Source organism: Sorghum bicolor, chromosome 3, assembly GCF_000003195.3.
Source record: "Sorghum bicolor cultivar BTx623 chromosome 3, Sorghum_bicolor_NCBIv3, whole genome shotgun sequence".
Lineage (NCBI taxonomy): Eukaryota > Viridiplantae > Streptophyta > Magnoliopsida > Poales > Poaceae > Sorghum > Sorghum bicolor.
In genome coordinates, this window is record NC_012872.2 from 6,697,108 (window position 1) to 6,837,456 (window position 140,349).

At 44.9% G+C, this 140,349-nt stretch overlaps 13 protein-coding genes and 1 long non-coding RNA gene across 19 annotated transcripts in view; 3 read left to right on the forward strand and 11 right to left on the reverse strand.

The window, feature by feature from the left end:
- Positions 31,710-32,515, reverse strand: LOC8073332 (60S ribosomal protein L26-1). Its single transcript, XM_002457347.2, has one exon. The coding sequence runs from the start codon at positions 32,402-32,404 to the stop codon at positions 31,931-31,933; it is 474 nt and encodes a 157-aa protein (XP_002457392.1). The 5' UTR covers positions 32,405-32,515; the 3' UTR covers positions 31,710-31,930.
- On the reverse strand, positions 33,307-39,341 carry LOC8060827 (receptor-like protein kinase At3g21340). Its single transcript, XM_002457348.2, has 9 exons — positions 39,150-39,341; positions 37,964-39,031; positions 37,713-37,857; positions 37,165-37,236; positions 35,739-35,807; positions 35,290-35,358; positions 35,095-35,172; positions 34,340-34,548; positions 33,307-33,887 (listed from the first exon to the last, which is right to left on the reverse strand). Exons 1-9 carry the CDS (start codon positions 39,220-39,222, stop codon positions 33,772-33,774), a joined length of 1,899 nt encoding a protein of 632 aa, XP_002457393.1. The 5' UTR covers positions 39,223-39,341; the 3' UTR covers positions 33,307-33,771.
- On the reverse strand, positions 49,397-51,580 carry LOC8060828 (protein ASPARTIC PROTEASE IN GUARD CELL 1). Its single transcript, XM_002457349.2, has one exon. It carries the CDS (start codon positions 51,351-51,353, stop codon positions 49,824-49,826), a length of 1,530 nt encoding a protein of 509 aa, XP_002457394.1. The 5' UTR covers positions 51,354-51,580; the 3' UTR covers positions 49,397-49,823.
- On the forward strand, positions 57,293-61,891 carry LOC110433391. Of its 3 annotated transcripts, none has more exons than XM_021455389.1 (2): positions 57,293-58,113; positions 61,501-61,891. In XM_021455389.1, exons 1-2 carry the CDS (start codon positions 57,557-57,559, stop codon positions 61,526-61,528), a joined length of 585 nt encoding a protein of 194 aa, XP_021311064.1. In that variant the 5' UTR covers positions 57,293-57,556; the 3' UTR covers positions 61,529-61,891. The 3 variants fall into 3 exon arrangements, with proteins under 3 accessions (XP_021311064.1, XP_021311065.1, XP_021311066.1); XM_021455390.1 differs by lacking the exon at positions 61,501-61,891 and adding an exon at positions 58,245-58,720; XM_021455391.1 differs by lacking the exon at positions 57,293-58,113 and adding an exon at positions 60,678-61,381.
- LOC8060829 (putative lipid phosphate phosphatase 3, chloroplastic) lies at positions 62,969-66,097 on the reverse strand. 2 transcript variants are annotated; one of them, XM_021455756.1, is made up of 8 exons: positions 65,798-66,097; positions 65,049-65,265; positions 64,864-64,951; positions 64,647-64,756; positions 64,447-64,540; positions 63,886-64,074; positions 63,738-63,797; positions 62,969-63,572 (listed from the first exon to the last, which is right to left on the reverse strand). In XM_021455756.1, exons 2-8 carry the CDS (start codon positions 65,262-65,264, stop codon positions 63,406-63,408), a joined length of 924 nt encoding a protein of 307 aa, XP_021311431.1. In that variant the 5' UTR covers position 65,265; positions 65,798-66,097; the 3' UTR covers positions 62,969-63,405. The 2 variants fall into 2 exon arrangements, with proteins under 2 accessions (XP_021311431.1, XP_021311430.1); XM_021455755.1 differs by having other exon boundaries at positions 65,049-65,269.
- LOC8060830 (RNA polymerase II degradation factor 1) lies at positions 77,758-80,517 on the forward strand. Its single transcript, XM_002455183.2, has 2 exons — positions 77,758-79,045; positions 79,166-80,517. Exons 1-2 carry the CDS (start codon positions 77,868-77,870, stop codon positions 79,977-79,979), a joined length of 1,992 nt encoding a protein of 663 aa, XP_002455228.1. The 5' UTR covers positions 77,758-77,867; the 3' UTR covers positions 79,980-80,517.
- Positions 85,918-87,475, reverse strand: LOC8073333 (reticulon-like protein B9). The gene is made up of 5 exons (XM_002457351.2): positions 87,317-87,475; positions 87,019-87,199; positions 86,638-86,779; positions 86,441-86,510; positions 85,918-86,326 (listed from the first exon to the last, which is right to left on the reverse strand). Exons 1-5 carry the CDS (start codon positions 87,411-87,413, stop codon positions 86,160-86,162), a joined length of 657 nt encoding a protein of 218 aa, XP_002457396.1. The 5' UTR covers positions 87,414-87,475; the 3' UTR covers positions 85,918-86,159.
- LOC8060831 (L-Ala-D/L-amino acid epimerase) lies at positions 90,352-94,237 on the forward strand. The gene is made up of 7 exons (XM_002455184.2): positions 90,352-90,970; positions 91,783-91,893; positions 91,975-92,191; positions 92,345-92,678; positions 92,846-92,907; positions 93,504-93,577; positions 93,843-94,237. Exons 1-7 carry the CDS (start codon positions 90,455-90,457, stop codon positions 93,846-93,848), a joined length of 1,320 nt encoding a protein of 439 aa, XP_002455229.1. The 5' UTR covers positions 90,352-90,454; the 3' UTR covers positions 93,849-94,237.
- Positions 95,106-97,988, reverse strand: LOC110434009. The gene is made up of 3 exons (XM_021457458.1): positions 97,706-97,988; positions 96,619-97,592; positions 95,106-96,529 (listed from the first exon to the last, which is right to left on the reverse strand). Exons 1-3 carry the CDS (start codon positions 97,812-97,814, stop codon positions 96,269-96,271), a joined length of 1,344 nt encoding a protein of 447 aa, XP_021313133.1. The 5' UTR covers positions 97,815-97,988; the 3' UTR covers positions 95,106-96,268.
- On the reverse strand, positions 107,430-110,680 carry LOC8073334. Its single transcript, XM_002457352.2, has 5 exons — positions 110,413-110,680; positions 109,768-109,985; positions 108,449-108,659; positions 108,244-108,329; positions 107,430-108,074 (listed from the first exon to the last, which is right to left on the reverse strand). Exons 1-5 carry the CDS (start codon positions 110,530-110,532, stop codon positions 107,735-107,737), a joined length of 975 nt encoding a protein of 324 aa, XP_002457397.1. The 5' UTR covers positions 110,533-110,680; the 3' UTR covers positions 107,430-107,734.
- On the reverse strand, positions 112,375-116,278 carry LOC8060832 (LEAF RUST 10 DISEASE-RESISTANCE LOCUS RECEPTOR-LIKE PROTEIN KINASE-like 2.4). 2 transcript variants are annotated; one of them, XM_021457721.1, is made up of 4 exons: positions 115,254-116,278; positions 114,295-114,330; positions 112,848-114,054; positions 112,375-112,753 (listed from the first exon to the last, which is right to left on the reverse strand). In XM_021457721.1, the coding sequence occupies exons 1-4, from the start codon at positions 116,143-116,145 to the stop codon at positions 112,714-112,716; spliced, it is 2,175 nt and encodes a 724-aa protein (XP_021313396.1). In that variant the 5' UTR covers positions 116,146-116,278; the 3' UTR covers positions 112,375-112,713. The 2 variants fall into 2 exon arrangements, with proteins under 2 accessions (XP_021313396.1, XP_002457398.2); XM_002457353.2 differs by having other exon boundaries at positions 112,375-112,756.
- LOC110434061 lies at positions 116,879-120,273 on the reverse strand. Of its 2 annotated transcripts, none has more exons than XR_002451520.1 (4): positions 120,102-120,273; positions 117,940-118,088; positions 116,985-117,118; positions 116,879-116,897 (listed from the first exon to the last, which is right to left on the reverse strand). It is a non-coding gene; the product is annotated as an uncharacterized LOC110434061 (long non-coding RNA). The 2 variants fall into 2 exon arrangements; XR_002451519.1 differs by having other exon boundaries at positions 117,915-118,088.
- LOC8060833 (LEAF RUST 10 DISEASE-RESISTANCE LOCUS RECEPTOR-LIKE PROTEIN KINASE-like 2.4) lies at positions 132,355-136,379 on the reverse strand. Its single transcript, XM_021456082.1, has 2 exons — positions 134,813-136,379; positions 132,355-133,542 (listed from the first exon to the last, which is right to left on the reverse strand). The coding sequence occupies exons 1-2, from the start codon at positions 135,642-135,644 to the stop codon at positions 132,476-132,478; spliced, it is 1,899 nt and encodes a 632-aa protein (XP_021311757.1). The 5' UTR covers positions 135,645-136,379; the 3' UTR covers positions 132,355-132,475.
- The window catches only part of LOC8060834 (LEAF RUST 10 DISEASE-RESISTANCE LOCUS RECEPTOR-LIKE PROTEIN KINASE-like 2.1), a 3,926-nt gene continuing 249 nt past the window's right edge, over positions 136,673-140,349 (reverse strand). Inside the window, exons 1-4 of the mRNA XM_002457355.2 lie at positions 139,688-140,349; positions 138,975-139,007; positions 137,020-138,076; positions 136,673-136,941 (exon numbers count right to left, since the gene is read on the reverse strand). The exon at positions 139,688-140,349 is cut by the window's right edge and continues 249 nt beyond it. Coding sequence (XP_002457400.2) covers positions 136,800-136,941; positions 137,020-138,076; positions 138,975-139,007; positions 139,688-140,349 — 1,894 coding nt within the window. The 3' untranslated portion in view covers positions 136,673-136,799. The remainder of the gene's footprint in view (positions 136,942-137,019; positions 138,077-138,974; positions 139,008-139,687) is intronic.

Here is a 140,349-nt window from a genome sequence, read left to right on the forward strand (position 1 = left end):
AATCATTTAAAGGCCTCTTCTATAGTAGTGACGTGATGTGCGATAGTAGACTATAGATTAAAAAGAATTTGATTATTTTCACAAACCTCTACTTTAAAGTCGCTAGTTCAAAGAAATACTGTCTGTTACTACGAGTGAATCGCCCAGTGCCAGAATGCCCGGAATTGATGCCTTGAGGCTGGCATGAGCCGATAGGGCGATAGATCGATCATCCAAGGCCTTGTTTTGACAAATTTTTTGAATTTTGGGTACTGTAGCATTTTGTTTTTATTTGACAACTATTGTCCAATTATGGATTAACTAGGCTCAAAAGATTCATCTCGCAAATTAAAGATAAACTGTGTAATTAGTTTTTGTTTTCGTCTAAATTTAATATTCCATACATGTACCGTAAGATTCGATGTGGCGGAAAATCTTAAATTTTTTTAAACCAAACAAGGCCCAAGTTGAGATTGATGCTACTGAAGCAATGCATCATCCGGTAGTTAATTGCATGCATGTCCGGTTTTTATTTACCTGTGGCAGAGAAAGGTAATGTGCTAGATCCTAGAACAAGTAGCTGAGTTGTTTCCCAAAAGTTTTTGGATTTTGATACTATATCACTTTCGTTTGTATTTGACAAGACTATTAAGTAGGCTACAAATTTTGTGTCCTTTTTCAATTATTTTTAGTAATTTGGCCATCAAGAGAATCCTCTAGGTTTGCTATATATGAAAGGCAAAGCGAAAGCAAACGACCATATATCACTTACAAAAAATTAACCAAAGTACTGCTATACCTCAACATGAGTAGAATGAACTACGGCATAATTATTTTGATTCCTAAATTGAAAGAAGCAAACAATATTAAGCAAAATAGAATTATTTGTTTCTTGAATGTAGATTATAAGTGGTTTATAAAGGTTTTGACTATGAGATTAGCTAAGGTTGCAAATAAAATAATCAGTCCATCCCAAACAGCTTTTATTCCTAGTAGATTCATTCTAGAAGGGGATTGTGATGTTACATGAGGTGCTACACCATCTTAGGGTGCGTCATCAACAGGGGATCATTTTGAAACTAGATTTCGAGAAGGCTATGACAAAGTGCAATGGAGATTTATGATGAAGGTGCTCATAAAGAAAAACTTTCTAGCAAAATGGATACACTGGATGCAACAAGTAATAAAGGGGGGATGAGTGGGGATTATGATTAATGGTCAGCATGAGAATTATTTCAGAACATATAAAGGACTGTGACAGGGAGATCCTTTGTCACCACTGCTTTTCAATCTGGTGGGAGATACTTTGTCGATGATGTTAGAAAGAGCTAAGGCAAGTGGTTTCATCATAGGATTAGTTCTAGAGTTCATGGAAGGGGGGTTGATGCATTTACAATATGTTGATGATACAATTTTGTTTCTGAACCTTGATGAGGAGTCTATCTGCAATACAAAATTCCTGCTGTGTTGTTTTGAGGCAATGTCATGACTTAAAATAAATTATTAGAAAAGTTAAGCTTTTGTTCTCGAAGCAACAATTGAAAAACAAAAGGAAGTGGCAGATCTTTTCAATTGTAATGTAGAAAGTTTTCCTATGAAATATTTGGGGGTCATGCTGGACAGATATTACATGAGTTCAGTGGATTTTGTATATGTTTATCAGAAGGTACAAAAGAGAGTTCTCACTTGGCAAAGCTATCTTCTCTCATATGGAGGCAAAATGATACTCACTAAATCATGTTTGAGTTCTATACTTCTATACCTAATTATGTGATGGGGGCTTTTCATTTGAAAGGGGAGGCTCACCATAAAATGGAGACTGCTAGATCTAATTTCTTTTGGCATGGGCCAGGGCAGAAAAAGAAGTACCATATGATGAGATGGGAGGTTCTTGCTACCCCAAAGCCAGTAGGAGGTTTGGGTTTAACAGATACTAGAGTGATGAATCAATGTTTGTTAGCTATGTGGATATATAAGTAGGAGAGAGGAGACAATAACCCATGCTATAAAGTGTTGCGAGCCAAATACTTGGGTGAAGAAGGCTTATACAGTTCAAATAATAGAGGGGTTTCTCAGTTTTGGGCTGGTTTACATGAAGTAAAACAGAGTTGCTCTTGAGGTCTTATCTATTTGGTGAGGAATGACAAGAAAGTACATTTCTAGTTAGACATTTGGCTAGGTAAATGCCCGTTCAACATTGTGTATAGTAGAATTTTCAAAATTTGTAATGAACAGGATTGTATAGTATATGATGTCCTTAAAGATAACATGATTAATCTCACTTTTCGAAGATCTTTTGGTCCTCTAGAAATTTAAGAGTGACAGCAACTTATTGCAAGTATTGGATAGGTTCAGTTGCTAGATGAGCCAAACATAGTTATGTGGGCTTTGGATAAAAATGCGTAATTCACAAGAGCCTCATTGTATAAAGAGTTAACCTTCCCTGGAGTTAAAAATAGAGAGATTATGAGCATCTAGAGAGCCAGACTATCACTAAAATTTAGATTTTTTTTTCTGTGGTCCATCTATTTAGATTGCCTCCCTTTAGCAAAGAACCTGGTTAAACACAATTGGCCTGGAGATGAGCATTGTAAAATGTGTGGAAACTTAGAAACAACTCAACATATTGTCTTCGAATGTCACCTTGCGAACTATTGTTGGTGGATTTTCCATGATGCTTTCTTCTGGTCACAAACACCAACTAATCTCCAACATTTTTCTGAATTTTAGTTGTGGTAGAGGGGACACACCTAATTTGAAGATGATCTTTTTGCTTGCTTGTATGTGCTGGAGCTTATGGTTGATACACAATGATTTTGTTTTCAACAAGGTTATTTCGAATCCTAATGTGGTGGTGCATCAATAATTATCTTCATGTAGAAATGGAGCATCCTCCTGAAGAAGAAAAAAAGAGGCTAGATTTCGAAGACGGTAGAACGACTTTCAAGAATTTTGACACAAAGTGTCCAAGATTAGTGGTGTAGCAGGTGTTAACGTTCTTTACCGTGTGGTTGTGCTTTTGGATGCTATTCTTTGGGTTATAGCTTGTTGCTTTTCTTGTTTGTGGTGTGTGTGTTGGCACATGTCTAAAATTGTTACTGTAACACTGGTACCCCAACAAACCTTTTTGGCTTTCTATAAAAAGCAGGACCATAAGGTCTTTGGTCTAAAACCAATGTCATCAATGGAAAAAAATGCCCCCAAAAGACCATATACCTATTTAAAAATTCCACACTATTACCATTACGAATATTCAACAAAATATACCCCTTTGCTTGGTTCTCAATTCTCTACATTTATCCTTATTAAACAAAATTAGTCTAATGCACGCGAAAATAACACAACATAACTTAACTAATGCATAAGTTTGTTGCACGCACATGTATATAAGTGATTAGTGTTGTGATTCAAATAATATTTTCACATAAAACATGATAAAAGTGGTGAAAACAAACATCAACGTCAGGTATAAAATGGAACTAAAAGAGGTAAGACGATGTACAATAAGATGACGAGCAATTTAGAATATGGACAAAATACAAGTCCTAGTTGAAAGGGGAGAAACAAAGCATCACAATTGACTAAGGTTTGGCTGGTGTTACTGCTCATTATCAATATGGAAATTAATGGGAGAACCAGGCCCGATCATCTAAAAGTTAAATCGATATTCGGTGGAGAACTCAAAGTTAGCGATCCATAGGGCTCCGATCAGGAGGTCAAAATCCCTACAATTACTACACTACTACTCCACTGGTTATCAACTACTCTCCAAAAGTGAAGTTAAGAACACACATAAGAGCACCAAAAATAAAACGCAATACGGAATTACTCACAAGTTAGGGTTTTACAAATTAATAATGACAAAATTGTTCTATGATAGAATAATCTAAGAAAAATCCAAAGACTTCTCAACAAAGGATGATGTCCATAATATGGGGCAACCTAAGATTGTTGGCAACCTGTTAACAAGTTAGGTTTAAGGACCCACATGACCCAAGCTGTGACAGGACACATTATTTTTACTACATTGAGTTTTACAATGAAATGAAACTAGTGCCTTGTTTAGTTGCAAAATATTTTGCAAAATCTAAATAGTACCAATTTCGTTTGTATTTGACAAATATTGTCTAATCATGGACTAACTAGGCTCAAAAGATTTGTCTCGTCAATTCCGACCAAACTGTGTAATTAGTTTTTATTTTTGTCTATATTTAATACTTCATGCATACGTCTAAAGATTCGATGTGACGGGAAATCTAAAAAATTTTGTAAAATTTTTTGGAACTAAACAAGGCCAGGAACCAATATAAAGATATGGCAGAATAGTCATTTTGGTCCCTCAACTATTACTCCAGGCTCAATTTCGTCCCTAAACTTTCAAAACGACTGTTTTAGTCCTCAGAGTATACTTTTAGGTTCAGTTTCATCCTAGAACTATGAAGATGCTCGTTTTGGTCCTCAAACTTTATATTATGAGCTCAATTTCATTTTAAAACTATTAAAGTGTATTTTATCCTTTAACTTTTATTTTTTAATTCAACTTCGTCTATGTTGTACGCGGAATGCTGCACTATTGCACATCATTAGCTCCAACACCACCAACAATTGAAGATAGAAAAATAATATTTATCCAAAAACTCTTTCATGGCCATTGATAATTCCAAGCTGTTATTTTTAGTGTTACCTTATAATTGTACCATTTATATATGTCCAACTAAACTGATATTTGTGGGAGCAATTATAGTTACATCGAACACTATTTATTCTTCAAGAATACATGGATATATTGAATGGATGAAATTATGCTTAAAATATAATGTTTTATTTTTGAATAGACAAAGTTGAGTTGAAAATAAAAAGTTAAATGCACTTTGATAGTTTATGGATAAAATTGAGCCCAAAATACAAAATTTAGGGACTGAAACGATCATCTTCATAGTTGTAGGCTAAAACTGAGCCTAAAACTAAAGTTTGAGGACTAGAATGGCCGTTTTAAAAATTTAGGGACGAAATTGAGCCTCGAGTAATAGTTGATGGACCAAAATGGCTATTGTGCCTAAAGATATTGTCATTAGCTTTCTAACGCATAAAAAACACCTCAATAGGACTCCGTTCAAAGGTATAGGAGTATTTTAAAAAGTTTTGGACAATGCTATTGTACATTCCCTGTACTTACTATAAGAAGATAATTAATATCTCAAATAAAATTTATTTTTAGATTTTTTGAATTAGTCAATTAATTCATTAACCTAGGAAAAATATAAAAAGATCCAGCTCCCCCTCATCACGGGAGACACTTCCTTCTTCGTGCGCGTCACCCGTACGTAGTGCCGCGCCGCCATGGTTCCTTGGCGCCCATCGTCTTGTCCTTCCCGCGCCGCCACAGTCCCTCAGAGCCCTGTCTTATTTGTTGCCAGGCAATGGATCCGCGTCACCTGTAGTGCCTACCGTCTTTGTTAAATTTAACTCCAACAAAATTGACACCGGCAGAAGGCGGATCTTACCGTAATTAGCTACACCGGCCAAGCAAGGACATCGGATCCTTCGAGCGCTGCTGACATGCACCACACACATGGCCTTGTTTAGTTCGCAAAAATTTTCAAGATTCCCCGTCACATCGAATTTTTGGTCGCATGCATAAAGCATTAAATATAGACAAAAATAAAAACTAACTACACAGTTTACCTGTAATTTGTGAGATGAATCTTTTGAGTCTAGTTACTCTGTGATTGGACAATATTTGTCAAATAAAAACGATATGCTACAGTACCAAAAACAAAAAAATTTACCAACTAAACAAGGCCTATACTTGAAGTCTCTCGATCGACCATGCATCTCTGGCATGCACGTACGTATATATTCAGGTCCAGGGTGCACGACAATATTAAGCTGCACGTTCGTGGACTGGACCAGACGAATTCATTGGCCGATAGCTACCTCACAGCACATACGACTTGTAGCCCTGTACGTCCTCTTGGCTTCGTCATCTGTTGATATATTTTGACAGTAATTCAGGTTGGTACTGTAGCTGGAATATGATAGAGATGTGCACGGCCGATCGAATGGGTCGGTCCATCTATGGGACGGGCGGGCACGGTCCCGGCTGCCCGTTCTTAAAACACCCAGCATGCATGTGTATACGGCTTTACAGAAATGCATGCATGCATATGTGTACGTAGCACCAGCAGCTCGCGACATGGACGGAGAAATTAAGGTTGAGACGGCGAAACGTACAACAGATTGAATCGCCACAGTACTCCAGATCACCCAGTATGCACTACTGAAGTTAATTATCACTGCATGATCCATCTGTTGCTGCTCTCCAATAACAACGTCGCACCTAACTAGTTGCCGACGAATCGTCGACACGGTGTCCAACAAAAAGAGTTAACAGCAGATACAATAATAAGTTTATAGCCAAGCTAATGCTAATGTGAAGAAGAAAATACACGAAAAACATAATAACTTGGCTCTCATGCAAGCATTAAGCTGAGTACGGATACATAGGTACGTAGCAGTGGACTGAAATAGCAAGTGTTGTGAGGAAAAATAAGAAAGAGAAGATGTCTACTGTATAACTTAGTTCTAATCACTTGGTGTATAGTCAAACACTTAGCTCTATTATTGACGTTATTGCTCTTGGTTGGCGGAGGGGATAGATAGGAAAACAGTAGCTAGGACCAGGCCGGATAGGGATTCCTAAGTCGATCCAGGCCCAATTATTTTGCAGCTGCGTGCAGCTCATCCCGCAACACTGATAGACGACGACGATGGTCTGGTCTGGGTTTGTTAGGTTAGGCTGCTGCCCTGCCCTGCCCCGCGTATGTTATTGGTTAGTATGTGGCAACCAATCTGGAGACGCCGCCGGGTGTGAGCGTCCATGCATGGTGCGATAGATCGACCTCACAGCTACTGGTGCGCAACTAATGTATAGTACGGGCCTGCTACTGCTACTGCAGGCGAGATGAGCGGCCGGCAGAACGTACTGACAGCCATGAATGCCCTGACGTCGAGCGCGCAGCTACCTGCCGAGGTCCCGGTCCCTGCGCGCGTGGCGGCGGCTCTGATTGCACCGGCGCATTTTGCATTGCATCGCATCGCATGCGTGCGTGTCCACGCGCAAGTCGCCGATCGACTATCTCTTCGGACACCACGCACACCGCCGGCCGGGACCGGCCGGGGAGGTTGGGCTTTCATTGAGACATGCATTGGAGAGGGAGAGATCGATCCAGACGAGATGTGTTGCCGAGCGAGCATCCCGGCCAGACCTGTAACACCCAAAATTTGCTTTCCAATTAATAGGGTTTAATAATTTAGTAAATAGATAATTTTGTTGAAACTAAAATTTATCATAAGGATAGAAACTTGGTTATGCACTCATGCTGGGGCATATTTTGTTTTGTGTTGACTCCTTTTGGTTTGAATTTAGTTGTACTCGAATTTCTATTTGAAAATGACTTTGAAATAAAAAAAAAACAAAACAATGCCTCACCCTCTCTCGGTTTCGGCCTGGCGACCCACAGCCTGGCGCGGCCCATCTCCCACTCCCTCCCGCACTCGGCCCACTCTCTCTCCCGGCCCAACCGCGCGCGCCTCCCCTTCTCAGTCGCTGGCAGCTGGGCCCCGCCCGTCAGCGCTTCCCTTCCTTCTTCCTCAACGCGAGTCCGAGCGGGACTCTTCCCCCGGATCGAATCGATCCCGGGAACGCCGGAGTCCTTGCCTTTTTCCCCAACCAGCGCCCTATAAAGCTTACTCCCCGGTCCCGCAGCCTCCTTTTTTCATCTAAGCCGCCGAGTTGAGTCCCAGCAGCAGTTCCGTCGAGGTTGTGGATCCCGCCGGAGTTGTGTTCCGCCGTATCGAGCACTGCTCCGTCCCCGCGTCTTCCTCGTCCTTGTTTTCGGCGTAGGTGGGTTCGCCACCCTCCCCTCTTCTCTCCGGTGCACTTGGTTCGGTTTTTGGCGCAGGGAATCGAGAAGGCGCTGGACGCAGGCGAGCTCTAGGCGGCCGGGCCATGGCGCCGCCGCGTCGGGACGCAGGAGGGCGGCCAGCCCGCCGCCGGGGTCACCGGGAGCACCCTCGGCCGTCCGATCAGGATCCTGCGGCCGAGATAGAAAGATACCCCTTCGGGGGGTATTTTTGTTAAAGAAACCCTGAGAAATCCTATTTCTAACCCGCGGTCCTTGGCGCCCCGAGCGGGTTACGCTTTCCAAATTCAGAAAACGTATTCTCTGTTGGTTAAACGAAAATACGTTTTCAGCTAATTACAGAACTGCCACTGAACTTAGATTGCTCATAAAATATTCATTTTAACTCCGTTTTTGTCCATTCAAATTCCGTTGGATTCGTATTTACGATCTCTACATGTTAGAAGTATTAGTTTACTGTTTTGAAACTTTTTAATTCTGCAGTAGCATTTAATTAATTATTTCTTTATAGGAAATCTTAGAAAATTCATATCTTTCACGTTTTAATTCCGATTTTCGTGAACTTTACGTTTGTGTGATCGTAGCGCTGCGTAGAATATTTTGATAAACTTTTATATTTGTTTTACCACTGTTTGGTGTATTGTTCTAATTATAGTTTGTTTGCTTCGTGTATGATTGTCTACATTGGATTGCGTGTTGTTGATTGATGATTGGGATTAGACGGTGAGCCGTACGTTGGTGACCAAGACCAAGCTTTTGAGGACCAGCAGGCTCAGGAGAGCTTTGAGCAAGGCAAGTATAACTTGGGATCATCCTTGCTACCTATTCACTTATAAATATAGATATATCATATGCATGCTATCACCTTGTCGACCTTAGCAAAATCATAGATGATTGTTACCTGTATTCCTTGCTACCTACTTGATATGCATTTGGTGTAGATGTGCTAGTGCTTGATGTGATCCATGATCTTGTAAGATGATTAATAGCTATGCAATGAACATAAAAGAATGACAAATAACTATATGAGATCTTGTCTGTAAGTGATCACCGGGACAACAGTGCAACCATGAGGGCTATAATGGCTCTGGCTTTAGCTCAGTATGAAGCACTTTTCTAGCTGGTTAGAGGTTACCCGAAAGGGCGGAGGGGCTGAACCGTTTTGGGTATAGTGTGGCCTCTGTCTGTATGAGTATAGGCTGCGAGTCATTGTGCCATCGGAAGGGGGGCTCTATATCTGCGCGCAAAGGAAACCTTGCGGCCCTAACTTGTTAGACGAACTTTTGAAAGGCTTCATAGTGATCCCTGCCGACCTCCCTAGGAAGGGGGTTAAGAGATTAGCTACCTCGGGCGAAAGGGTAAATCATGACTCATGGGTAAAGATGTACAACCTCTGCAGAGTGTTAAAACTGGTATACTAGCCGTGCTCACGGTTATGAGCGGCCTTGGGGGTTCTTGCTGCGCCGACGATGAGCTTATTAAGTTGTTATGTTCATTTGATTATCGTTTATGCTATGAGTTAATTATGCTTACACTTGATCATGTGATTAATGGGTTATTTATGTTTCCTTGACAATTGCTCATTAATTATGAACATGCTATCCACTATTAAAAGCTAACTGCAGTCAAACCAGTGTCAGCTATTTGAGCCTCATGAACCCCTGGTTATACTTGTTGAGTACGATATGTGCTCACTCTTGCAATTTCCCAACACCTCAGGAAATGATAATGAAGAGGACTGGAATGAGGATTATCGTTATGAGTACTAGGTTTGGAGTCAACCAGTCAACAGTGTCCCTATGTGGAGCTTCCGTCGAGAGCGTTGTTTACTTTATGCTATCATTTATGTATAAGACTATGTGGTTTTATTATATTCCGCTATGTAATAAACACTGCAATGGTACATTTGAGATTTGTCTACTTATTTGTGCGACTATTCCTGGGGCACATATGAGTCTTTTATGCATCCTATTTTGTTCTTAAATATGGGTGTGACAAATTGGTATCAAAGCTTTGTTGACTGTAGGACGCAAACCTAGTTAGCAAATGGTCGAAAATTTAGGTCCTTATTTTACTTACTTCATGCTTCCCACTATGGTCTTGTTATTTGTTAAAAGTTTATGCTTCTCTATCTTGCTCTATTGTGAAATGATTGCATCCATCTGATCTATGTCTAAAAACTTTTTGTAGATGCCGCCCCGCACCCGTAGTGCTGCACGCATGGCTGCTGAGGAGTACCGTGCCATGTTCAACCTAGGAGGACAGCATGTGTATGGAGTTCCTGAGCTGGAAGATGAGGAATCAAGGGTGGAAACTCAGGAGGAAGGGCCTGAGGATGAGGAGATGCAAGATCTACCTCCACCACAGTCTGCTATTGCAAGGATGGGATGGACTACTGAGCTGTGGATTCCAGAAGCAGATCCCAAGGCCTTCTTCCATGAGAATTTGGTGTTAACATTGAAACACCATTACCCGGATTTGCAAGCCACACTGGAGTATAACTGCACTGAGCACAAACACCCGCTGAGGAGATCACTTTGGGTTGCAGAACTGATAGTCAAGACACTGGATGCCACCAAGGGGTTTCGAAAGGTGGAATCAAAACACATCGCTCGAATCAGCCGGGACACGATGAAAGAGAGCATGGCAGATGCAGCTTACCAGGCCTTGGTCTTTTACCGTGGTAGACGCTTTGAGGATGTTCAGTATAATGCAACATACCACTATCCTCGCTTTGTACCAGAGAAGAGGACTTGGGCCATAGAAGTTGCAGATGCTTCACAACCAAAGCTTCAAGCACAAGTGGAGTTGACTTATGAGCTGACCGTCAAGGTGATAGAGTTGGAGAATGAACTGCACCGTGAGAGGAAACTGATGGAGAAAGAGCGACGGGAAGCAGATGACCTTCGAGCGGAGTTAGGCCGTCCCAAACTTCATAAGAGGCTGCATGTTGAACCCATCTTGAAGGATGCTGCACCCGAAGAATAGAAAAGAACCCATATGTAATAGTAACGTTAGTAGTTGCGAGTTATTTCGAGTCTTTTGCTAGTGTGGTGTGAACTTGGTGTGCTTGCTGATTTGTTATTATGAATATGTGTGATTTGGATTTTTGTAATGAGTGCTGGGAATTTGTGGGCATGTCCACAAGTTCTCTAATTAAGAACCTTAAGTAAGAACATGAATAAATAGTAGTTTGGGGTCATATCCTGTTTCTGTCTTTTGCTGTTTTCTGGAGCAGTCTGCCATGATTCTGGAATAAATCAAATTCTGTTCGTGCAATGTTCATCAAATTTTTCTGGGAAAAAGTAGACTTTCATATATTTCCAATGCCGCAAGAATGACCATATTATCAATTATGAGCTGTGAGTTATGACTGTTTAAAGTTGAGGTTTCTGCGCAGTCTGGAATTCTGGAACAGTTTCGGTTGTACCCAGTTTTTGGTTAATCTCACGTTGGAATCTGGTAATATGATCTAAATGAAAGTTGTAGACAATTTCTTTATCTTTCCAACGGTGTACAGTATGTATCCTTTTGAATTCTGGAACTCGAGATATTACTGATTTTCTGACCTGCTGACGTTGGATGTTACCCAGAAAATTTCAGATTCGGTTAACTCTTGTAATTGTCATGTTGGGCATTACTAAGATGTGTTTATATACCTTGGAATGCAGATGGCAGCAAGAGGAAGAGGCAGAGGCAGAGGCCGTGGCAATGGCAATGACAATGGCAATGGTGGCAATGCCCCAATCACTGTGGAGGAACTCATGCAAACCCAAAATCAGATGATGCACGTTTTCATGCAGCACCTGCAGCAACAACCTCCACCCACACCACCACCTGTTCATGTGAGGGACAAGCGTGGAGAGTTTATGAAGGGAAGACCTCCGGTATTTACACACTCAGCTGATCCCATGGAGGCAGATGATTGGTTACGTGCTGTGGAGAGGCAGCTAAACATAGCACAGTGCAATGACTTGGAGAAGGTGTTGTATGCTTCTGGACAGCTTCAGGGGGCAGCTCAAACATGGTGGGAGTCATATCAAGCTGCTCGTCCCAACAATGCTCCTCCTGTCACATGGCTGGAATTCTGTAGGGACTTCAGAGCTCGACATATAAATGAAGGAGTGATGGAGCTCAAACAAGAAGAATTCAGATCACTCAGGATGGGCTCCATGACTGTGGCAGAATATCATGACACATTTGAACAGTTGGCTCGCTATGCCCCGAATGATGTCAGGGAAGATGCTGATAAGCAGCGTCTATTCATGAAGGGCTTGTACTATGAACTCAGGTTGCAGTTGGCAGGAAACACTTACCCTACCTTTCAAGCTCTTGTGAATCGTGCTATCGTGCTTGATAATATGCGGAAGGGTCAGGATAAGAAGAGAAGGATGCTAGCACAAGGATCTGGGAGCAACAACCGTCAGCGTTTCAGTTCTCACCAAGGCCATCCGCAGAGGTTCCAGGGACCAGTTAGTCAGTGGAACCGTAACCAGCAACCCCAGCGTTTCCAGAATCAGTCGCAGAGTGGGAACCAACGTCCTTCATTCCAACAACGTAACCCTCGACAGCAGCAGTTTAGTCAGCAAACACCTCGCACCGGGAATTCAGGTGCTACCCCCATGAAAAGAAGTGTTTCCAACACTCCTACGAGGTGTTTCCAGTGCGGAAAGGAAGGGCATATGTCATACGATTGTCCTGAGAAGTTTAACAAGCAGAACAACCAGAAGTCTACTGCTTACGCAGTAACAGTGAACAATGTGGCTACGGAGACAGTTCAGGAGGGACCAGAGATTATGATGGGTACGTTCAGCATCAACTCTATCCCTGCTACCGTTTTATTTGATTCTGGAGCTTCGCATACTTTTATATCACAAGCATTTGTTAGAGTTCATAGCCTTCCACTAGTTGCAATGAAAACACCTATGCTAGTTAATTCACCGGGTGGGACTATACCAGTTTCTTTACGTTGCCCCTCAGCAAGTCTTTCTTTAAGGGGGGTAGATTTTCCTATCAGTCCCATGGTTATGAGCACCTCAGGCATAGATGTGATCTTGGGTTTGGATTGGATGAAGCAACATGCGACAAATATTAATTGCAAAGAGAGAGTGGTGGCTCTGACAACACCAAAGGGAGAAAGAATCAGTGTTGATGTAACAATGCAAGCACCACTCACAGCTAAAGTGAACCAACTGACTGATGATGTTGATCCTCCGAATCTGGTAGTGGATGAGTTTCCGGATGTCTTTCCAGATGAATTGCCAGGTATGCCACCTGACCGAGACATTGAATTTATTATTGAATTACTACCTGGTACTGCACCCATAGCTAAAAGACCATATAGAATGGGGGTTAAAGAACTAGAAGAACTTAAGAAACAAATTAAGGAATTGCAAGATAAAGGGTTCATTCGTCCTAGTTCATCACCATGGGGTGCACCAGTTATCTTTGTTGATAAGAAGGATGGTAGTCAGAGGATGTGTGTTGATTATCGGTCACTTAATGAGGTCACTATCAAGAATAAATATCCATTGCCTAGGATTGATGACTTATTTGATCAGCTAAGAGGTGCTTGTGTGTTCTCTAAGATTGATTTGCGTTCTGGTTATCATCAATTGAAGATTCGGAATTCAGATATACCAAAGACAGCTTTCACAACAAGGTATGGGCTATATGAGTATACAGTTATGTCTTTTGGTTTGACCAATGCACCAGCTTACTTTATGTACATGATGAATAAAGTATTTATGGAGTATCTTGATAAGTTTGTGGTGGTCTTTATTGATGATATTCTGGTATTCTCTAAAACCAAGGAAGAACATGCTGAACATCTGAGATTGGTCTTACAGAAACTTAGAGAACATAAGTTGTATGCTAAGCGTAGTAAATGTGAGTTTTGGTTGGAGGAAGTTTCTTTTCTTGGTCATGTTGTCTCTAATGGTGGTATTGCAGTGGATCCTAGTAAGGTGAAAGATGTGTTGAATTGGAAACCACCTACAGATGTAAGTGAAATTCGCAGTTTTCTTGGTTTAGCTGGTTACTATCGTAGATTCATTGAAGGGTTCTCAAAACTTGCAAAGCCTATGACTGCTCTATTAGAGAAGAATGCTAAGTTTGTGTGGTCTGATAAGTGTCAAGCTAGTTTTGAGGAGTTCAAGAAGAGATTGACCACTGCACCTGTGTTGGTTTTGCCAGATCTGAGTAAGAGTTTCTCTATCTATTGTGATGCTTCTCGTCTGGGTTTGGGTTGTGTTCTTATGCAAGAAGGTAGGGTTGTTGCTTATGCATCTAGACAATTGAGGAAACATGAACTGAATTATCCTACTCATGATTTGGAGTTAGCAGCTGTGGTTCATGCATTGAAGATTTGGAGACACTATTTGATTGGGCATAAGAGTGACATATACACTGATCATAAGAGTCTGAAGTACATCTTCACCCAGACAGATCTGAATTTGAGGCAACGAAGATGGTTGGAACTGATAAAGGATTATGACTTGGAAGTGCATTACCATCCTGGAAAGGCGAACGTCGTAGCTGATGCACTTAGCAGAAAGAAATATGCTAATGAGCTTCAGGCGACACCTGAATCTGAGGAGTTGTGTGCTGAATTTGCATATTTGAACTTGGGAATTGTAGTAAATGCTATGGAAATTGAGATCACTCCTACCCTAGAGGAAGAGATATTGAAAGGACAGTTGGAAGATGAGAAACTAAAGGAGATAGCACAGAATGTGGTACTAGGCAAAGCACCAGGATTCAGAATAGATGACAATGGTGTATTGTGGTTTGGAAAAAGAATATGTGTTCCGGAAGTAAAGGCCATACGAGATATGATCCTGAGAGAGGCTCATGAGTCAGCATATTCCATTCACCCTGGGAGCACTAAGATGTATCTAGATCTGAGACAAAAGTACTGGTGGTATGGTTTAAAGAGAGATGTAGCGGAGTATGTTGCTTTGTGTGATACTTGTCAGCGAGTGAAAGCTGAACATCAGAGGCCAGCTGGACTGTTGCAACCAATGAAGATTCCGGAATGGAAGTGGGAAGAAGTGGGTATGGATTTCATAGTGGGATTACCACGTACACAAAGAGGGTATGACTCAATATGGGTGATAGTAGATCGTTTAACCAAGGTGGCTCATTTCATACCTGTCAAAACTTCATATAGTGGAGACCGACTGGCAGAGTTATACATGGAAAGAATTGTTTGTTTGCATGGAGTACCTAAGAAGATTGTGTCAGATAGGGGTACTCAATTCACGTCTCACTTTTGGAAAGCAGTGCATGATTCATTGGGAACAAAGTTGAATTTCAGTACAGCGTATCATCCACAGACAGATGGGCAGACCGAGAGGATAAATCAGATATTGGAGGATATGTTGAGAGCTTGCGCCTTGCAGTATGGGACTAGTTGGGACAAGAGTTTGCCATATGCAGAGTTCTCCTACAACAATAGCTATCAGCAAAGTCTTAAGATGGCACCGTTCGAGGCACTGTATGGTCGCAAGTGCAGGACACCTTTGTTTTGGAATCAGACAGGAGAAACTCAGGTATTTGGTACAGATGTGCTTAGACATGCAGAGCAACAGGTGCGGACTATTCGGGATAATTTGAGAGTTGCTCAGTCTCGTCAGAAAAGCTATGCAGATACGCGTAGGAGAGAGTTGGCTTTTGAAGTGGGTGATTATGTCTATCTGAAAGTGTCACCTATGCGGAGTGTGAAGAGGTTTAATACGAAGGGAAAGCTAGCTCCAAGGTATGTTGGTCCGTTTAAAGTATTAGAAAGGCGTGGAGAAGTAGCATATCGGTTGGAATTGCCTGAAAGTTTGTCTGGTGTGCACGATGTGTTTCATGTGTCACAACTTAAGAAGTGTTTGCGTGTACCTGAGGAGCAACTACCATTGGAAGAACTCTCTGTTAAAGGTGACCTCACTTATGAAGAGTATCCGATCAAAATATTGGAGACAGCGGAGAGAGTCACTAGAAGTCGGGTCATCAGAATGTGCAAAGTACTGTGGAATCGGCATTCGGAAGCAGAGGCAACTTGGGAAAGAGAGGATGATCTGAGGAAGTCATACTCATATCTGTTCGAGTAAGCACCGTTCAATCTCGAGGACGAGATTATTTTAAGGGGGGTAGAGTTTGTAACACCCAAAATTTGCTTTCCAATTAATAGGGTTTAATAATTTAGTAAATAGATAATTTTGTTGAAACTAAAATTTATCATAAGGATAGAAACTTGGTTATGCACTCATGCTGGGGCATATTTTGTTTTGTGTTGACTCCTTTTGGTTTGAATTTAGTTGTACTCGAATTTCTATTTGAAAATGACTTTGAAATAAAAAAAAACAAAACAATGCCTCACCCTCTCTCGGTTTCGGCCTGGCGACCCACAGCCTGGCGCGGCCCATCTCCCACTCCCTCCCGCACTCGGCCCACTCTCTCTCCCGGCCCAACCGCGCGCGCCTCCCCTTCTCAGTCGCTGGCAGCTGGGCCCCGCCCGTCAGCGCTTCCCTTCCTTCTTCCTCAACGCGAGTCCGAGCGGGACTCTTCCCCCGGATCGAATCGATCCCGGGAACGCCGGAGTCCTTGCCTTTTTCCCCAACCAGCGCCCTATAAAGCTTACTCCCCGGTCCCGCAGCCTCCTTTTTTCATCTAAGCCGCCGAGTTGAGTCCCAGCAGCAGTTCCGTCGAGGTTGTGGATCCCGCCGGAGTTGTGTTCCGCCGTATCGAGCACTGCTCCGTCCCCGCGTCTTCCTCGTCCTTGTTTTCGGCGTAGGTGGGTTCGCCACCCTCCCCTCTTCTCTCCGGTGCACTTGGTTCGGTTTTTGGCGCAGGGAATCGAGAAGGCGCTGGACGCAGGCGAGCTCTAGGCGGCCGGGCCATGGCGCCGCCGCGTCGGGACGCAGGAGGGCGGCCAGCCCGCCGCCGGGGTCACCGGGAGCACCCTCGGCCGTCCGATCAGGATCCTGCGGCCGAGATAGAAAGATACCCCTTCGGGGGGTATTTTTGTTAAAGAAACCCTGAGAAATCCTATTTCTAACCCGCGGTCCTTGGCGCCCCGAGCGGGTTACGCTTTCCAAATTCAGAAAACGTATTCTCTGTTGGTTAAACGAAAATACGTTTTCAGCTAATTACAGAACTGCCACTGAACTTAGATTGCTCATAAAATATTCATTTTAACTCCGTTTTTGTCCATTCAAATTCCGTTGGATTCGTATTTACGATCTCTACATGTTAGAAGTATTAGTTTACTGTTTTGAAACTTTTTAATTCTGCAGTAGCATTTAATTAATTATTTCTTTATAGGAAATCTTAGAAAATTCATATCTTTCACGTTTTAATTCCGATTTTCGTGAACTTTACGTTTGTGTGATCGTAGCGCTGCGTAGAATATTTTGATAAACTTTTATATTTGTTTTACCACTGTTTGGTGTATTGTTCTAATTATAGTTTGTTTGCTTCGTGTATGATTGTCTACATTGGATTGCGTGTTGTTGATTGATGATTGGGATTAGACGGTGAGCCGTACGTTGGTGACCAAGACCAAGCTTTTGAGGACCAGCAGGCTCAGGAGAGCTTTGAGCAAGGCAAGTATAACTTGGGATCATCCTTGCTACCTATTCACTTATAAATATAGATATATCATATGCATGCTATCACCTTGTCGACCTTAGCAAAATCATAGATGATTGTTACCTGTATTCCTTGCTACCTACTTGATATGCATTTGGTGTAGATGTGCTAGTGCTTGATGTGATCCATGATCTTGTAAGATGATTAATAGCTATGCAATGAACATAAAAGAATGACAAATAACTATATGAGATCTTGTCTGTAAGTGATCACCGGGACAACAGTGCAACCATGAGGGCTATAATGGCTCTGGCTTTAGCTCAGTATGAAGCACTTTTCTAGCTGGTTAGAGGTTACCCGAAAGGGCGGAGGGGCTGAACCGTTTTGGGTATAGTGTGGCCTCTGTCTGTATGAGTATAGGCTGCGAGTCATTGTGCCATCGGAAGGGGGGCTCTATATCTGCGCGCAAAGGAAACCTTGCGGCCCTAACTTGTTAGACGAACTTTTGAAAGGCTTCATAGTGATCCCTGCCGACCTCCCTAGGAAGGGGGTTAAGAGATTAGCTACCTCGGGCGAAAGGGTAAATCATGACTCATGGGTAAAGATGTACAACCTCTGCAGAGTGTTAAAACTGGTATACTAGCCGTGCTCACGGTTATGAGCGGCCTTGGGGGTTCTTGCTGCGCCGACGATGAGCTTATTAAGTTGTTATGTTCATTTGATTATCGTTTATGCTATGAGTTAATTATGCTTACACTTGATCATGTGATTAATGGGTTATTTATGTTTCCTTGACAATTGCTCATTAATTATGAACATGCTATCCACTATTAAAAGCTAACTGCAGTCAAACCAGTGTCAGCTATTTGAGCCTCATGAACCCCTGGTTATACTTGTTGAGTACGATATGTGCTCACTCTTGCAATTTCCCAACACCTCAGGAAATGATAATGAAGAGGACTGGAATGAGGATTATCGTTATGAGTACTAGGTTTGGAGTCAACCAGTCAACAGTGTCCCTATGTGGAGCTTCCGTCGAGAGCGTTGTTTACTTTATGCTATCATTTATGTATAAGACTATGTGGTTTTATTATATTCCGCTATGTAATAAACACTGCAATGGTACATTTGAGATTTGTCTACTTATTTGTGCGACTATTCCTGGAACACATATGAGTCTTTTATGCATCCTATTTTGTTCTTAAATATGGGTGTGCACTACAGGAATTCACGGGTTTGCCGACAGCTGAAAGCTGTCGGCGAAGCCCCTTTAACAGTCGGCGAAGAGTTTGCCGACAGGATTTCCCTATTCCTGTCGGCAAACCCCTGTCGGAAAAAATCCTGTCGGCAAACAGGACTTTGCCGACAGCAATTAGGGCGCTGTCGGCGTCCTTTCGCCGACAGCCACGTGGTCTGTCGGCGAAGTGAACGGCATCGCCGACAGCCAGGGCTGTTGGCAAAGCCAGGTTTGCCGACAGCCAGGGCTGTTGGCAAAGTGAGGGTTTGCCGACAGCCAGGCCAAGATAGCTGTCGGCAAAGTCCAATTTTGTGCCGACAGCCAGGTAAACAGGGCTGTCGGCAAAGTCCCTACCAAGGCTGTCGGCAAACATCTGCTGTCGGCAAAAAATACACAGCTTTGCCGACAGCTATGGTCAAAGCTGTCGGCAAAGCTGGGATTTTTTTTTGCTGTTTCATTGCATTCGAATCACATTTATAGCATATATATATACCACAGATCACGTTTATAATAACAATATAGCATATAAACCGCATTTCATCATCAGATTCGATCTCAACATGAATCCACACATGAACATCATCAAATCCATCGATACATGTCTGAAATACACATAACGTCGCGTAACAAGTGCATACATGTCCAACATACATGTCCAACATGAGGGCAAAAGGGTCTAACATGCGTCCTAGTCGAGAAGATGGAGGCAAAGGTACTTTGCTCGTCACCGAGTACCCCCCACAGGTCCTCCTCCTACAAAAGGAGAGAAAAAGATTAGTATCCACTCAAAAATTCGGCAGCACCTCCCCTGCACGGGGAGGTTCCAAGACCTGCAAAAAACATGGCACGAAGGCCAACAACGACCACGGCACGAAGGCCGATAACCACAGCGGCACGAAGGCCGACAACCATCGCGGCACGAAGGCCAACATCACAATGGCACGAAGGCCAACAATTAGAAGGATTAATTACCACACCTGCTCAAATGCAACATGGATAGATAAACTTTTTTCAGAGAGCTTGTCATACTTTATTATTATTATTACAGTATAAACAACTGCTAATTCAAACTTTACTGGTTTTGCTAGGATTCTTGCATTTTAATACGTACAAAACACAACATTTCAGGGTCCATCACTGGAGATTCTATGGACAGAACACATGTGAAAATGCAGTGTTGCTGTTAAAATTTAGCATATGCTCACATGTGAAACAAAGCAAAGCTATTTAGAACCACAAGTGTGAATACAATTATAAATAAAAGCAGAGAATAACCAGTAAGAGAAGGCCTAAAAATAATAAAAATGATGACAGAACTATCAAATACTGAAGATAGACATAGCAGTAAAATAATACAATAGAATGATAAGCAGTACTTATCCTCTTTTATTGTTGTGATGTTAACTACAGCAGGACTGGACATGTCACCCAAGAAGCATGTCAACATCAAAATAGACAGAACAGTACCTAAGTAAATAAATAAATAAATGATGGACTGTAATCCTCATCTTCTCATGGGAAAGGGAAGCAAAGCAGACAGTAGCAATACTAAAGTAACTAATAGGATCCGTATATCATGGGACAAGAGCCATACGTCTTCATACGTCTACTCTGCTGATTCTTGTAGAGCATAGTATGGCTCCAAAAGTGAAGCATAACCCAAGCATCATAATGCTAATCGTATTAGAAGAAACAAATCCTGAGCAAAGACATGGGCAGAATCCAACCAATGTCATTACCAACATGCGGCGGCCAATAATGCAAGCACTGCAGCAGGCACCTTCAGACAGGCACTGTGCACCAATAATTACCTTATATGAGACAGGCACCTTCTCTTTGCAGAATTTGAAGGAATTTTATTGGTTCCAAATGAATTTTTTTTTGTTTCTTTTCAAAATCTTCAGTTCTTTTTTTTAGTTTAGTTGAAAGTAAGGCAATGGCATCATAGGTTTGAAGTCTTTGGCAGAAACTCTTTCTTGGCAGAAACTCTGTCTGTTTCTTACCTGACCAGGGCACCAGGCCTTGCTGATTCTGCCATGCCATGCCTTGCACTGCTCGCTCAATATGACAGCCAGAGTTGCAGAGTTGTTCAGTCTTGTTGAAAGCAGAGATGTTCGAGCTCGATGGCTGAAACTGAAAGCACTGGATGATTCTTTTAGCTTACTAGGCGTCTAGGCTTTATCGATTTGATTTGATGCTTGATAGGTCATGTCTTTTGCTCAGTCAATTTCACAGTTAGAGATGCTGGGATATCTCCCAATGTCAAGCAGTGTGGTGTCAGTTTCTCGGTACTTTTGCACAGATAGGACAGTAATTTGTATGAGCTTCAAATTCCTTCCAAGTTCAGCGGATGCGGTTGAAAACAAAACAAAACAAATTCCTACCTGCTACAATAATGCAAATCCACGGAAAGTTCGTTATCGTGCTATCCTACATCGGGCAGCAAGGACCACAGCCCACAGCAGGGGTTTATACGGAGACCTCTTCAGAACAGAGCACTACCATTAGTTCTATATGAACACATCAGCCCAACTACAAATATCTCACAAAAAAAATATCTAATAGGGACAACCAAACGCAAAACGCAAAACGCAAAACGCACTGCAGGTGGATCTGGATCTGGGGTTCTGGATCCAGTAGGCAGCAGAACGCTACCAGCACCACCCTCCCGGCCAGCAGAGCGTGCGCATGGGCGTACCTTCGCGAGATGCGGATGGGGGAGACGCGGCCGGAGGCGTCGTGCGCCGCGAGCGCCAGCGCCGTTGTCCGCGGGTGCTGCTACGCCTCCACCGTCGTCCACGGGTGCGGGCGCAGCGTGCAGGGTGCAGGGGAGGCGGCGGCGCAGGGCGCAGGGTGTAGGGGAGGCGGGGGCGCAGGGCGCAGGGGGCAGGTCGGCGGCGGGAGTGTGGCGGCGGCGGCGCTCGCTGCAGGGGACGCGCGAGTGCGGACAGGGGACGAGGCGCGGGTGCTGGCGCTCGCTGCCTTGCTCGTTCGTTTTTTTTTACAAGTCACGGTCGATGGGGCTTTTAGGTTTAAGTTCTTTGCCGACTGCCACTGGGCAAGGCAGTCGGCAAAGGCTCGGAATATTTTAATAACAAATATCCTTTGCCGACTGCCTGAATCTAGGGCAGTCGGCAAAGAACTTTTTTCTCTAATTTATTTACATGCGATTATATTGTAAATGTCTGGTTTTTGTCCATCTGATACTGTAACTGCTCCAAACTTTCTCAAATTTTTTCTATAGGGTCCACATGTGATAACATGACACCTCAAAAGGTTTAGTGATTTTTTGACTTTTTTTGCTATATTTCATTAATTAATTTCTTTAAATTGATTTTTCCACTCAATAATCCTACTATAAACTATAGGTGCATGAAATAGTAAAACTTAGCCATTTGAAAAATGATATTCATGTTGAATAATGTATTTTTAGACCATATCCAAAAACTAACCCAAAATTTTGAAGTCATTGTCCACGAAACATGATCATCCAAGTGTGGTAGAAGTGACTTTTAATTATATAAAACTCAAACGAAATCAGAAAATTACAAAACTTGTTGAGGTGTCATGTTATCACATGAGGAGCCTATGATAAAAATTTGAAAAAAATTAGAGCAAGTTATGATGTCAGATGTACAAAATCCAAACACTTGCGCATGTGATCGCATGCGATCATATTGGAAATGTATGGTTTTTGTTCATCTGATACTGCAACTTGATCTAAACTTTCTCAAATTTTTTCTATAGGGTCCACATGTGACAACATGACACCTCAAAAAGTTTAGTGATTTTTTGACTTTTTTTGCTATATTTCATTAATTAATTTCTTTAAATTGATTTTTCCACTCAATAATCTATTTTTTTCTGGGCCCTAGGTAACACAATTAAATCTCAAATTCAAAATTTGGGGCTGTTTTAAGTTATTTAGCTATATTTTCTTAATTCTTTTCGCTCACTACAATTTTCCCGTATTTTTTAAGTTTGAACTGCAGGTGCATGAAATAGTGAAACTTTGGCCTTGAAAAAATAATATTCATGATGGGGAGTGTGTTTTAAGGTCGTGTCCCAGAGCTCACCCAAAAGTTTCAAGTCCGTGTCCACGTAACACGACCATCTAGGATTGGTAAAAGTGTTTTTTAATTATATAAAATCCAATCGAAGTTGAAAAATCACGAAAATTGACGGGGTGTCGTGTTATAGCATGTGGAGGCTATGGAAAAAATTTAAAAAAATTTGGAGCAAGTTGCGACGTCAAATGCTCAAAAGACACACAACTCCACATGTGATCACAAGTGAGATGTGTGGAGATGTCTGGGTTTTGAGCATGTTACGCCGCAACTTGCTCCAAACTTTTTCAATTTTTTTTCATAGCCTTCACATGCGATAACACGACACCCCGTCAAGTTTCGTGATTTTTCAACTTCGTTTGGATTTTATATAATTAAAAAACATATTTGCCACTCTTGGATGGTCGTGTTACGTGTACAAGTACTTGAAACTTTTGGTGAGCTTTGGTACACGGCCTTAAAACACATTCCCCACCATGAATATCATATTTCGAAGGCCAAAGTTTCATTATTTCATGTACCTGCAATTCAAATTTGAAAAATGCGGGAAAATTCAAGTGAAGGAAAAAAATTAACGAAATATAGGTAAATATTTCCAAAAAGGCCCAAATTCAAACATGTGATTGTAAACAATGTATCTAGGCAACAAAAAAATTTTGAAGTCACAATTCAAAAAAAAAAAGTTTGCCGACAGCATCGAGTGGCTGTCGGCAAAGAGCGTAGTTTGCCGACAGCCAACAGTGGCTGTCGGCAAACCGTGGACTTTGCCGACAGCGGTCTTCGGCTGTCGGCAAACAGATGGTTCGCCGACAGCCCAGATCCTGGCTGTCGGCAAACGTCTGGGCTGTCGGCGAACATCCAGATTCCTGTAGTGGTGACAAGACCCCTGGTCGATCGATCGATCCACCGATCGAGCGGGGTCGATCACGCGCCCGTTCAGGCTCATCAGCTGCACGCGCGGCGTTTCGCCGCCTTCAATTCGTTACGTTCCCCGGTGCGGAAGTGGCATGGTGCGCGTGGACGTGTGCGTGCAGTCGGTGTTTCCGCCAGCCCCAACCGCGTCCACGACCAGGGGTCAGTTCAACGGCCACGCGCAGGCCTGCGCTCCATCTGCAATTCTGCATGCCTCCGCGCTTGCTTGATTATTTACTCAGAAATGCAGGTGGGAGACTGGATCGTCGTCTCCTTGGCGTGCGCGCACGCGGTTGTGAAGACGCGACCGCCGATGAGGCCGCGCGCGCACGCACGCACGCACTGCGTACAAGTAGAACCCTGACCGGCAGTGGTACGTGGTCGTTGTTCCACGCTACCACCACGGCCCGGCCAGTCAGTTATTTGGAACAGCTACCACTGTTGGATCTCCGATCCTTTCAGAACTGCATGCAGGCTTTCACTACTGGATTCGTCTGTTTGCCAAGTGTCAAGGACACTCGACAAAGACAACTTTATCAAGTGCCATGGTTGGCTTTTGGCAAAAAAAAAAAAAGACGTGTCACGGCACTAGCCTTATTGACGGTTGATTTGCCGAGTGTCGTCAACCGTACTTGGCAAAGGTTTTTAAAAAAATTAGAAAAATATCTTTGCCGAGTGCCTCCAAACACTATACAATTTTCCTATATGATAAATTTGTAGGTTGATTTAACCAAGTTACTATAGGGCATTCGTTTACAGAGAATTAAAAATACACCAAAGGACCAGCGGTGTTGTTGTTCAACCTTAGCTATCATATTAAAGGTGGGGTCTTAAGATTTCTTCATGCTATCACCCATAAAATTATAAGCCATGCGCCTAGTGTTTCAGTTACTACATAGTCCAAGCATATGCATTAATACATCCGTAAGGGCAGCCCCAATACTAAAAATTACATGTAATTTCTATGTTTATTAATTTATGTAGACATTACATGTAGAAACTAGGTTTCCAATGAATCACAGTATTTTTTTGTCCAATCGCATATTTTCTCTCTTCATTATCTACCAATCACATCTCTTCATGTCTTAGTTCTTGTGTAGATATAGTTTCTTCTCTAAGGCCAGTCTCAGTGGAGGTTTCATCAGGATGTCATGCACATTTATTAGAGCGCCATGTCAGCAAAACTGCACTTTTTGCATGAAACGAAGAAGAGAGAGAAGGATTTGGTGATGTACGCTATATATGATGTTTTTTTCAAAATTTTTAGTGTCCTACGAATACGTGAATAAATTAACTATGGTGAAATTTGTTTATTTATGAAGAGAAGCAAAATGGTCATTTTAGTGCAAAATAATATTTTACCCTGTGGTTCTCATCCTGTCGAGTCTAGAAAATTTTATGGTATAATTTTCAAGAACTTATATTATTTTATATCTATTTTATAAAAGTATTTTGTTAGGTATGGTGTCCACCAACCAATTTGTCAAGAATTAGAGTATAGTAAATCGATCGAAAATAGATGTCTACCAACAAAGAGCCATCACTTGGTATGTCCAATAGCAGATTTTGCCTATAACTAAGTATATGAAGTTGAGGTTTCATAAACCGTTAAATGGCTACTAACAGATTGATCTAAAATAAAATTCAAACCCTAACTTGAGCGACAGCTACCGAATAACGAAATGGCAGTGACTATTGCATTGCATATAAGAGCTACCTGTTGTCTCATGTTGAGAAGGATGCTCTTATCTATGGTGAGCGGCGGGCAGGCTCTTGTGATCTATGGCACGAATGGAGCCATGGAGGCACGGCCGAGGTCAGAAAGCGTCGCTGCCGACCAGTCGAATGGGGATGGCAGCCTCGCGCTGGCCCCCTCTCCTTTATATTATTTTCTATGTTTAGTTTGGCCCAACAGCAGTTTCGGCCCAGAACACCACCCCGCAGCTATGACTGGTGTGCGGCCTGGATATCGGAGCACTCAGAAGTCAGAACGCGTGGCCGGTTCCGTCCGTAGGTGAGTTTTTAATTATTTTTTCTATTTCCGTTCTACTATTTCTTTTTCTATTTTCTTCTCTCTTTTATTTTTCATTGTATTCTATTATTCTTGTAATATTTTATACTTTTATATTTTTCTTTACTATCATGTTTTATTTTTTATTTTTCTTTCTTTTCATCTTTTATTCTTTTCAAATTTTCTTCTCATTTATTCTATTTCTTTTTATCCTTTCCTTTCTCATTTTTGTTCACTTTTTGTGGTTTCTTATTATTATTTTTGTTTCATTTTTATTTTTCTCTATGTTTTGCTTTTTTTTCTTTTATTTCCTTTCATTCTTTTATTTTTATTCTTGGACTTTTATCATTTCTTCATTTACTTTATTCTTTTACTATTTTTATTTTATTCTATTTATTTTATTTTATTTTATTTTTACTTTTCTTTTACTTTTTGTTTTATTTCCTTGCGTCTATTTCAGTTTTCTATTTTTCTTTCTTTCTTGTTTTTTCTTTTATTTTTTAACATTTATATATTTTTAATTTCTTTTTTATAGGACTAGTACTTTTATTTATTTCACTTTCCAATTTTATATTTTTTTATTTGTAAATTTCATTTTTCTTTTATTCTATTTATAATTTTACGTTTAACTTTTTTGTTTATAGATACATGATATTTATGTAGTATACATGTAACTTTCTATGATGTGTTCTTTGACGTCTCCTAGTAGAAACTTGATGTTCATGTAGTATATATGTAATTTTTTTCTTTGTATTTTTATGATGTTCTATGTTATTTAACGATGTTTATGTAGTCTTGATGTGATGTTATACGATGTATTTTTTATTTTCGGTAGTATTTTTTATTTGACTATAATTAATTTTATCACTAATTTTATTTTTAATTTATATATTTTTTTTACATTTCATGGTATATATGATATTCACGTAGTATACATATGATGTTCTATTCTATTTGCTGTGATGTTCATGTAGTATTAATGTGATGTTCGATGATTACATTTAAATATATTCATGTGAGATCTTGTTTTGAGGATTTTATTACACGGAATATGATGGTGCAATCAGATTTTAATTAGAATACTTAGTTTAGGAGCTATGACTTTTTTTACTTGAAAAACTATGGGATATATGCTGATGTAAACTATTTTGACTGCTTCTGTTGTGTGGAGCGTGTGCTAGATCTATAACGCGGGCCCATATATAGAATTTATAGAGAAACGACCCAATTTGTGATTGAGTGAAAAATAATTATTAAAGGGGGTCGGCGAGTGGCCGGTTCAACTGCTAGTCGGCGCATAGAGGCTCCCGGGCAAGGTGGTTTAGGCCTAGAGGAGCTCACCTAGAGGCGGCCGATGTGGCTAGGTTCACAAGTCAACATGGCAACAGGGCCATCTCCGCCGTGGATATGCAAAACATTTTTGCTCTCTGCTTCTCTTAAAATACCCTGCTCCCCGCCCCCATCTCTGTTAGTAGGTACAGATTTATCCCCATCCCCATCCCCGCACGGGGAATCTAGCCCTAACGGTGTCCCCATACCAGAAACACATAACATCAAACAACATGAGGGAAAAAATCATACAACATAAGGAAAAAAAGAATAGAGTATGAATTTCACATTTGAGATACACAAATTGACAGAAATCAATGGCAACAATATCACTTGTCAAAAAAAATGGCAACAATATCAACTATACAAAGATTTCTCATTTCTCAGATCGAGATAGAGCAACCTGTTCTCCTCACGTCAAGGCCTCATGACCTCAAGGTGCAGCATCTGCCTCTATGGATCTGCAACAACTTTGTTGGGCTCGATTGGAGTTTGCACTAGCAGTTGTCCGGGATGACAGGATTGGGAGAAGGAACGCGCTACAGCTTGGACAGGGAGGGACCAATGTCATACGAATACAAGCAGCAACGGCCCTTGAGGGCCACGGATGGGACAATGAGATTGGGAGGCGCTGCACCTTGGTCTACTTGCGAGCGTGCAGCAGAGAGTGAGGAGTGTTGCCGATTGCAATGAATCGATGAGATTGGGAGGCGTTGGGAGGGTTGCCGGGACGACGAGATTGGGACGCATTGCGGTTCCTTCTGGATGGAGAGCCAGAGAGGGAGAAGGGTCACGAATCGAATGGTGGGAAGCACCGGCGGCGGCTGAGGATGGACCGAATGGAGGAGTACAGTGTGTGCTAGGGTTAGAGATCCTTTTTATATGGTTACTTTGACTTGGGCCAGTTCATTTTTATGGGCTTCTTCAGGCCTAGTTTGAGCATGTACCGATGACGGGGCCTTGACCAGTGACAGGGGCGGGGACCTACGGAATGCTCCCTTCCTCGGTTCACGGATGGATTTCGCCCATCAAGCTCCCCGCGGGGAAGTAAAACAACCTATTTTCATCCCCTAATAGATGAAATCCCTATTAGGTATCGGGTATTGGGCCCCGTTGCCATCTTGTTTTACAAGCAAGCACTAGTGCGTGGGCCGTGTGGGCCAGTGTGTGCACGCGCATGGCGTGGCATCACGATATGCGATCTTTGCTAAAAAAACAAAAACACGATAGGCAAAGCCTCGTTTATATCCAAAAAGTTTTTGAATTTTGACATTGTAGTATTTTCGTTTTTATTTAACAAATATTGTTCAATCATGGAGTAACTAGGCTTAAAAGATTCGTCTCGCGATTTACAGACAAACTATGTACTTAGTTTTTGTTTTCATTTATATTTAATGCTCCATACATGTACCGTAAAATTCGATGTGACAGAAAATCTTGAAAATTTTTTAGTTTTTGAGGGAGCTAAACAAGGCCTCAGCCCAGTGGTGGCAAAAGGTCCGAGGGCATACAGAGGAACGACTTCGATTCCAGAGCTCGCCCACTCAGGTGAACTCTCAAGTCAACAATTTCAATGTCAAAGTCACTCGATTTCAATTTTCACATGTGAAGTTAAGAATTTTTTTTTGAGGAACTTTAGATTTAAAAGTCTCGTTTAAAAAATAAAGTCGTTTGAGAATTTTTTTTGTAAAATATTTATCTCTGAAGCATGGTCGAATTCATTGTTTTCACGACTGAACTGCAGAGCTTTGAGTTTGTTTGATTTGACATACTTTGACTCGAATTTTCGAATTCGCCAACAAGTTTAGATATCATCAAGATAACCTTGCATGTAACCTCCATACTAAACTCTACCACTTTGAGTTCGGAACTTGGGTAAGTTTTTTTATCTGAAGAAAATCGAGAAAAACTAATATCAACTGGTGCACTTGAACTGTTTTTCGAAGACTTCCTCTAAGGGTGAGAATAAATGTTTATACTAAGACCTCCATACTAAACAAAGATAAAAGTATATTTATACTGAGCCCTAAACATTTATAGTCAATACTAATATCCAAACTTACAATAATTCTAAGACCTCCTTTCGAATGTAGGAATTCCACATGAATCATATAAAAATTTCAGAAAAAAATAAAAGAAATATCAAAATTTCCAATGGTCCAAAGGAGGCCCAAGTGTTGTGGCTTTTCAACAATTTATTTAAACTTAGGCTGTGTTTAATGTGCACTAATATTTAAGATACAATTTTGACTTGGCCCTATGCTAGCTTGAAGTGATGACCTATATATACTACACCACATTCTCAAACGTTTAAGAAAAATAATATTTATGTAGCCTTATTAAACATAGACATTTTAATCATTTCATAAAAATAAGATTTTCCTCCCTTTTCTTAGTTTTGATTTCAATTAGGCCATGAATTGCTCTTATAATTCCTCAATCTCCCAAACTTCTAAGGTGAATGGAAAGCAAAGACTCAAGTGCCTCATCCAAGATTTTCTTCTTGGGTTCAGTTTGGGAATAACTAACCTCTTCTTGAAGCATAGCACCTTTGCTTCTCACCATCCTACTTTTCCTCAGCAACGTGCTGTAGAAGTTGCCGTATTTTTTTTTTGTATAAACCTAGTCATAGTTAGAGAAGAAGTTTGACTTAAGAAAAAAACTAAAATAGGCTATGGTTTGGAACCGAGAGAGTACATCTACTTCATCTGTTGTTGCTTTCCTGAGTGTCAGATCAAGCTCATAACAATTATTAAGGGACGTTTGGTTGGCGGTACTAAAATTTAATGGATACTATGACACATTTATAACTATAGCAATTAGTGTCTAATCATAGACTAATTAGACTTAAGAATCGTCTCGTAAATTATTCTCTATCTATGTTTAGGGTTTTGTAAATAGTCTATATTTAATACTTCATGCATGACTCTAAACATTTGATGTGGTAGAGATTAAAGTTTAGCATTGGGAGCCAAACAGGGCCCAAGAGGTAGAGGAACTATACAACAGCGAACAGTCCTTTGCGACGGAACCAACCTTGACAATCTAGTTTTGATGATAAGGCAGAAAGATGGTATTGATGTTAACAGGATAGCAGCAACATACCAAAATATTAATTGCACACAACGAAAAGTTTTTGAGGGTGACATCAAATATGTCGGCATATATTTATAGTAAACATAGACTAGTAAAAAAAAATGTCGACAGAAATGATCTATAGCACACAACAAATCTTATGCTTGTATGCCTCTGCCTTGGCATCCAAGCATCCGGCTACAGGAAAACAGGGGCACGAATAGATTTGCATTCCAAACGGTAAGGCAATTCCTACCACTTTCCAAGGATCTGCATTCCAAAGGTCGGACGGTTCCAACGATTTTCCACTGAAATTCATTGATCTAAACGACAAAAGGTGGATCCTTTGTTCCAAACGGAGCGGCCATTCAACTTAGAGGTAAAGAGATGGATCGGCAACGGCAACGTGGTGGGGCGGCGTGGCAGCTGGAGGGACTGGGCGTCTACGCACGAAAGAGGTTTGAAGACGAGCATCCAATTATCAATGCCACTCTCAGTGTGATTATACTGAAATGTATACACAGACAAATGAACGAAACGATATGAACAGTCGAACACAAACGGCTGTGTATCGGATGACATGTTGCTGCTTCTTTATGTCCTTGGAGCAGATAAAAACTTATAGAAAGCAGCTCTTACACAAATGTATAAGCGTAGAGAATCATTGCAACGTCTAATTCAACGTGTTCCACACTAACAAAAACATCAAATATTTTGCTCAAGAATCAACACTTAATAACGATCTTATAGGCTTTGTCTAAGGCAGATCTGGAGCGACTGGGAGCATTCAGCCAAGGCCCAGTTCAAACAAGTAGCATTCATTAAAAACGAACAATTTGGTTCAAAACAAAAACATGCTATATTTCGATACTCTGGAACCACGTCCACTTTGAACGCACATTCATTCAGAAGAAATGCAAGCATAAGATTGCTCGTGCTCAATTGGCAGGAACACCAGGAGGCTAACAAGGTTTTGGGCTAACATTAGCTATTGGAAACATAACTAAACAGGCAAGGATACCGGAGCTAACAAGGTTTAGGCTCAAATTAGCTATTACAAACATAAATATACAGGCAAGCAACAAAGAACCTAGCAAGAATTCTAGGAGCTTTTGCAAACATATCAGACACCAACAAATTACCAGCACAAGCATGCTAGATGTAAAATGTAAACTTGATCAAGCAAAACAACAGAGGCATGTGAATTTGTAACATGTACAACCTCCAGAGATAACATGCCTAAGGCCTTGTTCGTAGGGATTGGAGAAAGAAAGGTTGAGGGGGATCCCGCCTCCAATTCCCTGGGTTTTGGGATCAAAATAGCAGGCCCTAAGGCATGTAGTATAAACATATGGCTGAAAATGACTGAAATGGACACATTGATAGTATATAGATTATGTCAAATTAAAAACCTTCAAAATAACTAGATTGACAATTAATATAAACTGCTTCCTCAAAAGTAGATATAATTCGAAATATAACCTACAAACGATAATTCAAGCTAATTTAACAGAATACAATACAAAATTAGAAAATTTCAACAGACAAGAATGACCACTAGATGCATTAGATAAGCAATAGAGTGAAGCCAACCATTTAGGAGATACCACAACGAAGAGATATTAACCATATAGTGAGTTCTTCATATCTCAGATCACAGAAACACATAGATCCACATTAAGTTCCAAAACTCTCATCGAGGCATAAAGCAGTTTTCAAGTAATTTAAAACTCCTAGCACATAATCATTGATAGCAAAAACTAGAGCGATAAGGAGGAAAAGGCGGTACAACCACCATCAGATCCCCGCGAAGCGCCTAGTCGATCTCCTGGAGAGAGGCACCGGTGGCGGCGGCACCACCAGCAGCGGCGGCGACGTCGTCGGCGGTGAACTTGCCCTTAGCCTTGTCGGCGTTGCGGCCCCGGGCCTTGCGGTCGAGGAGCGCCTTGCGGTCCTTGTCGAGCTTCAGCTTGGTGACGATCACCTTCGAGGGGTGGATGCCCACGTTGACGGTGGAGCCGTTCACCTTCTCGCGGGTGATCCTCTCGACGTGGATGACCCAGCGGCGGCGGTACACCTGCACAACCTTGCCCTCACGGCCCTTGTAGGTGCCGCGCACGACCTGCACCTCGTCGTCCTTGCGGATCGGGATGGAGCGCACGTTGTACTTGTGGCGGAGCTCCGTCGACAGCGCCGCGGACATGAGCACGCGGCGGACGGAGGACGGGGCCGTGAAGTGCGCCTTGCGGCACTTCCGGCGGGAGCTCGTGACGCGGGGGTTGCGCTTCATGGCGGCGGTGGCGGGGTTGGACGCTCCTGCTTACCTGGGAGGCCGCAGCGGCGGCGGCTAGGGTTCTCTGGGTGGGGGAGCTGGTGGAGGCGGCGGATTGGAGTGGAGAGAAGGATTATATAGCGGTTGTGCTGCTAGGGTTTTGTCGACGCGCTGGTGCTCGCGGCGTGGGGACGCTCGATTCGCATCGGACGGCGTCGATCTGTTGGATGGAATGGGTAGTTGGGTTGGGCTACTGGGCCTAGGCTTCTCTTTGTGTCGTCGGCCTTTTCTGTGCGCTATGGGCTATCGGCATAGCGACAATTGAACGTTGCGAAAAGGTCCATTTTTTTTTTACCTATGAGCTATGAATTATTACCTTGTCTCAAAAAAAACCTCTGAATTGCTACCTTGGTATGATTTTCTTTCTTCAAGCATTGGAGCTGAAAGTCCTGCTCCTACACTCTCAACTAACAAACCATTTAAATTATATCCTGCCTTCGTTTGAAGTGGTTCTAAAAGTGGTGTGAAACTCTTTTTTAGTTAAAAAGGGTAAATATTTGATAAGCTTTAAACAACAAAAAATGAATATAAGCTTCTATACAATCCTAGAAAATTATAGAGATAGATTGAGACATGACTAACCCAAATCAAATATTTGGAGCTCGTGGGAATTTCTTTAGAAACTCCCAAAAATAGATTTGGCTCTAGAAAAAACAGAAAAAATATCCAAAAAAAAAGGAAACCTTACAGGACATTATATATAGATGTATAACCATGATTTGAAAATTTTCCACAAGAAAAACAGAAGATGCAACCAATTATTGACAAACCACATCTGCACTGAAGAAGAAACAAATCCTCTGCAGTGCAGCAGAGAAGACTCATCCACACAAGAGCCATTGACAGGTAAACGGGCCAAGTAAGATATGAAAGCTAATGATCCTCTCACTGCCCAAAGTCGGTTAGTAACACCATGTCAGGTTCTATACAAAAAAATTAATACAAAGCATTGACCGCCAGCTTACAAGTTACAAGTAACAACGCTCGAATCTGCCACAAACTCCCAGTCCTGGTAGCTTCAAGCGGAAGCTAAACTATTTGGAGACTCCAGCAAGTAAAAAAGAATCGGTGCACTATAGGAACTACAACGACTGCCTCATATGCCCCATATTACAGGATACAAGCACATATGCTACATTTTGAATATCTCAAACTGTGAGTATAACTGCCATGGTATGGAACCTGAGTGAAAATGCAAGGCCGCCATGCTGGTGATGTGGGCAAAATTGATTCAAAACCTATATACCTCCTTCATGCCACCAACCACCATGAGTGTTCCCTCAACAAATATAGCTATCAGTGAGACCAATTTCTGAGCACGTCATTCAGTGAGGGCTCCCGTTTGTGTAGAAACCATCTGGGTTATGTGCCTCCATCTCAGCAAGCATCACAGACTTTGCCCTCTGGTACCTGTTCCTTTTTGCTGATATTGCCGATATGGCTGTAGTCAGAATTTAGTTAGTTTCAGACAGTGCCATCAAGTTATGGTTTAGCTAAGATACATAAAAATCATATGAACCAAGTTAGAACTGAATGGACATCTTTCTTACAGCAAGAAATTCCTAGAAAGTAAATAGGAACCAAGGTAATGGTTAACAAGAGAGCTGGATATGAACCACTTATTAGTCAATGACTAGAAGCTTATGTGTAATCTTGCTTATTTTCATTTCTTTCTTTGTTTCGTGATTTCTTTCGTTTCTTGCGTTGTTTCGTGACACTACTTTGCAAAGACTTGCTTTTTGTTTATTAATAAAAGCTAGTAGGGGGAAACCCCTCCTGTCTTCATAAAAAAAAAAGAGAACTAAACTGCCTTGCTGCGATGTAAATTAAATAATATTTACAGATCATTAAGCAAGTTCAGTCACATAAGGAAGTTAATTAAGTAATACTTACATGTCAAATCTTGAGGGAAGTCAAAATCATAGTCATATGGCCCCCTTCTTATGCACAGTATGTAGACCACTATAAGTATGACGAGAAGAAGAAACCCAAACGATGCTCCAAGTGCAATCTTGCCAGTTTTGTTCAACCCTCCTTTCTCCCAGAATAATGCACAAGCAGGTAAGGTAGGCACACCACACAGACCTTTATTACCTGAGAGGCTGCCAGAAGAATACATGTTGGTAGAAGACCAAAAATTAATACCACAAGTATATGTCAATCCTGTATTAACTAGCACAGTACATTATCTATCGTGTCACTCTCTACACTCCTAAACTCCCTAATTTGGAGGAAAGCGCTAAGAATAATAAATATATTCGAAATAAAGCTGCACAGTGCAGTTAATCATTCATCCCCAGATAAGTAAACAAAGCCTTGTCCATCTGTTCCTAAGAAATAGATTGTTTTATCACCCAATCAGTTCCTTTTTCAGGATTGGATAGATCAGTCAGGATCTATATTGGTAAGCACATAATTTTGAAATTTTGGTCTACTCCACTCTGATAATATATGATAATAATGATGATATTACTCAACATGATAGAACCTAAACCCTTCATTCTTGGATCTGTTAAGGAGCCTGCCATAAATAGACTAATGAATAATGATGATGCTTGTCCTGAGCATAGTAACTCTTTTTAACCATATCTGACATCACAGGTAAGAAGTGGAAGTTTTGTTTACAAGATTTAGTAAGGATATATTACTCTATCACGCCACCGTGCACGCCAATTGAGTAAAGTCTTTCTGGAACTTGCCCATCGAGTTGATTGTTGTTTAGTAATCTGCACGAGAAGTCCTAGCTAGTAAGTTTATACTGGTACATGCATACTCATATATTATTAAAGAACTGCTGAAACTGGTCATAAACAAATTCAATAGTAGCTTCAAAATATACTTACGCAGTCTGTAACTTGGACGAACCTATGGTGCCAGGAATGCTTCCAGTAAACTCATTTGATGAAATATCCCTAAAAACACAATGAAACACTCATATCAAACAAGCTTATGATGTATAAGAGCACCAGGTTTTGTATAAGCACAAGAGTCACAAGATCATAGATAAATATTATTTAGGGAATTTAAAGACTTAAACATGATCTGAATAGTAAATACAAGAGAATAATCACACAAAAACATGCACAACTCTTAAGCACATTTACTAATTCAATATTCTATTTACTTGTATAAAGTTGGTTAAGAGTAACAAATCATGATCTTGTATTCTTATGTTGAGCAGCCATTGTCCAGTTGTTTCAGCAACATGTATCTTGTATTCTTATATTGTCAATGTTAACTGCAACGAAAGCACACCCATCATCTTATAAAATGGAATAATTTGTGTACTTACAGTGACACAAGTGACGGTTGACCTAAACCAGGTGGTAAGCTTCCTGTCAGTGAATTATAGCTCAAATTCCTGACCAAACAGAGGATACCACATTAACAACCATGGCTGGATGCCTGGATTGCAAACTGGTAAGTAAAGAAATAAGCCAAAAGGGCATTTCCATAGACAAGAAAGAATTCATGGAAAATGTATGAGCATGTATGAAAAGTTGAAAGCTTGGGAATGTTAAAAAAATAATAGTTTATTGTTTAGATAATAAGAAATATTGAACATAACTTACTGTGAAGCAGGTCCATCAAAACAAGAAGGCAGTATGACAAATTCACAAAACAACTTACATTTTCAACATATCCTTTAGCATTTGTACTCACCGTTTCTAGAAATGAATATATACCATTCAGAGCAAATAGTAGAAAAGAATAGTAGAATGTAGTACATATGAACTAGAAACTGTTTTTTGACCATAAATACAGCAGGGGAGGCCCCCACAGTAAGAATTTTATTAATAAGAGAAAAAAGGAACAACAAAACAATTGAACAAACGACTGTACAAAAAGGACAATAGAAGAACTGCACAGATAAAAACTGTTGCCAGGACTACTGGGTACTAATGTTTTTTTTGGCTGTTCATAGAGCAAGACTTTATAAATATGGTTTAACAAAACATAGAAAAATAATAAGCCAGTCCAGTCAGCGAGCTTAATCAGTTGAGATGTGATTAATCAATTGTGAGGGCCAGAGATCTGAAAACTTTAAGAGATGGAGAGACTATGAACCTATTCCCATAGGTCCAGACCCCATAATGGAAGCTTCAGAGAATAGGTTAGACCCCATAATGGAAGCTTTAGAGCCATTCAATTCTATGCCCAAGCCCTACCGCCTAACATTCCTGATCCACATGAAATGGTACATTATTTTTGTTGAGAAATATATTTCCATTTTAAGCGTGCTAGCAGCCTAGCACACATGAACGTCAACATAGCCATTCAGCTCATTCCAGTTATGTATACCATGCATGCCCATGTCAAGGATTGTTATTCATGGTGTGGTCTACAGACTAAAACTTCTTGATACACATTCCTGTTGTAACCACATGCACTTGATTTTATCTAACTTAAATTTTCAAATTTTGTTCACTTCCACAGGTGATGTTCTGCACTGCTATTCTCTGTCAGAATTTTCATAACAAAGCCAAACTAAAATGACACAAACTGCTATACAAAGATGATACTTTATTTATTTGGCATTCTTTATATTAAAAAAAAATACTCCTATAACAGAGATAAATAAGATGCACATAATTGAAATCCGCCTGTAAGCTACGCTATCAACACAAAGTCAAGATTATATATATGCAAAATAATCTAAATATCAAGGATGACCTGGGTCAAATTTGATTTCAACTGGTGTGTGAAATGATACTTACAAGCTTACCAAGTCTTTAAGATGACTTATTTCATCAGTGATGTAACCTTTTAGTCCTTGACTTGCCAGATCCCTGTAGAGGGCAACAGCAACATCATACAAGTTGTAACCACAGGCATTTGAACCTTTCAACCCAGAATAGTATTTTAAGGAAAATAATCCACAGGCCCTTCCATTCAACCACACATACTGATACCGATGTGCATAATTTATTATTTATTATATTATAGACAAGACACGGGCAGCTACAAGAACTCAAATTAAATAATGGAAAGGCCTGTAACTCAAGCAACCAAATTACAACTTCAATTATGCAGTTAGAAATTTCAGTGCAACGTGCAACTAACGAAAGCTAAGTGTTCAAGTAGATAGGAATATCTGCATGTCTGTTAAACATTTCCTTTCCAGTCAATCCAATATATTCTATGAAAAATGCTCACTGTCACGATAGTGCACTTTTGTGACAAAAACTGAAGGCCAATAACCCCTAGATGACAACCAGAAATGCTCACAATAAAACACATTGCAATGGAGAAGAACGGTACTTACAGTTGTGTTATCACAAGCCCTTTGTCACCGCGGTGGCAAGTAACTCCCTCCCATGCATCCCACTCCCTCGGTGCACAAGGGTCACCATTCCAACCCATCCTCGCAGGAATTTTCAGTGACTCCTTCAACGCCTTCATTGCAGCCACTGCCAAAAACCAACGCAAAGAAGCTGAGAGGGCAGAGGTAGGGGGCAATTTTGCGGGTATCCTAATATTTCAACAGTCCAGCCAAAAATCTTCAGAATTGATCACCTTGGCTCGGCAACGTCCTAGTCTCAAGTGGCACCATTGCATAATTCTCAAGCCCGCACAGAATCGGCCGTCCCACCACTGGCACAAGCTTGACGCTGAGCGTGGAGCTTGTCAGATTCTTCACAATGTAGGTCCACTTGAACGCCGTGAAGCCTCCGACCTGCTTGAAGATGTCGATCCTCGTGACGTTCTCCCCAGCCAGCACAACGTCGAACACCCTCTGGCCAGCAGACCCGATCCCAGCATCGATCTCGGCGAAATGCAGCCAGACCATGTATGACAGCCTGGTGTCCACGGGCATGAGGTACTCGATCTCATTGGTGGCGTCCCCGCCCGTGGTGACCGCCGACTCGTACAGCTTGGTGGGGAAGTAGTTGGGCGGCTGGTTGCTGCCGAAAATCTTCTTCCCGCCCGCAGTAATGGCGTCGTAGCTGAGGTCGTTGTTCCGGAAATCGACATCCGCCTGCCACACCCTGGAGAAGGCGTCGGCGTCCCGGGTGAACCCCGGTCCAAACAGGCTGTTCCCGCAGGTGACGCGGCCGTAGTTGACGAGGATGAGGTCGGCGCCCGTGGTGGCGCCGTCGTAGGCGAGCGGGTGGACGGGCGCGACCTCGATGGAGGCGACGACGGGCGCGTCGGTGGAGAGCGAGTAGAAGCAGACGTCGGAGGCCGGCGAGGTCGCGGACGGGAAGATGAGGTCGGAGTAGGCCCCGTACCGCGCGGCCGGTTCCGGCCAGGGCGAGCGGAACGAGAGCACGAGCGTGGCGGCGGCCGAGACGTCGAAGGAGGGCGTCCGGAGCTTGGAGTCGTAGTTGTCGTAGACGGAGAAGAGGCGGAGGTAGTATCGCCCCGGGGGGAGGGGCAGCGAGTAGCAGGAGGACTTGCCGGCTGACGAAGGCGGGAAGAAGCGGAGCGTCCGTTCCTGTGGCTGCGGGAACCGGTGCGGCTCCGCGACCATCCCGGCCGCCCCGCCCGCGGAGAAGAACTGGTCGGCCAGCCACCGGCGGCCGAAGACGGAGGTGAAGTCCGCGGTGCCGCCGCAGTCGATGTTGTAGCTGTGGTTCGCCGCTGTGCGTGGGGGCGACAGAGACGCCGCAGAGTTAGCATTTGCGCCGGTTGCATTGCAGCGGGATTTGAATGAAACTGTGTTAAGGGGGGGGGACGGAGCTAGAGCTAGGGAGCGTACCGCCGGAGAGGAAGGGGTCGTCGGAGGCGCGGGCGCCGGCGAGGAGGAGCAGGAGCAGCGGGAGCAGCCGCATTGGGGGATCCCCTGACCGTAACGACGAGGATTTTTAGGGGGGTTTGGAAGAGAATTTCTTCGCTGCCACCACCGTTGGAGTGGAGCTTGGAAACAGCTGGATGGAGGTGGTGGTGGAGGAATAGTGGTGGGGAAGGAAGGGAACAGGGTGAAGCGGGGGGGACGCTGGATCTGGTGGCGTACGCTGTACGTTGATCCGTGATCGGACGGTCGTGAGTGAGCGGAGACTGCACGCGTGGGGAGGGAATCCGGAGCGGTGAGAAGCGGACAGGGAAACTAGGCGGTGACATTAGGGGTCGCGAATCCGAGCCAGCTTTTTTTGGACGCGCTAATCAGCCGCTTTCTCTTTCGATCCTCTCTCCTCCCGTCCCGGTCTGAGCCCTGTGGATCAAGTTGCATGGATGGAGGAGAGCTCACGTGAGCTAGCGCTGTAAAAAATGGCAAGCGGACGTGGTGAACAGCGTGCCATCAGCATCTTTCACGGTAACAACTGGCCTTGTTTTGATACTATTGCATATTTGCATGGATGAGCAGAGTACATGCGGCGACGGGTCATATATGGACCTGGTTAGCAGTGAGTGAATTAGTGAACAGAGGCCACAGACGTGAGGCCTGGTTCAGTTGACAAGGTGAAAAGTTTTTTAATTACTGTAGCACTTTTGTTTTTTATTTAATAGTTATTGTCTAATCATAGAGTAAATAGACTCAGAAGATCCGTCTCACAAATTATAATTAAATTATGTAATTAGTTATTTTTTATTTATATTTAATGTTTCATGTATATGCCATAAAATTTGATGTTACGGGAATTTTTGAAAAGTTTTTAGATTTTCATAATACTAAACAAGGACTGAGACGTTGAAGGCTTGGAGCTTGTGGTTGAGGTGGGTGGGGGGACAGAGCGATTAAGCTGAGAGCCGATCAGCCGGAATAATTGGAGCGGGGGCGATGGACCCTCCTTCCTCCTTGAAAACGTAACGAAATGGCCCACGCGATGGATCTCGACATTGGCAGTGTCACGGGAACCGCCACCGCTACCGCTACCCAGCACCAGCAGGCAAAGCACTGCTGCGTCATTCTCCGTGGTTGCCAGAGCAGAGAGCAGGGAAGCGGCTGCGTTCGGCGTTCCTCTGCATATTGTACCCTCGGATCGTGCGCCTTGGCCGCGTGCAAGAATTGGCCCGGGCAGGCAGCCGCGACGTGCGCAGTGGATGCGGGGGCATGTCCGTGCCGGTGCCGGTGCCGCGCGTCAAGTGTCAACCAACCCAACCACTACCAGCGGGCCGTCCAGCCCCACTTCTTTCTCCCAAGTTTGACTTCATGGCGTACTACACGGTACACCGAGCATTTTATCCTGGAACTTCTGAGACTTGTCCAACCCCGTGCATTCAGGGTTTCTGCGCGCCTGCACGACCGCAAGGCTACTGTACTTTTGTGCAGGTTGATCGGCAGCCATGCCAGCCGAGAACACCTAGCTCAGAGTATAAGATTCTTCAGCTATTCAAGCGCTACACCCGAATTTGTATTTGTCTGGTGCTGGTGCGTGCCAAATTAGCATGTCTTGCTAATGTTGCAAGCCTTACGCATAGGAAGAAAGCAATAGCCTCAAATTTCACGTCACGTGTGTATCGATATAGAATCTATCTATCTATCTATCTATCCAAAGCAACTTTTTTTATCGTTCTTCTTCCTCCTTGTTTTTGTCATAGCCCAACGCTGTGTTACGGCATCCTCTTACCCGTCCTTCCTCCGCACGAGCTCCAACCATGGACGGCCTCACCCTAACATGGTCAGGTCACCTACGTCGCAATCAAATCCCCAGTCGTCATCCCCTTCGCCTGGTGGGTCTCCCTTCCCGATCTCTCCTTCTAAGGCTACCGAATTTGGAGACAAAGAGAGGGAGAGTCACCAAATTTGAAGAAGAATCAGAGAGAGGGCGAATCGAGTGTTGACAAGGAGAGAAACAAGAGACTGTTGTTTAGCCTTTCTCTCAATATATGGATGTTTCTTCTCATATTATGTATCAAATCTTCTTTGCATTGACAGGCACTGGGCCTATGGCGCTTGTTTGGGCTCCACTCTTAGATTCTCTGACTTTTTTATAGGACTTTATTTTTTGATTATTTAGAGTGATTCTACTTGATTCTAGTGAAGGAGCATATGAGAATTGTTTCTAAAGTGGTTTTGATAGTGTTTTTAGCTCTGTTCACTATAAATAGAGAAGTGAATCTTACTTGCTACTTGCTAGACAAGATTTTAGCTGTTTGTCTAGAAAGGAGTGATTCTTGTGGAGAATCTGCTCCAAAAAGCCATGCCAAAACATTATAAGAATACGATTTGTTAGTCTCTCTCTTATAAATGTAAATTGTTAGAGACGTGTGTGTGCTTGTGAGAAGAAAAGATAAGCACTTACGGGAGCAACGCTACTACGCTAGTACTTTCGAGTAGTCCACGTTTCATGAATAGGGATGGAAGGAAGAATGTAAAGATGACAGTATAGCGATGCAGACATTGACAGAGATTTTGCAACCACACAGCATACCATTATTAAGGTGATGGACCTTGTTCGATTGAAAGAAAGAAAACGAGAAAGAAAAAACTTGTGTTGGACCTTGTCCTACGTGCCATCGTGTCAGGACCAAAATATATAGTAATAAATAAACTCAGATTAGTAGCAGACAACGAGACGGGTTTATATAAAGAACGAGTAAGCCTTGGGCGCGCCGTACACTCACGGGCGTCGCGGCGGTGGCGAAGACACCAAAAGTGGTTGCCATTACCTGCAGGGTATGCAGCACTGGTGTACAGTACTAGTAGTAATTTCTCCATTTTTTGCAAGGACGGCATAGGCAATCAGTCTGTTCTGTACATGTTGCTGCATGGATGGGAAGAAGGCAGCATTGCATTTGCATTGCACGCCGTCCTTGAATCTTGTTCTACTGTTCCAGGATGTCTTCCAGAACAGAGTGATTGCCTATGCCGTCCTTGAACACGGCTGACGGCTCTTATGTCGATCAGATCAGAGTAGAGGATCGCACTCGTATTAATTTTTATAGACATTATATATAGAAACTATAGTGCCAATAGATAGTTTTTATAGAATATTTATTTATCCAATCACATTCATTTTCTCTCCATTCTTAGGTCTTGTTTACTTCCACCCAAAATCCAAAAAAAATTTAAGATTCTCCGTCACATCGAATCTTTAGACGCATGCATGGAGTATTAAATATAAACGAAAAAAACTAATTGTACAGTTTGGTCAAAATTTACGAGACGAATCTTTTGAGTCTAGTTAGTCCATAATTGGACAATAATTACCACAAACAAACGAAAGTGCTAAGGTGTCGGAAAAAATTTCGGGAAGGAACTAAACAAGGCCTTAGCCAATAATATCACTTTATGTCTTGTATTTCGTGTAGACATGGTTTCTAACTTAGGCCCAGTTTCTATGATTTTTGTTCTCTCTTCAATAGTAACTCTCTTGCCACATCAGCAATACTTAGATGACATTATAATTAATATATATATAAACCATGATTTTTGTTCTCTCTTCAATAGTGATTTTATGAGTACCATTACCAACAACTTTCCCATACTAGCCGGGATCCCGTGCAGTTGCATGGGTTAGGATCCATTAGAAAATACTAACGGGTGTGTACTGTTTATTGGATCCATTACCGTTAAACATAACGGGTACGCACTATTAATTGGATCTGTTACTGTTTAGCATAACGGGTGTATTGTTCACTGGAGGATAACGGTTACACTGTTCACTGGATCCAATCCGTTAGTGTTATACTTAACGGGTGTACTGTTCATGGGATCCATTACTGTTAATGTACAGTAAATTATGAGAGAGACAGGGGTATACAATTATAAGGGTAAGGGGTAGATGCGATGAAGCATGTCCCACGGTGCGAGGCCCAGAACTCGAAAGGGGAGAAACAAAGCCAGGCAAGGCCCCCCCAGTGGTGATGGAGATTGGAGAACTAGAGCACGTACGGTGATGATGGACCGAGGCACGTCGACGCTGGCTGGCGGGAGTGCTCTTTTATGACACTTCTAATATAGAAATTATTATTGTTTTTATATACATTAATTATATTATCATCTAAGTATTTTGCTAACATGGCAAGATAATTATTGAACAGAGAGCAAAAATCATTAAAATTAGGTCTAAGTTAGAAACAATGTCTATACGAGAATCAAGACATGAAGCTGTGTGATTGGTTGAGAATAGAGAGAGAATGAATGTGATTAAATAAAAAAAATATTTTTATACAAATTATTCATTGAGACTATGATTTTTATATATAGTGTATATGAAAATTAATAGGTATAAAATGCTATATATATAGTTTTTAGCATTGGAATTGGCCAGAATAGGCTCAAGAGCGTGAGAGTCGTGAGAAGGATGCCGGCGACAGAAGCAGCGGTAGAAAGTGGTTTTTAAGACTGTGGTTTTTAAGACTCTAGAAGCCGCAAGAGCTCATGAGAATATACCTAGAAGCTTCCTGAAATTAGATTTAGCTCCATGAAAATAAAAATGTAAAAAAACATGGGACATCATCAACACAACATAATAAACACATAAATGTGTTGACAAAGTTTCCACATAAAAAATATGAGCTATAACTAGCATGATATATTCATGTTGAAGGCATTCCTAGTGATTGTATCTCATGTCGTTCTTGTCACCAAAAGTTTTTAAAACGTGCACAATGATTAATATGTTTTTAAAAACATTCCTTATTTTTTATATGTATCTATTTTTAGAGAGCTAAATTTGATTTATATAAGCTTCTAGATATTTATCACGAGCACTAAATATTGTATTTGAGTTTCTCATATCTCAATCTATCTCTAAGATTTTTTTTCACAAATATTTAGAAGTTTAGAAATATTTTTCATGGTTTAAAACCCTTATCAGGTGTTAGACCAAAATATTTCTAATTGGAGCATAGAGGCAATTTCAACATTTTGAGAGTTGACAAAGACGGGTTTTAAAGTTCAAGCAAAAAAATCTAGGCTCCAACGATAATTTAGGCCTTGTTTAGTTCCAAAATTTTTAGGAAATCGATACTGTAGCATTTTCGTTTGTATTTAACAAATATTGTCCAATCATGAACTAACTAGGCTTAAAAGATTCGTCTCATCAATTTCGACCAACCTGTGCAATTAGTTTTTTTTGTCTATATTTAATACTCCATGCATGTGTCTAAAGATTCAATGTGACAGAGAATCTGAAAAATTTTACAAAATTTTTTAGGAACTAAACAAGGCCTATAGGGAAATAAAAACGACTGTTTGCCTATCTTATTGCCAGCACAGTTTGTCAAAGTGGTCCATGGCCCATCCCAATTACAATTAGCTTCGAGTTGTTAAAGAAAAAAACTATTAGCTTCGAGTTGCTAAAAAAAGCTATTAGCTACGTTTTCTACTTTTTCTGTGCTCTTTCTTCATTCTATATTCAGCAACATTGAACCAAACACTTTTCCACAATTCTATGACAATATTTTAGTCTTTGATATACGACTTTGAACGTAAGCTTTCTTTTTAAATTATACTTACATATTGTCAAACAAGTGATTGTATCGGGCTGCTCCCTGGCCCATCTTCCCACCGCTGGCGAGGACGAAAGATCCAAAGGCTGGGAAGCGCTGTGTGAAGATGGTCCAGCAGGCCCGTAAAGAAACATCCGCTTGGACCTGTTCCCTGCTGGACTAGACGGATGTCCAGCCCCGGCCCTCCATGCTGCAGTGGCGCCTCCCTGCCCAAGTGCCCAAGCAAGCAGATGTAGCTGGGCTGTTTAGTTTCCTGGGTGGTACCGAAAGCGAAAAGCACAAGATCTCAGGCCTTGTTCAGTTCAAAAAAAAATTGTAAAATTTTTCAGATTCTCCGTCACATCAAATCTTTAGACGCATGCATAAAATATTAAATATAGACGAAAGTAAAAACTAATTGCACAGTTTGATCGGAATTGACGAGACAAATCTTTTGAGTCTAGTTAGTACATAATTGGATAATATTTGTCAAATACAAACAAAAGTGGTACTATTCCTATTTTACAAAAATTTTTAGAACTAAACAAGGCCTCATCATTCTCCCTTTTTAAAACAAAATAACAATAAGATTAGAAAGGCCAAAGTAATCATCTGACGCCTCACTCGAGGCCCAATCATCGAGCCTCGACAAGAAAGATATCTATGCACACTAAAACCGTCTCGTCTAAGACGAGACCCAACCAAATCTCGAACGAGACCAGAACAGTTCCATCTCATCTAGGACCTAGCCAGACCTCGGATGGAACCAGGCAAGTTCCGTCTCGCCTGAGACCCAACCAGACCCTGGATGAGACCAAATAACATCTGTCTCGCCCGAGCCCCTGGCTCGAGCGCCTTGTTCCTGATGGAGCACTTGAGGCTTTCCTGCGATGGCAAAGCCATTTTACCACAGATGGAATGCAGGGCACATCCGCACGCCCATACCATGTAGAACAAGGCATGACGAATATTATGCTACCTGCTACTGTCATTGTGGTGCCTGCTACCGTCACTGTGTGTATGGCCAAACCCAGAGATGGTGGGCAACGTCAACTCCGACCACTATAGCCACGCATCCGTCAGAGCACCAGAGTACCGGATCACGGAGACAAGGCCTCAAGTGTCAACACAAGACGGTGCAGAGGGGTCGGCATGGTTGCTACACGTAACGACATCCCCTCTACAGTATCGGTATGGCTCGGCACGAAAGCCGCGAGAGTAAGCACTCCCATACGACGGTCACGACCGGCTATAATGCAAGGGATGGAGAGCCTCACCGTCATTGTACGACGCCATGCTTCGTCTCACGTCTTGTACCAAGACCGTAATACTATGACATGTGCACATGTATTGCCTGCCTCCCCTTGAGATTATAAAAGGGGAAGCAGGGTCTCATTTGAGCGACAGAAAAACACGAGCTAAGTCATGTACACCAAGACGCTACGACTCAGTCCACTGCGCACACAACTCACTTAGAGTTGAGACCTAGGACACATTTCCTCTCTCGTAACTAGCTTGTAATCCCCTATTACGAGCACTCCGGGTACAAGATAATACAAAATCTCCTCCTCACACTGGACGTAGGGTATTCTCGACTTGAACCAGTATAAACTCCTTGTGTTCTTTCTGCATCACCATTTGGGTTAAGGGCACGCAGGCATAAATTCACTAGTTAGTGTTTGGACTGTGAGTCGAGACACCGACACTGCGTGAAAAAGTTTTTGGGTAATGTAATGTTTTATTTGTATTTGGTAATTATTGTTTAATCATAGGCTAATTAGGCTCAAAAGATTCATCTCGCAAATTACAGATAAACTGTGCAATTAGTTATTTTTTAATATCTATATTTAATGCTCTATACATATGCTGCAAGATTCGATGTGATGGGGAATCTTAAAAAAAAATTTAGATTTTGGTTGTGGATCTGTTTAGTTCTAAAAAAATTTCAAAATTTCCCGTCACATCGAATCTCTGAAGACATGAATGAAACATTAAATATAAATTAAAAATTACTAATTGCATAATTTATCTATAATTTGCGAGGCAAATATTTTGAACCTAGTTAGTATGTGATTGGACAATAATTGTAAAAAAATTTTTTTGTCAAACAAGGCCCGTGTGTTCGTCTGAGAGAGACCATGGAGCGACCCTTTTTCCCCCGCCACGCCAGCGCCCGCGTCTTCGGCCGGACTTTGCGCCTCGGAGATCGTGTTCAGCCCCGGACACACCCGCGACGGCGATGCCGATGCGAGAGTCCAAAGGCTTTTCCACTGGGAAGCAACGGGAGGAAAAGGCAGGAGCGACCAAAGCTGGTGGCCTGGTGGGGTCGTGGGGATGCTGCATGCATCATGGTGGTGTCGACGGACCTTCGATTCGTTCCGACTTGCAACCGTGGAGAACTGGAGGACAAGAACGTCGAGCATGGTGGGAGCTGCCCAGTTGTGGCCTGTGCAACTGGAGATGTGCTGCTCCGGACCGGAACGATGCCGCTGCCCGCGCGCACGTCGCCCGGGCTGCTCCAGTACTCCATCGTCCCTCGGCCCGTAGCAATACACACATATCAATCGGCATGGCCTGCACGGCCGCGTGATGCACCCTTGCTTGCTTCTGCTGTCCCGCAGGTACTCACGTAACTGCATCGTCCCTCTACGGTGCGTCGCTGGATATATTTCAGCCTTTTCGCTTTATATTTGAAAATACTATTTAATGATTTGTTATGATAAAAAAATACTATTCGATATTAAGATAACAAGCTGTTTAACAATTTTCTAATTGTGAGGGTTATATTCAATTTTTCTAACTTATACCAAGAGTAACTGCACGCGTGTTCCACCTAGGCCTTGTTTAGTTCACTACGAAATTCAAAAATTTTTCAAGATTTCCTGTCACATTAAATCTTGCGGCATATGCATGAAGCATTAAATATAGACGAAAACAAAAACTAATTACACAGTTTGTCTGTAAATCATGAGATGAATCTTTTAAGCCTAGTTACTCTATGGTTGAACAATGTTTATCAAATAAAAACGAAAGTGCTACAGCGTCGAAATCCGAAATTTTTTCGGATCTAAACAAGGCATCACTACCGACCTCAAATTCTCTCACTTCTTGGAACGAAAATTAAGGGTTTGTTTAGATCCAAAAGTTTTTTAGATTTCGATACTGTAGCAATTTTGTTTTTATTTGACAAACATTGTCTAATCATGGAGTAACTAGACTTAAAAAATTCGTCTCGTGATTTACAGATAAACTGTAAAATTAGTTATCTTTTTTATCTATATTTAATGTTCTATGCATATGACGTAAGATTTAATATGATTAAAAATCTTGTAAAATTTTGGATTTTTTGGTGCATCTAAACAAGCCTAAAAAGTGCTGATCCGGGAGCCACCAGAACTGCAGGAGCGTCACAACAAGAGCACGAGGGCCAGGGAGGGATATATAAAAGAAAAAAAAAACTAACGGAATCTGGTACTGCCAACCAGCAGAAATTGTGCCCCTCTCCACTCAGGGGCACTGTTTCTTGATAACGCGGCACGTCCAGCCCTGATGCATGCATGGTCCGTTTTCAGAATTTGTTTGTTTATTAAATTAAATTCTCGTGCGCTGTCATTTTCTTTGCGTAGGAGGCGGTTGGGGATGCGACATCGATCGCAAGCGTGAGTGCGTGACCACTAATTATTGTGCTCAACAAGATTGTTAGCGACGTAGCACCTACTCTCTCCAGAGTATCGGCGCTGCGGTTTTCTTCTCATCAGGACTGCTCGACAGTAATTCGAAGCAAGAACATTATTTGAGTACGATTGTAGTCCAAAAACTAGTGCATCTGCACCTTGTTTATTTGAGTATGAATTGCATAGCGCACAATTAGCCTATTCGTAAAGTAGTAGCAGTTAACAAACATTTTAGCCTATGCACAGGACAAAATGCTCACACATACATCATGCACTGCAATGCCATAGAGAAGTACCGAGAAGAGGTAACAGTGTAACACCGTAATAGCTCTGTAGGTCGTACGTTTATACTCTTCCGTTACGGTATAGTATCTTCTGTATAGAAATGTTAATGTTGTTCGTGTGTGGACGAATGGCGATTTGCTCGCATCAACGATCTGATATCCAACGTTAAGAAGAGATCGTTAGAATGACATGTGGCGGCTAGACACGCCACCCTTTGAGTCGTAGTGGAAGGCAGGCATGCATGGCCAGGGCCCATGCCCAGATGCCCCATGGGATTGGGATCGATGGAACGGTGGGGACAATCTCTTTCGGAGGCATCTGGGGACGTTGAAGACTCCACATGCAGCAGGTGCATTCAAGATTGCTGCTCTGCTGCCCAACAGTAACGGCTACCAACCACCATTAATGAAACGAAAGAGGACCAGATGCCGGCGGTCGCAGCAGCGGCTGCGCTACAGCGAGCAGCCGGTGACGCATGTGACCCGTCCCAAGGGCCAAAAAGGCCGGTGGCTACCAAAGCTTATCAGGGCCCCATCAGAAGAGACGCGCCGAAACAATGCCACGGTACCTAAGCATGCACGCTTTGCTCTACAAATTGAGGTCCTCCGTGTGCTCACTAAAACTAAACCAGCGGTGGGTGTATACACTTGCACGACACAGATTACTGCTGTACCATCAAATTCAAATTAGTACTAACATTCAAGCATATCTGATCGTTTCCGCGGGATGGAAACTTCCATTTTTTCTTGACATAATTATAAAGTTAAAATAAATACTCTAAACTTGGAGCCCCATGACATAATTTCGTCATGACACGGCTCCACCCACGCACACCCATCCATACTCAAAGACCGAGACCGCGAGGGAAAGAGAGACACAACTGGACCCACCCGCGCCGCGCCAAACAGGCTGGCAGCCGCCTTTGCCTTTCGCTCCTCCCCAGACCAGACACGGCAGGGCCCACCGCTTAATTACTTACCCCCACTCTAATCACTCTCCCGCTAATTAAACACCCGCTAGTCATTACAGTACTACCACCGTGGCTAACAAGGCGGTTAGCCAGCCAGAAGCACACACAACGCAGAACGCAGGCAAGGCTAGCACTTGTTCGGGGTGAAGCCGACGACGCCCTTGGCGGTGTCGAAGCTGACGCGGGTGCCCTGCTGCTGCACGTTCCCGATGATGGACACGGCGGCGTTCGTCGGCGCGAACGCCAGGCAGTAGGTCCCGGCACCGTCCACGGGGATGAGGTAGTTCTTCGCGGGAAGCCGCAGCGCGCCGCCGCCCTCGAACCGGAGCGACACCGCGGGCACCTCCACGCTGGTCCGGTCCGACAGGTCGTAGCACGTGTCGAACAGCGACACCCCGGAGGTCCGCGGCAGCGACGGCGTGCCGCGGACGAAGGCGTCGCGGAGCGCCGCGTAGGCCGAGGACTGGAGACGCGTGACCGCGGTGCCGGAGTCCACGATGACGCCTCCCGATCCCGACGTGGCGTCCATGGCGAAGGCCGACGACGGGATGGACAGCGCCTGCCCGCCGACCGAGATCCCCGACAGCGCCACGTAGTAGAAGGTGCCCGTCCGCGGGCTGCGCACGAGTGGCGCCGTCACGGTGTCCGCCTCGGCGCCGTCGGCGCCGAACTGGAGCGTGGACGCGGCGGGGGAGTCGCGGTCGACGAGGCAGTAGGAGAAGGTGGACGCGGAGATCTGGGACGGGAACGAGAGCGGGCCGCCTCCCAGCGCTAGCAGCCCCGCGGCGCCGACGAAGAGACCTTCGTTGTCGTGGCCGCACCCGATGGCGACGTTGGTGACGGGGGTGGAGTCCCCGAGCGTCAGCGTCTCGGTGGCGAAGTCGCCCACGGTGTAGGATCCGTCGCCGTAGGCCACCTCGTAGAGGCACGCGCCCGTGGCGTTGCGGCACGCCGCGGTGTCGAGGTCACGGCACCGCGGGGAGTCGCAGGAGACGGCGGCGTAGGAGGCGGAGAGCGACGGGTCGAACACCGGGTCCGACTGCTGGTAGCAGTCGGCGCAGGGCTGGCACTGCACCCAGGTGACGTCGCTGCCGGTGTCCAGCACCATGTACAGCTCCCGCGCGGGGCTGCCGATGCCCACGCGGGAGAAGTACTCCCCGCTGCCCTGCCCGACGCCCGACACCACGGGGCCCTGGATCGCCGCCGCCAAGGACGCCCCGAAGACCGCCGACTCGTTCGCGGGGCGAAGGTCCTGACGGGTCACCCCGTCCGCCGCCAGCGTCGCGCGGGCCGACAGCGCCGCGGCGCGCGCCGAGTCGCGGCGGAGGCGGGATTGCACCAGGGACCGGTACGTCGCGTGCCGCTGCTGCGCCTCCGGCAGGAAGTCCCGGGAGTGGAGCCGCAGCGTGAGACTACCTCCTCCGCCGCTCTCCCGTGAAGAGCGCTTCGCCTCGGCGGCGGCGGCGGACTGGTGCAGCGAGACGGCGGCGTCGGTGGAGAGCGCGGCGCGGGCGAGGGAGAGTGAGGCGGCTACATCGAGCGTCTCCGTGTCGGCGGACGAGCGGTGGTGGCGGGAGACGGCGGGTGTCGGGGCGACGGCGAGTAGGAGGACGGCGACGACGGCGGCGGCGAGCGGGAGAAAGGTAGGCGGCTGCATTGTGCTGGCGGTGAGAGGGCTGGGGGGGAGTGGAGTGGGGGAGTAGAGCAGAGTGTCGGGGGGCAGGGCAGGAATGAGAATGATGAGTGGAGGAGGGCGAGGAAGGTGGTGGGATTTTTCAAGGGCGGCACGCGGCCGCGGCGGCAGGTGCCGTGACGAGGGTGAATGGAATGGGGATCACGTCATTTCGGTGCCCGGATGGATTAATCCGCTTCGCTTCGAGCTTTTATGGCTGTATAACCGCAAGACGGGGAGGTTTGGTGACGGTGGTGGTGGGGGAGTACAGATGGAGTAGCAGCCAGCAGGGGCGCACCGGCAGAGGCCGGGGTGGGGGTGGGGGGGGGGGGGGGGGGGGCCCCCCCGGGGGGGGGGGGCGCCGCGGGGTGAGTAATCATTTCGGTCGTAGGGTTCGGAGGACGCTACAGAATCATTTATCGAGAAATCTTCGTACAGGATTACTGTCGTGTGTTTACGGCCTTTGGTCGTAAATTACCTCACACCGTGCTCTGTTGTGCACCGCAGCGCACGTACTAGGAGTGACTGTGAACATGTGATGTGTCCTGCGATCCGGTGATGCTGACACAGTAAAACGAGGTTTGTTTCTGGCACGGGCAGATCACACTGTTACCGTTTAATGTTCACGTGGAATCCTATGAAAGTTTCGTAATGGGGAAAAAATGCGGGAAGTATTGAAAATGAGTTGGCGCCATGTGTGCTTCCAAGCTAACGAAAACGATCGAGCGCATTGTTACGAGAAAACAAACGCCACGGCGCCACCTACATTTTGTAGCAGTATTGATTACAGCATTGCCTAGTACAAAATTCAAGGATCGCGGTGTCCTCTTGCAGCCCTACGCACGCACGCCGTTTACCTACCTGTCTTGCATTCCATCCCGCAGAAAATTGCACATCCGGCCAACACCAACAACCACGTCATACTCCAGCAAAATGCATGCATATTCAATTAAAAAAAATGCATGCATATTGCGTAGAGTAGTCGGTGCAGTCAAGTTCTTCGACTTGGGCCTTGTTTAGTTCCATTTAAAAAAAATTGACACCGTCGTATTTTCATTTTTATTTGACAAATATTGTCTAATAATGGACTAACTAGACTTCAAAGATTCGTCTCGTCAATTCCGACCAAACTGTGCAATTAGTTTTTATTTTCATCTATATTTAATACTCCATACATATCTGTAAAGATTCGATGTGACGGGAAATCTGAAAAATTTTGTAAATTTTTTTTGAAAACTAAACAAGGCCTTGTTTTTTTTGCGTGCCAACGAGAATAGGAGGGTCGCTGGATCCCAATCCACACTTCGACAGAGCGTCCTACTAGTAATATCATGGGTCTCACGAGATAAAGCCGAACAACAAAAGAAGCTAAAGGAGGATATTAAGGCCCCGTTTAATTTTTCCTTACTAAATTTTAGCTATCTAAAATAATTTTAGTTATTTTTAGATGACTAATGAGACTATACTATTTTATCTTTATTTTAGTCAGTGTGTTTGGAACTTTAGAGTGACTAAAATTTAGTAAGAAGAAACAAACAGACTTAAAAAAAAGAAGATGCCAATGGAAAAGAATATAACGAGTCTTTGGTCAAAAGACTAGATTTAGATTTATAGTTATATAAGTAATCAAGGGAGACAACAGACAGACAGGTAGTGTTATAGATGACTTATCAGTCAAACGAATAATTTGCAACGTTAGTGCCGCCGCTAGCTCTTTCTGCTGATAATTAGAATTGAAATGTGTGTTATAGATGTTGTAAACATTTTATTTTGGTGACATGTATAAGAACAAGTGCTATATGTTTTAAATATGTCTAATTCCAAAGTAGAATACATGTTAATGCTACGATGAGAGAACTCGGAGTTCCGATGTTTTAGAAAGACACTATTCGATATGTTTTCCTTCTTCACTCAAATTTAATTAGATAATGAGCACCAGGCGTGGTGGTTAAAATTTGCTAACTTGCTTAGTGTCTTGTTGTATCTTTGAAAATTGTTTAATTCCCAAGATGTTAAGACGTGAATTAAGTTAATATATATTAGATAAATATATGAAAATAGCCTGTGGTATTAGCAGATTAGTGCTGCCAGACTGTTTAATCTGACAATACCTTTTAGAGGTGATAGTTTTATAAATATAGATATTGTTTATAAAAAAGACACTGTAATAAAAATCAAGATGGGACAGCCACCCAGCCACGTACGTGCTACCGTCGGGCCTCGGCACGCTCTAGCAGCAGCAGATCCTCACTGCGTCGTTGTGGGCTTGGGCTACTGGGCTCACGCTGATACAGGAGGCACCAGGCTGTTTGGAAGACAGCCCATGCAACAGGGAACGCCTCCAGGATACAAAGATAACCATTCCAGCACTTCTACCTGGACCAAGATGCTTCAGAGATGCAAACATCTTTGCATTCAGATCAAACTACGCAAGCAAGCATAGCAGCAAGGACTTGGTGTGCTCATCATCAATAACCAGCCTAATCAAGCACAATCAATCTACATCAAGGCCAGCGTCTCAAACATTTCAGTACTTCACCACTCATCATGGCAGAGGCTGCCTGCAGCTGTAGCCTTTGCAGCGAGAACTGCTTCTCTCCTCAACTTACAGAACCCAAATTACCTTAGGAACTGTTTGGATCCTATTGATTCAAGCCGATATCTAAAAAGTGTTTTCCATTTCGTTATTAGATTACTCTCCAATTTCTCTCAATTCCTAGGAACCAAACATGGTCTTACTGATAATCAATCTCTATCTGGTGACGTTCTTCAGTTGTGGTGGGCTATAACTCTGCTCATTGCCCTACAACAAAGAACCGTTGATCTTCGTATCCCCAACAGATCTTTATAGCAGTATTGGAATAAATTATGTTTGCGAGTACCTGCTTGGGTATAATTGCTTTTTCTAATAAAAGAAATCAGTACTTCTTCCCTTCAGAATATGTACAAATCTGGCGCCGTCAGTTTTGTTCATTTCTATATGCCATGCCAAGTTCTGTTTAATCCAACCCGCACTGAATATGCAGAAAAGAATTTTCAATCAAAACGATCCTTCCACGATTATCTTCTTAAACCAAGATGCTATGTAGCACTAACTTCATGTCCTAGTTAACTACAAAACAGATCTTAATGAACTGTTTAATTTAGAAGGAGCTTTCCTCTTATAACCACTTTCCAGGAATATTAGCCTTTTTTCACATTTTACTAGTACACCAGATTTGTTCTCAAACCAAGCTGTGGCTGGGCTGCATAAAGGACAAAATGCAACCTAAGTCTAATGCAAACAATCAATCATACCTGATATACTTTGAGGGCCTCTTTGTTTTGTAGGAAGCTTTCCCGCTCCATGTATTTTTCTTATAAAAACGAACCAATCCTATAAAAATCGCTACATAATTTTATATGACATTCCCACAACAAAGAGTCACTAGCTATGCTTTTGTTGATTTTCATACCCTCAATAGACCTTTTGCTGCAGTACTGAAATAATTTATTTTTGCGAGTACCTGCCTGGGTATAATTACCTTTTGGAATAAAATGACTTAAGGAATAAGTATATTTACACATGTGAATAACTAATCCAAGAAATCAGTACTTTTCTTCAGAATATATGAACATGGCAGCCTTTCCTATTCTGGATCATCTCTACATATGCCAAGTTCCGTCCAATCCTACTCCCACTGAATATGCAGACAGGAATTTTCTATCCAAACAATCCTTCCACGCGATCATCCCTCTTGTTAAACCAAGACGCAATTGCAGCACTAACTTCCTGTCCTGTACTACTACTAGTTAACTCGAAAAACAGTTTAGTTTACAAACCGCTTTTTTCCTTGTAACCACTCTGCAGGAATATTACACTCTTTTTCCACATATTAATCCCGTGCAATCTCCACGCGGTGAAAATAATCATTAACCCCACCAACGCGGCTCGCACTATACCAAGTCCATCCTAATAACCAAAAAAAAAATCCAACGGTTGAACGTTCTCGCGAGATCTTCTTGCTGGTAATGACTGCTATAAGGAAGAGCATCTACAATAATGAAGAACTTTCGGTGGACGGTAATCACCACCGGGGATCCCATTCCTCGGGTGCGTATCCATGGCCATCGCCTTGTTGGCAAGCCAGGGTTGGCGCCACGGATCTACTCAGGGATCGTCCTTTTTGCATAGGGTCTCTTCAGGCTGAAGCGGCCCGGGGGATGTTTGTGCGCCCGCCACGGACCAATCATTCCGCCCAACCCAAGCGGCCGCAGCACATTCCGGCTGCCTGCCTGCCTGGCTTGTGCGGCATTGGGAATAAAAGGCGCCAGGCGGCAACACATCCCATGCTAGGGTCCTGGTGATTATCCATTTGTTTTGTGCGCGGATGGATATTTATATTAGTATATGCAATGCATCGCCCTCGTGCGCCCGTGCCTGCCACAGTGTCTCTCGGACAAATTTCGGCGTCATTTGTGTGATTGTTTTTGGAGGCTGATGACGTCATTTTTCACTGTCTTTGCAAACCACATAAGATGAAGTTGATCCATACTTTCTCCATCCCAAAAAAAAGAGTGACGTATTGTGTTTGACCATTCGTCTTTATTTCAAAAATTTTATGCAAATTATAAAATAAATAAATCATTAGTAAAATATATCTAATGATAAAGTAAGTCTTAATAAAATATATAATATTTATGTAAACTTTTTGAATAATACGGATGGTCAAACAAGTTGTCTGAAATTCTAAAACGACATTCTTCTTTTTAAATAGAGGGAGTATGAATGAATAAATAAATTAATTAATTAATTAAAAGAGGAACCGCTTTGCAGGAATTAAAGTCTTGTTTAGTTCACCCCAAAAACCAAAAACTTTTCAAGATTTCTTGTCATATTAAAGCTTGCGGCACATGCATGGAATATTAAATATATATGAAAACAAAAACCAATTGCACATGTAAATCGCGAGATGAATCTTTTAAATCTAGTTACTCGACAATGTTTATCAAATAAAAATAAAAGTGTTACATTGTCCAAATCCAAAACCTTTTTTACTTCAGTCTACAGTATCATTACTACTACTAGTACTATGAATTGTGCAAAAAAAAAAAGGGGGTCAAACGGTCAAAGTCTAGGCCATTTGACAATTCCGGTCTTATGGGTGGGTTGACCCCTGTGGAATAATAAGGTCAGGGGAGAACATATTCTCCGTGGAACACGAGGGACGCGGATCGACGATGCAGGGGCAGGCACACTCACTGTGGCAGGCAGGGACGGCACGGCAGGAGCCCGCCCGTTGTCGCATGTTCGCGCTGCGTTCTAGCAGATAGCCTGATTGAGAGCTAACCTAACCACCAGTTGATTTACGCTCGAGATTGAAGTCATGGAATGGAAGGCAGCGGAACGGGGCCGGGGAATACGAGCCGCGGAGACGCGGACGTGACAGCGGGCCGCACCACCGGCCGGGCCTCCCTCCCACCTGCTGGAGAAGAAGCTGACCCCCCCTCCTCCGCGCGGCATCACGCCACCGCTGCTGGGGGCGGCTGCCGCGAACAGCCCACCCACCGGCCACCACGGCCAGGAACCCGCGACGACGGAGACGCGCACCCACGCCACGCATCACGGTCACAGCCCGGCCGAGATCGATGGACCTTGTCGACTGTCGATGACGCACGGGGCCCGACGTCAGGTCACCTCACCACGACCACGATCGATGGAGCTGTACGCGTGTGAACCGAATTAACCGAGGCTGGACACGGTGACCGTGCTAGCTTGACGACCTGGACGGGACTGGACTGGACTGAGCCCCGACCGGTGGTGAGTCACCGGGCCATGCCTGCCCACACGCCTGTTGCTCGCTCGCCCTGGCGCCTCACGACACGGCTTCACGTTCAAGTTGTTGAGCTCGATCGGCTCTCCCGTCCCCGTATATATCACCACCCCCACCGCGCCACACCAGCAGTGTCGTACCAAGGCCACCAACAACAAACACACCACCTAGTGCGCTGCACTAGTCGCTTGCAAGCAAGCAATCAAGCAACTCCGATCAAAGAAACACCGGCCATCGCCCTCTCCGCTACTATACCAGTGATCCATATAATCCACTACAAGCAAGCAACGAGCCAAGGAGCAAGGCAGCCGGGTAGATCGAGGTCGAGCGAGGACCGACCAGCACCACCACCCGCCGCCGCCGCCGCATCCAAGAATGTGCCTGCCGATCGACTCGTGGTTCTGCTGCATGTCCAGCACCGTCAACGACGACTACCACCATCCCGCTCCGGCCCCGGCGAACAAGCAGCAGCAGCATGGCCCCGCGCCACCGCCGCCGACGGCCCCGGCGGGGGGCAGGACGACGGCGCAGCAGCTGCCCGCGCAGCGCAACGGCGGCGGCGGCGGCTACTACAACGTCAACGGCTACCCCGCTCACCACCAGGCGCCTACCGCCACCGCCGCCGCCGAGGCGGACCGCAAGACGTCCAACGACGTCAGGAGAGGCTCCGCCCACGGGCATGCCGTTGTTCCCGCCGGCGCGCAGGGGAAGGCCACCGACGGGACGTTGAAGCAGCAGCCCGCCACCGCTAGGAACGGCATGGTTGCTGCTGCTGGTGCCGTCGATGGAGCACGCGGCGTCGCGGCGCACAACTACTACTACTACGAGCGTGAACAGCCTGCCTACAGAGAGGACGCCGCCGCCGCCGCCGCGGATTTCTACCACCACCACCACCACCCGGCGGCCACAGCAGCTACTGCCGATCACGAAAGGTATTAGCTAGTGCCATCCATGGCTGCTACACCGCGCGCACACGCAGGAGGACAAGACAACAATTAGCTATTATAACAAGCAGAGAAGTGAGTGTTTTTAGCTTTGCTACTCTTTTTTTTTTTTTTGTCAGTCCTTCCATGTCCTGAGACTCAGTAGAGCTGTAGAGGCAGCTGGAGGAGAGAGTAGAAGCGAAGGACGCAGCAGAGTGGATCAGGGCCTCCATGTCGCTCTGCCCTGTCCATTGAAGGGGGTGAGCAGAGTCGAGGAGACTTTTAGTAAGCAGAGGCTGTAATCTTCGTAACCAGTAGTGGCCTTGCTCTCACTTTCTTCGTGTACTGTCAATCTGTCACATAAATAAGTATAAATGGGTCTTGTTTTTGTTACGAGTTCTCAAAGCTAGTTCTTGAAAGCACCGTGAATTCCAGTCTCAAAGTAGGGGGCATTCCAAAGCTCTCGAGCCTGCCTGTGAAAGTGAAGCTAAGCTAGAGGACTCTGCATTTTGGCATCTCGTTTCACTGTGCTTACTGGGATGAAGCTATCAAATTTCGGCCTAAATCAGCATATTCACAATACAAGTGATGATACCTGTTACCTGTATATGGTACACCTTCTGAACAGCTTGTAACCAAGACAGTTCATTCAGTATTGCATATACACCAAACAGCTGTTCACACAGAATTCATAGCATAGTAAGGTCGCTTGAGCAGCCAAGTATGAATGCAATTCCATCTGAACTCTGAAGTTGTATAATAATGAGGTGAATGCAATTTCATCTCAACTCTGAAGTTGTATAATGAGGTGAGGGTTGAGGGCTTCAGACAGATGCAGCAGATTCAAGTACAGCTTAGAGCTGCAGAAAACCGCTCGATCGCTGGGTAACCCAAAACTTGGCCTTGTTTAGTTCCCAAAATATTTTGCAAAATTTTTCACATTCTTTATCATATCGAATTTTATGGTATATACATGAAAAACTAAATATAGATAAAAAATAATAAGTAATTTTCAGTCTACGCGCTCCCTTTCCTTGCTATTTTCAGTCTCTTTACATTGCCGTCGACAACCACAAATGTATATTGCCCGATGCATGTACTCATGTTGGCCACTCATAAATCTGAAAGCTTGCAGTCTTTTCACGTTTTTTTTTGACAACAGTCATTTCACGTCATTTGTCAGTTAACTTCTTAAAGATGGCTATCCCTTTAAAGGCTCTGTTTGGCTGACAGATTCGATAACGATGAGGACCAAAATATATGGATATTAGTACATATGCATCGCCGCTAAAGGCCCTCCTCGTGCGGTCGTGCCTAATGCTAGTGCAATTTGTGTCTGTTTGCTGCCCAGTGCCCCGGACAATTTCGGCGTCATTTGTGTGATTGTTTGGAGGCCGATGACGTCATTTTCCCTGAGCGAGCCAGCGCTTGGCTCCACAAGAGGATATTCATCAATATGAATTTAATTAAAGGGGAAACGCGTTGCTAGGAACTGAACTGATGGCATCTTTGCTACACGTTACAGTATCATTACTGCTACTATGAATTATACTAAGCAAAAATGGTCAAACGGTCAAAGTCTAGGCATTTGACAATTCCAGTCTTTATGGGTTAAAATGGTGAGAATGGTGGCTGGACGGTTAGGGCCCTGGTAACGGTGGAGGCGGCTAGGCTAGGCCGGGGCAAAGGCATCGCGGTGGCTCGTCGACGAGCATGGCCATGGTGGCAGCGACCAGAGTGAGGGTGGGGAGAGGGAGAAAGAAGTCAGCAGTGGGGGCCGGGCAGGGCAGGGGCAGCATACGTGTTGGAGATGGGAGAGGAAGGGCGTGTGGAGGCAGGGGAGAAGAAGAGCACTAGTGCCGTCGCGTGGCTTCCGTACGAACGGGTAGACGACCCTAGCAGTCCCCGGCAGGCAGGGACGTCGATCGGGAGCCTGTTGTCGCATGGAACCATGTTCCGGCCTGATGGCCGGCCGATGCGTGCTACTGTGCTAGCGCTATCCTGGTATACGGCGGAGCTACGCAGTAGACGCTTGAGATCGGCAGGTCCGTCATGGGTTCATGACAGTGGCAGGCAGCGGTAGATTGGGGAATACGAGCCGAGAAGACGCGGACGTGACAGCGCTGCATCGCGCGCGCCACCGCTGCTGGCCGGCTGCCGCGAACCCGCCGGCCAGGCACCCGCGACGGGGACGCGCACCACCCATCCGGGGCCGTCACACACACCCCGGCCGGCCTTGTCGTCGAATGTCCGTGACGACGCATCGGATCGGACCGACGACAGGTCACGTCGCCACGATCGCTAGGGGCGATGTGGTGGGACGACGTGGACGTGTGAACCGAACCGAGGCTCGATCGAATCGACACGGTGGTGATCTGAACTGAACTGGTCTACTGTAGATAGGGGACGTGCTTAGACGACCTGGGGCAGACCAGGACTACTGAGCCCCCGACGATGGAGTCACCGGACCGCGCCTAACTGCATTTCGCCTCCGTATCCACACTCACACACACGGCTGTTGCTCGCTCGCTCGCCCTCGGTCACGGCTGCTTCACGTACAAGTTGGGCTCGGCTTCCCGGCCGTATATATTCTGCCCCCACTGCGCCACACCAGTGTCGTACCAGGCCACCGAGAACCAACAAACTAAGACTAGTGCTAGTGGCCTGCAAGCAACTCTGATCCCAACACCCGTCCGGCCGTCTCCCTCTCTGCTACTATAGCAGACCAGTAAGCAAGCAAGACACAGCACTACAAGCAAGCAAGCAGCAAGGAGCAAGACACCCAGAGGTAGAGAGAGGTCGAGGTCCAACCGCCGCCGCCGCCAAGAATGTGCCTCCCGATCGACTGCTGGATCTGCATGCCCCGCGCCGTCGACGACGACCCCGCCCCGGCGAGGAGGACGACACAGCACGCGCAGCGCAACCACTACAACGGCAACGGCAACGGCTACACCGCGCACAGCAGCATGGCGGCTGCCGAGGCGGACCGCAAAACGTCCAACGACGTCAGGAGAGGCCCCGCTCATGCCACCGGCGCGCAGGAGAAGGCGGCGGCGTACCCGTACGCCGGAGCCGACGAGACGACGTTGAAGCACCTGCCCGCCGCTGCATGGAACGGCAGGGTTGCTGCTGCCGATGGCCATGGAGCGGCACGCGGTGGCGGCGCGCCGCGCAACTACTACTCCTACGAACGTGCACAGCCGCCTGCCCATGGAGAGGACGCCGCGGCGGATTACCACTACATGGCCGCCGCCGCCGCTACTGCCGATCACGAAAGGTATTAGTGTCATCATCCATCAATCCATGGATGACATGCAGGAGTTGGGCAACAATTAGCTAGCTATCATAACAAGCAGAGGAGTGTTTTTAGCTTTGTTACTCTTCTTTTTTTGTCAGTCGTTCAGAGGCACTTGGAGGGGAGTAGAGAGTGGATGATGCAGAGTTGATCACGGCCTCCATGTTGCTGCCTTTCCGTTGAAGTGATGAACAAGGTCGAGGCAGGGGACTTTAGTTAGCAGCAGAGGTTGTCTCTCCAGTTTGCTTGTGTAGTTGTCTGGCCTGGTGGCCTTGGTCTCCCTTTCTTCCTGTACTGTCAGTCTGTCGCATATAATTATATAAGTGGGTCTTGTTTCTGTTACTTCTCAAAGTTTACTTGAAAGATCTTTCAAAAAAATAACTTAGAAAGCACCGTGAATTCTAGGCTCAAAGTAGGTGCATCCCAAAGCTCTTGAGCCTGCCTGTAAAATCTTTCACAAGTTAAGCTAAGAGGACTGTGCATTTTGGCATATCGATCGACTGTGCTCATTGTGATGCAGTGAACGAAGTATCTGCCTGAACTGAAACAGCATATTCACAAGACATACGTGATGGGTGGCTGTTGGCTGCCTTTTAGACAGCTTGTAAACAAGACGCCCATTCATTATTTCATATGGCAAATGTCTCTCAACTCAAGTAGTGATTAGTGAAGCACAAACACTACGCTAGGTTGTTCACAGAGAATGCATAGCAAGGCTGCTTGAGCAGCCAAAGGTATGAATGCAAATTCCATGGGCTCCAGGAGGATGCAGCAGAGCCAAGTACAGCTGAGCTCCAGAAACCCACTCGCTGTGTAACACAAAACTTGGTGATTTCAAAAAAAAAAAATGGATGCGCTCTCTTTTCCCTTTGCTATTTTCAGTCTCTTTTTTGCCTTGTGGACAACCACAAATATATCCAAGGTGCATAAACGATTTTCGCCGCATATTTGCCCGATGCATATACTCATGATGGCCCACTCATAAATTCTGAAAGCTGGCCGTCTTTTCAAGTTATTCGTCAGTTAACTTCTTAGACATGGTCATCTTTTTTTTTTTTTAAAGTCATGCGGCAGTTATGCTTATGCTCCATGTTTAGCCACTATGGTAGATTAATCTCACCTTGCACATACTCATGAGCTTGGACAAAAACAGTGAATATAAAAGCCTCGCTTTGCAGCACGCTTTTGTTTTTGCGGCAACGTGAATTGAGGAAGGCTTGTATATATAGGAATCCTTTAACTGCTGTAAATATCAAGCATGGTTAATGAATAACAATAATGCATTGTGGCTAAACACATCGAACGGAAAGTCCATGTGATTCCGCCGGAAAGGCAAAGACTTCATAGACTAACACGATATGCCAAAATGCAAAGCAATTTTTATGCGTGGGGAAACTGTATTAAAAATCCGTAGAATCCTTTTCGACAAGTAACATACTAAGATATTGCAGACCGCAGCTGCTGCTATCACCGTTGTAAAGTACAGGATTCAGTGGTGGTGCTTTTGCCTCTACCTTAACAACTAAAAGATCTCGATCCGTGTTGATCTGTTCAACCCAACTCTGAATAAGACCAGGAATCCATTTGGTCATCCAAATAGGGAGACAAAACAAATGTATCTGCCCTTATAATCTACGAACAGAATAGGTAGGCCTTAGAACCCATTCGACGGTGCAAGCTGGACCAGAATGTTTAGGAGATGTGCTTGTCATTTTCAATTCTACTTTCTGCTGCTCTTTCATAATAACAGGAATAAGTTCCTAATCAGTACCTCCACTAGCAACTCTTACAACTAATTTGGCCACAGGTAGGCCTGGAACATCTAGGTTAGGCCTTACTAGCTTCTGATTTCACACAAGATGAAGCGGGGGTAACACTGGGTAAGAAGAAACTATATATCTCTAATTCTATCTTGTAACACATGTCGAGTACATGCATAGAAGGTTAGGTTGCACTTACTGTACAATGTACATTGCTGCTACTTCAGTAAAAGTGCAGGAGGCATGTTACACGCTTCCAGATTCCAAATCGTTTCTTGATGTCCTGTTATGCTGCTGCTCAGACATGGCAATGTGATGACCACCAGTGGACTGTTGGTTTTGTGCGTTGTTTGAATTTGCCGCTTCAACTTCAAGTTCTTCCAGCATGTGGAAGTATGCATACGGTCTCCAGCCTGAAGACGAAAAAGAAAAGACTGTCATATCCAAAAAGGAAAGTTAAATTATATAAACAAAATTAACAATGTAAAATGCTCAAGACTGGGGATCACTGATAGCAGGGCAAACCCTTAAAGCAGTACTATTGAAAGGAATTTTCTTAGTGAGAAAGACCGGACAACCTTGATCATGGTATGGAGGAGGAAAGAAATGCAAGTAACACAGCACTGCCATGATAAATCCTGTACAACATCAATTCAGATTGGTTACTGCTTACTAATGGCATCGAAGCTTTTAATCCAGAAGAAAAAGAAGAGTTTAGGCACACACCAATAAGGCCGCCAACAAACACATCCTCCCAGTGGTGTCGATAATCATCTACTCTTGAAACCCCGACAAGTGATGCAAGAAGAAGCGGAAGGATCACTATGCAAAGTTTGGCCACATGACCTTGGCGATCAAAGGCCTTAATTTTGCCTGACAAGTACAGTGACAAAAATCCAAGACCAGCAAAAGACCCTGGGAATGTAGATACTGTCAGACACTGACCGGTCAGGGGTAAAAAAAACATAGCTGTATTAGTTGTTACAACGTTCTGAGTTTTCTATCCTTGTGATAATCACTTGGTATCAACTTGAGATAAGAAGAAATTATACGAATAATAACAAAGACAAAGTATAAGGATACAAACTTTCTGGGTCAAGGTCCAGGAATACATCGCTACAAATGCAATAAAATATTTAGATCCATGCCACGACTGCTAATGAACGCAGCATTTGTTGACAATATAGTACCGGTATTTTATACCACAATTATTAGCTCTACACTTGGACGAACAAGCTTATCCATCTCAATGCTAGAGTCTATGAGCACTTATTAGTGCAAACTTACACGAAGTGTGGCCACTAGGAAAGCTCTTGCGCCCATCCTTCAAGAAGCTTTTCTCACCATGGCAAATCACATCACCAGTCACCTGATCGTATAACTGCACCAAATATACCATAGAAGCACTCTCCTGTGTTAATCTTAAACTATGAAAAGCATCTCTAGGGAAGAACTATCTACACACAAATGTACACATGGAAGTATACCTGATTTCCATCAGGAAAGCATCGCCAAAAGAAGTCCGGCCTCGGTCTCCCTACTGCAGTCTTTATCACGTCAGTAAAAACTGCAGTTATCAGCACAGCGAAAAGGACACCTGGAGAGGATTTATGTGCGAACGAATCACTCAGCAACGTGTCAATCAGCAACTCGGCGCACTGAATAATTAAAGGAACAGAAGATAACTGGGGCATTTCAAATAACCTAGTGCCGCGTTATGCAGATCATAAACGTCTCTCCTGGCAACATATATTGATATGAAGACGATCCAGGGACAGAGTATAGAGATCATCTAGCAAAAAGGTTGAATGCACCACATCAGTGCTGAACGAAGGAAGTTGGAGAATGCATCAGACAACAGAATTGGAAGCAAATGTTCAGAAACATACAGGGACAGCCCACGCTGGTACCGTGCTTGGTTTCACCGGGTACCTAATATCAGTCATCATATCCTTTCCGACGAATCGACTGAAGGGGGGAGCGAAATGCAGGGCAACCACTAGCGCAGCCAGAAGAATCAGAACAACCCAGTCGTGCGTGTGCTTTCTGGCCAGTCTCACTCCGTGGGTCTGAATCGTGTGGGAGCCCAACTGTGCCTCCCGCATCCTGTCTTTTTTGCAATAATTGAACAGAACCAGTATGAAGATTCTCAATATACTGAAGACAGTATTGAGGACATATAAATGAGTTTCATCAGATTAATAATTTCGAATTTGAAATAAACTGGCATAATGCAGCACAAAGTAGATTCATCTGAATGGGTTGCTAAGAGTAGTCTGCTTCGATCGTGCCTCCAAAACTGAGTGGCTAGGTTTGTTTCAGTTGTGTTCTTCGAGAGAAGTTGTATGTAGAGGACGCGGGACAAAATGCAAAGAGAAAACCGCTAGTCCGCAACTACCCCCACCGCCGTATGACGAAAATCCACACCCAATTCCCACCGCCGCAAGCACCAAACCATCACAAGAAGCGAAATCGCAGCGCGACCATTATCAGATACAGAAGAACTACACTTCAACCGGCACTTTCCTAAGTAAAGCCGCAAACCAACAAAACCTTGTGGAAGAAAAACAAAATGAGAGAGAGAGAGAGAGAGAGAGAGAGAGAGAGAGAGAGAGAGAGAGAGGATAAACAGATTCACCTGATGATGGAGGTGACCACCCTGCTTTGGATGCCCTGGGAGAGGAGAAGAGACGAGACGAGAGCAGAGGATGAGGGCGGTAAAGATCGCGGCCACTTTACCCGCTTTCGCGGCGAACGGGGAACACCAGACGGGGGCGGGGAACGCGAGAAAGAGAAACCTCGGAACCCTAAAAAAAATTCGAGAATTTTCAGTTGAGTTCAAAAATCTAGCCTCGCTGTTGCGGCGGGGGGGCTGTGTGGAGACTGGAGCTCCGTGCCGGCGTCGGAGATGGACGCGTTGCGCAACGGGTGTCTTCGCTGCTCGACGCCTGGGGCTTGGCAGTGGCAGCCACGTAGAATAGAAAGGATGAACCGAAGCCCATGCTGCACGTTTGGAACAAAGCCCAAATTAAAGAACCGGATTCTCGCTGGGCCCAAAGTGCTAGGGCACTCCGCGGGCCGAAAGTGCTAGAGGACCCCACGGCCCGATTGTGGGTACTAGTCCATAACAATGTAGCCCACTTGGCCTACCAACGGCCTCCCTGTGCATCACTCGGGTTTTTTTTTTCTGATGCAGAGAGAGAGAGGAGGGGGGGACGTTTGGCTCTCTGACGAAAAACGAAAACGTGCTTGACTTGGGGAAGAAAAGATTTAAAAACATAAAGAACTGCAATAGTGTAAATCAAACACTTCTATTTTTCTTGCTGCACAGGCACGACCAACGAGTGGAAAGAGACAAAGAGTGCACAGGCACGGCAGAGCTCGCTGGTCCACATTGCCACGTACGCTCTGACGTGCTCGCTGGCCCCAACGCACGTGGGAAACAGTACGACACGTCCTGGCCGTCCCCGAACAGTGCTGCGCGTACGTGCTGACGTGGCTCGGAATCCGCGACACCCACGAACAGGAGCACGGCACTACTGCAATAGTAGTAGTAGCTTGCTCTCACAACACATTGCATTGATACGGGGGATTACAAACGACATGCTCGGCGCCAGCACGGCTAATTGCGCATTTGCATGATAGAGGGGGAGAGAGAGAGAAGGGAGATTCGAGTTGCCTGGTGACAGGTGGGGCCGCGGGGGATATGCCGCCTGGTAGGATCCACCTCAGCGTTGTCGCGCCGTTGCATCTTTTGCTTGCGCAAGAGTGAGCGAGCCACACGTCAAATCCGGATTTGCTTTACCCACCTCATCATTTTTACCACCGGCGAATCCGGATTATCTCTGTCCTTAACAAGCTCGCCTGCCGGTTACTTTGATTGATAATTTGATTTGACCCCTAGCAGACACCGTGATAATAACTTTACATGTAGCTACTAGGAGAAGCAAACTGACAGCACGAGAATTTGTTTTCAAAGATGACTAGTGCTTTCTTGTCCCTCCAGCAAATCCAAAGCTACAAACTGTAGCATGTCACTTTCAGCGCCATATATAGTAGATTACTATTAGAACCCATGCTATATAACTATTTGTGCTTCTCTAAATTAAGTGATCTACAGCCAAATTAAAATTCAGAGGTTTGTGCTGCAATGATGGGAGGAAACAGGAGTTGCTGCGTGCACACTTACCTCCACTAGTGCTCCATCTCCATCCTGTGCAACCACAGTGGGGAGCCGTTGGTGGGGAAGAACATATATACGTGCCCTATACATCTGGCTTTCGTCGCATCTGGACAATTAAGAAACTAATCCGGTCAATTTTAATGCCAATGACATGTAGCACTATGTGAATGAAGAATAAACAAGAGCGAGAGAAAAGTCAACGGCTATAACATGCGTGCGTCCTGGCCTAATGCCTCTACGCACGAGTCTTATCGTCTCGCCTCGAAAGAATCTCGGTGCAACGACAGCTCTTGTGGCAGTTTCAGATGACAGGTTAACAGCTCTGCTCGTCCGGTATTATGTATTTTCCCCCGTCACGGCGTCACATATTGCTCAGGAACGTTCACGAAAAATATGCTATATATATGTACTGTTTGTTGGCTATTATTATGAATAAACAAAGTCTCGACCAGGGACCACCTTCCCTCGCCGACGACGCGGAAAGCATAGAACATGATGATAACGGACGCTTGGCTGAAAAATCATGATAAAAAATATTATTTGTTGATTTGTTATAAGAGAAAAATATTATTGAATGACTGATAAATAAGTAATCAGACTTTTATACTCGCCAAATAATTCACATCCCACTTGCCAATTATGGTTTTTTAGAACGCCAAATAAGGTTTTGATACACCAAACTGTGAGGTGAAACGGTTATTGGTCTACGCTCTATCTATTTTTGTAAAAATTAGGTAATCTTTACCTTAAGACAAAAGAAATAGAGAAAAATGTTGCATTTTAAGAAGGCCATCAACCCATCATATTCACACAATATTGCAGATTTAGCACTCTCCACCCTTATGGATGTTGAACTTTTGAACCCAAAATAGAGAAAAATCTTGCATTTTTAAAAGACCATCATGTTCATGCAATGTTGCAGACTTACCACCAGGCCTGCCCTGAGGAGGGGTGAGAGGGGCGAGCATGCCAGGTATCCAAAGGGCCCCTCCCTAGGGAATTATAATGTAGTATTAGACGATCTAATAGGAAAGTAGCATGCTAGGCATAAAAAGGACCCCTCCCTAGGGAATTATAATGTAGTATTAGGCAATCTAATAGGAAAGTAGTAGCGCGGTAAGCATGTAAACCATGCAAAAGCCAGTGATTGGTTGGTCTCCTCTGATCATGCTTCCTCATGCAAATGCATATTGGCACATGCATGATCTCTCCAATTCTCCCTTATCCCACCAAGGACGCCTAGAGGCATCTTGAAACTAATCATGCTGGTGTACCAATTTGATCACACCCTTGTATACTTTCCAATAATCCGATCATATCCTTGTATTTTCCTATTTCAATTAAATTTATGTGTTTATCTACTTTATATATTATCACTATATTAAGGGGCCTCTGATTTCAATTTTGTTCCAAGTCTTTCAAATCTTAGGGCTTGCTCTCCTTACCACTCTCCACCCTTATCGATGTTGAACTTTTGCTATTTACACTAACCGAGCTGCTCTGTAAATACTCTGGAGCTGAACTTCCCACAAATAAACCAAAAGCTACTATTTTGTTTTATCACCTTCTCAATTGCTTTTAAACATATGGGTTTATTTTTTTAGTCGAAAATATAGGTTGTCTTTTTTTTTGTTTCTCTCTCTTTTCTTGCTCTCAAACCATCAAACAAAGGCTCAGTAAACTAACGTGTACTTTTTTTTGTTCGGGTATGGTGTGTGGGGTGGGGGGAGGGCGTCAAGTTTTCTCACCTCTCTTTACTTTCATACCTTTTTTTGTTTTTAAGTATTGCCAGAAAGAGTAGGGTTAAAAACAAGAGTGAAAAATTAAAGGCGATTAGATAGAAAATTCTTAGATATAGTTAACCGGTCTAAGAGATGAGATTAATTTTGGTGAAAAAATTTTAGGGTCCATTTGGAGAGTTTTGCCCATGAGTCTCCTCCATTGGAGTCAGAGCATCCGTTGCGAAGGCACAAATATTCTCCTTACATTTGGCGGCAAAAGCACTTCTCGTGGGTGCTACATTTAGTGCGTCTTTACTGCCTTTGGTGCCAAAACCCATGAAGAAGTTTGTGCGAGAGCCAGCGGCAAAGTGGGGGGAGGAGGGCATGCCTCCCTCCTAACATATGACAATATATTTTTATTAGTATAATAATCTTTTAGTTTTTTATATTTAGTGGAAGAATATAACAATTTATTGTGATGTATATTTGCTAATATCTTCTACTCCCTTCGTCCAATAAAAAATGTCATTCTCACTTTGTGAGAAAAGTCATACATAAATAGTATTATTAAATAGATCATTGAATATATTCTCCTCATAAACTTATTTAAGAAAATATAAATATTTATAATACATCAGTATCATTAGATAGGTCATTAGATATATTCTTATAATAAACTTATCTAAAGATATAAATATTAGTAATATTTTTTATAAACATAGTCAAAACCAACACGAATTCTATTGCGACACTTTTTACGGAAAATCACATAAAACACAACTAGATAAAAATCATCCCTACAAATACCTCTGAAAACTATGCTTGCAGATCTCGAGGAGATTTATGAAGTCACCATAGCGCCTTGCTTCAATGGGCATATCATCTACCAATAAAAGAACAGAGCCTTAAATTCTAGAATACATATAAGAAAATACGAGTAACTATGTCAAGTCGAAGAATTAATCGAGAAGATTACCATGAAGAACCTAATGAGTTGAGCCGCGTTTAGTTTCTATAAGTTAGTTTTTTTCTGGTTAATCCCTCCAATGTATAATTCCTGGCTAGCTAGTAGGCCCGGCTCTTGGATGCCCCAGAAAGGTTTACATTACAAATGGGGCCCTCTGTTCGGATACGTACACTGGCTCGGCCGTGGCGTGCCATAGTACTGCCTGGAATGGAAGATAATCTTTCTAGATACGGGGGACACGCATGCTTCCTCAGCGTCTCGTCTCGCTGTCGCTTTGCTCCAAAGGATTCGCCGCCGCCGCCGGAGGCGCACGGAGATGGAACGACGGCGGCACCCATAATCTGCTTGCACTGCTCCCACAGCGACTGATCCAATTGGTCCATCTCCCGATTGATACAGTAGGCCGCTAGCAGCACGATGGTCGATGGATCATGGATGGGTCGCCCCCATCAACCCGATTGGGCCACGGCCACGCATATATACAGTACCGGATAAAGGGCCGGGCCCCACGCTGTTGTTGTGTTGGCAACAATGGCAGACTAATGAAACCGTGAAAACTGACGAAGACTGTGTTCAGGCAAAACCTGAATGAAAAGGGTGGTTTTCAGCCGAGAAAAAGAGAGGCGGGGGGCATGGGAGAGAACCGGAGGAGAAGCAGGTGGGAGGTCGTCGTCCAGGTCCAGGTACGCCTCGCCTCCCTATCATGATGCTCTAGGATGAAGACCAACCACCGCCGCTATCTCCCAAATCCCCCAATTATCGGTCGATGCTCCTCCATCCAGCAGCGACTTTTGACCGCGCCACTCGCGACGGTCGTGGCCTCGTGGCCGGCCCTTCCGTTTGGTTTGGTAGCGAGCGCTCGACCGGGCTGCATTTAGGCCTTGTTTTAGCTCGCAAAAGTTTTGGTTTTTTTTACTGTAGTAATTTTGTTTTTATTTGATAAACATTGTTTAATTACGGAGTAACTAGGTTCAAAAGATTCATCTCACAAATTATAGGTAAACTGTGCAATTAGTTTTTATTTGCGTTTATATTTAATGCTCCATGTATGCGACCAAAAATTTGATGTGACGTAGAATCTTGAAAATTTTTCGCGAACTAAACAAGACCTTAGATTCTGCAACGAAGTACTAGTAGTGAGTGCTACGTACAGAAACCTCTGACTAATTGCCCTCTCGATTTTGCACAGCTTTTTTCTTTTTGTTTGCAGTCAGTCGCTGAGAACGATCTCCATCTCCGTCGACAAATAAAAAAGGTCGTCCAACAATTCCATCGAACGTGTTGTAATAATAAAGTCGCCTATTGACAAGTACTACTACTTCTCAAAAAAAAAAAAAGAGTCGTCGCCTATTGCCGCGGCCTTTCTTTCGTAATAAATCAAATAATAGTGCGGTATTAGCCAGAAATTTTGTCCCAGACACGGAGTGTTCCACCCACCACGCGTGTGGCATGCAAGTCCCCGGTTTCCCACTGTCCAGTTGCCTAAGTGGAATACTCGGCCATACTTACGCTGATAGCCAAGTTATGGATATGGATAGCTACTGACGCTGCTATCGCGTCTGGTGGTAAATGCATTCCGCTGTGGAGATATTTCTTGGGGTTGTCTAGGATATTACGGGCATTTGTATTCGTTCGACAGTTTCCATTTGCAGACCGAGATGAGATGTGGAACTATGCAGCACGTCATGTATTTGAACTGCTCGGACATTTGCGAATGGCCTTCATAGTTCATATACATTTGCTTGCGGATATACATATACCAAATGTTTTCGTTTTCGATCTAGTAATTTAATAATCTGCAGACGGATATATTTTCTCTCCATGCTCACGCTCACATAAGTACGTATCCAAGACATCACCCTTGTTCTGTTGCGAGGTTGTCTTCCGTGTAGTATGCCTTTCCGCTTTTACCCGTAAATCATGTACGAGTGAGGCCTTGTTTAGTTTACAAAAATTTTCAAGATTCTCTGTCACATCGAATCTTTGGTCGCATGCATGGTGCATTAAATATAGACGAAAATAAAAACTAACTACACAGTTTAGCTATAATTAGTGAGATGAATCTTTTGAGCCTAGTTACTCCATGATTGGACAATGTTTGTCAAATAAAAACGAAATACTACAGTACCCAAAAACAAAAAAATTTGTGAACTAAACAAGAACTGAGTTGCCTGGGCATTCTTGCACGCGGCCGGGGACATTCAACCGAGCTGTTGCATCAGCAATGCCCATTTGCCCTGCTGGTACGGATGTTCTTGCATGCTCCAAAGGTCACGGCCAAATTAAGCATGAACAGGTAGCCATCGTCATCAGATTCTTAATTAACTCCCATACTCTCCTTTTGCCTCTATCTATATAAGTAGATTGCTCTTGGGGCGGCACAACAGTATTAGGTCACGCAAACATCGGACTGTCCTTATTCGTTAACCACGTAACAAAGTCACAGACGCAGTGCTTTCCTAAGAGCAACATCTGGAATTCTGCTTCCAAACGCAAAATGTGCGACATGATCCTTCGTCTTAGATCATGAACGTCGTCGTCTCAGCCTGCACAACTGCGATGTAGCGAGAAGTAGCCGCACCTGCAAGACTGAAACAAAAAAGGTGCAGACAACAGACAGCCAAAGATTTCCGACGGGTATATAGATCTCAACCTTATACTGTTTAGTTTCGTCCCGTTCCGGTTCCGTTCAACCACCGGTATCAACCACTCTTGTGATTTCTCTTTCTACAAGTCTGTATCGACATTGAAACGAGCCGGCATGGGACGAACTGGACATGATTATAGATCGGACGTGCGTGGCAATACAATTACCCCGTGACGCTGTCACCTCGATAGCACTGTACTAGCTGATTAGATGGCTGATCTCTATGGACGAACAGGGGAAAAACAGTAGTGTGTGCGTGTGGTTCTGGAATACTCCACACACACTAATAGATGGCTAGTAGGAGGAGATCTAACTCGTCGTCCTAAATAAATAAAAAAAATACTTATATAAACTTGAGAGTGTTGATGTGCAAGGGCCCGGATGGATCCCTCCCCTGCAACTGCATGCAAGGGATCTGTGTCAAGTTGAGCTGGAACCACGCCCGCGCGCGTCACGTGCCTGCCCCGGCCGTTCCGACGAAGCGATCTGGACGGCACGCCCAACGGCCAGCCGCGCAGTCCGGGTCCGGGTCCAGGACGCCACCCAACAGCCGTGGCGCCCTCCCCGCGACCGCGAGCGCACGCACACGCGGACACCCGCAACGCACGGGATCTCAGCCCCCCACAATTCGTAATCATCGCCGCGGATGAGGAGCGGGCGTCGCCGTCACGGCGGGGGGACGCGCGGCCGGCGTCGGGCGCGCTCGTCGGTTCGCCAGCGCGCGGCCTGGGTTCGGTTCGGTTCGGTTCGGGCGCCCGAACGCGACGTTTTTTCCTGGACGCGGACGCGACGTCCAGTTGGCTGCCTGCTGGCGTTTCCGGCCGCGCGGCCCCCGCCCGCCCGGGCGGTCGGTCGGTCACCGTGCGCGGGCTGAGCCGGCGACGGCGATCGCCGATGGTCAGCAGCAAGTATCCTCCATATATATCCGTCCCGCTGCTACGTACGGATCGGATTGCATGCGAACGATGCTGATGGCCGGTCGACGATCGATTGATCAATCAGTCGGTCGATCCATCTAGGCGTTTGCTTCAAAGCAATTGGCCGGCCGGCGACGTACGATCGGTGGATGTGGATCGTACGTCCTCGTCGTCCGTCATGTGCAAGCGCCTGTCACCGAAACGGGGGACGATACGTACCTACAGTACGTGCGAGGGAGTGGACTGTGACGATGGGCCTATGCAGTGACTTGCCCTGGAGAGTGAGTGGACGTGGCTGGACCTGGACGCCACCACGCCGCAGCACCCGCACCTCCCCGCGCTGCCCCGGCGGCCGTTCGTGCTCGTGCTCGTGCACCGCTGATGCTTCTTCGCCCCGGCATGCAGTTGCGTTGCTTTTTTTTTTTTTTCGTAGTGCTTGGCTTTGACCCCTAGCAGGCGATGATTCTGATTCGTTTTATTTGTTGCGCTGATGAGACGTATATAGAGCTTGATTAATGGGAAAAAGTGCCGTGTCCTCCGTTAGTGCATGCGTGCAAGCATTCGTTGACAGACGAGAAGGCGACATAAGATGTGAGACCAGGGACAAATTGACAACCAAAAAAGAAAATTGTATTCCAAAAACAAAACAACAAAAAATTCAGAGACAAAAAAAAAAGAACTTGTCTGCTCAATCCGCTGCATCCTTTGGTGTCTACTGTTTCGGCGCTAGCCTGATTTTTTTCCCTTGATGAATTCAGCTCTGTCATGGTTCTGTATCATCTAGTGACACATCAGCAAGAGATATTGTTGTTTTTTTTTGGGGGCTTCTCCTGCATCCCCCAAGTTCGTTGACCAATCAATTAGCACCAGCAGTTAGCAGCGTTTAGGTTTACCAAATGGATATCATATCATATAGGAGTATATATACTCACCCATCATGATGATTAATGAGTTCATAACAAGGTACTATTCTGGTCTCTAGCTACATCCTCCTCTTCCAATCCATGACCTAAACTTTAACAATAACAAAACACGCCCGCCTGAAGGCCGAGGACTAGTTCAGCTCTTACGCTTTTGCCACGCAAACATGACTCGCTTTTTGCATTGGTTGCCTTCCCCAGCTGGTCGCTAGCATGGCGTAGCCGCAGTACATTATTCTGTACGCGATACCTAACTTATGCCGCGTCATATCACTGTTATCATCGAACTATAATACTACTACTGTTGCATGAACAACTAGCCCAATTAAGCTGGCCTGCACTACACGGCGCCTTCTGCAATCAGCTGGACACAACTCCGTTCCCTTCGCTTCAAGCCTTCTCTAATCACTCTACTAGTACAAGACTGTACAATACGCTACGCTACAGTTCGTCGTCACCGATCGATCGATCGATCTGGTTTCAAATTCCCGAGGAGGTGAAACATAGGTGTCCAATCGCGGCGGATCTTGCATCTTTATTTTCCGGCATTCTGTGGGCGGGTTTCCATTGGCCCGCTGCGTCGATGGGAAGAAACGAGAGCAGAGCCGCAGAGGAGAAAGCCTGGCTGTACGATTCTGGACTTGTGGTCGTTCTCGACGCCTTGTCCATAAAAAAAAAAAAATAGTCATCATATCGAATATTTAGACATATGTATTAATTATTAAATATAGATAAAAAATAAACTAACTATATAGTTTGGTTGGAAATTATAAGACAAATCTTTTAAATCTAGTTGGTACATGATTAGCCGTAAATACTACAGTAATTTACATGTGTTAATAATAAATTAATTAGCCTTAATAAGGCATTGTTCAGTTTCAATAAGTACCTAAAAATTTTTAAGTTTCTCTGTCACATCGAATCTTACAACGGAGCACTAGATATAGAAAAAACAAAAACTAATTAGATAGTTTGCTTGTAATTACGAGACAAATCTTTTAAGCCTAGTTAGTTTATAATTAGACATTGTTTATCAAATACAAATGAAAGTGCTACGGAATCTGAAACCAAAAATTTTTGCCAACTAAACAAGGCCTAAATTCATCTCATAGTTTCTAGACGAGTTATGTAATTATTTTTTATTAGTATCCAAATATCTTCTCCAACATCGTACCAAATGCAGCGAACCCTATTGCAATTTTGATGTGTCGAGCTGGCGCTGACGGACCAAGCGCAAAGCGACACCGACCCGGTGTGCTTGAAAGCAAAGGAATGGCATCGAGCCATCGAGGCCTTGCTTCTTGTCTGCGTCGTGTCTCTCTATTCCTGTTTCTGGGTTTTTGTTCTCGTAGAATACTCTAATGATGTTTTACAGTTGATGATCCAAGCCTGGCTTCATCTGAATCTAAATCTACTTTAAAACTCATAGGTAGGTTAATTGAAAATCAACAATACCTCAAGCAACCATGTGTCCATGTGTTTTTGTAATGTTTGCAAACCTACATTAGGAAGGTTATGTGACAGTTGACATGCATAAATCTCTCTTGCAAAAGACCCACATGCAAAATGACAATAAGTATTGAGCTGCCTATAGAACGAGCATGTAGCTAGTGCGTTTGGTGGCTACCCATCAATTAGTAATCGATCCATGGACCGATTCTCAGAGTTTCACTCGTGTTTGCTCTAATTATGAATTTTGTTGGCTCCCATGCAAGATGACACGATAATTAGTTCATACATATTTATCGTCAACGAAATCTTCATTCGTTTCGTTCTACTAATCTCTACAAACATATGGTTTTTTCTAGCTGTGTATAGTTGTAGGCTTGGACGTATAGGTAGAGGTGCGTGCGGGGTGTGTCTATGTATGAGGTGTGAATGTGTATGGACAAATATTATAGCTGTAGCTAGTAAGGGCACTCACAATGCAGACTCTATCATAGAGTCTAGAGTTATTTATTACCTCGAACAATGTGGACTTGGAGTCTTATTTTTTACATCTTTCTTCAATAAATATGCTGCCACATCAGCAAAATACCATAAATAATATGTAATTAAGTGTCTTGGACTCTGTGATAGAGTCTTGCATTGTGAGTGCCCTAAGAAGGTAGTAAAAGAGGTTAGAGATGCCACATTGGCCAAAGTTAGGTTAGGGTGAATGGGTATTGAAGATTTTGATGGCTATGTTTGTATTTATGAGACGTTATGAGTCCCATTCTTGTGTACCGTGTCACTTGTTTCATTAACCAATTTAGGATATTTTTGAAATTTAATCAATTAGTCTTTACCTGATAAAACTAATGTATCACTTAAATTTAAAAAAGTTTTTGAACAATTGCTTTGAGGCCTAATAATCACTGAAGGCCTAAATTCCCACCATTGTGTTATACAATTTCAATGTGATCTTACTATTGCAATGTTGGCTCGAGACACACTACCTCTATATGCAAAAAAAAGAGCAAATTTCACTTTTGAAGGAGTCAAATGATTTAAATTTTAACCAAAACTATATAAAAATACTAATATTTATGATACAACATAAGTACCATTAAATTAACTATAAAATATATCTTTATAGTAAACCTATCAGCTGTACACATAAATGTTGTAACATTGTAGCATTTGGCATAACTTGACTACTTGGGAGCTTTACATAAAAGCTTCACTAATTGAGGGTCATTTTCTGGTGGCTCAGTCCAAAGCTAGCAAGCAGTTCTTCGTTAGAGCAATAATAAAATAATAATAATAATATCAATAATAGACGCCGCATGACGAGGAAAGGAAAAACAACTCGGCAGGTTAGCTGGCACTCGCCATGGCGTCGACAGAAAAAGCGAGGAGAGGAGATTAACTCATTGTTTAGTTCACCTCAAAAACCAAAATCTTTTTAAGATTTCACGTCACATCAATTTTTACGCCACATGCATGAAGAATTAAATATATACGAAAATAAAAACTAATTGCACAGTTTACATGTAAATTACGAAATAAATCTTTTAAGCCTAGTTACTCCATGATTAAATAATGTTTGTAAAAAAAACGAAATTGCTAAACAAGGCCACGGAGCTAGATGCAAGGAGCAGCCGCCGCCGCGAGAGCCGAGAGGGGGCAGGGGCACCTAGATCACAGGCCGCAAAACCGCCTCCCGTAACCAGCGATATTTCCTGGCGCGGGCCCCACTCCTCCCCCTCGTCCTTCCCCTTCCTCGCTTCCTCTTTGCTTCCCCCCTCATATATTCCCCTTTCCCCAAAATCTAAAATAAAATCCCCCACCCAAAAACCCACGAAGGAGACAACAAGCGCAGCCAGAGCAGCAAGCCACCCTCCCCCTCCTCCGCCCGCTCGCTTCCCCTCATGGAGCCGCTGCCGTCGGCGACGGCCGCCGGCGTGGGGGGCCCCGGCCCTGGGCCCGGGTACCCGGAGTCCACGGAGTCTTCTCCGCGCAGCCGGGGTGGGGATTCGTGGGACGAGCCGTTCCCGTCCTCCGCGGCGGCGGCGGCCGCGGCTGCCGGCGGCGGTGGGGGCCGGCTCCGCCTGATGTGCAGCTTCGGGGGCCGGATCGTCCCGCGCCCCACCGACAAGTCGCTCTGCTACCTCGGCGGGGAGACCCGGATCGTGGCCGTCGACCGGCACGCGTCGCTCGCCGACGTCCACGCGCGCCTCTCGCGGTCGCTGCTTGGCGGCCGCCCCTTCACGCTCAAGTATCAGCTGCCCAACGAGGACCTCGACTCCCTCATCTCCGTCTCTACGGACGAGGACCTCGACAACCTCGTCGACGAGTACGACCGCATCGCCGCGACCTCCTCCGGTGGGGGATCCTCGCGCACCTCCCGGATCCGCCTCTTCCTCTTCCCCGCCAAGCCCGAGTCCTCGTCCTCGCTCGGCTCCCTCCTCGACGACTCTTCCAAGTCGGAGAACTGGTTCGTCGACGCCCTCAACAGCGCCATCTCCGGCTCCCTCGACGGCATCCCGAGGGGGATCTCCACCGATTCAGCTTCCGTCAACTGTCTTCTCGGCCTCGAGGACGACTCCTCCGTGCACTCCCGCAGCGGCGTGACCAACTCGGCTCCCACGGAGGACCAGCGCGCCAGCCAGCCCAAGCTGCCGGTGGGCGCCACCGCCGCCGTCGCTGCCGCCGCCGGTGCCGGGAGGCACCTGCACGACGTCCAGTCTGTGCCAGACTCGCCGATGCTGGATAAGAACTCCTCGTTCGGGTCAACCTCCTCGGCACCATCGCTATCGAATCTTCCGCCTATACGCGTGCGGCCGGAGGACCGCCCGTCGGACGCCCGCATCATGCAACCTGCCGCCGTGGAGGATCACTTCGCGCAGATGGGGATCTCCGAGCAGCAGCTGCCGCCATACATACAACCTCAACAGCAGGTGCCGATCCCTGCCATGGCCGGCATGTCGCCCTCTGAGGCGTCCAGCAGAGTGTTCTCTGACGATGATAAGTCCGATCACGGTGGCGGAGGTCGGAAACCACAACCTATGAAGCAGGAGGTCCCGCCGGCTGTTGATCCCAGCAATAGGTAAGTTGACATGATCAATTTTATATAACGTGCATACATATTGTTAGACCTTGATTATCCACAACCTTATGAGTTAGCATGAAACCTTATGCGGACCATATGTTTGATCGATTGTTTCAGAGCCGTCTACTATAACGATAGATCTCCTCCCGCCGACTTGAAACGAGACATGCCTGTGGGAACGGAAGCTGCCAGCTACCGCCTCCCTGGATCAGCTCCGGACGCTGCTGCAGCTGCCGCGGCAACACAGGTCCCACCTGGATATGTCCTTACCCAGATGCATGTGCCTCAGCCACCGCAGCAACATCCACCACCACAGCAGCAACAGCAACCACAACAACCAGCTCCTCAGCAGATTGTTTCTGCTGGAAATCAGCATTTCATCCACAACCCTGCCACTGGCACCTTCATTCCAATCCAGTCCTATTACCACCATCCTGTTCCTCAGCAGGCACCCCAGACTGTGCCGAGGCCGCAACAGGCACCTACATTCGACCCAAATACGGGGATGTATTACCTTCCTATGCAGCAGAATGCACATCAGCCATATAGCATGCCTCCTGGTGCACAAGTCACTTTGCCACCTCCCACACTTGTTGACACAACGCCAAAGCCGACCGTGCCAATTCCTCAGATGGCTGTAAGGCCTGAATTACAACAACCTGGTGTTTATCGAACAACAGCTGCCGCTACGCCTGCTCCAGCGCCTAATGCAGCACCTGGATATGCTGGGATGGCATACCACCATGTCATTCAATCGCACCACCACCCCTCACCACAGCCTGTTGCAAACATGGGTGGCAACTTTGGATATGAGTATGCTGATCCTACGCGCCCACAAGTCTACTACTCACAAGCAGCTGCACCTCCAACATTGCCACCTCAGTATCAGCCCATGGTCTCTCCTGATGCCGGACAGGCAGAAAAACATTAAGCAGAACTGTGCCTCAGATCGAGGATTGGTGAATTCGGGTATGTTGCAAATTCTACAGGCGTAGTTATCCATCTATTATCATTATTGTTGCTACTGCATGTTTACATGAGAGTCTGTGGCAAAGAGTGGAAGGTGTTGCAACTGTGCATTCGGGATCAAAACAAGTAAAACAAGTATGCATCCAAGGATGGGTTCAAAATAGGATTTTAATTGGATGGTTCTTGTGTTGGTGAGACAGAAGGGTGACCATGTTGGGTTAGATTGGGGGGAGTGAAGTGTTGGAACCCTGTTCCAATTGGTCTTTTTTTCTTCTTCTTATTTTGAATAAAATATATAGTGTCCAAAAGAACCTGGCGAAAACGAAGAACTCATCATTTGTGTAGCCCTCTGTATATTTGATCTCATGGTTGTCATTCAGGTTGAGGTGCAGATAAGTGTGTTATTAGCTTGCTTGTAGAAACCTTATTCGAGTTAAATATATACATCGGTCCGGTTTTTGTACTTTGATATTGATGTTGATATGTTTGTTTTGGTTTAATACATTGACTTGATTTTTGTTGCTACTTGGTCGCTCTGGTTCCGTGTGCCTCATTTTTCCTCTAATCACACAAATAATCTCGCTTTCAACTTTAGCAGAGCCCTTCTCTGAATCTGATGCTATATGTCGTTTTCACACGGGGTGTTTAGTTGCAGATCAAACCAGGAAGAACGTTTATGTTTGAACCATCCTGTTGTATCTTTATTTACTTGATAGAGCCCGCGGCAAGTATAGATTCAAACCCACAAATTTGGGTTTTCTTTTTCTGGATATCTTGGATTATCGTTTGTACATTCTGCTTTATCTTTCTTTACTTGATAGTACCCGTGCCAAGTATAGATTCAAACCCACAAATTTGGGTTTTCTTTCTATGGATACCTAGGATTATGGTTTCACAAACTACTATCTGAAGTGAAGTGGAGATCTTGTAGCACAAATTTGGGTTTTCTTTTTCTGGATATCTAGGATTATCGTTTCAGAAATTATAGTATCTGAAATGAAGTGGAGATCTTGTAGCATCATTGAAGATAGATGTAGATTGACAAACTCAAACAAATGGGCCCTATATCTGAATCTCATTTGGAGGAGAGTGCTCCCAAAGGATCTCTCATCAGCACTCCGAATTCAATCAGGGTCTGCATGTTTTTCTGATCAGATCTTAGTGAAATCACTTGTTGATTACTTTATTTTGGCCTTGTCTAGTTGGTGAAAAAATTTGAGTTTGACTACTGTAGCACTTTCGTTTGTATTTAACAATTATTGTACAATCATAGACTAATTAGACTTAAAAGATTCGTCTCGTAAATTATAGCTAAATTGTGTAATTAAATATTTTTTATCTATATTTAATATTTTATACATGCGTTCAAAGACTTGACGTGATGAGAAATCTTAAAAAAATTAGAATTTTAGGGTGAACTAAACGCTTTAATCCATGGCAAAGAGCCCTGATTGCGGATAATTTTATAATGAGAAGGGACGCCACACCACTGGGTTGTTATGCGGTGCTAATGATGTGATCTGCCACTGGCTGGCTGGGATCTTATTCCTCTCGCCGAGCGACATCCAGCGCCGCTTTACCATCCCCGAGAGAGATAGCCCCCAAGGGCCAAGCCGGTGGCACTTTCTTTTGGCATGGCGCCAACGCCAAGCTAATCGATCCATCTCGTGATGGCTCTCCCTCCTCGGCCCTCGCTTTACGGCTGTGCACCCCATTCCCACCCACGTAGGGCGAGCGAGCGAGCTTCCATTGCCGCGTACAGAAGCATATATATAATAAATAAACAAATAAACAAAGAGATTGCAAGAAGGACGTTATAAAAGCAAGTATTAGCCAACTGCTGGCTGTAAGACTTCTTTACAGTCTTCTTGCAGCCCACTCATATAATGCTGGTTAGCTCATTACTATTAATACATGGCTCACTTGTCTGTCTCACAGACTTTCTTGGTTTTTGTATCTGAGCCGGCTGTAAGCTTACAGCCCGCTTTTACTCTCTCTCCTCCACCTCAGCATTTAGCTGTCTTACAGCCTACTATAATACTTGCTCTAATGGCCTTTATGCGTTGCGGTAGCACTGCTTTACGCCTGTCCCTGTACTGCTAGGTCTATTTTGAAGGGTCTTGAGAGCCTGGCTATCACGTTGATGAGCACTAATCGGCCAACCCAACTTTCCTTTCTTGTTCCATCTTTTGTAACCCCATTATTTGGGCGCATGGCCAACGCTCTACGTGACCTTAGTTATCATCCTATAGGGCAGGACTCAAGGTCTTGTTGGGTTGTTGAAAGTTGGAGCTGTGCTATGATCGCGTGGCGTGCCGTTATTTATGCAACTATGGTTGTGTTTGAATTCATTTGACATGGACTGAAACTTGTCCCTAAACTTTAGTCCAGTTAGGATGTTTTTAGATCCATAGCAAAAGTTTAATCCTACATCCTACACTGACTGATTTGCTCTCATTTAATTAAGGCCTTGTTTAGTTCGCAAAAATTTTCAAGATTCTCCGTTACATCGAATCTTTGGTCGCATGTATGAAGTATGATTTGCTCTTATTTATCTGTAATTTGTGAGATGAATCTTTTGAGCCTAGTTACTCCATGATTGGATAATGTTTGTCAAATAAAAACGAAAGTACTACAGAGCCAAAACCAAAAACAAGACGTAAGTCATGGGAGAGGGAGAGAGGTCGCGGGTTGGTGGGTGAGGGGTATTTGGCGTCCAGTGTGCTCTCAAGACGTTTTAGCCCAGTTTTATACCTCTTGAGGAGCAAATGGGCAAAACTTTAGTCCACCTTATTTGCTCATATTTAGCTCATATGTTTGGATATTCATAGAAAAAAAAGGCTAGCCACGGAATCTAAACAAGACCTATATATATAGTGATGAGTAGAACTAGTGAATTAATACTGAGGCCTTGTTTAGTTGGCAAAAACAAATGTTTGTTTTGGTATTGTAGCGCATTTGTAACTATAGTAATTAGTATCTAATTATAAACTAATTAAGTTTAAAAGATTTGTCTCGAAAAATGCATATGAACTGTGTACTTAATTATTTTTAACCTATATTTAATGCTCTATAAATGTTTCCAAATATTTGATGTGATGGAGCGAAAAAGAGGCCTGAATTAGTGATACGGATACGGGTGCTGATACGGATACAATGTGAGGGTTATAAAAGAGATCAGTGAGGTCTTATTTAGTTTCCAAAAAGTTAGTGCAAAATTTTTCGGATTTCTCATCACATTGAATCTTTAGATATATGCATATTAAATATAGATAAAAATAAAAATTAATTGCACAGTTCACCTGTAGTTTATGAAACGAATCTTTTGAGTCTAGTTAGTCTATAATTGAATAATATTTGTCAGCAAACGAAAGTACTATATAATCCATTTTTTTTTAAAAAAAAAATTGAAACTAAACAACTCCCGAATATGGTGCTAGATCTGATACTGGATCCGGTGTCGAAAGAGGCAGGTGTCGGTAGCCGGTGACCCGAGAAGCCTAATTTCGTCTTGGGATACGGCAGTCTGTACGCGCACACGGCGGATCGGCGCCGCTGGCACGAGGGCCGGCCGGGGCAGGGCAGCAGCAGCGGCAGCGGCAGCGGGGGCGGTCCGCTGTCGCACCACACGTGGGGCCGGCGGGTCCCTAGTCCTGATCGATCAGGTGTGTGTTGGGGGGATTCGCTGCCGCGTCGCGTCCACCCGCGTGGGCGTGGCTGGCACTGGCACATGCCCGCTCCTGGGCACCATGTCGCCGACGCCGACCCACGCGCCGTCCCTCCCTCCCTCCCGGCTGCTGCAAGACGACCCTGGGGCCGCGTGACGCGTGACTCGCCGCCTGCGCCTCCGCTCCGTCCACCCCTGCATCTGCCTCGGGAATTGTGAGACGGGGAAACAGGGACCATGGCTGGCCGAGTCGCGGTCGCAGAGATCGCCAGAGCCGGAGGCGACGATGAAACACCAACACCGCTGGCTGCAGAAAAGCCGAGAGCAGCAGCAGCAGCGCCAGCGGGGGCCGGGAGCGTGCCTTCTCCCCCGTTGGTGTCGTGCTCCGAGGCCGGGATTCCTTCGTACTCGACCTCACAAAGCGAGCGTGCGTGGTGACTAGCTGCTAGGTTCGTTTGCCCCGTCCGTCGGGCCTCGCAGTCGCAGGCCTTTGGCCTACTCACTCCTGATCTCCCCCTCCTCCTCGGATCCCTCCACCTCCCATCCTCATCTTTACCAGAGGGCAGAGGACGCACGGCAAACAACGAGCCAAGCGTGCCTCCAAAAAGGGCTCGTCGCGTCCGTGGTCTTCCCGTCCAATCCACGCACCCCCCACCCTCCCTCTCCCTTTGCGCGCGCGCGCGCGAGAGCGAGCGAGCATCATGGCATCGTGCTGCGGCGGACGGACCACTCCACTCCACCACGCCGCACGCAGCCGCCGTGCCGTGCTGCCGCTTCCATCGTTTCTTTTCTTTTGACCGCTCTCGGGTTGCCTGCATGCCCGCGCGGCCGCCGCACGCCAAGGCAGGCAGGCCGAACAAAAGGCTGGGGGTCCCTGGGCAGGCACGACACGACACGACGCGCCGTGATGGCGCAGAGCGGGGCCGCCGTACGTGCGTGCTCAGTCACCTTGCCGCAGGGCGCAATACTGTGTGCTCCTCCTTTACCACGGATGGATAGATGCATGGATCGTTGATGATGGTGGTGTATCTTTGGTCAATCATTAGTGGCGGTCTGCAGGTTTAGTGCCAAGATAGACCAGCGGAGATGATGATTGATATACTTAAGCTTGCAATTTGTGTTCATAGGTTGCTGTCCTTCAGGCTTAAGCTTGCAATTTGTGTTCATAGGTTGCTGTCCTTCAGGCCCACCCAACCCACAACGTGTTGCGGGTCCTTCAGTTCCGTTTCAGCGCGCGTCGACGGTTTCGGCGACCAACCCCCATCACCCCTCGTATAATAAAGTTGATATAGGTTGCGGATATGGTTATCTATCCTAAACTGCGCTTGTACAATGAATCAGATGAGACCGATGGAAACAAGGAAGCTCTTTAAAACAAATTCCTCCCTGACGTGACAAGCAAACGCTGAAGTAGTCCGTGTTGGAGCGGCGTAACCGTAGATTAAACTGCGCGCCCCCCCACCCCACCTAATCCTAATCCTAATCCCGGCCCTGCGTCCAGTTTTCCGCTAGCATGACATTCGCGTACTGTCACGGCACGGCGATCAGCATGCCGTGCGATCGTGCGAGTATAAAAGACTGGCCGAGGCAGACGAAGCAGACGGTCGTCTTCGTCTCGCCTGTGGCCGATGTCACTGTGGGTGACGTGTCGCCTTTGCAAGGCCGGGCCGACAGCGACTGAGAGGCAGGTCAGGTTGGCGTGGCGAGCCATGATGAGTCGTCGATCCATTCCAACCAATGAGATGAGAGCGAGATCATCCCAAGCCCTAGCCACAGCCACTGCCCAGCCGGGGCAGGAGAACAAAAGAGAGCAGAGAAACATGGCACAGGCCACTCAGGCTGCCGCACCGCACGGAAACGCTTTGCTTTGCTTTGCTTTTATCCGGTTGCTGGCGAGGCGTGCGCGCGCCGGCGTCGCTGTCCTCCGTCCGGTTCGCCACCGATCGAGACCCCCCCGTACGTGGAGGTGTGGAGCCCAATCATGTGTGTTTGCTGTCGGTGTCGGGAACGGGCAATACCATCTGTCCCCGCCGGACCCAGGGATGACCCTGGCCGTCCCCTCTCCATTGGCGATCCATGGATCAGAGATCAGAGAAGCGGTGGAAGAGAAGAGAAGAGAGAGAGAGAGAGAGAGAGAGAGCGCGTCGCGGGTCAGGTACGTACTACTGTGGAAAGATTACAGTATCACGGAGACACGGACAGATCAGGCTGTAGCATGCCCAGCAAGCAATGACTCGTAATAAGCATCAGCTTCCAGGGCCATGTTGTTCCGATCGATGAACCTGCAGTCAGCTGCTTTTGAGTGCAGCTGAATTATTGTGACCTTAATATTCTTTTGGGACCTTTCAGTGGGAAAACCAGCGACATGCGTTCTTAATCCACTTCTACATGTGCTATAGTATAGTATTGTACACCACCATATTTACGCTACGAGGCAGTCAGTCAGACAGTCGTGATCTCTTGTTTGGGGGGTGATCACTTGGGTGCTGCAGCTCCTGTGCCTCTCGGGATCTTCCTGAGAACGCCCGAGTCCATGTCCGCGAAGTGGGTCCGCAGGTCGTGCACGCCTCTGGCCACCAGGTGGTCCACCTCGCTCTCGTACCGCTCGTACAGCGCAGGCACCGTCATCGTGCCCAGCACCACTGCACAAGGCATGCATGCAGCAAATTTTAGACATCGATGCTGCGAATATTTTCGCCTTCTGATGAAACTTGTACGTACTACTGCAAAATGCCTCAGTTCAGCAGGTTAATTACCGAGGTAGAGCAGCGTCAGGGAGCTGAAGCAGTCCGCGATCACCGACGCCATGTACAGCGACAGCACCGTCTGTTGGATTCAACGCACGCACGCACGGGCAGATGGAGGGAGGATCAGATGCATATTTTTTTTTCTTTTCTTCTACTGGTGCTGTTTGGTAGGAAAAGGAGATGGAATGGGCAGGTTAGTGGCGCACCAGGATGAACATCTTGATGTCCTTGCCGCAAGCGATGTCGTGGAGCGTCTCCACCAACCTGGTCAGCCTGCGATGCACGTCGTGGACCGCGTGCCTGCTCGCCCTCTCCGACACCAGAGTATCAGGGATTCTGGGAACCGGCCTGCATGTCAACATCTCACGACTCTCAGTCAGTGTTCATTTTTCTCGAACCATTCCATTTCAGCCCGTTTTGAGATTCAGTAGGCTTAATCTCGGCCTCACGGGCTTCCATGCTAGTAGTATGAACATACATGGGCCAAACAATTGGGCTACGAAGAACTCCTCTTCAAAATAAGAAAAAAGAAAACGAACTTGGGGCTGCGAAGAAGAAAAAGAGTTGGGAGGCTGATGCTTGCTTACAGGTTGAACAAGGTAGAAGCGTTGGTCCATATGAAGAAGACGAGCATGCCGATCATGGCGACGTAGCACACCACCGTCAGGAAATGGTACTCCGCCACCTCGAACAGGCCCCACGCCGCCGTCGCCGCCGCGAGGATGGACGCCGACGCCTTCCTGTCCCTCCACAGGATGATGTCCGCGGCTGACGAAACGAAAAACAGCGGCTTTCAGTTCGGTGCATCGGTTGCTTTGCACGGTCGAGCTCGTAACAGGAAAGGAAATCATCCATGCATAGTTTCAGCTCGCAAGAACGAATCACCTCTGCGTCCACCGAGGGCAGCGTGGAGTGTTCTTTCCCTGCCGAAGAGCTTGGGTGCCCTGCTGTAGTGTCCGTTCATTGCTGCTGCTGTTGCCATTTTCGGTTTGAAATGATTCTTCTGTCTGTGTGTCGAGGAGCGAGGTCACCCATGCATGCAGCTCATCAGGATATGATGCCAAGTTCTTATAGCCGCCGCGGCGTAACAAGGCTCCGGGTTGGGTGATCCACACGGCGTCCGGTGCCGGGGAAAGCAAAGCATAGCTTTGGCTCGTGGATTTTCCTTTCGGTGATGATATACTTTGTCGTGCGAGTGGCTTTTGGAACTGGGATCCGATCCAATTCTTGTGATCCTGGATTCGGCACAGCCTGAAGCTAATTATTCAGTCTTTCGTTTCATGCATGGACGGGGACATGCCTTACTTCCGCTGAATTCTGAACGATGGCTCCTCTTTTCAGCAATTCAGTTATAGGACAATAATGACAGCGCTCCTTTCGTTGACACGTAATTAAGTACGTTTTGCAGCTGCTGATCTAGCAAGCAAGGCAAAGCTAGATCTTTCAGACTTTGAACTATATATTATTCGAAGGTTGTTTACAATATGACCAACTTGATTCTTTTCTCAAAAGGAAAAAAGATTCCTCGAAATATAGCTTGTACGTACTACATGCATGTGAACTTGTGAAGAAGATTCCGATACGCCACGGAGTAATTAAACGTCTTAAACACTACAGGAAAGGGAGTGGCAGAACTCAGAAGTAGGAACGGTTGTGGTTGTCCTCAAATCAGATTGCTTGGATGGTATCGCCGGTAAGTTGGAAGAGATTCAGTGTATGTGTATGTCAGAAAAGATTTCTGGTTAGATTCACAGTGCCAGCAAGAACGGCACGTATTATTATCCGAGCGCACGCCATGCTTCGGAAGTCTGATCCCCTCTTCGGATCCATATATAGTGGAGCTAAAATGTTCCAAACAAGGGAAAGACCAAGTTCAGTTTTTGAGATCTGTAGGTCGCAGGCAACAATGTTCTATTATATCATGCAAACACAACCACACAATTCACTAATTCTCCTAGTGAGGTGGACTTTTTCTAGTGTTGTAGCATTCAAAATTTAATATAAACTTTTCCTACTAAATATCTCCTAGTGAAATTCTCTAGTGCTTTGGCTAGTGGCAATGTTTTATTTTTACTTAAAAACACTAGAAAAATTCTACTATTTTATTAGTGAAAGTCCGCAACGGCGGCAATTTTATGTGTTTCGTCCGATCGATGTAGAAGTCAACACACGCCATGAAAGAGATGAGGTCGAGGATGGCCAAGTTCGGAGGCTGTGATCAGGCTAATGTAAGGTGCCATTAGATACTTTAGTGCCGTGCCTTTGGCGTGTTAATTTTGTTTTTTTTAACCACCATTGACGGGGACACAATGCTTTGCCAGATTAGAAAGCTAAGGAAACGACAAGGCGAGATCGGCATAGTGATAGCTAAGTGCTGATCACATGGATGATGAAGACTGGTGGCGGGCTAACCACTTCAAATATCCGCATCTCTGGCTCCTCATCTTCACATGCCCAATTAGCAGTTGGTATGGTAGTACCGTGCACTGTACTAGTTTAGTAGCTTATTGCCTAGACAAAAGGCTGTGCAACTGCAGCCTAATTCGATTCAGATCCTAGGTCTGGATTGCATTCGATCAGCTCAAAAGATCTAGGAGTGCGAGAGAAGCAGTTGCTGCAGCCGCGAGAACCTGTATATAGGTTTAATTTTTACGGATTACCAATATAAACCCATAATTTTTACGCGGGTTCGCAGGTTAGCCCATCTACATCCCTAACCGCAGATCTTGTAATCTTAATCATGCACGGTTAGTTGCCCCATCGGTAAATTATATTCTCCACGGCCGTTCAAGGCTTCTAAGTTCTAAAATAATAACGGCCCGTGCGTGGTTGCAAGGGTCAGATTACAGCATGCATAGTGCCGGCCCTAGTGACGAACAATGCATTCTGTCCGGCATCAAAAGTGATCAACAGCTCAGTAGCTCGTTTTTAATGAGAATCACCTCTGTTCAGTCGATAGAGACTTCCATATCATTCAAAAGAGTGCTTGCTGGCCCTTTTTTTTCCCCTCACTAGCAAACAGCAGAGCAGTGAGTGAGGGGCCGTCAGGGAAAAGCAACGGAGACGGACGTTCACAGCCCCGGGGTCGTGGGGCCCGCCTGTCATGGACGCGTTCTGATGGGTCCAACTCAGCGATGGACTGACGGAGTGTAAAGAAGGAGAGTCCCGAGCCTATTCGCTGAACTAAAAAGTTATAAAAATACTATTTATTAATTTATTATAAAAATATTATTAGTTGATAGAAAAAATACGACCAAACGAACAGGCTTGCTGAACGCTGATGTGTCGTCCCGCTCCGCGACGAACCACCATGGGCAACAAGCCAAGAAGCAACAACCTCCACGGCCAAGGGGATGATCTGCTCTGCGCCGAGGTTCCACTGCCACCCGATCGGTGCCAACGTATCAGCGTCGTGGAATCTGTGGAATCCACGCCACGGCGACGTCGAGGCCCCACATGTCGGTCGGTCTCTCCATGCGACGACTGTGTCGTCCTCCTCGACGGCATCGCCCACACTACAGTACCAGCCGGCAAGTGCAGTGCAGGAAGGAGAGCTATGCGCCCATGCGTGTTGTCTTGTCCCACTGACAACTTGGGCCTCACGTTCCCGTCAAGCGCCGGCGCCGCACCAACCGCTGCTGTACTAGGGCCTTGTTTAGTTCACTCTAAAATCCAAAAAGTTTTCAAAATTTTTCGTCACATCAAATCTTGCGGTTTATACATGAAGCATTAAATATAGATAAAAATAAAAAATAATTACACAGTTTGTCTGTAAATCACGAGAGGAATTTTTTGATTTTAGTTAGTTTATAATTGTATAATATTTATCAAATAAAAACGAAAATACTACAGTAGCGAAATTTGAAATTTTTTCAGAACTAAACAAGGCCTAGGACCCTAGGTACCCCTATAAACACGAGCGCTACTCCACTCGGGTGTCTGGTCTCCCCGTCGCTCGTCTTCCTTCGCCGCTTCCCCGCGAATCTCGCCGCCCGGCTTCCGGTCTCCGCTTCCCCAGTGGTCATGGACCCGTCTCTCTCCTCGTCGCCTCTCCGCCTCTCCGCAACCCCCGCCGGCCCGGGCGCGACCCTTACCACCCCGAAGCCCACCCTCGTGGCGGCCGCCGGCCCCGGCCGCCAGCCCACCACCACCACCACCTGCCTCCGCGCCATCTCGCCGTCCCCGTCCCCGCCCACCCCCGTGGAGTCGTTCGGCTTCGACGCGCTCAAGGAGACCTTCTCCGTGGACGTGGCGGCCGCCGACGCGCGCCCGCTCGACGTCCCGCTCGCCGCGCCCTTCACCATCGCGTCCTCCCGCCTCGTCGCGGTGAGCAACGTCGCCGTGCGCGTCGAGCTCCGCAGCGGCGCCGTCGGGTGGGGGGAGGCGCCCGTGCTGCCTTCCGTCACCGCCGAGGACCAGCCCGCGGCGCTCGACGCCGCCGGACGGGCGTGCGCCGCGCTCGAGGACGCCTCCGCGGCGCCACTCGGCGCGCTGCTCCAGGACGTCGCCAGTGTGCTCCCCGGACACGCCTTCGCCTCGGTGAGGAATCCGCAGCTTCTCTCGTCCGACTCAACTCACCGAGTAAAATTTGCCTTCCGTTCCCGCGGTGGATTCACAAGTGGGTGTTTGATCATTGATCGTAGGGAAGATAGGAACGTGATTCGAGTTGAGAAGTCTCGGTTGTTTGGAAATCTGAATTTGTCGAACGTACTGTACCCGGTGTTATGGTTCATTGCAGTTTTTTAATGTCTAGAAATGATGTAGATGGCTTTTGGCCAGATGTGAACGTGATTCGAGTTGACAAGTGTTTTTTAGTGTCTAGAAATGATCGTAGGGAAGATGTGAACGTGGTTCGAATCGAAGTTTAGGTTGTTTGCAAATCTGAAATTGTCGAACCTGGTGTATCCGATATTGATGGCTCAGTTTAATGTCATCTATATGGCTTTCGGGTGCTGAACTACTGAAGTCATTTGCTGGACAACTACCTATTTATACTTACTGAAGTCATTTGCTGGACAACCACCTATTTATACTCTTCTAGTCCATAGCCCTTAGTCTTCCAATAGGCCTTTTGAAGACTCACTGGTCACTGCCCATGCTTCTTCAGAACCAATACAGAGTTCGGCGACAAGCCTACAAGCTACAACGGCCGATACAGTCATACAGATTCCTTTAACAAATACTAGCACATATGGAGGTGTTCCAGTTTTTTTTTTCTTGGAAATTGATGCGATGCAGACATAAGGAACTGACATAGTTTCTCATATGATTCTGATTTTCTTGATCTCTTGTTTGGACTTATAAATGATTTGTTCTATGGTTGTATTTGATTGTACCTTTTTCCATTTAAGGCCAGAGCAGGAGTGGAGATGGCGCTGATTGACGCGGTTGCTAATAGCATTCGCATACCGCTATGGAGATTATTCGGAGGAGCATCAGATAGTGTGACAACTGACATCACAGTACGGTTACCTCATTGCACCAATTCCTGAAAGCTTTTGAATACCATAACCAAAATTTTATCCTGATATTTCCCAATTCAGATTCCAATTGTGACCCCAAATGAAGCTGCTCAGTTGGCTGCAAAATATCGTGGACAAGGGTTTCAAACTCTGAAGCTCAAGGTTGGGAAGAACTTGAATTCAGATATAGAAGTTCTGAAAGCTATTCGACTTGTCCATCCAGATTGCTCATTTATTTTGGATGCAAATGAGGGATACACAGCAAATCAAGCAATTGAAGTTCTTGATAGACTAAATGGTCCGTACTCCTGCAAATTGTAAATTGCTAGAGTTCTCATTTTAAAGTTGTTTCAATACGTTGAACCTGTTTGCTATTTGTCATCTGAACTGTACGACCTTCTTCCCACGCTTGAACTATGTTAATATGTTTTTATTCTTTCATTGGTTCCAGAAATGGGAGTGACCCCTGTGCTCTTTGAGCAACCAGTTCACAGGGATGATTGGGACGGTCTCCGAGATGTTAGCTCTGTGGCCATGGAGAAATACAAAGTTGCTGTTGCTGCTGATGAAAGCTGTCGGAGTTTACTTGATGCTCAGAAAATAATACAAGGGAATCTTGCCCATGTTATTAACATCAAGCTGGCAAAGTTGGGGATTCTTGGAGCCCTAGAAATAATTGATGCTGCAAGAAAAGCCAATATTTCTCTGATGATCGGTGGCATGGTCGAGACTAGGATTGCTATGGGCTTTGCTGGTCATTTAGCTGCTGGGCTTGGATGCTTTAGGTCTGTTTGCTGTGAAAATTATCAAATTATCTTTTTTATCAACAAGATACATTGTTATAAGGATGCTGAATCCTGAAACCACAAACTGATCACAGATGTTACCATGTTCCATACCTTATACTTGTCAAATCAGCTGCTAAAGTTGTTTCTTAAACTTATGGTTGCAGTTTCGTTGACCTGGACACACCTCTTTTACTCTCTGAAGATCCTGTGTATGGTGGCTATGAAGGTAATTTTACACAAAATGTTTGTTGTGTTCCTTCGCTTACTATTGCTATAGATGCCTGCCCCCCCCCCCCCCCCCCCCCAACACACACACACAATTAATGGTATAAAGAAGTTGTAGATCCAATGCTGCTTTAAGGTCAAAATAGATTCGGTAATGCTTTCGTTTCTGCATGTTTTGTTGTCGATGTGTTCTTCCCTGACTCGACTTGCTCCCCCCCCCCCCCCCCCCCCCAAATGAATAAACTAAACCCCACATAGTTGAATAATAAACTCAAACACCTCAGAATCTAGATTTGACACAACAACACTTTAAACACTGCTTGTCAACTTATGTAGCAACCTGCATACAGGGAATGGGCACTAGACACAGACAGTGCCTATATTTCTATTAATAATAAAGCAGGTGAAAATACAAGTGGGTCTGATTCAATTTGCTGAACCCTACCTTTCATTATCTCAGTTTCTCATGAGGACACTACTTGATGTTGTGAAAATTTCATGGCTACGATGCTTAACACTAGGATGTTTTCAGCTGCAATATTGCTCTATTCTTATGTTTAGAAAATCTCCTTATGACTTACACAATTCTCTCATCAGCTTTTGGACCTCTGTACAAGTTTACAAACGCCCGTGGCCATGGCGGTTTCCTTCACTTGGATAATGATGCCTCGGTATGTCACAATTCACCCCTGTTAGCATCTGACTTCCTGTAGAACCATTGTATTCCTCCCCTCATTACCATAATAAGTTAATTTTACTGAACCGAAAAGGTAGCCAATGGCATACAGTAGATTCATATTTGTTTATAGTGCACCTACAATTGCTTACTGCACAGCTGTAAATAGTCTCATTTCTCAATTTATGTAGTGGTTTCTTCCCTATTGGAATAAAACGTTCTAGGACTCATAAACCTATATGCTATTTCCTTTTTTGCAGAAATGAAGATGGTTAACAATTTTTTCTGTCCTTCTGGAGCTTCATCGAAGCATTGCAGTGCATAGGTATAGCCTGCTGTTGCAAGTCCAGTACACCAGTCAGGCCTGGAACCCTGGAGTATTTGGTCAGCCTGTAGATAGATATTCAGAAGGCTGTCCCCCGCTGATTCTGTTGTTCTATCCAGAGTAACTTCTGTGCAATAAAATACATCTGGTTGTAAATGTCAATGCATGCAGCCGTCGCAAGCTTTCTTCTATAGCTGTTCAGTATAAATAAGGCTTTCCTTGATTAGCTGTTCAGTATGTAATCAAGTACTTTGCATTGTGATTGCATAGTTTATTTGTTCAGTAACTTTTCTTGGGTAAATACCAATGTTGGCCCTCACAATTACGTACTCCCTCCATTTCAATTTGGTAAAGTTTATTGGGGACATGCGTTATTTGAGTGTTTCCTTAAATTGTCTTAAAATTCATAGAACATATTATACTAGGTGAATTCCCCGCGCGTTGCTGTCGGATTTTCTGAAAAATAAATCATTATATACATAGCACTACTATATGGTATTCAGTATATTATGTCTGCATACGTATATATGAATTTGGCTTGCATGTATTTTATTGTATTCGATCTAGTAAAAAACTGCTAAGCTAATAGAAGATAAACTAATATTTGGTTATATTATAGAGCAATTGGTGATGAAACAAATAGTGTATGTATATAACTTGTATGTTAATAAATTAAAGATTTAAAGTATTTCACATGATATAGATGACATGGTTATTTTTTGTAATTAATATTGAATGGCATGAACTTAGTGGGGAATAATATGGACACCTTGCATGAAGAGATAGAACATTTAGTGGGTCACTTAGTGGGGAATGATGTGGACATCTTGCATGAAAAGAGAATTTATCTAGTGGGATTTAGCTTTATAAGAGTATATGATTACAGGACAAGGAGAGTACATGGCTAGTATGCTATTAACTCTTTTGCAATTGAGTCTGCAACCACCTCACCCATTTTTACTCCTACTGTTGTTATCCTTTGTTTTATTTTAATCTTAAAACTTTTCTTATATGGAAACAGTTGTATATTTTTTAAAATATTATTTAAACCTGAAGACATGTTTTCCTAGAGCCTTGGACATGTATTCGAGTTGTGCGTAATGAAAGTTCCTCAGTTCATGTTTCTATGCATAATTAATTGAATGTTTCTATTTTTAATAAAACCATTAACAAAATAGCTGCCACTTTACACATATAGTACATGATCGTAGAATATAGTCCGTTTTTCTATTAAGAATAGAGAATTACACGATAAAATTACAAGAGAGTCCTCCTAATACATGTTACAAACCACCAAGCTAATAGTAAATGACTTGAAATACAATTTAGGAACAAGAAAAAATATAAGAACACAAGTAGCGACCGTCCTCAATACACACTTACAAACTGAACCTGCAAGAATGGGATACAAAAATGTAATGATTTCCTACAAATTAGCCGATACTTTGGTGGCTAAGTATCCACCCAAGAACTAGTAGCAACGGCGACAAAGCATCTGCTAGTGAAGACCACGCTGGCAAAAACATCCGCAAGAAGAGGGCCAGCATGCTCTCGACATCATGTACCAGAGAGGGGACCAAAAGAGTCAATGGCGGCAAAGCATCCACCAAAGATTCCACTGATGGTGAAGCAAAGACGCCCACAATGGCAAAGCATTCGCAAAGGGGAATGACCATGACATACTCAGTAGCAAAGCATCTGTTAGAGAGGAGGCCAACGACAACGGCGGCAAAAGTATCCGCTAGAGCAATCAATGACGGCCAAGCATCCGCCATGGGAGAAGTGATAGCGGCAAAGCATCCGCTATGGAAGTAGTCAAACAACGACGACAAGGTCAAGTGCTGCACCACCAATCTTTGTGAAAACATAGGCACAACGAGAAACCCCACCACGCAGCACCTCAATTCAGGATTTTAAACTTGGGTAGGTAAAAGGCTAAAAGCGCTAGAACCCTCTAAAATGAACTGCATCATACCATCCATTAGTGATGACGATATGGTATTGAACATTCTTGCAAGTTGTGACTGTCCGGTTACTGTGGATGAGCTCATCACTACTGAAAGCAACGAACATATGGCAACACGTATTCAGTTCGTCACCTCGGCTGCTCGTCACCCGTCATGCTCATGCCTGTGTCGGTTCAGGAGATGAGCTCAAGTCTCGAACTCGACCGGTGCATTGCACATAGACGCGAAGTCAAACAAGCGGAACCCGCCAGAGAACCCGCAGCACTTCTCGAACAGGATCGAGATGGTGGTATTAACAATAACCAATAGCCACTTTGCCTTAACGTTAACGACATTGATTCATCAGGAATTCGATCAGAATGCTGCTACTGGGCAGGTGCACGCTCATCAGTTTTCATTCGTGCAGATTCACGTTGCCATGCAGAGCCTGCAGCTTGGCGTCGAGCACCTCGGAGCAGATCTTGCCCATGGTGCCGTAGAAGGCGGCGAGGTCCGAGAGCTGGTTCACCGTCATCTCCGCCATGAGCGCCCGCGCCGCCGCCTCCCGCACGCCGCTCACCTTGAGGCTGTTGAGGTACCCCGACGCGTTCCGCACCGTGGCGCCCATCTGCTTCAGCCGCTTCTCCTGCTGCACGCTCAGCGACGCCGTGTTCGACTGCACGTCCGTCCGTCCGTCCACACAACAGGTGTCAGCAGCAACGCAAGCGAATTTGACGAGTGGCTACACCGAGATTCATTAATTACCTCGAGGAACTCGGCGCCGGCTTCGAGGTCGCGCTGCTCCGCCGGGTTGGTGCGGCCGCCGGAGAGGTACATGTCCTTGGCGAGCGAGAAGCTCCGGGAGATGACCTTGCGCCGCCTCTCCATCTCCTTGCTCAGCTTCGGCGACGGCGCGGGGACGCCACGGGGAACCGCCGACGTCTTCTCCTGGTAGGCGACGACGGCGCGGACGAACTCCTGGTAGGCCCTGGCGCAGCCGGGGTAGTCGAACTCGTCGCCGGAGCCGGAGCCGTGGCCTGGCTTGCGCATGCGCTCCGGGTGGAACTGGAGGCCCATGATGAACCTGCCGTCGCCGGGGCTGTACGTGTCCGGGTCGTAGAACGCCTCGACGAGCCCGTCCGGCGCGACCGCCATGGGCGCGAACCGCTGCGCCAGGCGCCGCACGCCCTGGTGGTGGTAGCTGTTCACCATCAGCCGCGCGCCCTCGTCGGCGAGATCGCCCGCGAACCACTCGTGCAGCGGCGTTCCCGGCAGCACGCGCACCGGGTGCCGGTGCCCGTCGTAGTCGCCGTAGTTGATGTGCTGGACGACGGCCTCGGCGCCGGGCCCGACCGCCAGCTCGTGCTCCACGTCTTGGTACAGCGAGCCGCCGCAGGCGACGTTGAGCACCTGCGAGCCCCGGCAGATGCCCAGGTAGGGGATGTTGCGCTCCAGGCAGCGGCGCGCGAGGCGGAGCTCGATCGAGTCCTTCTCGTGGTCGATGGCCGCGTCGCTCGGGTGCAGGCGCCGCACGGCCTCCAGCTGCTCCGGCGAGAGCGCGGCGTCGGCGTCGGCGTCGGCGGAGGAGTCGTAGAGGGACGGGTCGATGTCCTCGCCCTCGCAGAGGAGCACGCCGTGGATGGGCTCGAACGAGTCCAGCAGCGCGTGCACCCCCGCCACGCGCGGCACGATCACCGGCACCGCGCCGTAGCCCACGATGAGGTCCAGGTGGTACTCACCTGATGAGGAAAGACAAACAGCGCGCCGCATGCGCCATGCAAGAGCGTCGTCAGTTACATATATACGGATCGGAACCTCTCCGCGATGGAAATTAATCGATCGGAAAACTCACCGACGAAGTCGACGAACTTGTTCTTGCGGACAGTGCGGCGGGAGACGATGAGGACGCGGGGGAGGACGCGGGAGAGGTCGGCGGGGGAGGAAGACACGGACATGGACATGGCCGGCGCCTCTGAGAGCAATCGGCCGGGATCGTTTCTTGTGGTTAGCTGCTAGCCTATAGCGAGATTAATGAGCTGTGGGCTGCACTACTCCCGATCCCTTGTTTGTATTCAGAGAGGAGATTTGTGTAGAGAGAGAGTTTTGTGTTCTTGGGATTTGGTGAGAGGGGGAGGAAGAAGGTTGGGGGATATTTATAGAAGGCGATGGAGAGTGTTTAGGTGGCCGAGATCAGCCTTATCACGAAATCGACTCCGAGCCGAACGTTTCCTAATTCATGGCGACGTGCGTAATCCAACTCGGCAGGCAACCCCGTCTGGGCGCCGCGTTACACAGGGGGTCTCTGGTCAGCTCTGCCCAAGGTCAAAGGGGGCAACTGCAATATTGCTACCTCCCCTCAAAATATATGCCTACTCCGGCCTACAAAACCATGGATACACGCTGGATGCCAATCCGGCAGAACCGCAGAAGCATAGATGGAACTGGATATACGCTTCGTTCATCTATATATACATAGTATTCAATTACACTACTTCCTTTTGTCAAAAATATATTACTACGTATGCTTCGATTCCATTCTCTTTATAACATGCAGTTTGATATGCTGCTGTTACTTAGGATAAGGAAGGATTATCTCCCCCTCGCTGAACAATGGATAGCAAATCTAGCATAGCTTTTCTATTTGCAGTTTTAACACTGCTTTTCTTAGTAACCTTTTTGTTTCTTGAGCACCCGGTGTTTGGGCTCACTGGTTACTGTTTTGCTCTTTTCTTTATCTCTTGTACGTTTCATAAACGCTTCTTTTAATAAATGTTGTAGGGGTCAAAGCCCCTCCAGTTTAGTTCAAAAAAAATATGATCTCTAAATTATATTCTGGTCATTTATTTATTCTATATTGTAGTGTTTATGTTTATATAAATAAAATTACAATTCTTACTGTATCGAGTTTCAATTAATAATTAAAAAGATATCAGCTATTATTGGTTAAAGATTTTAAAGTTTAGATTTTGATTGGAGGAAATACTGCCTTGTTTCATGATGTCTGCTTATGCAACAGTGCAAAAAAGTTTTTTTTTTGTGACTACAGTGCAAAAAAGTTAAGGCTGCGGTTATTGGAATTTTTCTCATGACATAGTGATGAATCACCGCCAAATTCGCCTTCTTCATTTTGTTGCCATATATAGCTCAAGGGACCACCTATCACATGTAAAGTGACACACATAGGTGGGAAAAATCTTGAACTATGGTAATAAATGAAAATGAAGAAGGAGGTGGGGGAATCCAAAACTTTCGCTGTATAGAAGCTAAAAGCATCTCCAAGAGTTTCCAAAACTCACTCATAATCTTGATTTCTTTGCAAGATTAAAAAGATAGCTCTCAAGCAACTCCCTATATTAACCCTTAATGTTTCAGCACTTGGAAATAAAATCAACTCAATCGTGCGAAAATATACGTGCGCGTATCAATCGAAAGATATGGAGGTGGAAGGATATGTGGGGATGAATAAGGAGTAGAATAGTGTTTCCAATGCAAATGTACAAGAGAAAAAAGGTATAATAGTGTAAGATGATTTAAAAAATAGTTCAGGATTCTTGATACAAAATACATTTTATATTTTAACATTAAGATTTTGGAAACACAGTTAGAGGAGCTCAACAAATATGCTTCCAACTTTTTAGCCATTTAGAAAACTCATTGATTACCAATTGTTTATTGGACATGCTCTAACTCTAATAAAAGGTTAGCCGATTAGAAACTTGAAGAGATTTTTTAGAAATTAGAAAGCATAATTGGAGTACTTGCGAAATCAGTAGGTCTAAATTAAAATAAAGAAATACGTACGAATGCAGAATAGCAAGAAAAAAAAAGAACTGTTGATTTTGAAGGAAGCATGTTAACAAGCATATGCTAGGGGAGGAAGCATGTGCTACTCCTACTTGCTTCAGCTTGATTTTGAAGGAAAAAAAAAAGACTTCTTGTATTAAGCGAATATTGACACCTAGCTAGCTAGCTAGCTCCTGGACAGCGAAGATCGCTAATAGATGGGGACTGCACACTAGTTAATGGAGGTTCAAGGAGCAATATGCATATGCTCATAAGTTAATAGCAATACGCGCATATGCTACGTACTCGCAGATGCTTGACATGATGATTTCGACGGGCTAGGCATGTTGTTTAAGTGATTCCTTTTTCTTTTCTTTTTTTTTAACAAAAATCAAAATGTGAAATCTGTAAGATGTGGACCGGACTCATCTTCGTCCCAACTTCGATTGGAGGTTCAAATTACATGATAATAATAATAAGCATATGCATATGCATGTGATTAGCAAGAAACATATGTGTGCTACTACTCGTTTTGAGAAACCTGTTGTGAGTAGTTGATGTGGACTGGACATGCGGGTGGTGCCGACGTGTGCTATGTGATTATCCAGGGGAGGCTGATACGGCCAGTGACAAACTGCTGATGTGTCGTCCGAGCGCGCATGCGTCAATGCTCATCAGCTATGCTCTTCTTGTCTTCCTCTCTATAGGCCAGTCTCAATGAAAATTTTATACACATTAAATATGCTGACATGACATTATATTAATGATTTTCATAAGGATGAAACTCTTCTACACTATTTTCAAAATACATGTGTTTTGAAAATTGGACCATTAAAACCTCCATTGAAACTAGCCTAATCGCCTTGCCAAGTCGGATAACTCAACTCAAGTATGTATAGCACAACCACTCATCATTTTTATTAATTGCAGATTTCAAGCATAAGTATATATTTTGTGTAAGAGTAAATTACACTCACCATACGACAAGTATCTAAGTGGGTGCATGTTAGTCCAACATCTTGTAATTTGTCCAATTTAATACAACAACAATATAGGTGGGTGCATATTGATCCACAATCTTCTCATAAGTTTAATTTGATACAAGAACTTGTTTATTCGTGCATATACGGTCCAAGTATTGTAACAACGCATCTCTGTACACTTTGAATCATTGTCATTGCAAGCTATAGACCCTAGCATGCTAATCTCATCCATCAATCAACTTGAATCGTTTACTCATTTATGAACCCGGCCAAATATAAAAGCTGTCATTGATTTTATAAATATGAAAAATTCTAAACCGATCATTTTTCTTTCTATACCATAATATTATTTAAATTTCAACCTATTGTCATTCATGGCTGGCTTGAATTGATATATGGGTTGTCCATATCATCAGAATCAGGGACTGAAAGGTTTTTTTCAAAAATGAGAATCAACAAAATTTGATTTTGGTTTTTTTATTTGGTTCTACCTATAACAAAACTAACCAAGTTCTTATATAGGTTTACCAAGCTAAGGAAAAAAAGAAAATAAAAAGCAGTTGCCACCTTTTAAAGGATGTAGTAGACATACAAAAAAATAAGATGATGTAGTAGACATAAAAAAGAAGACGATGCAACAGTTGCACCGTCCAAAGGATGGGAAAGGCCTAGAGAGGGGGGAGGTTAATTGGCTTGTAAAAACTTAAAACTCGATTTAGCGGATTAGCATAACGTGGAGCTTCTACAAATTCTCGCAGAAGTTTTAGAAGGATAGGTAGTGAGCATTTGATTTCTCATAAGCTTACCATTTTATGTCTCTCTTAATGGTATGACTTTTCCTATACTCAAATTTAAAATAGAAATTGAATGTAAGCTTTTATTTGGACAAAGTCAGAAAAATGATATCATAATATAATAAATAATTCAAGTTGAGTGATGGACGAAATGAGCGTGCTAGGGTGTGTAACTTCCGAGGGTAGAGATATAGAGTGTACAAAGACACTGCTTGGAACATACACGCATCAATGAACTAAGTTCTTACTTCAAATTAAATGGATTAGAAGATATTGGACCAATAAACATCCACCTAGATAGTTGTCGTATTAAATTGAACAAATTAGAAGATGTTGGACTAATATGCACCCACTTAATTAGTTGTTGTATGGTGAGTGCAATTTACTCTTTGTGTAATTATAATGCCGAGGAAATCCTGATCCGGTCTACACGAAATACGTACGTATGCATTGTGTCCTACTAGTAGTAGTAGTACTATATAGACGTATTGTGTATGTAAGTGTGTTCTTCCGGATATAAACCGTCGGCGTAATATGTTCAGTGGAAAGTGGGTCAAAGACTGTTGATTTGTTAGGGCCTAAGGCCTTGTTTAGATTTGAAAACTTTTTGTTTCATTACTGTAGCACTTTGTTTGTTTGTAGCAAATATTGTCCAATCATGGACTAACTAGGATCAAAAGATTCGTCTCGTGATTTACAGGCAAACTGTATAATTAGTTTTTGTTTTTATCTATATTTAATGCTTCATGTATGTGCCGCAAGATTCGATGTGACGGAGAATCTTGAAAACTTTTTAGTTTTTGGGGTGAACTAAAGAAGGCCTAAGTTTCCATAGTTGGAGAATATACGCCATGCCCCCATCCGATTAAAAAAAAACTTGATCTTATAAGACAATTTTGATTTACGACAAACTTAATAAAGTGACCTATATAATTTGAAATAGCCTAATGAAGGAGTGGTTGATTAGCTACCTACTTAGGTGGCGGATCCAACCAGCTAATAGTTTGTCTGTTAATAATTATCTCATGTGGATCAAGTAATACTTTAGCTAATTGTTAGTTTATACTAAACTAACAACTATCTCACTATATGAACCAAAGCAGTTAATATCTATCATCTAACAGTTAGTTAGCTAATATTAACCGTGAGATATTAGCTAGCTAATATTGACTATGAGCTGTTAGCTAGCTAACTATTAGCAACTAATGAACGAATGACCCTAAAACCATATATAAGCTTTATTTATCAGAATGCAACTTAATTTACCATGCATTCCCGCGTAAAAAACACAAGGGACGGGACGGCGGGTAATAATGATAGTTCATTATTTGCCAAAAGTATTTTGTCGCGCATATGTTACTTCCTATATACTATGGAAAAGCATGTAACACGAGACACACCAATGTGATTAGAATGAGACCGTCCAGCTAACTAATATCGCCATGCAATAATTATGGATGCAGCACGACCTCCGTCCAATTACATGACCCTACATCAGCTTCCACAGATGATTCATGCATGTTTTTGTAGCACTGGTGGTGCGTACGTACGTAACTGATGAAGTCGACATTACATCTTGCTTGAGCTAGCTTGACGACACACGCCACACAACACCGTGTGATAGGCTATAGTCTCAATGCATGTTTTATGAGAGTGTCATGTACATTAAATAGGATATCATACAAGCAAAATTGCTGACTTGACAAAATCATTAAATAAAGAAATTTCATCAAATAAAAGAGGAGTTTCATCTCCGTAAAACTTATGCGCGCGGCCTTATATGCTGCATAGAGTCTGGGGAGCCACCACACGGCCAGCTGCGCGCACATCTACGTGCAGTGCATGGCGGACGCATGGCCGGCGGAGCCCGGAGGCCGCACCTTTGGCTGTTCACTCGTTGGACGCGGCCACGCGATCGAGAGTGAGAGCGCACCGGACACAGGCCAGTGCGGTGGTTGGTTATACAATACGTCTAAGACAATTAATTACATATTATTTATGGTATTTTACTGATGTGGCAGCATATTTATAGAAGAAAAAAAATCTTATTTAGACTTTAAATCCATATTATTCGAGGTAATAAATAACTTTAGACTTTATAAAGGCACTCACAATGCAGACTCTATCCTAGAGTCTAAAGTTATTTATTACCTCGAACAATGTGGACTTAGAGTCTAAATAAGACTTTGAGTCTTATTTTTTCTACCTCTTTCTTTAATAAATATGCTGCCACATCAGCAAAATACCATAAATAATATGTAATTAATTGTCTTGGACTCTATGATATAGTCTTGTACTGTGGGTGCCCTAAGAGCATCTCCAAGGGTTTTGCATTTAAGGTTTGCATTTGAGTAATTTGCTAAAAAGCTCAAAAAAGGTATCCAACGGTTTTGCATTTGGAGTTTGCAATTTGGGCAACTTGGCAAATGAGGGAGCAAACTTGGCAAAAATGCCAAGCCGTGGACGACTTTGCAAACCCGATCGCGCGAGCAAAGTCACGCGCGAGAAAAGCGCGCGCGCCTAGAGACCTTCTATTTTTATCCTTTGCCAAGTTCAAATGCCAATTCCCTTGGAGATGACCTATTTTTATCCTTAGCATTTTGTTATGGGAGTTTGCAAATAGTAACAAATGTCAAGTCAATTTGCCAAAGCCTTTGGAGATGCTCTAAGAGGACTCACAATACAGACTCTATCATAGAGTCTAAAATTATTTATTACCTCGAACAATGTGGACTTAGAGTCTAAATAAGACTTAGAGTCTTATTTTTTCTACCTCTTTCTTCAATAAATATACGGTCACATCAGCAAAATACGATAAATAATATGTAATTAATTGTCTTAGACTCTATGATAGAGTCTTGCATTGTGAGTGCCCTAATAGAGTCTATATTGTGAGTGTCCTTAGATGTGCTAAAGTTTAATAGGTACTATAAATATATTTATAACTATATTATTACTCTAATATAAAATAATTAGATTTAGAAAAATCGTCTTGTAAATTACTCTAACCGGAGCATCCGGCAGCCTGAAGCCCAGTGTCCCTCTCCCACGTGTAGCCCTTGTCGGAGAGGAGGTAGTATCTGGCCTGCTTCTGGGCGTGCCCCCGCGTCGTATCGGCCGGTTGCCATCTAGGGGAGGTCCTCTAGGACGCTTCAAATGCGGATCATACTCCACTACTCCCATAGTCCCGTTCGTCCGAGCTTGCACTCATCCATTGATCCATGCCTTTTTTTCTGACAGATATATAGTAAATAAATAAACAGCTGGGCATATATATTCATTAAAGAAAGAGATTTCTTAAACGACCCTTGGAGATTCCAAGAGCTACCAGAGGTTTGGTGCTCATATGCCGCATTTTTGGTGTATGATATATATATATATATATATATATATATATATATATATATATACGCCTATGATTTTGCTACCTTTCTTTAGTTAATGGCTATAAATTTTTGTGTAATTTTGCATATCTTCTTTGTTTTGTCGCTTGATCAACGTTGTAAGGATTGTTTCTTTGTTCAATATAAAGGCATAGTTGGGGGCGCACCCCCTCCTGTTTCCCTAGAAAAAGTATATATATCCTATGACACGCTCATATTTTTGCTACTGCTCCAATATATATAGCTAGTACTACCTCCATAAAAAACATCTAGTTGTACGATTAAAATATCTAAAGTTTGAACAAATATATAGATAAATATATTATTATTCATGAAATCAAATAAATATATTATCAAAACATGTTTCATGATTAAATCTATTGTTATCTATTTGGTATGATAAATATGTTTTTATATCAATTTAGTCAAACTTGACATATTTTTTTTCTCGAACAACTGGACATACTTTAACACAACATTGTTCTAGATTTCCATCCTTTTTGAGATGGAGAGAGTAACAAGTAATAATCTTGGCACGTCCAGATAAGAGAGGAGACCAATAGATTTCTCAAAACTAAAGCTATCTTCGCCAAGATTATATTTACAGTATACTACTGTCACTCAAGCTAAGAATACTAAATAGCGTATACCAGATTAGTAGCGGATTGGTGTCGAGGTAGTTGATTGCAGATAGCGGACGCTATTGTGGATGCTAAATTCTAATAATGGCATATAGTAATTAGTAGTTACATATAAATTTACACATATATCGTGAATAATGGGTATAAATGGATATTTAACTATATTCAAAAAAAAGGTTGTCTCACATACTTAAATTAAGAAAAACATGGTGTATGTGTGTGTGTGTGTATAGTCATTGTACATTGGAGTTTATAAAGAAATATATTATAAGAGCTATATAAATAATTTATAAGACCATTATTTACTACCATGTTAAAAAGTAGCAATATTATCATTCTCATAGCCACGTACATGAAGCATCTATGTATCTTAATAAGTGAATTAAAATTATTTATTTATTGCATACCATACCATACCATATTATTGCGGACGCTACGAAGAATTGCGGAGTACTATAGCGGTGCGCTAACTCAAATAGTGACGCTAAGTTTGAACTTGCTAAATCTAGTCCACTACATTGACTGCTATCGCTATTGCGGCCACTCTCACCATTGTTCAGTACCTTTCCGGCACTACGGCACAGGACCAATGTTCTGCGTTCAAATGAAATTAAAATAAGTTTTGAATCAAAGGCTCAGAAGGCAATGTGAGGCGGCTAACCAAAAACGTCCAAGTCCTAGGTCTTGTTTAGTTCCGAAAAAATTTTACAAAATTTTTCAGATTCTCCGTCACATCGAATCTTTAGACACATGCATGAAGTATTAAATATAGACAAAAATAAAAACTAATTGCACAGTTTGGTCGAAATTGACGAGATGAATCTTTTGAGCCTAGTTAGTCTATGATTGGACAATATTTGTCAAATACAAACGAAAGAGCTACAGTGTCGATTTTGCAAAATATTTTGGAACTAAACAAGGCCCTATAGAAGTATAGGGCACAACTCATCGTACCTCACAACTCAGGTCTTGTTGTTCCAAAATTTTTGGCAAAATAAACACTATAGCATTTTCATTTGTATTTGATAAATATTGTGTAATCATAGGCTAACTAGGTTTAAAAAATTTGTCTCACAAATTACAGATAAACTGTCTAATTAATTATTATTTTTATCTATATTTAATACTTCATATATATATATATATATGCCGTAAGATTAAAATTTATTGGAACTAAGGCCTTCTTTAGTTCGCAAAAAATTTCAAGATTTCCCGTCACATCGAATCTTTGGTCGCATACATGAAGCATTAAATATAAACGAAAATAAAAACTAATTGCATAGTTTACCTGTAATTTGTGAGATGAATCTTTTGAGCCTAGTTACTCCATAATTAGATGATGTTTGTCAAATAAAAACGAAAGTGCTACAGTAGCCAAAAATCTAAGGCCTTGTTTAGTTCGCAAAAACTACTAAAATTTTCAAGATTCTCCGTCACATCGAATCTTAGAACACATGCACGAAGCATTAAATATATATAAAAATAAAAACTAATTGCACAGTTTACCTGTAAATCGCGAGAAGAATCTTTTGACCCTAGTTAGTCTATGATTGAAGAATATTTGCCACAAACAAACGAAAGTGCTACAGTATCCGAAACTAAATTTTTTTTACAAACTGAACAAGACCTAAAATTTTGCGAACTAAACAATGCCTAAACATAGCTTCAATGTACGGCAGTCGCGCGCGCAACCGCAAGTCCGGCTGCCCGAGACGCTGAAAGGACGTTTGCACCTGTAGTCGGGCTGTCGTGCATCGTCACCGGTGACGCTCAACAAGCGGCAGCTGCACCTGGCACCTACTAGCTACGCATGCACGCCCAAGGGCACGGGGCGCACGTGCACGCACGAGAAAGCTCCGCGCGGCTACCCGTCACTCGATCGATCGGCTCTGGCTACTATGGTCCGTTCGCTTGAGTTGCCTTGTCTGCCTATCGTAATATTTTTTTTATAATATTTGTTTGTATAAAATTAGCGAATAATACTTTTAGCTATAAACTTTCAAATGAACTCTATAACGGACATAATGATACTGTATTTCTCTACACCTATTATACGTTTTCTGATACACTTTTTTCCCGACAACTTACGGATACAACAAAAGAAAAAACATTGAAAAAACGACAGGATGAACACACTTTGTGACTCCGGTCCCGCTAGCGAACCCTAACTACCTCAGACTTTTTTTTAGGACAGACTTGCCAAAGAGAGAGAGCAAAAGTTGCATGGTAACAGTTGCGCATGTGACTAAACAAACAGTCGATCTCACATGCCAACACTCTATCTACACTGAGAACGATCACCATCTCCTGGCGGGAGCGCGGCGGGCGGCGAAGAAGCGGTGGTCGGGGTGGTCGGCGCGCAGGAGCCTGAGCCAGGCGTCGGCGGCCTGCGCGAGCGACGCGGCCATCTGCCGGTCGCGCCAGCCGGGAGTCCACGCCGCCGCCTTCACCTTGTACGACGCCATCGCGAACGTCGGGAGCCACATCGCCGTCACGGGCGCCGCCGCCGTCGGCTTGGGGCTGCCGCTGTTGTTGCCCACACCTGCGGCGAACTGCGTGGACAGGGAGTGGTAGGTGAGGAAGCAGGCGTCCAGGTCCCGCAGCGTTGGCCCCGTCGGGATCCGGTAGATCGGGTACCTGAATGTAATGACACGCGCGCAATGCAAAGCAAGCTGCTGTCAGCAGCAGGTTTCGGTTTCTGAATTCTGATAGCAACCATACTACACTGTACATCAAGAACTCGCAACAAGAAGCAGCCATGCGACAGGTATCTGATTAGTGTGGAGTGATCTAGTAACGTCAGTACCATGCAACGGAGATCCAGCTTGTCGGCGACAGATCGCAGCTCCTGAGAGTGTTGAGCTCTGGGAACCGCTGGGCGAGGCTACAAATCTGCACGGAGTATAAGCAAAGTCCACTTCGTCAGACATTCAGACAAGCAGAAATGACTCCTGAGCATGGTGTGTGAGTGATGGACAGGGTGAGTCTCTGTCAGAGATGCATATATATACCTTATCAGCCAGCGGCTCACGATGGTAGGGGGGCTCGGATTCGAGGAACTCGAAGAGGAGCCGCTCCTGGCACCAGCTTCCCGGCTCGCCTTCGTCGCTGGAAGAAGCTTCGCTGCTGCCGCTGCTGCTGCTCGCCTCCTGGGCTGACAACGTGTTGGTGCTGGAGCTCGTCTCGCGCTCCACGTCGCTGTCGCTCTCCTCTGCACCCGTCCTGCGTTGGCGTTGGAACATCAAAGTTCAGCAACAGCGGCAGGGTTAGCTGCCAAACATGATTCCGTAACCACAAAAAAGGCACATCGTCCTTCGTAGTATTTTCAGGCCGTTCTTTGCGTATAGCTGTGTCATGATGTAGTACTACAGCCTACAGGTGTCGTAGGTTTTGCTCACGAAGAGTATGCGTACGTGTCAGAGAAGTTTCGTGAGCATACGGACACATTCAGAAAAATAAAAAGAGGAGTATACTGACACATTAAGTGACCAAATTGTTTCTGAAGACAGCTCAACTTTACTGCTAAAACGAGGAATCAATGAATCAATCATAACATAGTGTTTTGCATGTAGTGAAGCTTCTGAAATCAGCTAACGCGTGCCAAACACTTATTTTTAAAACGTGAAGCTATTTTTTCCCTCCTCTCACAAAGACATAAGTTGGATGAAGCTGAAAAAATAGCTTATTGCAGCTTCTCCCTCGTTTCTCTCTCTCAACTATGCATGAAGTAGTTGGTGAAGCTATTTTGCCAAACACTTTCTTCAAAACAGCTCAGCTTCATCTAGAAAGTCACTCATGAAGCTATTTTCTAAAAAAACAGCTTTACTAGTGAAGTTGAGTTGTGCCAAACAAGCCCTTTGATTGGAACCTCTAGGTCAATGTTCAGAAACCACTATTTTACTCGCTACTTAGATGAGCCTTCAAGACTGGTTTGTCTTTGTGCCCCCTTTTCTTGGAACATTGGTCACCTAATAAGACGATAAACTGCATGTATGTGTTTCCTGTAGGGAGGAACAGCATGTTCTCTGAATCAGCGTGCTGGCGAATCTACGTGTTGCCCATGAGCGAATTTTCAGTAACTTTAATCTAGATTAGTATGACTTGACGCACTTTTCAGCACTTTCAGCCTATTGAATTGCCTTTGAATCTATTATGAGAATAAGCACTTCAGACTATTGGATTGACTCTGAACTTATTGTAAGAAATAATTCTACCAATTGCTTCAGCTTCCAGCTTACTTCTTCAGAACATGTTTGTAACGAGAGGTTTGCGATGTGTGCAAAATCAAAATGTGGCGATCTTAACAAGAGCAATTGGGTATTAGTATTACCTCAAAGGGCCGATGTGCCTCCTGAATCCGCCATAAAGCTGGATTGCAGATAAGTAAGGGACGTAGTACTGAACAACGCCATCACTGCAACTGTTGAGAACAAGGGGTACAGCAGTGCCGTAGGCGCTGCACTCCTTGAATGAGTCCCAGAGGTCGCTCAGAGTGAAGAATGGCAACGATTCATCTGCATCTGATTGCCCCCAACCATTCACGGTCTCCTGTAATGAAGGCCAAACTTTAATGTAACAAAAGAAAGCAGGTAAAGAACTTCTGAAAATGACACGAACAGTCTGAATGGCACCTCTGAAAATTCAGAACAGAAGCAGGCAAACAGTCTTTCTCTGTTCATAAGGTGTGATTCAGAGTTTCAGACTATGTCGACTACTGAAAGTATGAGCTAAATTTCCTAAAATCTTATTACATTTCCTTGAGTTACAGAAAATACTACCAATACTCTGTTTTGTGATTCTATCGCTACATTTCCCTGCTTTTGTGTGGGAAAAAAAAGGTTTCTGCGATCTTTTCAACTAGAAAGCAAAGAAGGCTATTACTATCTCACACATTAAGGCATATATCGATCTCAAGAACATACTGCTTGAATCAAGAAAGCCAGACGAGATTGAAAATCTTCGTATCTGCCATTACCTTGGAGGAGCAGCTGGACGCAACCACGGGCGTGGTGGCCTCGAGGAACCGCTCCAGGTTGCACCGCCTCGCCGGAGCATCGCCGGCGGCGGCGAACCTTCGGCCAGAACCTGCCGCCATCTCCTCCGATCTCTTCCTCCCGCTCGCGCTTGGATGGAATCGAGGTTCCGAATCTCTCCTCCTCCTTCTCCTTCTCCTTCTCCGCGTGTTGGTGGATGTTACAGGGTGGTTTCTGAGCAGTTCAATGACGAGTTGCCACAGCTAATCTTTGCTATTAATAAGGCCAGTGGCTTCCAAAAGTGGCGCGCCTGCGCTGGAGCCTGATGAGCGAGAGAGAGAGAGAAAAAAAATCAACCTGACGAGCGTGCGAAATGGCGACGCGTGTCGAGGCGGGAGGGTACGTGGACGGCGTGGATGAAGATGGCAGAGCGGGAGCCGGGACGGATTGGACCGGCCTGAATCTGGGCGGTGGAGCAGGCCATGGGCGGTGGTGCTGTGTGGCCGTGGCCCGTGGGCTTTAGTTTATGCGCCCGTGACGTGGGAACCAAACACCGGGCCCCACTCGTCAGGTCTCACCACTTTGGTCACCACACCCTCGCCTTGATTTTCTGGTCAAAGAAATAGTAGTATAGTACGTACATTTGGACGGTTGCCCTTGAATATGACTCCACTACACTATATAAGATTACAAGTTTGTAAAATTCAAAGGCACATGGGGTGGCTTTATTTGACACTAGAATAAGTGCGCATATGCCATCGTCAAGTTGCTAATACTATATTAACATTTTCATATCATTGCAACGAATAAAATCATGGAGGTACTCTCTTGGTAAGCTTGAAGCATATGTATGTAAGGACGGGGATGGTGTTCCAAACAGATATCCGTGATTCTTCTCTATTATAACTAAATGACCTAAATGGAAAATTAAAGAAGGAAATTGTATATTTAGTTCATTAAATTATACTAGAGAAAAACTGTGAGTATCCATTTAAAGGTCATCCTCATCCTTATATGTATGTATCTATACGTCAATATGTACTCGTATAAAAGAAAAAAAAATGAAAAGCATGGACGCTACGAGGACACAAGATCCTTATTTGGGCCTTCTTCTTTCGTTAAGCTGGATATCTCGGGGAAGCGCTGTTCGGGTCAGTTAATTGGGCCTGCTGGTTTTGTGCTGTTTGGGCTAAGACACACTGATCCTGAAAGTTTACAGCCACTATTAATTGGGCCTGCATCCTTTTGTTCAGACTACACAGCGCAGCGCGCGCCATACCAGGCCGTCCGACCATATTGACTTTCGTTGCTTGCATTAACCGAACTTATTGCTGCCTGATTATACACATCTATTCTATCTACTAATAACCTATGTAAATCGTTAACCTGCACACTACATTTGTACATCATGTCCATGCTCCGTATTTGCGCCCCTGCCCAAACTGCACAAAACCAATCGTGTGTCTTGAACTCTTCCTTTCTTCTCCAAATCACACGATTAAAATTAGGTAAAAGGCCCCATGTGTCCGCTCTTCGTCCTCTCTTTTCCTCTACTTTATCCCGACACTTCTTTCTCTGTAAAAAAAAACACGTAGCCACGGCATGACGTGGGTGTGGTTGAGCGGGGCGTGGGGCCCATGTGGGTGTGGTTAGCGGGCACGGCCGCCCCAGGGCGCACGGGGTCGGCGCTGGACGCAGCCGGCGGAGCTCGTGACGTGGCTGGGGCTCCGACGGTGGCGCACGCGAGCTTCGGTGGACAAAGGACGGGCAAGGAAGAAGTAGCGACAATGGAGGACGGATGAGGAAGAAGCGAAATATATAGAAGATGAATAGTTATTTTTGTATAACCAGTGGAGAGTAGTGGGTCCTTTTTTCAACTTCACCAAACTTGGATTTGATCTACCAATTTAGTGGACACCGTTTTGATGGATCGTATCACGATAGAGCTAGAAGCGTTTAACTTGAAAATTTGGATCTGAATCTCTTTTAGTTAAATCTGGAGCTGACGGGGCTCTCCCAGGCAGGCCCTTCCCTTGCACTACGTACACATAATCCCTGCCTGTACCGGCCATCTTAACTTTCGTGTTGCTTGCATTAACCAAACCTATTTTTGATTCTATATATACTCTATCATCTAATCTAACCTATGTACTACGTAGATCGTTAACCTGCACACATTACATTTGTACTACATCATGTTCATGCTCCGTATTTGCTCCTCTACCCAAACTGCACAAACCAACGTACGTGTTGCCAATCTGTTATTCTTCTTTTCTTCTTCAATCCTTTTTGTTATGCTTATGTTACGCTGTGGCTGTGCTCTCCGGTGTACGCAATCTAGAGCTGCTGATCGAGGAAGCAATTTAATTCCGTCAGTGATCACGAACAACAGACAGTCGACATTGATTATTGCAAAATGTGCAAACCAGACGCTCACCGTTGGGTGAAATCCGAGGTGGAAGACGGATAGCTGGACGGGTGCGACGGCGACGGGGAGTTGGACGGAGAAGCGTGGTACGGCCGGGGCGGCATGGCGAGCTCGTCGATGCTCCTCTCCAGCATCTCCAGCACCCTGCTCATGGACGGCCTGCTCGCGGGCACGGTCTGGATGCACCAGAGCCCGATCAGCGCCATCTTCCTCGCGATCTCCTCGCCTGCTGCTCCGGCGCCGGCTCCCGCGCCATGGTCACCGCCCTGCAGCACGCCGCCGTCCTCGAGCAGGTGGTCGTACACCCAGAGCGGGAAGAAGAGGTCGCCGCTGGACTTATTGTTCTCGGCGCCGTAGGCCTTGGCGGCGTTGCTCCTCCCGGCGACCATCTCGAGCAGCAGCATCCCGTAGCTGTACACGTCGGACTTGGTCGAGACGACACCGAACCCGCGGGAGAAGACCTCGGGCGCGATGAACCCGACGGTGCCCCGCGCGTCCGCCATCGACAGGATGCTCTCCTTGGGGTTGCACAGCTTGGCCATCCCGAAGTCGGCGATCTTGGGGCGGAGGTCGGCGTCCAGGAGCACGTTCTGGGGCTTGATGTCGAAGTGGATGATCCGCGTGCTGCACCCCTCGTGCAGGTACTCCAGCCCCCGCGCGATGCCGGCGGCGATCTCCTGCAGCGCCTCCCACCCCAGCGACGGCGGCGCCGTGCCGGCCGCCGGGTCCTGCACGGAGTAGATGTACCTGTCCAGCGAGCCGTTGGGCATGTACTCGTACACCAGCGCGCGCCTGGAGCCCTCGAGGCAGAACCCGAGGAGGGTGACGATGTTCACGTGGGACGTCCGGCCGATGCTGATCACCTCGTTCAGGAACTCCTCGCCGTTGGGTCTCGAGTGGTGCAGGATCTTGACGGCGACCTCGCGCGCGCGGTTGCCGCCGGCGGTCAGGACGCCACTGAACACAGCGCCATAGCCGCCTTCCCCGAGCTTGTGCTGGAAAGATTTGGTTATTCTCTTCAGCTCGGAGTACCGGTATCGCTTGGGAGCGAGTGATCCGTACTTTTGCAGCAGTTTTTCCACGTTTGCAGTGTCTTTGCTGCTGCTGCTGCTGCTGTCCATGAAGCTGAATAAGCTGAAACTGCGTATTTGTCGATGGAACTTGAGGATTATGACGAGGAGTGCCAACAACAGGCCGAATGTGATCGTCAGAGACACTGAAATTGGATACCAGAATGTATCAGTGGGTTGCAATGCAGCTTGTAATAAAGTACAATAATTATGATTTTTTTTGATATACAGTAATCATGATTTGTAGTATCCAAACTCATTTTTTTTTCTAGAACACGACTTCGCGTCTATTTAATTAAGGAGTTAACTTGAACTTATCATGTGAACACATGCAAAGCATATGCATGTACTTTATGTGTACTTTGCTGGAAGATATATATACGTACCTATCAGAATCACCTTCCTGTTGGACTTCTTTGCATCTGCAAGGAAGAGGCATTTGACTTTGATTTCAGTAAATAAACAATGGCATCAATCAAGAAGCTGATGGAAGTTTTTCTCTGACAATTGCTGAATAATCCAAGCCTATAGATCTGTAAGAGACTAATTAAACTGACAGTGACACATTTGTCGTGCTCAGGAAGCATGTATGACCAAATTAGATGACTATTGTCACTATAGCTGTCATCGATTTCGTAACCAAAACACGTAGCTGGTAAGACTAATAATCTGCATCTCTCAACTCCTAATCTCCTACTAACTCTCCAAGTCTCCAAGCCAGTAACACGAAGGCAAACACCAGACGACTTCTTCATTTGTATAAAAGCTGGCATGCGTATGCACAAATGTCGTATTCAAACTGTAAGTGGACAGAGACGTACGTTTAAACTGATCGTATCCTACCCAGAGCCACAAGCATTGCATCGCAGGAACGCGTAGACGAACAAAATTTAAATTAGGTAAAAGGCCACTGACTGCCGTGAACTCGTCCAATTCACACGATGAATGCATGCTGAAAATGGCCGTAATCAGATCAATGGAATGCCATTTTAGAGACACGTATTTAGTTCAATCTTGTTCTGATCCTTTGTGATTTGATTGAAAAGTCAAGGATAAGAAGGTAAGCCTGAAGCCTCCACAAGTCCACATTTAGCCAGCAAATATATAGTTTGGTGAATGGTGATTGCGATGGGCGAAAAGAGAGGACCACATCGTTGTTCTGTCAGGATGCTATTTACGGATTAAAATTTTGCGTCTTACAGTGTGTTCAAACGACTTACAATTTGGGATAGAGAGAGTACTATTTTCAGTTTCGAAAATGAACAAACTGCAACAAAATAAATATAAATAAAAAGAAGCTCAGGAATAGGAAGTACAGACTACGGAGCCAGATAGATACGCATACCGCATCTTGCCGGACGCGAGGCCCCGTCGTCGCAAATGCAGGCGAACGCATCCGCGCCGGAGTCGTACCCGCACTGGCCGCCGCTGGCATTGCACGCCGTGCAGTCCCCAGGCGACGCCCGCCATTCCAGCAGGTACCCGTCCCTCAGCAGCCGCGGATAGTCCCCGGCGCTCGCACCGCCGCCGGAGCTGGACCCCACCATCACCGGCACGACCGAGTAGTCGCAGCCCCCGGCCACCGCCCTCGCGTCGGTGGTGTTGTACCTCGCGTCGAGCCGCACCACGGCCTGCGCCCCCGGGCACGTCACGTTGACGAACCCGGCCGGCGTCGGCGGCTTGCCGCCGCCGCCGGTGCAGTTGAAGAGGAAGACGAGCTGCGCGTTGGCGCTGCTGGCCGTGAAGGGCGCGAAGCTGAGGCTGGCGGAGACGTCGATGCGCGGCACGGGGCAGCCGGTGGCGTCGGTCTGGACGTTGTCGTTGGCCACCACGACGGTGCGGTCGGCGTAGGACACGCGGAGGAGCTTGTAGGCGCCGCGGAACGAGCGCGCCAGCGACGCGCGGCCGTCGCGGCAGTCCACCTGGAAGGCGCTCGGCCCGCACGGCGGCGCCGAGGAGGAGGAGGAGGAGGAGGAGGAGGAAGGCTGCTGGTCCGGCGGAAGCCAGAACGGGTAGGCGATGGTCAGGTTGCCGCATGTCCTCGGCGCGCAGCTTGTCGCGGCAGCAGCAGCTGCTGCTGCTGTCGCCGCGTGGACTGCTAGGAATGTTAGGGTGGAGAGGAGCAGTGGCCGGGCATGCACGGCCATGGCGGCGATCATCTGGCAATGATGGTTGGTGGTGTCTGGCAATGGCGAGGAAGAAGGTGTCTGTATACTTTGGACAAGAACAGGGGCCATTTGACTTGTTTGAGCTTGGAGTTGAAATTAAATTTCTCTTTCTCGGACCTTTTGGGGTGCACCGTGTACGTGTGAACTTGATTTGACTTTCCGTCGGTTTTATTGGCTGGATGCCTGGCCTTGTTTAGTTCCAAAAAATTTGCAAAATTTTTCAGATTCCCCGTCACATCGAATCTTTAGATACATGCATAAAGTATTAAATATAGACAAAAATAAAAACTAATTGCACAGTTCGGTCGAAATTGACGAGACGAATCTTTTGAGCATAGTTAGTCTATGATTGAATAATATTTGTCAAATACAAACGAAAGAGCTACAGTGTCGATTTTGCAAAATATTTTAGAACTAAACAAGGCCATGCCCATGTGCTGAGTGCGATTTGGTCCATGGCGCACGCCTACGTGTTTATGCTCATGTTTGCATCAACAGATTTGTACGAGTAGGCGAGTACGGAATAGGTGACGACTGAAAGAAAAAGAAGTTCATTCTATCCCTGAATTATTGTCGTACTTTGTTTTTTTTTTCTAAAAATTCAAAATCAAATATCTTACATCTTATTAAACTCTCTCAAAACGTTCCAATTACCTTCACTAGTATAGTGCCCGTGCTAACGCTACGGTTTTATTTCAAGGATGCACATAAAAACAACTAAATGACAATTTTTTCAGGGTTCTATTTTTACTATAAGACCATGTATATAACCAGAGAAACACTTGTGCATAAAAGCCTAAGATTAACACGAGAAAAAGACCCTGCATATAAAATTTAGTGGTTAAATATTGTACATTGCCAGCCCATTACAATAATCTTATATTTATTTAGAGAAAGACATTAAACACCTCATATGAACCCTATACTTCATTGCAGCACTGATAATATTTTGTTCCTATTCCTCCCGTCCAATGCATGCTGGAGATAGAACTTTGTATTGCGTGTTGCCTCTAGTATTAGTCATTTTGTTCCTCCCGCCTCTCTAGCAACGATCATATATTAGTAGAATAGGGATTAGTACTGGTGAACTCAAATATGAAAACTACATAGAAAGCTGCCTGCAATTATAATAAAAACTATGAATCTATGCTATTAACTGAAGAAAACCCTGCCAAATTATTTGTCTAGTGGGATTCATAAAGGTGGAGTATCTGTGCCAAAAAAAATAAACATAACAGATGCCACAATCCATTTTTTCTTTAATAAATATGCATGTTGTTGTTTCTCAAATAAAAAAATGTCAAGCATTATCTGAGTGCCATCCGAGAATGGCCTCTTCAAGCAAGGCCATGAAAACATTCATGGTGTGAGATATCTTGGTTAACTCCACATTGTTGCATGAGTTAAAAACAAATGTGAGAAGTAGTCCAAAAATAAACCAAAAAATCCATTTAGAGTGCAATCAATCAAGAACCCAACATTTCTAATCCATTGCTGGGTCAGTGAAGGATTAAAGGTCTACTATCTACATAGTCTAAATACAAACTGTATCACCTACTTGTGAGCCAAAGATTCAAGAACTCTGTAATAGAAAGCAACCCAAATCAGAGATACTTTCTCCGAGCAACATCCTGCTACCTTTTTATTTCCGTGTGAGAAAACATCTGCAAGTGCCTCTCAATGACTCTGTTAGTTTATTATTTATGTTTTGAATTTGTTAGTGTATTTAATATTGGTACAACTAATTATTTAGCTGGAATGGGTCAAGATAATTGGGAAGACAAAATCTAAAATAAACATCATGGTTTGGAGACTGGTTGTAAAGATATCGAACTTACAAAGTGGTCAAATATGAAACATTACCCAATGGAAGAATCTGCAGATCAAGTCTCTGTGGTTCAAGGAGCACTGGCTTGTTCAGCCAGTTAATTTAGCACCTTTTGCAGCACAAAAAATGGTAATCATAGCTCGTAAGCAAACATAAAGCAGACTTGGAAGTAAGCCCCTAATTTCTGCAAACAATGACAATGAGCAATGGGAATTAAACAAGTAATCAATATCCAAAAAAATAGTCTTGCTGGGGAAACATCTACTGCAAAGTGAAGAAAACAACACAAAAGTGAAGCCCTCTAACCACATCACCAGAAAGCATTAGTTACCCTCACTTTAATTTTGTTCAGCTAGGTAAGGATCTTCTCTGATGTCAAACAGAAGGTAAAACCAGTATTGGTTCAGAAAACCGCCAGAAGGAACATTTCTTACTACTTATCAAGTTCTCAGATGAAAAATGATGGTGGCTGAGGGATTCTGCAAGCCGAGCCGGTATGTTATCTCCCAACAAAGTGAGCTATGAATGATAAATTATCAGCACAATTCTTTATCATAAGCAGATGAAAAGTCCGACCTGTAATTTGGTATTTGCACGACGTCAGGACATAGAAATCTACACCGAAAAAATACAGAACTGGAGGGACGTTGAGATTGATGTCCCCAATGTTCTTGCCAATTTGCAAGTGTGGGACAGAAAAATGTACTCCACCGATTGTACTTATAGAATCCAATTTAAAGGCTCTCACCTTGTTAAGTATTGAATTCATTTGGAGAGTACAAATGGAGAAAAATGCAAGATCTTCACCTAGATTCTGGTGCGAGATAAAATTCTTATGTCACAAACCCTTAAAAAAAGAGGGTGGTCACACCAAGAACATTGTGTGATATGCAACAGTCCCTTGGGGACCAGCCTTCACCTATGTTTATGTTGCCTATTGTAAAGGCGGTTTGAGATCAAATCCTCTATTGGAAAAACTTCACTCAGCTACAACAACAGCCCCAGGTTGACTCCGCCTATATCAGAGCATAGTAGAAAGAGGTAGCAAGGAAAGTGCCTAAATCTCAACATTGAAAGCTAAACAGGGTAGTGATCTACACTTTTTGAAATATTTATAAAGAGTGAAATAGGAGAATTTTCAACAATATTGTAGTAATAGTGCCACGAGTGGTTGCTAAAATGCCCACGGTGAGGAATAAGAAAAAGGTGGTGTACAATATTGGAAAATGCATCTGAAAGATATAAGGGACGTTTTCCCACATCTAATTGAAATGGGTATCCATTTGCTCCTAGTTCTTGTTTACTTCCTCCCAAAAACCAAAAAATTTTCAAGATTTACCGTCACATCAAATCTTTAGACGTATGCATTGAGCATTAAATATAGATGAAAATAAAAACTAATTGCACAGTTTGTCTGTAATTTATGATACGAATCTTTTGAGCCTAGTTAATCTATGATTGAAAAATATTTGTCAAGTGCTACAATATCTCGAATTTTTTTGGGGCAGCAACTAAACAAGGCCTAGGTGCCCTCATTTGCATTTTCTATTGCCTGTAACATCTTGCGCTAAACACAATTAACCACTTGGCATTGACAAACACCAAACAAGGTAATTATTTTCTTTCCTAATTTTTATCTGAATGTTTTTTCCATTTCAAAGAACATGCAATACAACTCATATGGAGGAGAAAAAAAGAAGAAAAAAATGTATCAGCAGATAGATCCGAAGTAGGGAACAAGGTGACGATGTAGCGGTTCGAGCAGCACCCAAGTCAATGCTACTTTCTTGGTGCAGATTCGGGCCTTGTTTAGTTCCCAACCCAAAAACATTTTATCCATCACATCGAATGTTTGGACACATGCATGAAGTAATAAATATATATAAAAAAATAAACTAATTATGGAAATCACGAGACGAATCTTTTAAGCCTAGTTAGTCCATAATTAGCCTTAAGTGCTACAGTAATCTACATATACTAATGATGGATTAATTAGGCTTAATAAATTTGTCTCGCAGTTTCCAGACGAGTCATATAATTAGTTTTTTTATTAGTATTCGAATACCCCTTTCGACATCCTACAAAACATTCGATGTGACACCCAAAATTTTTTCACTCTCCATCTAAACAAGGCCTCGATAGCAGGAGCTCAAACAAATGGAAGGACAGAAGGCTACAAGGGAGATAGGAGGCGCACGAGGATAAAGCGAAGCAAGAAACTTGAGATAGTAGAGGAACTCGTGGAAGGTGACCCTGCTCTTGGTGCCGTTGACGTGAGGAGGCAGCGGAGGTGTTGCTCCACCCACTCGACAGTGACCCTCGCATCCCTCGCAAAGGACGAGGCACCGTCCCAGGGGGTGGACGTGAGGCCCAGGCGGACCCCGATCCTAATCCCCAGCGTTGACATCACCATGCTCTTCCCCTCCATGGCAGCTGTCTGGTTTGCTCTCCGATCAGCCTCCATGGCAATCGGCAATGCGATCCAAAGATGATGGCGGCCATGGCGTGCGTCGGAAGGGGCCACACACGTCGGGACAGGAGGACCAGCGGTGGCGGCGGCTGCATGGATGCTTGGGCGAGCGCCAGGCGTGCGGGAGAAGGGAAGGGATGGCTGAGTCTTTTTTTTTTTGCTATTCGGTGGGAAATCGAAGACGCTGGGAATCGAACTCGGCTTGCGGCTTGCGCGTGGCCGAGGTCGCGGGGCAAGGAGGTCACGCGTTGAAGCCTCGGGTTGAAGCCTGGAGTTGCCCTGGTCTGGTGGATCGTGGCGAAGCCTTCCTAGAATAGATAGTCATTGATTTTTATGCTGTGTTTTTCCTAGGTACAAAATCCTGTGTGGATGGAGGATATATCATCTCTGCTGGGGACAAAATCTTGTGTAGACTAAGCGTAATTTCAACTGGTCCATTATAGTAGAGATGATGTAGTATGAAGTGGTTTTGAAGTCTGTTTTGAGTTTTTTTAGTAAAAAAGAGAGAGTAAATACTTAATAAAATTTTAAACCACAAAAATGTTTATAAGATTTTAAAAATTCTAAACAAACTAGAGATGGATTCAGATAGGACAAATCCAAACAAATTATTTAGAGCTCATGAAAACATATTTAGATACATAAAGTTAGTTTTAGCTCTAGAAAAATAGAAAACATATATAGAAAATTCAATATAATTCAGAAAACACTATAATCAATGCATATACATGTACTAAAAACTTTGCATATAAAAAAATATGAGATACAACTAGCATGAATGTAACTTACATTAATACTGAATATATTCAAGTTGGTCACATATTATGTATTTTGTTGTGAAAAGTTTCAAAAACATATTTACATATCAGTTAGAATGCTTCAAGGTATTTCTAGACTTTCTTTAGATACTTTCATATTTTTCTAGAGCTAAATATATTGAAGCATCTGCACATACTTTATGGGCTATAAATATTTTATTTAAATTTCTCGTATCCCAATCTATCTCTCTCCCTTTTTTTGGAATTTTTAAAAGCATAGAAATATTTTTGTAATTTAGAAATCTTATAAAATATTTACCATTTTTAAATTTATTTAAACTTATAAAGGACAAAACCACCTTCAGAACAACTATAAACCATGGTAGGGGAACTAAAAAAAACCATGGTAGGGAGGTAACTGAAATGATTTTAAGAGTTCATAAAGTAAGATGTCTGATTTTAAAGTTTGAGGAACTTTTTCCAAGATAGAGCTAATGCATTGTTTAGTTCACCCAAAAACCAAATTTTTTTCAAGATTCCCCGTCACATCGAATTTTGCAGCACATGCATGGAGCATGAAATATAGATGAAAATAAAAACTAATTACATAGTTGTCGACGAAAGCTGGTCGGCAGTCTACCTTGGGGTATACCCACGGTAGTAGTTTATCGGTAGACGGTGCGCAAACTACGAACTCGATGGTGACGCAAGACACGGACAAGCTTTTTATCCAGGTTCGGCCGCCGAGTTGGCGTAATACCTACGTCCTGCGTCTGGTTGTATTGATTTGTGTTGAGAGAATATGATGTGTCCTAGGGGGGTCCCTTGCCCCTCCTTATATAGTCTGGAGGGCAGGGTTACAGATCTGGAAACTAGTCCTAGTCGGTTACAATTGTCATGGATAATTTGATATCAATTCCTATTCTAACCGACTAGAATTCTGCTTGACCTCCACATCTTGCTTCCTTGCGCGAAACCCCAGGCTACCGGATCAAGCCTTGAACTCGTCTCGTAATGGGCCAAGCCTCCTGGCCCAAGTCTAGCCGCTACTGATCGAGTGGCCAGCGACGCCCCTGCACCGCAAGTTGTCGAGATGGGGGCGCAGGTGCCGACCGGCCGGGCGAGGAGGAGGTTCACCGCGACCCACCGTCGATCAGACCTGTAAGTGTTCGACTTACGTATTTTGGACTCCTCTTTGATTTTTTTTTTTTTGAAATTACACTTTTGTTCTTGTAGTGCGGCGTCGGATGTCGACCCCGGCCAGGCTGCCAGCCAGGGGACGGGCGAGCCTGTCCGCGCTGCTGAAGATACGGCCCCCCAGACCACAGAGCAGCCTACAGCTGCAGTCGCGCCTGGGAGCACCGAGGGGCTCCCGACCGCGGCACCGACTACGACAGGCAGCCCGACCAGGGCTGAAGAGGCTCCCCCAGCTGGCTCCACAGAAGAGGAGGGAAGATCCCCGACCGCTCCTCCTGCCGGGGGGAGTGAAGTCCCCACGCCGCCCCGAGCAGGAACCTCTTCGGCTGCAGGCTCCCCAGGTCTGGTCCGAGGGCCAGTAATACCTGGGACCACCACCGGGGGTGACGCAGCGCAGGAGGAGGAAACCCGGGCGGCCTCCGATGACGAGGTGGAGGAGATTGAAGGTCGTCCCCGTGATGGCCGCCAACACGTTTATGTGTGGCACCAACGCGGGGATCACTTTATCGGGCATGAGGAGCTCGCCGAGACCGAGGAGGCCGCCAGGGTGGAGCGCGCGGCCAAGCGCCTCGTCGACGAAGTCAAGGTAAGCGGATTTTTGTACTGCTGTACATTCTATGCCTTGTCTTGCATGGTCGTTATATGCTCGCTTTGTAGGGCGCAATGAAAACGGCAAAGTACCGGAAACGGTGCTTTGACCAGATAGAAGGCGTCGTGGCCGAGAACAAGGCCCTTGCCGCAGAGGTAGACCGGCTGTGGTCGGAAGTCGGGGAGAAGGTGGCCGAGATGAGTGCCCAAGAGGAGCGTCGTCTCGACCTCACTCGTCGCTTGGCCGATCAGTACCGGCAGCGAGAAGGTTAGTCACACGCTCCGAGCAGCTTTGCGTACTTGTGTAGTTTGCTTTACTAACCAGTTTATGATTCACGCAGACTTGGAGGAGGAGGTGGCGCGCCTCCGACAAGAGAAGGAGCAGCTCAGCCAACAGCTCGCCGGTGCGCTGGAGTCCGGGCGGCGAGCAGGAGAGGAATTGGGTCGAAAGGACCGGGAATTATCTGGTAATGGGTGCCGTCTTGTTAGCTGCTGCTTGTCGCCCCTTTGTTTGTTTGGTATGCCGAAAATAACGCTTTGTTTCATTTGCAGTGCTCAAGGTGAACGCCAAGAAGCACCTGGATGATCTGATCAAGGACCGGGACTCCTGGAAGGTCAACTGTTGCAGGATCTGGAAAGGAGTGTCCCCGGTCCTAGACCTAATCAGTCCCGAGCTCCCGGAGAGCCAGCCCCGCGCGCCGCAGTTGACCCCGGTCGAGAAGGCGCAACGGGCGTGGGACTGGCTCCAGCAGTTCGTGAAGGACGCCGGGGAGTTTGCCGGCGCGCACGTCCTCAGCATGGTGCGCGCCCACTACCCCCTGGTCGACTTGAGCAGGCTGGAGAAGGGGTACCCGAAGGAAGTCGGTCCACAGGAAGCGGACGAGCTTCGGGGTAGTCTGCTGGACTTGTCGTCGACAGTGATCGGCGACATCAATCTGTGCGGAACGGCCACTCCCCCCGACCAGCCGAGCTCAGATAGGTCGGCCAGGGAGTTGTCGGGCGCGTCCGTTGCGGGAGATGGGCGGTCGACGCCTGCGGTCTCGACCAGCCAGGCGCCGGTGGCCCCGACCCCTTCGTCCGGGCAGCAGGGCCAGGCGGGTGATCAGCCCGAGCAGCTAGGCCAATAGAGTAGTCTGTAGAAATAGACTAGTGTCTGCCCGTCAGGGTATTTATTGTAAACTTTGTATGTAAAGTTTGTAATAAAGTTTGCTTTTTGTCATGACTGTTATTTTGAGCGCTGTAAGAATATCTGAGTGACGTGTCACCGTATTCGTCTTGGTAGTCGTTAAGAGCATCCATTGCAGGAGTTTTGCCGAGTGCTGTGTGCGACAAGGTACAGGCAAAAAATAGAGAATTTCATTATCAACAATTATAAGATACTTACAAAGGAAAGTTATTAAAACTTTATGGATAGAAACGTCGTAGTTTGTCGATGTGCCAAGAGTTAGGCACTCGCGTGCCGTCTGGGTATGCCAATCTGTAGGACGTAGGTCGTGTGACCTCGGTCACCACGAAGGGTCCTTCCCAGGGAGTGGATAGCTTGTGCATTCCCTCCTGGCTTGTTTTCCATCGAAGTACCAGATCGCCGACCACGAAGGAACGGTCCTTGACGTTCCTGTTGTAGTATCGCCTGACTGCCGCGAGATATTTTGCTGTTCGGAGACAAGAATCTAAACGCTTTTCCTCCATGCAATTGATTTCGAGTTCTCTGGCGTTGTCGGCGGTCGCCTGGTCGAAGTGTTCGATTCTAGGAGATCCGAAGTGTATGTCAGACGGCAGGACCGCCTCTGCACCGTACACCATGAAGTAGGGAGACACCCCTGTGTTTCGACTGGTCTGAGTTCGGAGGCCCCAGACCACTGCCGGCAATTCTTTCAACCATCGACCGGGTGCTCTGTCGTTTTCGGTGTACAACCTTTTCTTTAGGGCGTCAACGATCATTCCGTTAGCACGTTCCACTTGACCGTTGGCACGTGGATGTGCCACTGACACGTATTTTATGACTATGCCTCTGTCATCGCAGAAGTCCCAAAAAGCGGTGCCAGTAAACTGAGTGCCCAGGTCGGTGATTATGCTGTTCGGGATGCCGAATCTGTATATGATTTGATTGAGGAACTCCACAGCCTTCTCGGAGGTTGCCTTGACCAGAGGCATGTATTCAATCCACTTGGAGAACTTGTCGATTAACACGAAAACAAACTTGAAATTGCCCGGGGCTGGTTTAAATGGCCCGATCATGTCAAGCCCCCAGCAAGCAAAGGGCCAAGACGACGGGATGGTTTGAATTTCGTGGGCAGGTACGTGGGTCCTCTTAGCGAAAAACTGGCATCCTTCACAATGTCGAACCAGTTTTTCTGCGTCGCCGACCGCGGTTGGCCAATAAAAACCTGCTCGGAAAGCCTTTCCGACCAGCGTTCTGGATGCGGCGTGATTGCCGCAGGATCCAGCATGTATGTCCTCTAAGAGCTTGATACCATCATCTTGGGGTATGCACTTGAGCAGTACTTCGGAGCTTGCGTTTTTCCGCATGAGTTTGCCGTCGACCAGGATGTAGTTCTTTGATCGTCGAATGAGGCGCTCGTTCTCTGTTTTGTCCTGAAGGCCTGTCCCGTCCGATATGTATTTGATGAACGGGGTACGCCAGTCATGCCCACCGGTTGTCGGAGTGGCGTCGTCTATGAGCATTGCCTCGGTGGGCTGCTTGTCGACCAGGGAGGAGCCTACGCTCGGCTCGTGGATGTCCTGGACGAAAATACCCCGCGGGATCTGGGCCCGAGATGAGCCTAACTTCGACAACGCATCTGCTGCTTGGTTCTTATCCCGGACCACGTGGATGTACTCTATGCCGTAGAAGTTGGTTTCCCATTTGCGAATTTCTTTGCAGTAGAGATCCATCTTCTCGTGGGTTGCGTCCCACTCCTTGTTGAGCTGGTTGATGACCAAAGCAGAGTCGCCATAAACATAGAGGCGCTTGACTCCCAGTTCGACGGCTAGTCTTATGCCATGCAAGCATGCTTCGTATTCGGCGACGTTGTTTGACGCCGGAAAAAGGATCCGAAGGACGTAACGCAGTTTGTCCTTGTTGGGTGATACGAACAGTATCCCAGCGCCGGCACCGTTGATGTTCAAGGACCCGTCAAAGAACATTGACCAGTGGTCTGAGACATCGGGAACGGAAGGCTCGTTGAGATCCGTCCATTCAGCAATGAAATCGACCAGGGCCTGAGACTTGACAGTGGTGCGACTCTGGAACTCCAGGGAAAATGGACATAATTCCATTGCCCATTTCACGATTCTGCCATTGGCGTCTTTATTGCGCAGGATGTCCCCGAGAGGGAAACTGGTTGTCACCAGGACTCGATGGCCGTCGAAGTAGTGCTTCAGCTTTCTTGACGTTATTAGAATGGCGTATATGAGCTTCTGTATTTGTGGATACCTGGCCTTGGACTCGTTTAAGACTTCACTTATGAAGTAAACTGGTCTCTGGACCTTGTAGGCGTGACCTGGTTCACCTCGCTCGACCACTATTGCCGTGGAGACAACCCTGTCGGTTGCAGCAATGTAAAGGAGTAGGTCTTCATTGGGCTGAGGCGCTGTAAGGACAGGTGGTGAAGTGAGGAAGGTCTTAAGCTGGTTGAATGCGGTGTCGGCTTCTTCTGTCCAAGAAAATTTTTCCGACGCTTTTAACAGTTTGAAGAAAGGGAGGCCTTTTTCTCCTAGCCTTGAGATGAAGCGACTGAGGGCGGCCATACATCCTGTTAGCTTTTGGATATCCTTTACGTTCTTCGGTGGTCGCATGTCGAGTACCGCCTTTACTTTTGAAGGGTTTGGTCGTATGCCGTCGCGACTGACAACGTTGCCGAGCAGTAGACCGGAAGGAACGCCGAAAATGCATTTCTTGGGGTTGAGCTTCCACTTGTACCTATTAAGTGCCTTGAAGGTTCGGTCTAAGTTGTCGATTAGGGTGCTCGCGTCCCTTGTTTTTACGACCACGTCGTCCACATAGGCCTCGACGAGGTCATCACGAATCTCGTCGTGGAGGCATTGCTGGATGGCCCTTTGATAAGTGGCTCCGGCGTTTTTGAGTCCGAAAGACATGGTCGTGTAGCAGTATGCGCCGAAGGGTGTGATAAAGGATGTTTTGATCTGATCTTCTTCCTTTAGCGAGATCTGGTGATAACCAGAGTAGCAGTCTAGAAAGGAGAGGAGTTCGCATCCGGCCGTTGAGTCGACCACCTCGTCGATGCGAGGGAGACCAAAAGGATCTTTAGGACAGTGTTTGTTGAGATCAGTGTAATCAACGCACATTCTCCATTCATTATTCTTTTTGCGTACAAGAACCGGATTGGCGAGCCAATCGGGGTGATACACTTCTTTTATGAATCCGGCTGCTAGAAGCCGTGTTATTTCTGTCCTAATAGCCTCCTTTTTGTCACGAGCGAACCGTCGCAGTTTTTGCTTGATTGGTCTTGCGGTCTTCGAGACATTTAAAGAGTGCTCGATCAGGTTTCGTGGGACACCGGGCATGTCTGTGGGTTTCCATGCGAAAACGCTCACGTTGTCCCTTAGAAACCTGACGAGCGCGTCTTCCTATTTTGGATCCAGGTTGGCCCCGATGAGGGCTGTCTTCTCGGGGTTGCCTTCGACCAGCTGCACTTCTTTGTACTCCTTGGATTTTGAGTTCTTCCTGGCTGTCGCCTGTTCGGGAAATCAGAGCTGGTCGGGAGGCAGCTGTGCGGCTTGGTTTGCTGTTTCCGCCATGCGGATTGAGAGGTCAATTGCCTCGGTGATCTTGAAGCTTTCTTCTTCGCAGGTGTACGCAGTGTAGACGTTGCCTCTGACGGTTAGGACACCCTTCTCCGTGGGCATCTTAAGGACTAGGTATGAGTAGTGCGGGACTGCCATGAACTTTGTCAGCGATGGGCGGCCCAGTATGGCGTGATAGGTCCCGTCGAAATCCGCGACTACGAAGTTGATGAACTCCGTCCGGAAGTGGTCGGGTGTGCCGAATTGGACAGGCAATGTTATCTGTCCGAGAGGCATGGAACTTTGACCTGGCAAAACCCCCCAGAATTGGGCGTCGTAAGGTTTTAGTTGTGCCGGGGATATCTTGAGGGCGGGCAGGCTGTTGCGGAAGAGGATGTCGATGGAGCTTCCCCCATCCACGAGCACGCGCTCGAATCTGATGCTGTTGATGCAGGGGTCAAGAATCAGGGGGAAACGACCCGGCTCTGGGATAGCGGCCCACTGGTCCTTCCTGCTGAACGAGATCTCCCTATGGGACCACGTGGGAAATTTCGGGTCTGCGATCAGCCCGTCCGTGCTGTCTATGTTGAGGCAGGCTCTCTTTAACAGCTTTCTTTCTCGCTTGGACTCAGTGGAGACCTTGCCCCCGAAAATGGAGTGGACCACGTCAGTGGGGCTGACGTATTGGTGTTGGGGGTCCCTATCTTGGTCCTCATCCTCATCTTCGTGGTCGTGCCCGTCGCGCTTGTTATTTTTCTTGGCGGAGTCGTCTTGGGCGGCCCGCCGTGTATAGATACTTTTGAGGACGCGGCACTCTTCCATGGTATGATTGGACTTTGGGTGTAGTTGGCATGGTCCCTTCAACGTTTTGTTGTAGTCTTCTTGGTAGTCCCGTCGTCCATTGGGACGTTTGACCGTATTTACTTCGTGGTCGTAGTCGCGAGGGCGCTTTCCTCTGAAGTCGTCGCGGCTGTCGCGCCGCCGATCCCAACCCTCTCGGTGATCGCGGTTGTCGGAGCGGCGGTGATTTCTGCTGTCGTAGCGACCACGACCGTCATCTCGCCGGGGAGGCTGGTCGGGACCTCTCGCATCGTCTCGGATTAGTTTTTCTGCGTCATCGGCATCGGCGTAATTTTTGGCCGTGGCGAGGAGCTCTGCTACCGTTGTTGGACGCTTACGCAACAGCTTGTTCCTCAGCGCTTCGTGGAAACGCAGGCCCTTGATGAAGGCTGAGATGGCCTCGTCATGAGAAATCTTCGGGATTTTGAGGCGCATATCCGAGAATCGTCGGATGTAATCGCGCAGAGGTTCGTTCTTCCTGTCCCTTATCCTTTCAAGGTCATACTTGTTTCCAGGCTGCTCGCATGTGGCGATGAAGTTGTCGATGAAAGCCTGGCGTAGCTCTTCCCAAGAGTCGAAGGAGTCCTCGGGCAAGCCGAGAAGCCACTGATGACCAGCCTGGTCGAGGACTACGGGGAAGTAGTTAGCCATGACGTGCTCATCCCCTGCCGCTGATCGGACGGCGATTTCATAGAGGGTGATCCAGTTCTCTGGATTTTCCTTGCCGTCGTATTTTTTAAGTTTTTCGAGCTTGAAATTGCGGGGCCACACGACCTGGCGGAGGTGTGAGGAGAACTGTCTTAGGCCCGGAGGACCGTGCGTTGCATCGTACTCGATGCGGCGCAGGTTTTCGTGGACTGCTCTCTCTGCAGCACGCCTGTTGATGCGGTCCCGGGCATCTTTGGAAGGGATGTTGTGGCGGAGATCCCTGTGTTGATCTTCTTCTTGGCCGCGTACGCGGTTCTGCTTGCGGCGGCCATCGGCGTCCCGACCACCATCGTCGCGCCGTGAGTCCCCTCGACGGTTGTCGGGGGAGCGGCTGCGGTGACGCCTGCTGGGTGAGGCCCGGCTACGATTAGTCTGGTCGGAGGCGGCTTCCGTATAAGAGACGTCCTGGACTCTCTTGAGCAGAGTGGCTGTCTGTCCCATTGCGGCGATCAGGTGTGCTCGGATGCTGGTCCGGACTCCCTGGCATTCGGGGGTATCAGGAAGCCGATCTAGGTTAGCCATGGCGACAGCCACGTTGGCGCTTGGCGTTTTGTAGACTGGCTGGTCCCCGACCATGTCAAAGGCATCGTTGAGATTATTTGGTGGCATTTGTTGTTGCTCGTCCGCACGTCGTCGGGCGCGATCGGCGTTACGCTGTTCGCGGAGTTGCCTCTGGTCATCTGTTTCTCCATCAACGACCGGTTCGTCGGCGCTGACATTGAACACAATATCCCCTCGCCGGGGGGGGGGGAATATCGGGAATCGGTCGAAACCCGGAGGGTGTGAAGGAAAATCCAGGTCGTAGTCCTCGTCTTCGGTGTTTATAACCTCGGTGGGGACGGAGCCGGTGCTTGAGTTGGTGCTGGAAACCTGGCCGTCCCGTAGTTCTCGGATTGTCACCATGTTGACGTGGTGACGATTGTTCCTTGTCGGCGACCAACCCGCCTTGCTGAAAACGGATTGGGTGTGCTGTGAGTAAACAGAGGCCGAGTTGTTCAGGCCGCAAGGATAGTCTTCCTTCTTGAGCTCGACGGATCGTCCTGAGGGGGTTGAGGTTATCGTCAGAGACGTTCCCAGCCGTTCGTGTGTGGCGACACGAGTTGGCCGGCGGGATTTGAAAAAATCCGCTGGAGCAGCTTGGTCGGGCCGACGCAGAACTCCATCTATTAGTCGGGAAACTTCGAGTAGCTTGGAGTCAGCGCGATCAAGCGCTTGGAGAAGGTCCGAGCAGTCGATCTCCTTTCCCTTGTAGAGTGGGAACGGTGGTCGGGCGCTTGGTGCCGTCATGCGTGTGGTCGGAGACGGCGTGATCTCAGATTGGGTCTGGATCTCTTTCGAAACCGTGGTCGTGAAGCCGCCGCTGCACGTCGTCCACGTGATCTGGCCGACGGTGAACGTGAGGCCTTCGGGCACGGTCGCGGAAGCTGGGATCGTGACCATCTTGTTCGCCGGAAAAGTTGCACGCACACCCCCTACCTGGCGCGCCACTGTCGACGAAAGCTGGTCGGCAGTCTACCTTGGGGTATACCCACGGTAGTAGTTTATCGGTAGACGGTGCGCAAACTACGAACTCGATGGTGACGCAAGACACGGACAAGCTTTTTATCCAGGTTCGGCCGCCGAGTTGGCGTAATACCTACGTCCTGCGTCTGGTTGTATTGATTTGTGTTGAGAGAATATGATGTGTCCTAGGGGGGTCCCTTGCCCCTCCTTATATAGTCTGGAGGGCAGGGTTACAGATCTGGAAACTAGTCCTAGTCGGTTACAATTGTCATGGATAATTTGATATCAATTCCTATTCTAACCGACTAGAATTCTGCTTGACCTCCACATCTTGCTTCCTTGCGCGAAACCCCAGGCTACCGGATCAAGCCTTGAACTCGTCTCGTAATGGGCCAAGCCTCCTGGCCCAAGTCTAGCCGTAAGGGTATAGGGGTTTATCCCCCCACAATAGTTTATCTGTACATTATGAGACAAATCTTTTAAGCCTAGTTACTCCATGATTAGACAATGTTTGTAAAAAAACAAAAGTGCTACAGTGTTGTTTTTCCAAATTTTTTTGAACTAAACAAGGCCTAAGTATGTTGTGGGCCTTACACACGCTATTTTTGTGGTGGAAGGATCCCAGGCCTGAGGACCATAGGAGTCAGTCCAGCCCATTGAAGAAGAAACAGGGCCGAAGGCTCAATGATAGTCAGATTGAGGAATTTCAATCCTTCCAACCATCTGGGCAAGATGTGCATGGGCTTTCAAAGCCCGTAAATGGTGCGTTCCGCTCTGCCCTGCGCCGGATGCGGCGGATATGCCCATCCCGGGTTCCTGTCGCCGCCGCCCAGCTCCACAGTGCGACTTCGGCTAATTACATTGCTATGCAAGAAATTGTTGAGCAAACGATATTCCGATCCACCCCCGCGTGGCGTGCCGGTGCTCGGTGGTGATGGGGTCACCGATGGATGACGCATCCCGCGCCCACGGCCCGCCTGTCAACAATGGAGGTATGTGCTTGCTTATTCACTGGCTGTCAAGAACTGATCTCTGTCGGGTAGATCTATCACATATTGTGGTTTGCTAGCTGTTGCCCTGTGGATCAATTTGATTATTAAGTTGTCAGGCCGATAGAAAACATGTTCTCATTTCAATGGAATCGTCACAACTCACGAGTACACTAATGTTGCTGGGAAATAGTCTGCCTTTTACTGTTAGGGTTCGGCCTTTGGATATGTGGGTGTTCTTTTATAATTTTTATATACTTGTTTAAAAAAAAGAGATACAATCTAGAAACTAGGCGGATTTTCGTTAAGAAGAGAAAGTAGACACTCAAATTCAAGCCTAGAGGGGACTTACCTGGTTGTGGTTGGGTGTATGACCACACCTCGCACCCAACCTTGAGAGCTCACTTCCTATACTAGTGAACATGTTTTGGGTCTTGGATTGCAGGAAGGTCTACGATTTGGACAAACAGGTGAACATAACTTGATATGGGCACAGATTGGTAGTACATTAATATTTGGATGATGTAATGACTATGTGTGATGGAAAATTGCAAAGCAGCAAATCAAATAACAATGTATATGTTAGGATCACGTGGAACTATGATTAAACCCACACATTGATTTGCTGCTTTTATGAATATGTATATTCATCTATTGAAAATGTGCAATAGTAATTCAAAGGTGCTAAAAGAATATACTTTTCATTGTTTTGGTTTTGAGTGACATTATAAAACATAGATGATATGAGTCCTCCCAATAGCGAATATCTTGGCTAAGATGATAAATGTGTTTGGGGCAGGGGGAAGGAAAGGAATGGCTTGGGTGGCATTTCCAATTCTTTGATATTCTTATGCAACATTTCTATGACTGTATTCATGGAAGGACGACTTCCTGGGGTCATTTGTATGCACCACAAGCCAACTAGAGCAATCTGCTTTGCAGTCTCTTCTAGCTCGGATGTGACTTCATGGCTTTGCAAATCCTTTAACATGCAGTCATAAATCCAGTCAGTAAAATACGTTTCACTAGAATTTTCAGTATTTCCCCGGCCGCTTACCATTTGTAGTACCATCATTCCATAGCTGTAAACGTCTGACTTAGTTGACACAACTCCAAACCCTCTATAAAACACTTCTGGAGCAATGAAACCAATGGTGCCTCTTGCATCAGCCATCGAGAGAGCACTGTCCTTGACATGACACAGTTTTGCCAATCCAAAATCAGCAATTTTGGGACAAAAGTCTTCATCAAGAAGGATGTTGTGGGGCTTAATATCAAAATGAATGATGCGGGTGCTGCAGCCCTGGTGCAAATACTCCAGGCCTTGTGCGATGCCAATAGCTATTTTCCTCAAATTTTCCCATCCAAGAGCCGACTTTAAACTCTCTGAATAAATATACTTCTCTAAAGAGCCATTGGCAATGTACTCATAAACAAGGGCTCTCTTAGATCCCTGTAAACAAAAGCCAAATAAACTGACAATATTGACATGGGAAGTCCTACCAATGCTAGTAACCTCATTTAGGAATTCCTCTCCATTGCCTTTGTATCCTTTTAAGATTTTCACAGCAACCATATGGCCATCTGGTAGAGTACCCTTGAATACTGTACCATAACCACCCTCTCCTATTTTTTCCTTAAAACCTCTTGTTATTTTCTTCAGATCCGAGTGACTGTACCTCTTTGGGGTCAGTGATTGATATCTCCTTATTATCTCTTCCATATTTGATTGACTCCGAGCATGCTTTTGGAGAATGAAGAGACTGAGCTTTTGTTTCCGACGGTATATGAGCCAAAGAAGACATGTGAAAAACAACCCAGCTGTAGCAGACATGGAACCTAGAAAATTAAAACCAAAGAATGAAATCCAGCCATGGAAATATACACTACTATAGAAGATTTCTATCTATGCCTATGCAAGTTCTTGAGGATGCTAGAATTCCATATTATTAATTTAATCTTCTCCCTAGAGTTCTTCTGTAATATCAGATATAGATATCTGCAAAACTGATAAGAATAGCAGTAGATCCTATTCTCTTATCACATAAGAGCACGAGGCTAACCTGTCAGCTAAAACTTGGTACTCCCTCCATCCCAAATTATAAGACGTTTGACTTTTTTGAGCCCAAGTCTGATCACTCGTCTTATTCAAAAAAATTGTGCAAACATAGTCAAAATTAAGTTATTCTTGAAGAATTTTTATTAATAAACCAAGCCACGACAAAAGAAATGATATTTTGCATATATATATTTTTTAAATAAGACGAGTGGTCAAACTTGGTGACATAAAAGTCAAACGTCTTATAATTTGGGATGGATTGAGTAGTACAACATGTATAGCTAGCAAAATAAATACATACTACCTTCATAGAATAAATTAATTTGTAGAAATGTCTTAAATCAAACTTTTCTAAGTTTGACTGGATTCATACAAAAGAGCACAAAGACTTATGACACCAAATTAGTATCGTTACATACACCATAAAATGTATTTTTATTATGTGCTTATTTGGATTCATAAGTACTTGTGTTTTTTCTATAAATTGGGTCAAACATAAAAGAAATTTACTTCTGGGATTGATTTTTTCAGGGATGGAGGGAGTACCTATTAGAATTAATCTGATGTTGTGCCTCCTGTCTGCAATATATATTGATTCTAGTTAGCAACATCTCAATCACAATGAAAAATATCCAATAATGACAGAGATAGCATTATTGGTGAAGACGGAAGGGAAGTGCAATATGACTAGTGATTTTTCCGTGACTGCATGCACTGTCTATTTTTTCTTAACATTGACCTTTTTTTATGATATGTTTCTAAAATTAGTGTTTCAAGTTTCAACTGTTTTAAATGGAGTAAACTGCCTGTTGCAAAAATCTTCTCATGTGCATTCACTACAAAAGTGCCATAACCAGTTACTGAGTCATGTTTTTACCTCCCTAGGAATGTAAATGTAAATGATGTCATGATGAGATGTGTCAGATGTCCTATTGGCATGCTAACTTACTGTGACTTTGGTTTTCAGTTGGACTAGAAGAATCTGATCTTTTGCTCACCAAATGCATGATTCAATTTATTTGATTGTAATAATCTCACAAGTGAATTTACCAGATGGTGGCTGCCATGTCAAGAGGAAGCCATCGCTGATGAGTTGCTCATAGCTGCTCGCGTTCGTCTCGCCAAATGCCCCCCGCACTGGCACAAGGGTAGTGCTGCATCCCTCTACCGAGTACTGCGTGTAGTTGCTCGAGTCATTGTAATGCCCTCCAACATGAACAAGCAAGCTGCTGCCACATTTCGTCTCCACAAGCCTCCTATCCGGCTCCGGTGTCTTGGTGCACATGTAGAAGATGAGGTTCAGATTGACAGGGCTGATCGAGAATGGAAGACCGATTTTGGAGGAGGTGTTGGCAGTCAGAACATGGCAGCCCTTGGAGTTGGATCCGATGAAGTCCTCGAGCTTGTGGATATCAGCGACAAGCAAGGAGCTGTTGTCGTAGAAGATGTTGAGGATCTTGAATCGATACTTCCGCCGATAATACCCGAGGTATGGAATGCTGTTGTTGCAATGGACCTCGAATCCCAGACGACCGCATTTTGTGTCCGTTGCCTGCTCCGTAACAAATCCAAATGGGTCTGAAATAGTCAGATTGCCGCATAACTTTGGAGAGCAGCTAGCCTCTTGGTCATCTGCTGCTGCTGCTACAAGTGAGAGAGCTAACCATAGCAAGGCCAAGCTAAACGGGGACATCGGAGTGGAGGTGACAAATTGGGTGGAGGACTGGAGGTAGAGTTGAGAGATGCAAATGATACGACAACAGCTCAAATGGAGGCATGTAGCCGAACGGAGTAGATACGGTTGTATGAGAAGTGGAGTGCCCGAAGGGCAAGTCTTGACTACAGACTTACAGAGGTGACATAAAGTCTGAGCCATCATCATACTATGACTGGCCGGCCGGGTATACCTTTTGAACACAACAGCGTAGTCGTGTTGGCAGTTTAACTCGCGTTACATTAAAAATATAGACTATTTACGAAACTAAAAACATAGTTAGAGATTAATTTACGAGATGAATCTTTTAATCTTATTTAATTTATGATTGAACATTAATTACCAAATAAGATGAAAATATTATAGTACCTATTAAAATTTAACATCTCCTTTCATAAAAAAAAAATTAACATCTTCAACCAAACACCCCTTCCAATCACTGTCATCACTCATCAGCTTCTAGTCCTTAGTATGCTTGGGAAGTTAGATTTTTTGTTGGCTTACCTTGTTTAGTTTCCAATTTTTTTTAAGATTCTCTGTCATATCGAATGTTTAGACACATACATAGAGCACTAAATATAGATAAAAAACTAATTAATTACATAGTTTATTTATAATTTATGAGACGGATCTTTTGAGTCTAGTTAGTCCATAGTTAGATAATAATTTTTAAATACAATTGAAAGTGTTACAGTAGCTAAACCCAAAAATTTCCGCGAAGGATCCAGAAAAGATGTCGACTGCCTATAGTCAGAGTACATGGGAAGGATCCAAATTGTTAGTGGTTGTGCATTATCTACGAGCATCTTAACTGGTAGTGGTAGACTTGTGAATCGTGATATTCACAGTCAGTTGCTGTGGGCGTCCTAGTAGGTGCATGTGCATGAGAATTCCAACACGAGAGCGCATGTCAATGTAAGTCTCACACAATACTTCTATCCTATTAGCTTTCCCAAGTCAGCACCTGATCTCACACAGCTTTTGCGAAGGGGCACAACAAGGATAAATGTATCCCTGTCTTCAAAGGACCGTTAGACATAATGGTCCTGATGGGGCCTCTCTTTTTCAGAACATTGCTTTAAATTAGTCTCGTGAGATAATGGACTCTTGAATGACCAAGGCAGAAAGAACATTGTTTTGATTATATACTGGACCACCATGTACATACCCTCATACTGCGCTTGGCAGAAAAGTCATAGCTGAAAGTATTGTTCGTTGATTTATTGTGAGAGAAAAACACTGATGAATGACTGACAGATTCGGCGGATAAGTAAACAGGTTGTTGTTTCTATTTTTAAGGCACAAAGCGAGGGATGCTGTAGGCTAAGCAAACCTAGGCATAGGCCTGATAAGTGGTTTCACTTTCATCGTTGCAACAGGTTGTCCACAACTTGAAGGCACCCTTGCATTACTAGGGTTTGTAGCACTTGCATTTTCTGCACTCAGATCTTTTGCTGAATCTTCGCTGCAAAGAGAGAAACATGCGAAGATCAGCACTTTATTTTTGAAGTTTGACAAATGTGCATGCATCGTAGTGTCTTACATTATTTGACATAAGTTTTGCTTTGGTGGCATGTCCAATTCATCTAATCTCTTCCCGAACATATCCAAAACGTTTGTTATTGTAGGACGATGCATAGGTAATAGTTGTATGCACCATAAACCAATTAAGGTCATCTTCTTTGCCATTTCCTCAAATTCACTTCTGATTTCACAGGTTTGTAATCCATCATCTTGAGCAAAGTGGTCATAAATCCAATCTAGAAAATACATTTCACTAGACTTCTCAACCGTCAATTCAACATTTTTTCGGACTCCAACCATCTCCAGCAACATCATGCCATAACCATAAACATCTGACTTTGTTGAGACAACTCCAAAAGTTGGATAAAGAACTTCAGGGGCAACAAAGCCAATTGTTCCTCTAGGATAAGTCATTGAAAGCTTACTCTCTTTTGTGCCGCACAACTTGGCTAGACCAAAGTCTGCAATCTTTGGGCAAAAGTCTTGGTCCAGAAGGATGTTTTGTGGCTTGATATCAAAATGAACAATTCGTGTGTTGCAACTATGGTGCAAGTATTCTAGCCCACGGGCAATTCCAATTGCAATTTTATACAGTTTATCCCATCCTAAAAGTCCTTTGGGGTTCTCTGAATAAATATACTTATCTAAAGAACCATTTGGCATGTATTCATATATAAGAGCTCGTTTTGATCCTTCCAAACAAAATCCAAGCAAACTAACAATGTTAACATGTGATGTTTTGCTAATGCTCATGACCTCATTCACAAAGTCCTCTCCATTTCCTTTGGAGAGATGCAATAATTTAACAGCAACAAGATGACCATTGTCCAGCCTTCCACTGAAAACTGTACCATAACTGCCTTTCCCAAGCTTACTACGAAGGAAATATGTTATCTTTATAACCTCTGAGTAATCGTATCTTTTTGGAGTAAAGGATCCATGCAATGTAACCAAGTCTTCGATGTTTCTCTCCATGGTGCTGGTAACCCTTAGTTTGCGATCCTTCTCATGCCATATCAATGCATAAGTAGCAATGCCACATGCAAATATCAAGAATGTAGCTGCTAACAAGAACCCTGAGATTGAAAAGAGTGTTATTTTGGATTTTGAAGCACAACAAATGCCATTTTAGGTGCTAAAGGGCACAATTAAGTAGTTAAATATAAAGGGAGATTGATTCGCAAAGAACAAAAAAGGAGATTGGAATGCTTTGTTTTCGTAGGGTGTATCAAAGAATGACACTCTTCTTTAGTCCTTGTTGGAGCCTCTATGCAAGGATGTTCTCCATAGTGATGCTTATAAGAATCAACTGCTCTCTACGGGTAGTCCATTCCCTAGTATGAATCGACAAACTCCAAATCGAGCACAACATGTCTCTAATCTTACACAAGCACTTCCAAAGAAGACCACAAAAAAGAATCACCACTAAACCATCTAGTTGTTGCATATCATGATTCATGAACGAGTAAAAAGAGAAAGACCTTATTTAACCTAATCTAGCAAAGGGGCTGCTATGTAACAATAGATTAAACAACTTACTAATTTTAAAGATCAAACAAACTAAATGATATCATAGACGTGGTAAACAACACAACAAACAATATAAATTATTTTGGGTAACAAGTGCCAAGAAGAGAGACAAGTACTTATTTATTGATTGTCTCTATAAATCGATTTTGTCTTGGTTGTCTTTGTAATAAAGCGATTGACTGTAAAAAACACCATTTGTTTCTAGAGACAGGTACAAGTTGTGATTGGCTTTGTAAATCAAACCAGCTGTCTTCTAAAATTAGTTTTGTAATAGTGTACTTACCTTTATGTTGTGTTTTTGTCATTATAAAAAACTTATTCTTCTTAATGAATTATGTGCTCAACACCCGCTAAAACCAAAAATTTGAACTAAAGCTCCCAAGGAAACTAAGGTTTCTTTCAAGCATATTATTCGCACCTTGTGCTAATTGATTTTTGGCGTACCTAAGATTATCTTCATGGCCGTACCGTCGATACCTGCATGGGCATAAGTTTTATTATTAGCTAAGACTTCTGTATTGATTACTCAAGAAAAGCTGATGTATTGCACACCATCCGTTTCCAAATTGTAAATCCTTTTTATCTTTTCTAGATATATAACTTTGCTTTGTATCTAGATAATAATTGTATCGGATAACATTTCTAATTTTCTAGCTTTAATGTTTTTATAAACATATCTCTCAACCTATACTGGTGACTACTCACTTGGTTCCAAAATTTGGAGCTGACGTTTACAATACCAAATTAGTTTTATCAAATCTATTATGAGACATATTCTGTTTGTGTAATATCGTAGATATTAGTTTGTTTTTCTATAAAACTAGACTAAAGTTAGAGAAGTATGACTTAAAATCAGTGGCGGAGCCGAGGAACTTTCACGACTAGGGCCAATACTATGAATTACCTACATCGATCACATGCTAATGAACAAAAGTAATGTTAATATATAAATTTAGCTGAAAAAAACAAAAAAAAATACTCTAGTATTTTTTTCCCACGTTAAGGGCCATGGCCATATTGGCCCTAGGCTTATATCCGCCACTGCTTAAAATGAAACAATAACCTATATTTTAGACAAAGGAAGTATAATCTCATTGCAAGTGAATAATGGCTAGGAGCGTTCGAAGAAAAAATTACACAGCACTAACCCTTCTTACCTTGACGCGTGGTTGAGCAGAGCAACTCGCCGCTGCAGAAGCACTGGAACGATTGCTGGACGAACCTGCACTCTGCTCCGCTCCGTTTGCACGCAGCGCAGTCTCCCGCCGCCGTCCACTCCAAGAGGAACCCATCGCGGATCAACCCCACGTAGCGATCAGGAGCCGCCTCCATTCCGTCATGGAACTCGCGTACGGGCACGCTGACGAAGCTGCAGTTCGTCGGAACACCCGTCGTCGTCGGCCCGTCGCCGCCGTCGGAGACGACGTAAGCTCCCATCGTGTGGTTAGCGCACGGCCGAGGCAGTCGTATGCTAGGAGGAACCTCGCAGTTGTAGACGAAGGTGAGGTTCCTGTTGGCGTCGCTGACCTTGAGCGGGAGGCGGGAGAGGCCGCCGGAGGAGACGTTGAAGTCCGGGACGTTGCACGTCTCGTCGCCGGCGAAGGTGGACGCCTCGACGGACACCACGAGGGAGCTGTTGTCGTAGGATATGTCTCGGACGCGGTACGGGCGCTGCTCCGTGAGCGCCCTGTCGAGGTAGGCGCGGCGGCCGTCGTTGCACGTGAGGCGGAGCGCCGGGAAACCGCAGTACGGCGGCTGCACGCCGCTGAGCGAGAACGGGTACGTGACGCTCAGGTCCCCGCATCTCGCCGGAGCGCAG

What these genes read in the sequence shown, in the direction of transcription:
- LOC8060829 (XM_021455756.1), bottom strand. Translation starts at nt 65,264, where the DNA reads ATGCGGGAGGCACAGTTGGGCTCCCACACGATTCAGACCCACGGAGTG. An exon ending in GCTTTCCTGATGGAAATCAG is followed by an intron (nt 64,541 to 64,646) that starts GTATACTTCCAT and finishes TATTTGGTGCAG; the next exon opens with TTATACGATCAGGTGACTGG. An exon ending in TCCTAGTGGCCACACTTCGT is followed by an intron (nt 64,075 to 64,446) that starts GTAAGTTTGCAC and finishes CTACATTCCCAG; the next exon opens with GGTCTTTTGCTGGTCTTGGA.
- LOC8060827 (XM_002457348.2), bottom strand. Translation starts at nt 39,222, where the DNA reads ATGCGGCTGCTCCCGCTGCTCCTGCTCCTCCTCGCCGGCGCCCGCGCC. An exon ending in GGGCTTGTGATAACACAACT is followed by an intron (nt 37,237 to 37,712) that starts GTAAGTACCGTT and finishes TGCCCTCTACAG; the next exon opens with GGATCTGGCAAGTCAAGGAC. An exon ending in TCGTCCAAGTTACAGACTGC is followed by an intron (nt 35,173 to 35,289) that starts GTAAGTATATTT and finishes CTTCTCGTGCAG; the next exon opens with ATTACTAAACAACAATCAAC.
- LOC110434009 (XM_021457458.1), bottom strand. Translation starts at nt 97,814, where the DNA reads ATGTCCATGTCCGTGTCTTCCTCCCCCGCCGACCTCTCCCGCGTCCTC. An exon ending in CAAGTTCGTCGACTTCGTCG is followed by an intron (nt 97,593 to 97,705) that starts GTGAGTTTTCCG and finishes TTTCCTCATCAG; the next exon opens with GTGAGTACCACCTGGACCTC. An exon ending in CCGGCGCCGAGTTCCTCGAG is followed by an intron (nt 96,530 to 96,618) that starts GTAATTAATGAA and finishes ACGGACGTGCAG; the next exon opens with TCGAACACGGCGTCGCTGAG.
- LOC8073332 (XM_002457347.2), bottom strand. Translation starts at nt 32,404, where the DNA reads ATGAAGCGCAACCCCCGCGTCACGAGCTCCCGCCGGAAGTGCCGCAAG.
- LOC8060828 (XM_002457349.2), bottom strand. Translation starts at nt 51,353, where the DNA reads ATGCAGCCGCCTACCTTTCTCCCGCTCGCCGCCGCCGTCGTCGCCGTC.
- LOC8060833 (XM_021456082.1), bottom strand. Translation starts at nt 135,644, where the DNA reads ATGATGATGGCTCAGACTTTATGTCACCTCTGTAAGTCTGTAGTCAAG. An exon ending in GACATGGCAGCCACCATCTG is followed by an intron (nt 133,543 to 134,812) that starts GTAAATTCACTT and finishes TTAATTTTCTAG; the next exon opens with GTTCCATGTCTGCTACAGCT.
- LOC8073333 (XM_002457351.2), bottom strand. Translation starts at nt 87,413, where the DNA reads ATGGCAACAGCAGCAGCAATGAACGGACACTACAGCAGGGCACCCAAG. An exon ending in ACATCAAGATGTTCATCCTG is followed by an intron (nt 86,511 to 86,637) that starts GTGCGCCACTAA and finishes TGAATCCAACAG; the next exon opens with ACGGTGCTGTCGCTGTACAT. An exon ending in CCTGACGCTGCTCTACCTCG is followed by an intron (nt 86,327 to 86,440) that starts GTAATTAACCTG and finishes TGCCTTGTGCAG; the next exon opens with TGGTGCTGGGCACGATGACG.
- LOC110433391 (XM_021455389.1), top strand. Translation starts at nt 57,557, where the DNA reads ATGTGCCTGCCGATCGACTCGTGGTTCTGCTGCATGTCCAGCACCGTC. An exon ending in GCTACTGCCGATCACGAAAG is followed by an intron (nt 58,114 to 61,500) that starts GTATTAGCTAGT and finishes TTTTTTTGTCAG; the next exon opens with TCGTTCAGAGGCACTTGGAG.
- LOC8060832 (XM_002457353.2), bottom strand. Translation starts at nt 116,145, where the DNA reads ATGGCCCCTGTTCTTGTCCAAAGTATACAGACACCTTCTTCCTCGCCA. An exon ending in CTCGCGTCCGGCAAGATGCG is followed by an intron (nt 114,331 to 115,253) that starts GTATGCGTATCT and finishes TCTTCCTTGCAG; the next exon opens with ATGCAAAGAAGTCCAACAGG. An exon ending in CAGGAAGGTGATTCTGATAG is followed by an intron (nt 114,055 to 114,294) that starts GTACGTATATAT and finishes ATCCAATTTCAG; the next exon opens with TGTCTCTGACGATCACATTC.
- LOC8073334 (XM_002457352.2), bottom strand. Translation starts at nt 110,532, where the DNA reads ATGGCGGCAGGTTCTGGCCGAAGGTTCGCCGCCGCCGGCGATGCTCCG. An exon ending in GTGAGCCGCTGGCTGATAAG is followed by an intron (nt 108,330 to 108,448) that starts GTATATATATGC and finishes TACTCCGTGCAG; the next exon opens with ATTTGTAGCCTCGCCCAGCG. An exon ending in AGCTGGATCTCCGTTGCATG is followed by an intron (nt 108,075 to 108,243) that starts GTACTGACGTTA and finishes CATTACATTCAG; the next exon opens with GTACCCGATCTACCGGATCC.
- LOC8060831 (XM_002455184.2), top strand. Translation starts at nt 90,455, where the DNA reads ATGGACCCGTCTCTCTCCTCGTCGCCTCTCCGCCTCTCCGCAACCCCC. An exon ending in CCGGACACGCCTTCGCCTCG is followed by an intron (nt 90,971 to 91,782) that starts GTGAGGAATCCG and finishes TTTCCATTTAAG; the next exon opens with GCCAGAGCAGGAGTGGAGAT. An exon ending in AGTTCTTGATAGACTAAATG is followed by an intron (nt 92,192 to 92,344) that starts GTCCGTACTCCT and finishes CATTGGTTCCAG; the next exon opens with AAATGGGAGTGACCCCTGTG.
- LOC8060830 (XM_002455183.2), top strand. Translation starts at nt 77,868, where the DNA reads ATGGAGCCGCTGCCGTCGGCGACGGCCGCCGGCGTGGGGGGCCCCGGC. An exon ending in GCTGTTGATCCCAGCAATAG is followed by an intron (nt 79,046 to 79,165) that starts GTAAGTTGACAT and finishes CGATTGTTTCAG; the next exon opens with AGCCGTCTACTATAACGATA.